The sequence below is a fragment of the Gavia stellata genome, chromosome 4, assembly GCF_030936135.1.
Source record: "Gavia stellata isolate bGavSte3 chromosome 4, bGavSte3.hap2, whole genome shotgun sequence".
NCBI lineage: Eukaryota > Metazoa > Chordata > Aves > Gaviiformes > Gaviidae > Gavia > Gavia stellata.
In genome coordinates, this window is record NC_082597.1 from 4,945,985 (window position 1) to 5,077,698 (window position 131,714).

Genomic DNA, 131,714 nt, shown 5'->3' on the forward strand with positions numbered 1-131,714 from the left:
AGTGCTATTGCATATGGTTAACACGGTGGAGCTGGAGACCCTGAAATCCTTCTCAGAGCTGAGAGGCCATCACGTCTCTGAGAGGTAGAAAAAGCCAGGATTTGGTCATCCTGGCATGAGAAAAAAAAAAGGGAGCATGGATGGGAGCTGTGGTTTCAAGCTGGAAAGGGACTAAGAGCTCTGACACCAAAGAAAGCATTTTTCTTCAAGGTGGGAGAGGAGCATCCATGACAGCAGGAGGAAGGCAGTACAACCAGCATTGAATCATGGACATTCCCCGAAGTTAATGCTTTCCTCCAATTTCAGAGACTGCTGCTTTGAGCCTGCAGACTGGAAATTGGCTGATTCTGTCAAGGTAAGTGCTGAAGGGTTTGGGAAGGGAGCAGGGACCTGCCCATGGATCTGTTCAACCTGATCGAGCGCGAGCTTGAAAGAAGCCAGTGCAGATGAAGATGGGCAGGTACCACACACTCTTCAACCCCCTACTTTTGTTCCAGAAATGCCCATCCTTGGTCCTATGCCTGAAGAAAGGCCAACTACAGGTGCCTGTACACCCTTCTTGTGGGAGCAAAGTGGTCTGTGTGAATGTGCTGAAGTTCAGCATCCAACAGCCCAAAAGCAACAGCAAGGTTGCTCCTCAGCCCTTGGTAATGGTCTTGGATAATCATCGAGTTCAGCACTTCACAGTGGTGATACTGTGAAGTGATAACACAATAAACTTCAGGCCTGGATGCCAAATTCAGAACGAGGGGGGAGAAGATGTGGCTTAACCAATGTCATCGGTGTATCTGTGAAGTTGCACCAGCTCTGAATTTAACTGAACCAGGGCTGGACCAAAAAAAACTTCCAGTGGCTTATACTTCTACATAGCAAAGTGGTATTTTACCCTAGCAAGATCAGGTTTCCAACATCTCCTTTGAAGTACATTACTCCAAAGCCTTGCTAACATTCCAGAATTGAAATGAAGTCCAGGCAAGACTAAGTAGTTCCTTCTGATCTCTGCCCAAGCTGTAAGTGACAATCCGAGCACACTGTCCAATTAAACTATGCACAGTCCATTTTCCACTCGCTTAAGAAATTGTCTAAGAAGGTCAGCTCCAGCTTTTCTGGAAGGCAATCAGTGCAACACACCACAGTAGCCCAATCCTCTATTTCTTCCCAACCTGAAGACTAAAAGAAATAATAAAGCATTTACCACCCAAGGTAATTTTAGGATAAAGATTTCAGGTTATCATCTTCTCCAAAAGGACAGAGACTGATAAATGAGATGACACTGAAGAACAATAAACTGAATGACAAATGGTGAGGAGAGAGAAACCTGAGGAAATAAAAGAGCCAGTGCAAGCTAAAATTAAACTCTTTTTTTTTGTTTAATAGGTGAGTTTTAAATACGATTTAACTTCCCTGAACAATCAGTAAAGATTCCCATGTGCTAGGCTCAATGTTTCCCCCGTGCCCTGCTCGGCCAACATCAGGGCTGGTTGCTCTCAGAGTCTGCGGCTGTCTGCTCCCCGACCGTGCCTCCGTGAGTAGTTAGCTGCCATAGGAATATCTACAGTTACAAGACTGATGGAAAAAACATAACGTTTTTGCAACGTGTCCCAGGAAGCGTTAAACGTCTTTGACAAATCCCAGTGGCCAGAAACTCCAAGAACATCAGAGCAGCGAAGGATGGTCAGAAGGTGGATGTGGTAAGCGAAGGATCAGTGCTGGGGTGCTGTTTAGCAAACAGCCATTCTGCTTCCCTTCCTTGAAATGTCCTTGTATGCCAGTTCTCCTGACAGCAGTCTTTTGGGAGCTACCTCCTGCTGACAGATGTTATATCAGCCTTCAGAGGGGCTGGGCTGAAGTGAGGAGCACCCCCCTTGTTTTTCTCAGCTGTGCTCTCATTTTGCTGGGCACAAGGCTTTTGTCTTCAGAGACAAAACAAGGAACAACGTTTTTAGGGGACCCTAAGAGGGATCCAAAGCAGTCACCACACTAGTTGCACGGACACAGTCCACTGCGACTGCCAGTAGGAAATCCACTTCAAAACCCAGTTTTTTTGATGTCTGCACCACTACAGAACCCTATTCATGGATTTCTGAGAAACAAAAGAAAACCATTTGATGGAGAGGTGACTACTTCTCTTCCCTTCAGTTGATTAAAACTTGAACAACAAGATCTTCAGTACAAGACCACAGCTGAAAACAGATCCATTCCTGCTGATCCCCCATGTAAGACAATTCTTGAAGTCTCAGGAGTTGGCAGGATCTGGCCCAGCCTGCAGCAGTTGCACCCATTACAATCCTCAGTGGCAGATCAGGAAACTCTCTGACAGACTAGAAAGTCCCCAGTGATACATGGCTAACGGAGTCAATACTTCTTGCCTAATTCATGCCCTAGGGCAGATACAGATGTAGTCCAGAATATTTATTTCTGAGGCTTTCCCCCTTTAATCCAAGGAATTTAAGGAGGAAACTGATGAAAGAGAAAGCAGCAGCTATAGCCTGGTATTGGTCAGTAGGTTCTTCTGAGCACACTGTGGTCAGTGGGATTATCTGATCCAAGTTTGCTGTCACCATATGGTAAGTGCTTGAGGTGGGGGTTAACTGGCCATAAGCACTGCCTTCAGATTTAGGGCTGGAAATTACAATTCTTTTTGAAGAGGTCTTCACTGAGTGGGCTTTGGCATCACAGCACTGTAACTGAGCGTGTACAATTTCCAAGCTGGGTTCCCTGAGGCCAGCGAACGGGGGCCTGTTTATGGTTTGAGAACAAAAGTCTGCCGAAGTCAGTGGTTTCCTATGAAATCGGATTAAAACTCAGCATGAATCACCCAATTCACTTTTTGAGGGAGGGATTCACTTGCACCTTGAAGTCAGAGAAAATTCAGACTTGGTCCCAGTTTGGTTCTTTCTTTTGGGAGAGTTTTACATCACTGTGATGCCACCAACCTCTGCAAATTCAGGCTTAACACATGGGACTAATGGGGTCATATATCCCAGCAAAGTAAACAGGAAATACTTCTTCTATAAATACAACTGAGGCAAACCCAAGGTGTCCGACCCATTTCTTCACCCTCCCTGGTGCTTACTCTGCTTGGCATGAAGCAAGCCCCTAGTTTCACTGGCCAGGATGGCACTGGGACCATCTGGGGGCTTTATATAGACTGCATTGGGCCGGATCCTCAGCTGGTCTAAAGCACCATGGCGTACGCAGCCTGAAAACATTGATGCTTTTTATTCCCACCTAGCAACTAAATTCATGAAGGTGCAAATGAAACCAGCATTCACTCAACAATCTCATCATTAAATCTGAATAGCCTTTTTTTTCTACCCCATGGGGCTCAAAGTCAGGCCTTTAAAGCGACTTGGATTTAAGAGGATGGGCTTGACTATGAAAGCTTTAATGCATGTTCCTTTACAAGAATGCAGTACTGTACAGACCCCATCACAGAGACATTCAGCTTATTGTGCACAGCCAGCATGGCTCAGGACGCATTACTGCACACTAGGTCTTGTTGCACCCCTGTCAGTTCACTGCAGCTTTGTCTGATACCGTACGGAGACCATGGGTTGAGTCCTCTTTTATAAATCACTCTGGAATAACAAACAGCGTATGACTGGTATAACACTTTTTCCTTCTGTAAGACTGGACAGGCGGGAGAAAAAAAGCCCACTGATCACTAAGATCAAATTTGCAGCAAACCCCAGGTAATGCTATGAATGATCACTTACATTTCAATATGAAAGAAGTGTGTCAGAGTTGGGTAAAAGAAATGTTCATGTCCAGAAATTGGCCTAGACAAACCATCATCATCCAGAAATGTCCAATCCTTCTCCTTAGGAATGCATCTGCCATTGGCACCTTTGTTTTAACAAATGACAAGCCATCTGATCCGTGCTGGCCTTGCACCACCGCGTAACGGGTTGGTGAGGCTCACGAGGAGAGATGCTAGCAGTCTTTTGGTGTGCTTTACAAGTACAGAAAAATTAGTTCAATTTGTTGCTAGTTTTTTGCTGTGGGTTTTTTCTTTCTTCCCTACAGATTAATTCCCAGTGCTTCCAATTCTACGTGTTCTTGGAAAAGAAAACGGATAGGGGAAAAAAACCCTTCAACAAGTTGAAATGTTAAAAAAGAGAGGGAACAAGAAGGAGAACAGAAAGAAATAGAGAAGTGCAGTCAGTTGGCGTATTGTGCATAGAAAGCAACTTTTACTCGCTCGATCTGGTGACACAGTTTGATGGCTGGACCAAGCTTCAGCTCCATGCATTCTTGCACCGTGGGCAGTGTCAGCAACAGAAGGGCTTGGCCATCGATGTCCTGGGGAAGAGAAAGACAGGGAAAATGGTTTTGTTTGTGGACTCTGGAGGGCAGAAAGCATAACCAGGTCTGGAGAAGCAAGAAGGGAAGTTTGGCCCAAAAATTAGTGGTTTTGTCCCTTTTCTCCCACTTTGATGCTGCCCATCTCCTTTCTCTGGGGTACCTCATGCTTTTTCAGAAGTTGCCTAATGGGACTTCATAAGCCCTCACCCTGCCCCCAGTTTGGGAAAAGCCTTCCAGCTGCCGAAATGCTGGATCCCCTTTTATGGAAACTCTGCAGGGTCCACGGAGATCTGATTAGTCCCATTTTATGACTGAGGAACTGAGGCACAGGGGAGGCTGCGGAAGGCACACCAGGAGACACAGAAAGGAGCTGAATGGAGAAACTGAAGCTGGTCCCACTGCCAAGTCTGACCCTTCCCCTACCTCTTTTGTTCCATGATTTGCTCAGCACAGGTTTATGTCTGCCTTGTCCCCTGGTCCACCCAGGACCTGCCTTGTTCCACTTCAGCTGCTGAACAACCAAGACAGAGGGGCCTGGACCACCCGGAGCCCTTGCAATCTCAGAGTCACAGAATGGTGTAGGCTGGAAGGGACCTTTGGAGGTCACATCCTTCCCTCAGGCATATTTATGCACCACACCCCATGAACTAGCACCCCAGACAAAAGCCATTTTATTAGAGATTTCTGTTGGCTTTATGATCCTCTTCTTAATTAAGAGCTCAAGCCCTCTTTCTTCTTTAATGGACTGAGAAGCAGACGAGCAGGCTACAAAACTGCTTTTCACCCCTTAGGGAGGATCAGAGTCTAAGCACAGAAAAAGCACTGTAACTCGCAGGCAACATAAACTCCCCAGGACGGCCCTGATTAGGTAGCATTAAACACAAGGAGGATTTGGACACCTTAAGCACTGCTTTGATCAGGACTGTCCACAGCTCAGGTTCTTTTTCCACTGCAGCTTGATGGCATGGCCCACTGCACCAGAGCTTCCTTGCAAATCGCAAGGAAAAGCTCCAGTCATCTGTGTTTGATTAAACTCCTCATAAAACTCTTTGGCAAAGGAGAGACGGGGTTGGCTTTCAAGCCCTGGCGTTATCCCAGGCTGATTAACAAATGGTCGGAGCACACTGCGACGCAGCGACTGCAGCATCTTGCTATGGAGGGTTTCAGCCTTGCTCTAGACTTGCACTTCAACTTCTCCCAGTCAAAGCAGCTGTACTCGGGTACACAGTTATTAATGGCAAAGAATCAGAGATCAATGTGCAGTTGGCCATACCACTGACTGCCACCGGCTATGGCCTAATTAACCACACTTGCTTCTTTCTAACTATGATTCCTTAGTGCTGCCCTTTACTTTCAGCAGTGGCTGTTACTCATTAGCTAAGGAACGGCTGTTTCTATATAAATTTTACACGTTCACACTGACTTGAGATGAAGAGCATTGGCTTCTGCTCCTGCATCTGCTTAGTGGGGAGATACTTGGCATCTCCTAAAATTAGGTCATCCAATGGTCTGACTGCCAGATCTTCAGAGGGACATAGATGGGAGGTAGGTGTCTACATACTCAAAGCACCTAGGTGTTAGTGACAAAATTCAGGCAGCCAGTTTTGAGTTCAAGCAGCAGTTTTGTGCTTCCTGGGCCAATATTTTAAAACAGGGTAGAACCCATGTAGAGAGACTGCTTGCTATGTACCAGATAACCACTACCTGTTTTTACACTGAGGTGCCTACCTATGTGACACCAGGATGGTGCTGTGGACCTTGGCATGAACAAGAATGGTCTAATCCTTCTGCTTTTCACAAGGACTCGGGCTATGGGGTTTCTGGTCTCTCTGAGGATCTAGTAAGGCTCTGACCAGTTTCTAAGGGTTTCCATGCCTTACCAAAATTTGTGCTATAGCTTGGCCTGACGGGATCTAAAACCTGGTCATAATCTCTTTTTCAAAGCCCCAAGCCCAGCTAGCAAAGTGGTATGTGCTGCTCTTTTTTTGTGATGTGAATAGGCACCACAGACACAAAGAGACAAGTTACGTGAAGACTTCTACCTGCTCCTGAAATATTTTGGCAAGAGGTGCACAGTCGGTCAGTTTAATAAACCTCACGACATCAGTCACGGTCCACTCCAATGGATTACTGTCCAGGATGAGCTTCTCTTCCTCTTCTTGCTTAATTTCCTACAAAAAAACAAAAGCTCTCATAAAGAAAATTACCTTGTGTGGAGAACCAGGGCAGGGATGCCCTCCTCAGATGAGGAAGGCTTGGCACTGAAGGCTAATTTAGGAAGAATACTGCTATTAATCGGGAGTGAAAACCTATGGACATACTCACTTCCTTGACTTGCGTGCACTTCTCCGCCTCGCCGTAGGAGTGGGGCTGCGGTCTCCGGCTCCGTCGGGTTCTCTCCATGGGAGGAGGTCTGTCCGACTCGGTGCTGCTCCGCAAGGTGACTGCTCGCCGGGGCCTGGCGGAGGGGACCTCAGCGGAGGAGGTATCTGTCTGGTCATCCCGGAGCTCTGAGCTGGTTTCCTCGCTTCCCGTCTCATCCTCCATTGCGTCTGGCTCGTCGTCTTCGCTCTCCTGCACAAAGACCATCAGAGAAACAGCATTCGGGCTCAGAGATTAATACAGCAGCAAATTGAAAGGCTCTGGGTCAAACTGCATACCCGTGCCCGTGCTGGTCTAGGGTAACATTTATTTTAACCGAATTATCTCATTTTCATTACAGTGCTAAGCAGATTAGCCCTCAATTTAGATTTGTTACAAAATGTAGAAGAAAAAAACACACAGCGGACAAATCCTTTTTCAGTTTCTAACAAAAGGTCAACGGCAATAACTCATCTGGCATGAAATGTTACTCTGTTGGGCTGGTATCTCAAACCTTGTGGCACTGCAGATGTGCATGAGAAGGGGAAATAGAAAATACTAAAAGGATAAAATGAAACTCAGGTTGCTTGAGATGAAATAAAATCAGAAATAGGCTTGAATTTAAACCTTCACCTTGTTTCAGATTGTCATGGGTGTCACTGGTATTGAAAAGAAGGAAATTTTGGTGCCTTTTAAAAATATCTAGATGTGTAAGTGCATACTTGTACTTGATTTCTTAGCTGGCATTTCTGTGAAACCCAGGACAGAGGATTTCTCCCAGATATCCCTGCTTTCAGCCCAACACCTAACTGCTGAAGGTGAAGCACAAATTTCCATTTAAAGGGTATTATACCAGATTCTTGCTATTTCTGTCACACAGAGCTTGCAAGCACACACCATCTGATGGAAACTGTGTATTTTGAACTTTAGATACACATAAGTGGCCCAAATGGCTTCACTCTGATCAAAGCGTGAGCATGCATCCAAGCCATATGCTCAGGTCTTAAGTGAAAGAGCAATTTTAGACAAAGTTAGTTATATTGGCTGAAAGGTCAAAAAACTTGGCTAATGGTTGATTTAGGCTTAACATGAGTTTATTTCAGTTTAAAATCCTTTGAAGCGGGTATAATCTAAAGAAATGAAGCAGAACTACATCTAAATGAGGACCAAGTCATGAAGATGCAGGCAATCAACTGAAGCTGCCTAAAATATCCCCCTCCAGCTGAAGGAGAGGGAATTTAAGTAAATCAGTTTTATTTCACTGTATTGGGTTTGCATGGCAAGGTTTTGGTAGTGGGGGGGCTACAGGGGTGGCTTCTGTGAGAAGCTGCTAGAAGCTTCCCCTATGTCTGATAGATCCAATGCCACCGGTTCCAAGACGGACCCACCACTGGCCAACGCCGAGCCCATCAGTGACAGTGGTAGTGCCTCTGGGATAACAGATTTAAGAAGGGGAAAAAAACCCCACACAGCATCAGCCAGGATAGAGGAGTGAGAATACGTGAGAGAAACAACTCCGCAGACACCAAGGTCGGTGAAGAAGGAGGCGGAGGAGGTGCTCCAGGCGCCGGAGCAGAGATTCTCCTGCAGCCCGTGGTGAATACCATGGTGAGGCAGGCTGTGCCCCTGCAGCCCATGGAGGTCCGCGGTGGAGCAGATATCCACCTGCAGCCCATGGAGGACCCCACGCCGGACCAGGTGGATGCCTGAAGGAGGCTGTGACCCTGTGGGAAGCCCATGCTGGAGCAGGCTCCTGGTAGGACCTGTGGAGAGAGGAGCCCACACTGGACAGGTTCGCTGGCAGGACTTGTGGGGGACCCACGCTGGAGCAGTCTGTTCCTGAAGGATGGCACCCCGTGGAAGGGACCCACACTGGAGCAGTTCATGAAGAATTGCAGCCCGTGGGGAGGACCCACATTCGAGAAGGTCGTGGAGAACCGTTTCCCATGGGAGGAGCCCCACGCTGGAGCAGGGGAAGAGTGCGAAGAGGAAGGAGCGGCAGAGACGACATGTGATGAACTGACCACAACCCCCATTCCCCTTCCCCCTGTGCTGCTCGGGGGGAAGAGGTAGAGAAAATCAGGAGTGAAGTTGAGCCCAGGAAGAAGGGAGGGGTGGGGGGAAGGTGTTTTTAAGATTTGGTTTTATTTCTCATTATCCTACTCTGATTTTGATTGGCAATAAACTAAACTAGTTTTCCCCAAGTCGAGTCTGTTTTGCCTGTGATGGTAACTGGTGAGTGATCTCCCTGTCCTTACCTCCACCCATGAGCCTTTCGATATATTTTCCCTCACCTGTCCATCTGAGGAGGGGAGTGATACAGCGGCTTTGGTGGGCACCTGGCATCCAGCCAGGGTCAACCCACCACATTCACACTGCACAAAGCAGCAATTACTGGCACTCAGCTGAGGAAGGGAAATCACACACGAGCTTTGTCATTACTAACATGGGAAAACCACCTGGGAATGGTCCACACAGAACTAAGTGTGCTCCAGGTTGTATTTGAACACGAATCATTGCTGAAGCTGGGATGCCATCATATCACACAGGATAATGGAAAGACTGAGACCTTAAATACCATATATTTGGGGCACACACCATTTGCTTGTTTTCTAAAGCTTCTAGCATTTCTGTTGTTTGATATTGTGAACCAAAAAATTATGAATGGTTAATGAAAAAATAAAAGCCCTTGAAACCATAATGGCCTGAGAGTTATTATTATTTTTTATAATATTTAGAGATCTTAGACATAAATCACAGCCCTCCTTCACTCTGCTTGATGCTGCAAAAAGCATCTAACAGGCTCATCTGCCTGCCTACAGGCTTATAAGGAAGCGAAAGTGAACAAAGATATATTAGCATGTTAGCTAGTGAGCATTACGAAGGTAGAAGCAAAAGCTCTATTTGCTAACTCTAGAAAGGACAAGGGTAGAAGTCCCCAAAGTGTCCCAATAAAACCAGTCTGATCTTAGAAGAACAAAGTAGCAAGGAGGGATTCAAAATGGAAGATGGAAGTGTTGGGGTTTGCTGAGAAGTCCCTCAAAAGGAAGAGGCAGATGGGGGAGGAGGGGGTAAAAAAGCACCAAGGGGCTTTTGCTGTTTTATCCCAATGCAACACATACCTCTGCAGAGCCTGCAGCATTCAAATCGACAGCTGACGATCTCCTTTTCCTCTGCACAAAGATGGATTTCCGCCTTTTTCTGCGCCTGGCTGGCTTGACATGCCCACTTTTCATGTTGTTATTTTCCCCAATTGGGGGCTTAATGATTTTTTTCCGTTTCCCATAATAATAAGCTGGAGGAATGAAGCAAAATACCCATTAAAAACTTTAACCACCGAGAGAAGGAAACTTTCGCTTGCTTCTTGCTACTGATTCAGTACTGCACTGTAGGTGCACTTTTATGAGGAAAACACCTTGATTTGGAAAAAACGTCCAGCGTAAATATAAGATGTCATCTTGGACTAGTGCAGAGTGTTACAGCTCTTACGCATACACATTTATCTGTGATGAGTGAGGAGTTCGGAATTTAACCCTACAATAGGTTCTTAGGCAAAGCTTCCACTAAGCTGAGCAGTGATTTGGAGGGAGAGAGAGGCCAGCACATTTCATATTTGATCCAAGGCCCTTCTCCATGAGTTAACAGTCTTAGATACACTTTCTTTTGCTGATGTTTTCAACAGAGAGTGTAGAGGGCCAGCTATCCTGAATTATGTATGTTTGTTCAAGGCATGAAGGAATGGGTTTTTATTACCTTCGAGTATTTCTTGGCCCAAGCTGAAATGAAGGATGTGAGAGTCCTCTGACGTTACTTTATGGGCTTGGGTCAGGTGCCTTTTGACATGCTCTAGCATCCTCTGGGGCTGACAGAATCTCCGCCCTTCACCAGGTTGGGTATCGCAGGACATCTAAAATGGCACTTGGCACCCATGTCAGAGTTTGTAACTGAACTGAGCTTTTCATCAAATCAATGGAGTTTTGAAGGAACATTCATCCAGCCACGTACAACCATCAATTCTGAGATGAGACAATCTCAGCTGGAGCTCCCCCAGCTGTACTCCCCCACCTCTCCATTTGCTACCGGTGGGAGATAGGAATCTAGCTCAGGTGTAGACTTGTGCAGAAACCTATATTCAGTGATCTGAATCTCTCCCTAAGCCCATTTCTTCTTCTACCCTGGCACTAAACTAATTAGTTTAAATCAATCATATTGGTTTCTTGCAACCTTTGTGGAAGAAGGACAGCACTCACTTGTGCTTTCCTGACCTGTTCAAGAGTCAGTAATATCAGCAACATTGACAACAAATAATGTTGAACACATGCTTAATTTCAGCCTTCCTGAATAGGTAGAAACATGTTTAAATATTAAGCACCCTGAGCAGAGAGAGTCAATGCTACCAAATTCCTTCCAGCACCTTGACTCCACAATACTGGCCTGTCCTGGTGCATATGCTGGAAACTCTTCACTGAGTAGGACAGGATTCATCTCACCTAACAAAGGTGTCTCAGATGCAGCAGTTTCAGCTGGCCACTGCAGGTTCCTTTTATGTGCTTCCTGTATTAACTTTACATATGAAGAAACGTCAAGACTTCCAAAGAGTGATGACTTTCAAACGGATATATTAGGATGGAGTGAGACAGACAGCTTTCTGGAGATGCCTGTTTCTTTGTACAGAATACTAAGGGAGCCTACGGTGACCTGGTCAGGATTAAATAACTGCTTTTAGATGAGATGAATCCTACTCAATATTAACGTATTATGCAACTCCTGTTCTTCACAACTAGCTCATGCAGTCTCCCACTTTCCTGTTTCTCAGCTAGCATTTTGGCCAATACTCACTGTACTTGGTTTTAGTATGAATGGAGCAGTTCTCCGGGCAGACTTCGGCCACCAGCACAGGACTGAACAAGTTGGGGCAGCACTCCAACTTTGCACAGACTCTTCTGCAGAAATCCGCTACCTGATCCGACGTTCGCACAATCTTAACAGTCGCCCTGTACGTCTTCCCTCTGTATCTAGAAAAGAGTACAAGACCCCATGTCACCAATGAAGCGATGTCCTTCAATGCTACAGATGAGGCTCTCCTCTGTTGGGGAGATCTCTTCCCTAATGACATTTGGAAGATTGCCTCTCTTAGGGAAGGCAGGCAGAATAGATCTACTTGTTTTAGTGGCTCCATTTCAGACGGACTTGAGGAAAGAAAGGCAGGGTGAAATGATCCTGGAATCAGAGGTGTGGACTTGATTTGGGGAGGAATGCATGTGCAGACTGGATAAATCTGTAGATACAGCAAGAGATGGAAAAAAATGACAGTAGGCTTGGTGAGCATACTACACAGGACAGCATGCCCATACTACGAACTGATGCAAAGTTTTGGGGAGAGGGATGTAGTCTCTCTTCATATATTGACCTGTGATGAGCTTGCAGAGCTTTCTGGTCACCAACCTGTGTTTGGGCTGCACTGGAGACTGTCTCTATAAGCCCCCAATACACCTTTGGTCTTCTCCACTGCCATTTTTCTCGAGGCAGCTCTCGTGTCACGTTCCAGCTCACAAGCCCACAGTTTCATTGTGCCAACTGTGGTTACTGGGATACACACACTGGGTAGAAGTATCTGAGTGAAACTGTACTATCTGCCATACGGGGACCAGATGACTTCACCACTATGAGATGTGGGCAATTCAAAACCCAAGGAACTAATCAGGAGTCTCTTGAGTTGTTTAACGGGGCTGCAGCAACAGGCCCTAAAAACTGATTCCTACAGGGAATGCTTAGAGCAGAAATCTGCAATGAAAGGTTTGTCTTAAATTTGTTATCCATGTGCTACTAAAACATTTATTTCAGTGTTTCATATGAAGTGTTTCTGAGCGATAAATGGCTAAGAAAGATACAGTTACATCCCTGCTGTAATACATTGTAGATGTGAACTCTGAAAAACCAATTATGCCCATAATTTATTAAACAGCAGCACCAAGCTATTGTAAACAGTGAGATAAGGTTTTTAAAGCATCTCTTACGCGTCCTGAGGAATGCAACACAAGAGACAATCATGCGAGCGCCTGGTGCTAAGGCATTATAAATGTGCTTAGAGGAGAGAAAAGTAACACACACAAAAGAGGGAGAGACAGTGAAAGAAAGATTACTGGATGGGAGGCAATGAAAGACAAAGATACAAACATCAGGAAAAATGAGACAAAGCATTTGCGAGTGCATTTAGACTCACAGTTCCCTAGCAGGGAATCAACTGACAATAGTAGGAAGAGGAAGAGGAAGAGGAAGAGGAAGAGGAAGAGGAAGAGGAAGAGGAAGAGGAAGAGGAAGAGGAAGAGGAAGAGGAAGAGGAAGAGGAAGAGGAAGAGGAAGAGGAAGAGGAAGAGGAAGAGGAAGAAAAGGAGATGTGGCCGGAGAGTTAAAATACGCAGCACGCACCCGGACCCTATTCACTCTCTGAAGGTTTTACCGACTTGCATGAAGCAACTGAGAAAACACCTTTTGCTGCTCTCCCTCCCAAAAGCTCTTTCTGGAAACAGTGGGCTATGGGAAAAGGGTTTGAAACCATGGTACACAAAGTGTTGCAGAGAGGTACCCAAATGAAACTTGGGTCTGAGAACAGGCCAGTCCAACCATCCTCATGTCACAAAAGACTTGATCCAGACTATCAGCTCAACACAAAACTCTTCCAGAACCTACAAGAACAAGGCACCATGCTCTGATACTCCATTTGGTGCCTGACCAAGGACCCCAAGTCATGGAGACAATCCTGGATTCATTCATCCTCCTGAATGAATGAATGAATGACTTAATTAGCCAACTCTTCATGCACCCTGACAGACCTGGACAGATGACATAAAATGGAAAAAGTGTTCCTTCCAGATACTGAGCACTGTTATCCCAGCTTCCCTATGCAATAGCTGCACACACAGGCTGGCTAAAGGGGGTTTGGCAATATCTAATATTAAAAGAACAAATTCCACAGGCATTTAAATATATCTACTTATAAATGTTTTATATTTCTTTTCAATGTGTTTGAAAAGACTCCTGCCCTTATGACTTCTCCAGGAGCCATTAAGTTTAACAACGGCCTACATCATTAGGTCAGTAAGTCTGACTCCCGTGACAGGCTGCAGAATTTGTGTTACCTTCACCTGAGCCCCAACAACTTTGGTTGGACTAAAGCATCACTTCCAGAAAAGCACCAGCCTCCCCTCGAGGCTCTCCACACTGGGAGAATCCTGGCAGCAGGAGCACCTGTACCTATACCTCATGAGCCTATGCCTCATTTTATGTCTGAATGTGTCTGGATTTCACTTACATTTATTTGTCCTTGTTCTGACTTTCACCGCTAGGATGAAAAGACTGCATCTGGTTTTGTTTCCCTGCAAAAGCACTGTAATCAAATTACCTCTTGATCTCCTTTCTTAAAGCTAAGAAAGCTTCCTGATGGGTATTATTCAAGGATGGCTGACTTTTTCTAACCGTGTGCTTCCTATTGTGTTTGGCTGCCCAGAAAAGATCCATTGTACTAAAGTGCCTGGTGAAAGAAAAAGATGAAACAAGGAAAATGAACAACTGACCGATTTCACAGTCTGGTTTGAATGCAATACACATAGCAATTAACAGAACGGATAGCAAAATGGAGATCAACATGACTGCAGCAATCAGTCTCAATAACTCAAGGTGTTAGTACTGGCCACAGTAATATTTTTCACATGATTTTGGCTTTGGCAGCACCTCTTTCAACTATAAACCGAGTTCTACTAATATTTTCCATACTCCTTGCACACTAAAGATTTTTAACACAAACTGTAATCTGAGCTGTTCTAGGATGGCCATGTGGAAAGACCTCCTTTGGATATAATCAGAAAACCCTTTTCCATTAGCATTGCTCAAAAAAATTACGAACTACTGATATTCCTATTGATGTTTTCATACTAGGACTTATATCTTCCCAACCACTTTCAAGCAGTAAGTAACCTGCGTGCACAGCATGGTAGCACTGGAGACTTGGAAAACAGCCGTGTCAAGCATAACGTTTTCAGTTTTCTTAGAAATCATTGGTTTTTTAACAAAGATTTTTCAGCTAAAGCCAAAGAAATCTTCCTTTCCTCTCCCCCTTTCTCTGCCCTCAGACCCCAATAACCGGAGAAACCCTTACGGCTGAAATTATTTCCGTGAAAAATGTACTCAGGATCTTTGCTGATCCATGAGCAACAATATTAAGCTAATAGCACTTTGCTGGCAATATTCTTCTGTTGAAGCTTCCTTTGGTGATAAAATAGATCAGAAGGTCATGAGAACAAAATGTCTTCTAGGAGCTCCAGCTTGGGACCATTGTGTGATGATGTGAAAAGCCTCATGCTGAAGCCACTTCAAACAGCAAGAGCACTGAGACCTTTTCAAAGGTCTCATCCACAGTTCTGACAATCATTGAGACTATTTTGAGCAATTCAGTGGCTAAAAGCCTAAACGTCCTTTCAGGGGAGCAAAACCTCCTATCTGTTCTTTTGCAACAAATTTCCTATTTGTCTTATTAGCTAAAGTCTGCCAAACATGAGAAATCTCTAGGACATGCTAGCTACCCACAGCACACAACCAAAGTCTCTCTGAATTAGATCTACCAGAAGCAACTTACCAGTACAGCAGCAGAAACTCTCTAACATCCACTTTATTACGTTTGAATCAGACCCTGCCTGTATGGGCCATTACAACTGCCAATGACAGAAAACCCGGGATTTTCCTCAAAACCCTGATACCCTTGAAACTACTCAGCGTACCTTCAATACCAAGGATTTTGCAAATAATTTAAGTCTAGGTAAAATCAGTAAAAATGTTGTAGTTATCTTCCTCCAAACCTATTTAATCATCCAGTGATATTTTGTACTCTTGAAGACAGGATTCTGGAATTGTTCTGGTTTTAAGGACATGTCTCATTAAGTCTCCTCCTGATTATGCAAATACAGGGTTTAAGTCATCCCACTGGTGCTAATGACTTCTATCTTGAATATTCGGCACAGAAAGCCACCTGATCACACTAATTCACCCTTGCAGCGCCTCAAGAAGTACTGCGGCAGAACTGATGTGGAAGATGAATCAAATTATGTGAGCTGTAGCTTTGTACTGACCTTTGAGGAGCACTGTTAATAACTGGCTGCCACATGGACTTCGTATCACTGATCGCAACCCTTTGGATTCAGTTGTCCAGCCCGCTGTCCACTCATGACACACACATCCAATCCACATTTCTGCAGCTTGGCTATAAGGATGCTATGGGAGACTGTGTTGAAAGCCTTGCTAAAATCAACGTAAATAACTGCCACTGCTTTTCCCTTAACCACTAAACCAGTTACCTCATCACATGAGGCACAACTCGCCCTTTGTAAATCCATGCTGGTTCGTTCTTCCCAGTCACCTGTTGGTCCTGCATGTCCTTGGAAATGGCTTCCAGGAGGATTTGCCTAATAACCTCCTCAGGAATGTTAGGGTGACAGCCTGTAGTTACTTAGATTCTCCTTCTTACCCTTCTTGAGGAAGGGTGTGATGTTTGCCTTTTTCCAGGCATCAGGAAACTTCCCTGATCATCATCAACTTTCAAACATGACAGAGAGTGGCCTTGCAATGACAGGGGTCAGTTCCCCCAGGCAGAGCTGGCTGCATCCCATCTGGTTCCATGCACTTGTGCACATCCAGTTTGCTTATAGTGTCCCTAGTTTCTTTTCCATCTACTGTGGGTAACGCTTCACTCATTCAAACAGTAACAGGGACCTGGGAGGCCTGAGAGCAACCCTTGCTAGCAAAGGCTGAGGCAAAGAAGACTTCGAACACCTCAGCATCATCTATCACAATTTAAAGGCAGTCTTCTAAAGCATCCACAGTGAAAAGACTTTCTTTGAAATGCAGCCTCATAAATAAGCAATGGTGTCTGTGATGGGCGGTTAATATTCCTAGAGTTCAGCTACTGGATTTGGGGAGCTCTCAAAATTTCATTTAATGAAGGAGTCCATGAATACTCATCTTTCTTGTTTTGATTAACTGGGCTTCATACAAGATCCAGGAGATAACTCCCTGCACACACTGGTACTGTTTATGTCCAAAGTCCTGCAAAAATGGATAAGTCCAAACAGCCCCACTTAGAGCCCTTAAAAATGAAAGCCCTTTTTAAAGTCCCTCAAGCATTTTATGTAAAATTGGGAAGCCAAATCTAGATGTAGGTGCTGAACTTAATGCATCTATAAGAGTTGGATGCCCGCAGCTTTGGCTGGCCCTCATGGGCATTCAGAAGATCGGGCCTGACATTTCTAACTCATCATCACCAATAAATCAGGTTTGACTATTTTCACAGAGAGCCAGCAGCGCTGATGGGAAGCGACTGCCATCACGCATTGCAGACACATCTCTTTGGACAATCTAAATTGTTTATCTTCTTTGCAAGGCTAGTGTAATTGATTCTGCGCTGGTGACGCAGAGTAAACTAAATGCAGGTTGCCCTAGGACTGAGATAATGCATTCCTGGCAGTGCATGATTTGGCATTTGGGCCAGTGGGAAAAACAGCCTTCTCTTCACCGTCCTCCTCCCTCCCCTTTGCTCTACCCTACTGCAGCCGTCGCCGCAAACAAACAACAACATTGTCAAGATCCAAGGAGTTGTCAGTTTACATCAGAAGGAAGGCGGTGACACGACATGTCACATTACAGCACAGACGCTCCAGCTGGCTGTAGAGCTGTCATCATTAGCAGCAAAACACCATTGGGAGCCGGGGTAGCTAGAACTCGGTGTAGACAGCCGTTTGCTCATTACAGGTCTCTGTTTAAGATTCTGGAGAACAACTGGCTGTCGTACCTGATGTAACGTGTCACGTGCCGTTTGCGCATCCCAGGGTATCTGATTTCATAAGCATGTTTTCTTTTCTGCTTCTGCACAACCAAATGCAATTAAAAGCCCGGTATGCTGCTTGATGAAGCAGCTCAAGCAAACTCAGGAAGGAAAAAAGAAGTCCTAGGGTAACCAAGCAGTCTTGGGGCATGTCAACCCTTTGTCACCCACTCTTAGAAGTACTCAAACTACCTGCAGGCAAGCTGGTATGACCAGCCAGCACCCCTCTGTGAACAGAGCTGCAGCCTCAGAAGCCAGATAGCTACAGCAACAGGGTGCTGCCCAGCCCCAGGAGCTCTGTCCCCTCAAGAGCCAGAAGACAATGCCACACTGAATGAGAATACATTTCTATGCTTAGAAGTCACTCCAAAACATGCTGTCCCAGCTCTGAACCTGTAATGACCCATCCTGTGGCTTGATAAAGTTGAAAGGTGCTGCTTGACTCGCTGAAGAGCTGCGATTGCCGCCTCCTGGGGCAGCCGTCATACAGGAACACGTACACAGCCTGTGACCAACATAAAATACAAAACCTCCTTGCTGGAAAGCATTGGTATACTTTTACCTGGCAGGCTATGTGGATATAAGGTATATCCATCCCAGTAGGCTGGCTGCCCTGCTAAATAGATGGGAGGAGGAAATCGATACAGGAACGAATGGGTAGAAGCGTTATGGGGGAAGGTAACAGAGATGGAAGTGCTTATTACAGTATGATTAGGACATCAGGCAACAGTGAGGGAGGGTGAGTGGTTGATGGGATACGGATGAGTGACAATCTCTAGCAGTCCATGGACTCATAACCGAGTTGGTCTTCCTGGGGTCAGCAAGCTGCCTGGGGTCTCACCGGATTGGGCTGTAGACAGCTGACTACCAAACATCCCTGCACTTGACGGTCAGTTAAACGTTTTCCCAGCTGTCTCCCATTAGAAATAAGGATTGCAGCAGCCTTAGGAACTAGATACTGCTGCTTTTGCACAAGGCGGATCCCCATGCTCAAATGAGAAATCCCAACAAAGTCCTATTTTGGATACTGCTAATAGGAAAACTGCCTGTAAGCTCAAGTCTTTGCAGGATAGGACATTAAGATGGGGCATTACAACTTGATTTCACAACCGCTAAGTACCTACAGGAGTGCCTTATCTGATATTTGCTAGTACAAGGTGTCGGAGCCTGGAATCAATAAAAACCAGGTCATGGACAATGACTTGGTTTTAACGAAAATCTGCATGTGCAAGAATGACTTTTAGATTTCCATCCACAAATTTCAACTGACAAACACAAAAACATGACTTGCCATATGGGTGAAAGAAGAAAATAAAAATAGCATTTTCTAGTAGCTTTTCATTTCTAATTGCAATCCTCCCTTAGAAAAGCAGTTTCCAAGTATGCAGAATAAAAGGTTCTCAATTCTCTCCCTCAACCAGAGCAGACATGAGCTTTCTGCAGTATCTGCACAGCCAAAGACCAAATACGATAGCAATCACTAGTGCCATATTTGACAGCCAATCATTTCAAATAACCAGGAGAAATTTGCTTTTATTTGAAAAGGATAACAGAGTTCAGTAGAAAGGGTGAGATTCAATGCATTTAACTTCAGTGCTCAAAAAGTCAAGGTGACCAAGTTAGTCAATGGAGAGAACTGTCTTCAAAGAACTATTTGTTGACATCCGTCTTGAAGTGGGAAGAATCGCTCTTTGGAGGGACTCTGGAGAGACCTTAGGTGAGACTTCCCTCTTTCAGAGAGACAATGGCTGTTGAAATACATCCTCAGTGTAGTGACCATTAGATAAAGAAGACATAAATGGGTAAATTTTAAAGTTGGAAGGGGAAGGCCAGGTTGGATGGGGCTTTGAGCAACCTGGTCTAGTGGAAGGTGTCCCTGCCCATGGCAGCGGGGGTTGGAACTAGATGATCTTTAAGGTCCCTTCCAACCCAAACCATTCTATGATATGAAATTGAGTATCTTCTAGATACACAGTTTTCTAAAAGTGTTGTTCAGATGAGAATTGAAGCATATATTCTAGAAAGGCCTCAAATCTTGATCTTAATCCCAGATCCCCTACTGAAAAACGTGTCCCTGCTATTTTGCTTGCACTTTTTTTTGGTGCCATTCGTTCTCGCTGGGTTTTTCTGCATTAGAGTGACAGGCTCTATATTAAAAGGAGTAATACTCCTACATTTAGAAATCCAGGAATTGAATTAATTCAATAATAGCCAAGCTTATAGGAACAGCTTATCATAAAACTCAGGACTTCACTGAATAAACATGGCATTTTTCATCAAAATCTGGATGGCTGCTTGGAGAAAGACAATAGAAATGAACCATTCAGGCGAATATTTCATTTCTTAAGTTGCTAGAGAACGAGTCAAATAATTCAATGAAGCAAAACGATAATTAGAAAAGTAAAATTCTCACAATAGAAAAAATCTTTTGTTCCCTTTTTTTTTCCCACCAATCAGTTCCATTTTTGAAGCCTCACAAACAAAAGAGCATATGCTGAAGACTTACTTCGCTTTAAGTGTTTCCTCTTGGAAATTCCACTGAGGGTCTTCCACTAGCTGCAGTTCTCGTAAAACACTCCCTGGCTTGTAAGCTGCATTGATCACCATGCTGAGAACCTATTGAGAGACAAAACCGACAACACTGATGGGTTTAAAATTAGTTCTTGACCACACTGAATATGATCCCAGGTGCTGCATAGGCAGGAGCAGCTTACAGGTGCCAAGTTAGGTTCAAGGCTGCACAGGGTAAGTGCCAGATGCAATGAGAAGAGGTCCCAGATTGGATCAATATGCCAAACATATTGTAGATGACACATCAATCTGATCTGGTGACTGCATTAAAAGCTGCTAGCTAACCCCAAAGATCTCATTGTTAATCAGTGTTTTTCTTTGAGACAGACCCTCTCACCCAAAGCAGATTCCACTCCCCGCATTCGTAATGGCTCAATTTAATAAAAAATGAAAATACTTCTGACGGCTCAACCAGGTACAAAGTCACATGTACCGTTACACAGTGAACGCTAAAGGGGAAATTCACATACTTGAGGTCAGCAATATGCTTAAGCATCTGAGTGCTGCGTGTCTTGACTGTATTAACAGAATATTAATGAAGTCTACACAAAAAGAGTTTGCAGGAGGTCTGCCTGAAACGCAGTGTGTGTCCACTCTGTAGAACAAAACACATGTGCCAATCCATTTAATCCAAAGTCTCCGAGAATAAAAATGATTCCTACTACTGGCTCAGGGAACCCAAGCTTTAATAGTCTACACTTGGCCTAAGGAGATAAATACAAGAAAAATAAATCTCTTAACAGCACCAGACCATGTGTTTGAACACTCTGCATTGTATGTACATGAATGACCCCACAGTGAGTCTGGATTGGTTTTGATGTAATTTAGCTCTTTACCTAACGCCTGTTCTTAATTCTTTGGGGGCCTGCAAATGATTTCAGTACGATGAGCTTTAAGTTTCCCCAGCACCCACGAACGTGGTTCATCAGAAATGAAAAACTGACTAGGTCATATTGCAAAGAGCAATGTGGTTCTGTTTTGGGGTTTTTTTCCTGTTTTTTTAATCCAGCAACCTCATAGGATGACTTATTTTCAGGCAAGGGCTTCACTTACCATGTAAAATGGCAGTGGTTTGAGTTGCCTGGCTAGGTTATTTACTAGAAGCAAAATTTCATTTCAACATCATTTCATCAATTTCATTTCATTTCACCATCATTGGGCCCTTGGAAACAGTACTCCAGCTGCTCTTCAAAAAAGTGCAATTAGAGAGACCTAAAGCAATGCCTAATAATAGCACTAATGTCTTACGCAGCTCTGATCATCCGTACATCTCAAAGCACTCGATGAGGAAGGGCAGGAGCACACTCCCTATCTCACACAAGGGGGAACTACAACACAGATTTACCCACAGCTCTCCAAGTGGTTCCCACCTCATCACACAACCCCCTGTACTAGTTACTAAGCCATGCTGATTATTCCCAAGGGAACAAAAGAAAGCTCCTGCGTGAGCCCATCCAGTCGCTCATCCACGTCTTTTCTTGCCTGCTACTCACAGTACAAACTGATGGGGCACTGGTCTCTGACACAAAGACACTGAGATATGATGCAGGGAAGCCAAAGGTGGGTTTTCAAAAAACATCAAGTGCTGGGTAGCTCCCACGCTCACTCACAACTCATCAGATGTGTTCCCCTCCTGATCAGCACAGGAGTTATTCAACACCTGTGTAGGAGCTTGCAGGAAAAGCTCTCCTTCGGCACACTTCTACAGCCACCCCGTTTGCCTGTGGGAGAGCCGGGAGCAGAAACCGTCTCTTGCCGACCCATTCCCACAAACGGTGTGGCCCTGCTCCTTTATCAGGATGATGGTGTTTGTATGAGTTGTCAGAACAGTTAGGAAATGAGCAAGAAAAGAAAACCTGACCCTGAAAATAACAGTGTGGCCCTGCCTGGGCATTATCCCAGACACCAATCAACTCCAGCCCTGCAAAGACACCCACAGTACCAGGACTTTTCTCAAAGCTGGCTTGTCATCAGCAGGACTCTGTAAATTTCTAAACTCAGTTTAAAAAAGTGGTTTTGTAAGAACAATAATATCCCTTTAAGGGAAGAAAAAATGTTTTTTTAAAACCTCTGGCTTTTACTCTTCTTGTATCTCAAGTTAAGTCATTGGGTTTGGCATTTTACCCTACAGCAGAAGTCCATCACCACGATAACAGTGTTACCTTCTAACAACATTATCACTTCATATTACAGACTATTAAACACTAGGGAGAAACAAGAACACTGGTTCTTGAGGAACAATTAACTTTGATTAAAACAAATACTGCGAAGAAACCTAGACCAGTTTCCAAATTTCCAGTTTCCAACTTTCTCTGGAGATGGAACGTTACTTCACCCAATATCACACTGGTCAAATTTTGATCTGATTCACTAAATTCTCTTTGGCTGGAGTATGACCAGTCTGAGATTTTGGTAGTTTATTTTCAGCCCTCTCCATCAGGAATGGTTTGGGTGCAGCCAGCAGTGCCTTGGAGCAGAAAGGTGGATTAGACAACACCAGCCTTTGCTGCTACGCATCGAAGAGGTTTTATTTTGATACTGCTGAACTTTGGATTTTCAGAGTCCAGTAGGCTGGAGTCACATCAGTGAGCATGATCACACAGCACCACCACAAGCCTCTACCCAACCTTTTAAGCACCTGAGATCTTAGCTATAAAGTTTTCCATGCCATAGATTTTCAAGTGCACAAGGGCACTTTTCTGAGCATGTCTAGATGTGCCTGATGCCACTGGGCAGTTCAGCACCTTTCTTCCCATCATAGCTTTTTGGTATTCACACATTTCCCACCTCTCCACCTCTCTTCATTAATGGTCCCAATCCCAGATGAAGCTTTCTCAGGAGGTATCACTGACAAGGTGCAGTTCAAAATACCATCATCCTGTTCAAGAGCCCAGCGATCAGCATCCTTATGAGGAGATTTCCTTCCTCTATCTGAGATATGAGCCCGCATCTCCAACCTAACAGGAGGGACTCTAACTCCCAGGCTAGCCTCAGGCAGGACAGTAAACAGTCATTTTATTTCACTTGGAATAATGACATGTCTGTGGAACAGAGAGATAATGGAAAAAAGAGTTCTTCAGGATTCTTTTAGATGATCAAGGATCTAAAAGTGAGCTGTTGTCATAGTCAAGGTTGTGGCACTTAAGTGTTGACATGCTTATGACAGTCCACAACATTTCAAAAATATAGATGTCCAGATCCTAAGTTGGAGGAACTACGACAGATGAGCTGAAGTCCATAGAGCAGTCTTGAGGAGGATGTTAGTGAACCCTCTTGCAGAAATGCAGTTTATATCTTTCCAGACTAGAGAGGTTTCTGCCATTCCAACACCATATCTGATCACTAATGATAATGTTATCAGCCTGGATCAATCATACACCTAAGGCTCAGTACAACCTACTTAGTTTTCTGAGCACCATGATTTAATTATGCAGATTTCTCCTAAGAAGTCATGCTGTGCTCCAAAACATTCAAGTTGCAGAGTGCAATAGCCTTCCTTCACAAACACTGGCTGATTTCTCCTGTTTGCATCAGTTGGGACAGTCACGTGACCTTTAAGTCCATTTGCTTTTTAAATAGAGAAAGAGCAAAGTATCTTAAAAATAGTAAGAGCAGTAAGCAATGAGGCTAATTAATTTTAACAGCATATTTCCCTAAGATACGGTGGGTTATAGATCACCTGAAGTCTTAACAAGACACCTCATTTTGTTTTACCATGTTGCCGTGGTAAGTTGTTGGCATAGATGGAAGAGCTGTTCAGAAGTATTTTTTAGATATTCTGACCCAAGAACTAAATTTAAAGCTGCCAATGTGTTTATTTTAATTTAACTTAAAGTTAGCATTTGTTACGCATCTTAGCTACTATACAGTCACTATTTTTCAGCCCAGACAAGGTTGCTGAATGGCAATAGTTGATGTCTCCACTGTATTTGGCTCCAAGTTTCAACTTCTTTTCCAAACAAGTATCTCAGGAATGAGATAAGCTTTGCAGCTGATGTTAAACAACAGGCACTACCACCTCACTGGCCTCTTGGGGTGAAAGAAATGATGATAAACCACTGGTCTCAGCAGAGACTTGTGCTGGCACCAGGAATAATGAACAGCCAGGCTTTAAAAATAAGTTTGGCACTAGAAAGCACAAGAGTTACTTGTCACTCACCTAAGGCTTTGCATGGATGCAAGGATACACGCACACAAAAACACACAGAATTAAAAACAGTATTTTTGATCATACTACCAACTAAGTTGCAATCACTCTCAAGATTTTGCTGGGAAATCTTGCTCAAGGGCTGCCATTCTGGAAGGCACCTTAGCAGTTTCTTCCCCGCAGAGCTCACAACCTCTGAATCCAACACTAGGACAAAGCAATTGGGCAGAGATCAGGGGGACGCAGTAACAACGCAGAACTCGGCAGAAATACCTGTTCTTCTGGAAAAGAGGTGCTGCACAAAAGCAAACCTATCTGTGCTGCTTCTCTCATGACACTTCAGGTGAGAACAGCCCATACTACGCAAATGGAAGGAGATGTCCCTACTCCACACTATAAGGGTATCTCCTAACCTTGTTTAATCCAGAGCCAAGCAGTTCTGACCCACAGCTATCTCACTATTAGCATGCAGGCTGGTAGCACCAGCTCCAGCACCCACTTCGCTGCATCAGTGATGGAGGTAAGGAAGGACAAGACCTTGAGGGAAAAGAGGGCTGAGGAGCATCATGAACTACAGTTGTGCTGCATTTTTTGTTAAATCCCTCATGATTGTGTGGAGGAAGGTAGAGGATGGGGAGCTACTCCCTCAGCACCCAGCCAGGACCAAGGTCTCCCATCACCTGGTGCTAGTGGGGAGAGGACATCTGCTCTCTTCTTGCTTTAGAGGTAATCCAGGCCAGCGAATGGGGTAGGAGTTGGTTGTTCAGCTGTCTTTAGTCTGGGGTTGCCATCAGTGCCAAACACAGCAGCATCTCCGTCATGGAGACTGCTGCCCACTGTGAACTGGCTGGCGACCGGCACAGACTTTTAACTAGAGTGTCTCTAAAGGCAGTGAGTTATGGCTGGAGACCAGGGTGATTTAAAAAGCTCTCACCAGACTGCTGCTGACTCTGTTTTTCCTTCGTAGCTGTTGTTTTGAGTTGCCTTTCCCACCCTCCCCTGTGTGTTGCCAAAGTAAAGCCCATGTATAATTTATCTATTCCAGACAAGTTATGCTGATGCATAATTTACAATGGCCTGCAATTTTCCTATATAGTGAGAGAGAGATAATTATAATACATTTGCATTCTCGGGGCCACATCATCAGCGGGTGTAAAGCGAGACAAAGACATCAAGCTCAGCACTGAGACTGGGTTCGGAGGCATGGGGACCCTTGTGAGCTCTTCAGCTGTGCAAAGCCTTGTGGCCGTGGTCTTGGGCTGGAGGAGGTATCTCCTGCACTGTTCTGACCACTCAGCTCTGCAGTCCTTTTAGGTGCTCTGGCAGCTGCTACAGATCTTCATCTCGGTGCAGGGATGTCTTCTTTGCCACTTCTTGCCTCCTCCATGTGCTCGGTACCCCGACCCTCCCCCCTGCCCATGGTTCTCTGAGCTGCTGACACCTCTCTCGTCTTGGCAGCAGCTGAGAATGGTGTATGTCCCCTACAGCAACACCCTGAACGTCTTCTCTTCACCCTTTCTAGAATTTGGACCTGGTCCCCATGGCCAGAATGAGCTTGAATTTAGCTGCAAAATAACACTGACTAACGCTGGGCCATTGCCATTGTCTTGCTTCTTGGGAAGTCATTCATGTCTCCAAAAGCAAGACGCCCATGTCTCATTGACACTGCTATTTGCTCCTTCAGCAAGCAATTCTGTGAGAAGGCAGAGTAAGAGAAACTAACCTTTCTGTAGGAAACTGAGGTTGTTTTCCAAAGTTGGTAATTGGTCCCACTCTTGAGGAACTCGGAGAAGCTGGTGTCAGTCTATGCAACAAAGCCCTAAGATACTAGGGGAGGACCTGGCAGAAGCTTTGCACTGCTTATGTTTTCAAAATCCATATTCCAGGAGGAAAGGAGGAAGACACATTAGCATAAATATTGACTGTGCACGCCCATGTTTCCCCCATGTTGCTTCTTCATTGCCTGTTTTTCAAGTAGCAGCAGATTGCTAACGCTCCCCAATCAGTAAGCCACTATGGACTTGCTCTCAAATTTGGCAGCTGTTAACTTTTGCTCTGCAACCACTTTTTCCTGCTATTTTTGACTTGCTTCTTTGAGACCCAAGTGTCCCACCTGCACCGGCAGCTGGTTTACTGGGCTCTCTTCACGGCCCAGCTTTCAACCACGTGAGACAACCAGCAGTGCTGTTGTGTATAAAGCAGTGCATGTAGGTGATGAGGAAGTGAATGGGGACACCAGACTCACTCTACAGTACAGTACAGACGTGTTTTCTAAAGTGGTGGGTGATTTGGGAAGAATCTCACCTTTCAGGTGTTTCTGTTAAGAGCTTGGATTCATCTCATTTCAGACAACAGCAAACATCCTGAGCTGGGCCGCTGAGGGTCTTGCAAATACATCAGTTAAATAGAGACCTAAAAGTTCCCACGCTTTTCCACCAAGGGCAGAGGGAGCTCAGATATGCCCCTGCATCCACATCAAGTGGGGTTCATATAGATACAGATCAGAAAGCTGGAAGATCTGGATTTCTGGAAGACCCAGGTCAAACTGAAATGGTGTCCAAGGCACCAATGGCACCCCACTTATCCAACAGTGCCATCTTGCTGTCCTCTACCACCTGTAGTCATCTCGCTTGTCATCTGCATATGGACTGTAATGTGTGGAAAATATTTAAGCATTGTTTTCAGACAAGCTAGCTTTTCTCTGAGGTCAACAGCAAGAGCTCAACACTCTGGATTTGGCCCAAAGCAAGCACTGATTTGGTCAGGACAAAGCGAACAGATGGAGGTGCTCCTCCATCCCTGCTGCATGGGGTTAACCCATCCACATTCAGCAAGAGCTGGGTACAGAATCACAGAATCACTAAGGTTGGAAAAGACCTGTAAGATCATCAAGTCCAACCATTACAAAAAAACCCAAAAAACCCACAAACAACCAACCAAAAAAAAAAAAAAACAAACCAAAAGAAACCACACCACACACCACCATGCCCATCAAGCCACGTCCCACAATGCCACGTCCACACGCTCCTTGAATACCTCCAGGGAGGGTAACTCCACTACCTCCCTGGGTAGTCTATTCCACAGCTTCCACTCAGCACATCGCACACACCCCTGCTTGGCCTTCTCTCCTGTTCACTTTGGATTCTGATGGTTTGGGCCCCATCGGACCATGGTCACGCATACAAAGGTGTCACCCACACCGAACCTGCTGGCCCAACAGCATTGTGCATGCGGAGAAACAGGTTGATGGCAACAACCACAGAGGTCCTCTCTGGGGACGGCTCCAGTCAGAGCATGAATTCTCTCGCACACAGTTAGATGAAACTTGCTCCCAACCAACGGAACTTCCCATGCTTCAAAAATGTCACCTCTCCCATCAAAACCCCCAATTCATATACCTACCCTCTCTTCCCAGCTTGCAGTTTTGACTTACGGAAACCACTACAGGGCTCCAGGACAATTTTAGGTACCGCCTTTTCAAATTCTGGGCCTGGCAACCCACGCCCCATGCTTTCCCCTGAAATCCCCCCAAAAGATAGCTGAGCCGTACCTCTTTGAGGACCAGCACACACTTGCCAGGCCCGACAGACTGAGGTAGCTCTGCTATTCTGCCTTTGTTTAAATATGGACCTGAGAAGCAGCGGTGGTTGATGTAGAGCTGGGGGCAGCAGTATCTCCCATTGATGGTGCCTGCAAGGAGAAAGTAGCATTGATGTGCGTGTAGCACTTTTGTACAACAAATCAAGGGCCCTTCTTCTTCCTCCTAGATGTGGGAGGGAGGGGAGAAGAGTAAATGAGGCACAAGGAAGTCTTCCCTGGGACAGGAGGTAGAGAAGCCTCTGCTACTTGAATTCATCTGACACGAGAAAAGCAGTTGCTTTTAATAGCAACTGATTTGACTGCACACCCTACCAGAATGAAAATTGGGAAAGGATTTAATCTATAATGTGACCCGAGGCTCTTTCATAACTCGCGTCGCAGACAGACGTGAGCAACTCAGTTGCAACTTGCTAGAAAGGGAATGTATTAGCTGCCTCTCACAGATACGGAATCGGCTCAGGTGGAGAGGTCCACAAACCCCTGTTCATCTACCGTCCAACCCAGTAAGCACCGAGGTGCCACTCCCCTGACCCAGCACAGGTCTACAGAGCAGTTTTCTTTGTCTGGGCTAATTACTCAGGGCTCCTTTCTAGCCCACGGAGAGAAGCGGGTACTTCTAGAGGTGGTTCCTGTGCCATCCAAGTGGTTATCCACTTTTTGGTTATCATACCCAAAAAGTGCGTGTTTCTCCCCATTTGATGGTAACAGGGCCCTGAGATGTTGGCTCAGATGCCAACACATGCCCTGCAGTCTGCTGAAATAAAGTGAGTTAAATCCTGCCCCTCCTGCTGAGTCTATGCAATTAACTGGATGAATATTGCACTCTCAGAGCCTCCTGCCATTGCTAAAGGGGAGAAAAATTTGCCTTTAGCAGAAGTAGCAGCCATGCCACACAGTCATGATGCTACCACAGGGACGCATTAAGTCCTGGTGTAAGCAATTTCATTGATGCCAATTAAAAAGTCGCATCCATCTCCACCAGGGCTTCATTAGCCTGGCCCTAACATCGTTAGCTGAAATGGGCAAGCTGCAGGGGAACTCCGATAACCCCGGCAAGACACGACGTTCACACATGGAGGACCAGACCCTCACATGCTGTACATCAGAGATTCCTCGCACTGTTGGTGGGTCTACACTGCCTTACACCCCCAAAGGATGCGGTCCCGTCTCCCCACCCGTATGACACGCTCGCTCCCTTTTTGGGGTCATCCCCCTCCATACAGGCAACAGGTCCTTGGAACAAGGATCCTGCTGGTGCTGAGCAGCCTTACCTGTTGTGTCTGGCTGCGGAACTGGGCAGAGGTCATGAGGTATTTTCTCAACAGGCACTGTGGATGGTAATCTGTTGAACAGCAATATTTAATAGTGTCAGAAAGGACAAAGGGGCAGAACCAGCCTTCAGGCTGGACTGAGAGTCACACCAGCGCCTGCCTGGACCAAGGAATGGAGACACCTCAACTGCAACCCTGCTTCCACATGGTTTATCATACCCCAGGCCCAACATATTGCAGAAGAAGTACCCAGATCCCCCCCTCCTCCAAAAATATGCTCTAGTCTGTGAACTTGAGCCCTTCAGGCTGCTAATATTCACACTTAAATCCCTTAATTCTAGTTTCTAGAAACTGCAAGGGCTAGACAAGGAAATGCCCTCCTGGTACATGTCCATCTTCCATCAAGCATCCCTTACTGGCCATCAGACACTGGCTACACAGTCCCAGCTAGTAAAAAAATCTATTACAAAGACTTTCTAATATGCTCACAAATATTTTAGATTTAAAAGAATCCCCTTGCTGATTCTGCTGCAGTATCTGGGCAGTAGTTAGCAAAGTCACTCAGTTGCTGTGTATTATCTCCCCTGGAAGACCTGATGCATCCCGGTAGAAATATCACCTTAAATAACAAAAACTTACTGCTTTTCTGGTTGCACAACTGCAATTCTTCTCTTCCTTCGCACTGCAAAAATGAAACAAGGAAGAAAAAAACAGGTTTTTACCCTTCTGTCCTATAAAGTATACCCATAATGCATAAAAAGCCATATAAATGCACTGACTATAAAATGACTTGTAACACAATGAAATGGTACTTAATTACTATCGCCATCTTTTCTTGGTATTTTTTAAGTAAGTCACTACAACATTAAAACCTACTTTAAAGATGTAATAATAGATTTAATCTTTCCTCTGGAATGCTAATATCGTGTTTTATGGGACTAGCATAAAAAAAAATTAAAATAAAAACACAAATATTTTTCCATACAGAAACACATATGGATAAGATTACATTTTACAAGCATGATTACCTCCAGCATAATTTATGCCCAGCTATAAATTGCGATAAGGCTGTATTATGTTGCCATAGCAGTATTCTCCCAAATTAGGCCCCGGCTGCCTGATTTTTAACTTAAGCATATTTAACTCTTCAAAAGGGCTGACACATTTTAAAATTTGCCTTTCAGATGTTAATTAATATAAACAACAAGGCTAATTTTTCATCTGGTGGCTTGAGATCGGGGTTGGATAGTTTCTGTGAGGATCAGGAGAACAACACCAAGCCACTGAGCACTCATACACTGCCTTCAAATGCAAATGGAAGGGAAAGAAATTGGTCTTAATATGCACTGGAGGCAGGACAAAACACTATGGGCTTAGTTGTGCTGGGAGAGATTTAAATTAAACGCTAGGGAAATCTGTGAGCTGGTAAGGGCAATGAAATAATGGGGCAGATACCCTGGGAAGGGGCAGAAAGTCCACCACAGGAGGCCAACAAACATTTCTCAGTTTAGATGTATTAGATCCCGTTTTGAAGAGGGAGCACCCAGATGGCCTCTTTAGATCCATTCCACCCTACATTTTATGGGGTTTTTTCCTGATTGAGATCCCATGTCCCTAATTCACTCAGCTGCCTGAGTGAACTTGGCTCAGTGCAATGAAATCTGGTTTCACTCCAACAACCCCATCGCAAACCCACAACCCACACCGTGCAATCCCAAACCACGTAACAGCCTTTCCCAGCACAAACAATCCCATTTTTGGAGGGACTGATCACACAGACAAGTACAAATTGCATAATACCAGTGCTGCAGAGTCTGGTCACTAATTAGATTTATTACTATTTATTACAGTACACTTACAGCCTGGTCACCAGTTAAGGTACTTGAGGTTTCCATGTACTTACAAACAGCTTTGTGTGGTGGAGTTAGGTTATAAGCATTTGCTTCACACCAGCCAACGGGGAAAATGTCCATAGACTCTACATCAACTATGTACTCTGGAGAGGGCACCTGTAAACCTATAAACACAAATTTATAATGTAATTTAGACAGGGGAATACCAAGCTCAGAGCCATTCGAGCATTCATCATGAACTAAGGGAAGCAAACAATGGAACAGGTAAAAATAAATCTGCTTCCCTGCATCAAAATCAGGCACCATTTCATCTTCAATTTTGCACAGACAGCAGTGATAAGGCTGTTGCATTTACAGTGCAATGTGATTCCAGCGAAAAGCCCCATTAAGAGCACTCTAAGGGTGTGCAGTGAAGCAGCCAAAAGACAGTAAGGCTAAACATGCATGACATTACCCAACAAGACGGCGTGATTGACCCCTTGTTTTTTCTGTAGAGTTGCACAAGCGAAGTTAGCAGAAGGCCAGTTGGGTGCTTGCTCTTACTGGTAAGAGAGTGCACATGGGCTGTAACAGGATGATAGCTAATGCGATAGTCCTTTATGCCCCAATGTCCCCCTGAAGCTTTTTCATGTAGTTCTGCCCTTGAGTCACTGTTTTTAAGGGTGGTAGATGGCCACTCTTCTGTCTAGAGGTGCCATGAATTCTCCTAGGGCTCCTCTACAACGTAAGCTGATCACCCAAGAAGGGAGAGTATAAAAACCCCAAGTGGGACAGATGCACTAAGATCTCTAGCATAATACTGACTCAAAAACCCCACTGAAAATCTCTGCTTAAAGCAAATCTCTTCCAGTTTGGTCATTATGCCTCCTTTATTAGACACTCTGCTGTCCTGGTTTATGTGGGTCACGCTCAAAAACCGTTGCAGCAAATGGGAATATTCCCGCTGGCTTTGAGTTCTTTTGAAAACAACTCTGGGTCCTGAGTCAAGACACCATCTAATTGCTTCAATTCAAGTCTGTCTGCGCTGGCACAGCCTAGCCAGCAAGTTCACCCCCCTCTGACATTTCCACCCTAGGACCTAGAGCTTCAGCACCAGCATGAGATGATCTCCTAATAAAAGAGACCAAAGGATCAGCAGCTTCCCTTGCAGCATCCTCGCCTCTGCATCTGTTACAGCATCTTTGCCTCCTGCTTAATGCAGCAGTGTTTGACTGTGCACAGCTAGATGACTACGGGGAACTTCCCACTAATGAATGTTCATCAAGGGCTTCCAGTGTAATTGAAACAGTAATTGAACTTTGTGATGGGAATGGCATCGAGGCTGAGACGCACCGTTTGGATCAATCTCGTCTCCAGTAATAAACTTGCTGCACTTTGAGAGTGTGTGGTTGTATGAAAATCCAAAGGAAGCAGCAAAATAAGTGCTGATGCTCACACTGCTGGAGGAAATAATTAAAAAAATGAAATCATGATGTCTACATAGATTCATGGATGTCTTCACGGTATTCCTCTGAGCCCTGCATTGTGTTCACGCATTATGCATTGAAGATACAGTCTCTATTTCACTGGGATATGGGGGAGGGAAGAGGATGGGATGAAGGCACACAATACAGGACACAAGGTCTCAGCAGCTGGCATTCCCTGCAAAACCATTTCCCGCCACGAGAAAATACCAAGAGGCCACTGCTCAGTTTGAACCTGATGAAAGCTGCACTCTCCACTGGGCAAAACATTTTTGCCTAACGCCACAAATCCAGCTAAGGAACTGATGTGAGAACTGCTGAAGTCAGTGGCAAGACATGCACAAAGTCAGCAAGCCATGGATCGAGCAGATCCTAAACAGAGTAAGAGATCAACACAGTCCCCACTGAAATTTCACCAGATCTGGGAAAATCCATTATTTTCATTACTGTAACTGTTCTACAGTGTTATTCTGAGCCAATAAACAGATCAAATGTACTTTCCTGCTTGCAAACAACAATAGATGTGACAGGAAAATTTTGTTTTTAAAGTTTACAGCTCCAGCTGCCCCGATGAGCAAGGAAGCACCATAATGTCTGTTCTCCTGCAACACCGCTATTCCTCTTGTAAGACATATTCACAGCTACTCTGTCCTCCCGGGCACTGCTTCTTCCCTCTGGCAATCGATAACCCTGCCTTCCGCTTCCAACGTCTTACTGCTCCGTTTGGCCTCACTCATATAAGTGGAAAACAGCTTGTTTGAGACTCAATAGTTTCATCTGCTGCATTTTATGCTGCCATCTTCTCAGACTAAGAAATGTCCGTGAGACTCCAAAGGTTCAATGGAAAAGAAGAGAATGGGGAGACTGGAAATAGGGTGAGGAAAACTTCCATCTCCTGCTACAAATCTTGGGCCGAATAGAGCAGCAACTCTGGAAAATTCTCAAAGGGAAAATTATGGAAAACCTCCCTGGAGAAGTGATTAAAGGGTTTTCCTCAAAGTCCTAGGCTGTGCAGAGTGTACATTATTACTTGTATAAATTCACACCAGAAAGCTTCAGCTTTAAAATCTAAAATGAACCAGTAAAAATTAACAATGCAGATGATGAGCAATAAAGTAGCAGAAAGTGATGGGATGCGCACAGCCTCGGATCAGCCCTATGCTGCTTCTCCACCGCGGGGGAACTATACTGCTGCTCATTAAACGCTCGCCCTGAAGTTTACAGAGTTTTGCTACTGTACAAAGCGTGATTTATTAAGCGATGTTCCCTCATGTCGAACTCGACGCTGCTTAACTACTGCGTCCTGTTTTATGGCTGCAGTTTGGGCTGTCAAACAGCGAAACTGGGAGGGCAACAATGAAAGCTTCAGACGTGCCCATGATAAACGGTGGGACCCGAGGTCTTCAGCGATGGGCTCCCATGGTAGTTGGGGAGTCTTGCTGCTACCAGAATATAAATAATCAGTTAGAAGCAACAGTGTATTAATGGAGTCAAAAAACCATGACACAGTTCAAGCCACACTTATTTTACAACTCTGCAAGCAGGGTTTTGGTATTTTTTTTAATGCCCAGTTTTAGTCTAACACTGTGCATACTATAGTCATGAATTTCAACAGCAGCAAAAACTTTTTATTTTTGCAGTCTTTTGCATCTTTTCCTTTTACTACAGATCATTCCACTCCCGATATTGAGATATAAACCAAGCATAAAGCATCTATGTAACAGAACTCAAAAGACAAGGAGATGCACACAGGGGTTTTTATAGCAAGTTGTAAAAAACGTCCTTTAAGAAATTAAAAGGGTAAAAGGCAGGGAGAAAGAGATGAGGCAGAGGAGCAAGGTGGGAGTGCGTGGCCCTCTCCATGCCTTTATCCAGGGTCTTGGAGGACTAGTTGGTTTAAAGACCCAAGCAACAGCACTTCCTATTCCCTTTAACGCGCAAGAGTTTAGCGAACACTGAGTCCCTTTGAAAGTATTACAGCTTGGGGCGGGGGGGGGGGGGGGGAAGAAAAATTCCCAAACTCCACAGAATCTGCGTATAAAAGTGAAGGCACCTGGCCATTTAAGAAGGGGAGCTGCCAAAATGGGCCAGCTTCCTTGACCAGATGGGTGTAAATTCGACAACAGCCTTAATGAGAACTGAATTTCAAACAAGCGTTGATTCCAGCTCTTTAACAAGAATATTTGCCATGTGCCCAGACCAGGCTGCAGATGAGCTTTTGCCACCTCGAGTCAGAAGGCCACCAGTTATCCTAGATGAAAAAAAACCAAAACCCCTATTGCACACAGCTCTACCAAAAGCAAAGCTGCAAAGTCGTACCTGCTCTGTACACTGGAGATAAACCCAGAGGAGACAAACTGCCTGGGGTGACAGTTACATCTCGGGGATGGAGAAGGATGACAACCCAGCTCTCCTACATCCTCCACCTCTGCTGCATTTGGGGACACGCCTGCAGCTCTGCTCTCCCCAGATCTTCGCCAGCCCAAACCATGACCAAAGACACGAGAAGCACAAGCTTGAGGTCAGGAGGAATCTCTCTTTAGGTAGCAACTGAGTTATCAATCTCTGAGAATAGGATTTATCATGGAGGCATCAGGAAAGCCTTGTCTACCATATAATGCTACTTTTGTAGAGCTAAACACCACTGAACATCTGCCTTTCTTACATTTTAGAGCAAGCTGCTAGCACAAATGAGGTACTTTGGGTTACCTGACAATGTTTTTACTAACTTTAAGGGCTTTGATTAGAGACCTTTCCTCTTGTACAAATCACACTGCACATTGTCAGATGTTGAAATAGTTCTTGGGTTATTATAATCAATGTAGCATGATGATGTAGGTGATGTACCAAGTGATGATGAAGCAATACAGTTAGCATCAATCTGGCTTCCACTGTCTTCCAGCCCCAAAATAATGAGAGCTGAGCATCTTGCAGAGGAGGGAAGGTGATCTTTTGTGTAGACCAGGCTTGAGACTTCATCTCACATGGGATTTCTGGAAGAACCCCTTGCTGCAACTCCTGTTCCTCTGTCCTTTCCTGAAATCGTGTGCTCAACTATGGTTTGTACTCACATTAACCCTTTCCTAACTGTTTTACCCTGGAAGGGCCAAAATAAACTTGCATTCGTCTCTGAGAATGAGGGTTCACACTGCTTTTGCAGAAAGAATCTTGACAGCAGCCCAGCTTTAATGCACTTCAGAAGAATCACTCATAAGCCAGCATCCTGACCCCATGAGCCGTCAGAGGAGACATGGGTGACTCCTCTCCTCCCTCCCACCTCCTGCTACAGAGCTCCCATAGCAAGCAGGTGTCACTGACTTTAGCAAAGGAAAGACTTGCTCTGTTTCCTTTTGATTCTGCTCGCTTCAGGGCAACTCTGTAACCCAGAGCCCAGCACAAGCTTCATTTCTCCCCGTCCTTTCCTCCTCTTACGAGTCTGGGATACCAACAACATGCACGACTCTCTGAGCTGCAGAATATGACTGCATCTTGCTTTCCTCCCAGCTTGCTAAGACAACATGCCATTGTATTTCTAAGGTTGTACATAGAAAGTGTTTAAAAGATGCTGCTCTTTCATCAGCCCAATCTCTCAGGGTGCCTTGAAATATCTAGCTGCATCTATCAGAAATGCATAAGCACAGCTGCACAGTATCCACCTATCAGCATGTGATTGCAAACGAAGGGATGGAGGTATTTTAACATCACGTCTCCCTGAACCATCATGGTAGCTTAAACAAATGCATTTTATTTTGCAAATGGGAGGGTTCCAGCAAGATGCTGCTTTTTGACTGTGCCAGGGCTGGCAGCACAAGGGATGGCACGTCTGCCTTATGCATTCATCAAGATGCAGAAGCACAGATCTTACAGAGATTGGTGATGAGCAGGAAGGACTATGGGCCATCAGAAGTGCCTTTGATATTTTCATGGTTCTCCAGAAGAAAGCAAAGCAGCATATTACATTTGTAGTTGGTGCTGACCCAACTACTATTGATTTCAGAGGGAAACTGAAGCCCTTATATCCCTTATAGATGAAGCCAGTAGCTTCAAACAAGCGTGTTACCTTGATGGGTAAAAATTAAACTATGTTGTGACAACGACAGATGCTACGACGATAGATGCCAAACAACTTTATGGTTTATCACAGCGCCCATCAAAACACTTAAATAAGCAGGGCTTTCTGCTCTCAGTGACTTTATAAATAACACTGTTTTTAAAGCAATAATAAGAAGAACCCCTGCGTTGTTCTAAGTTACACTTACTTAAGAAGTCCTTGCCCAGAAGAATTGAGAAAGAAAGTCCCAAGAGCAAAACCACATAAAAATGAGCTCATCTACACTTTATTTTCAAGAAAGGTGGAAATGGAAGTTTTCATATGGTATTACGCTCCGCTACTTTTTCAGCACTCTCCTAATACTGCTTGTACAGTGGTGGGGTTCCCTATGGGGTGATGGCTTTCTAAACTCTGTATAATAGAGTTACTGCCTGCAAAAGCTCTCTTAGATCTACAAAGGAAATTACACAATCACAGGGAGTAGGGATGTGTGCACATGATGATGAGGAAGCAGCATATATTGCAGAAGTTTTATGGACCTAGGGGAGGGAGGGAGGGAGGGAGGAAGGAAGGAAGGAGGGAGGGAGGGAAGGAGGTTGCAAGGGGACAGGAGATCCCATGAGAGTCTGTTGGGAATCACAGTGGAGGTCTCAGCCGCACAAGTGAGGCAAACATCCATTCTGAGGATGGAGGTCTATCATGATGGCAGGGACGAGGTTTCTATTGTCAATGGAGATCACGCTGATAGAGTCCACATGGATGGGAGAGTGGAAGATCTTGTGGCTTCCTCGGGGAGAGAGCAGGGAAATATAATTCTTTATAAAATATTACTGGTCAACGTGTATAAAAAGGAAAGGCTGGAGAAAGCAGTTTTGTGCAGAGGATGAAGGTCAAAATTAAGAGAGTGTTTGAGTGAACCACACGAACACAAGAAGCCTTTACAGCACATACCTTCAAGGTGAAGCCACATTAACCGTCCTTTAACTGAGGTGATAGAAGCAACACATATCTCTGCAGGGTTCCTGGGGTTCACTGCCTCCAGCTTCATGTTCTTAGTAAAGCCACGGCTGAAGGATGTCTGAAAGAGTCAAGGACCAACACTGAAGCATGGCACTGCAGCACTGCACGACTTTAATTAGGCTGTCCACTGGGAAGCATAAATTTGGCATGGTTTGCTTTTCACTGTAAGTACAGTAGACACTGAAGAACACAAAGGCATCCAGATTGAAAATGGAGCTGCCCTGGACACCCATATGAAAAAACAATGATGGCATCAAATCAGGAAGCAATGTATTTCATGGTTTATGCCAATCCCTAACTCTCAGAGACCGGGAGGAGGTTACTCCACACCAGCTCCAAGTGTATTTGAATGCTTGCTAGCGATGCATTTGCTGTCCACCATTGTTGATGGGATATTACACAGAGGGTTCCCAGATCTGCTGTGCTTGAGCATCTCTCACCTTGCTAGGAGAAACCTTGTAAAGCAAATAACCCATCTCGCCTGAGACCAGGGAAACTTCTTCACATGTTTAGTTGCCTGGGCTGACTGAGGCTGGAGAAATTTGAGTAAACTATTCCAGTATGTTTTCCTTCATGGAGAATTTTAAGCTCAGTGTACAAGGTCCTTCTCTGTAGACGTCAGATATGTAAGTTCATTGGTTGCAGGTGGGTGTAGATGGAGCCAGTTGTGTTTACTGCTACAGCAGTACCTCTGTACGCTTAAATACAGCAGCTAAGAAACAGGTCTTTCACAGGTTATCTGAGGCCCCTACTGCCCTCCCGCTCTTCTCCAGTGAAGGCAAAGTCAGGTCAGATATTACAGCAATGATCCCCAAATGAGTGGTCACCACCCCACGTAAGAAACACAGAACCAAAACGTGGAGTCATGAGCTTGCAAGAATGCAGCATCCCCCATCATACTAACCATCTGGGAGCCTGAGAGAAGCTGCAGTTCAAATCATTCAGTTACCACTGCTGTAGGCTAATGTATGCCTTGGCAAACTGCTTCAGTTCGAGGCTGGCCTGGCCAGCCCCTCCTGCTCCTGCCAGAGCCAGGATGGCTCGGCCCTAACGCAACAAACCAGAGCTCCTGTTTGTAGCTGCTGCAGGTGATCCCAAATGCATGAGAATCCCAAGACCCTACAACCCTCCCCAAAACCTTCTCCACAAGCCAAGCCTCAAGCTATTCCTCACATGCTTTCATCCTTACCCTCTGCCCCTTCCAGTGTCCCCTCTCCTTTCAGTTATGCTCAGTCCCTTCCCAATATCCCCACCAACCCCATCCCTAAAATGCACTGATGCAATGCCTGTGGCCATGTCATGGACCCCTTTCCTTGCATTTTCCTCCCCTCTGTCCTACCTGTTCTGCACCACATCAGCTGTGAGTGCTTGCATTCCTCTGTTTGCACACAGTAGCACAAAAAGGTTCCCCCTCTTGGCTGAGATTTTGGCTAATAATAATTAGGATAGGTAGTAATTGTCACTGACTCAAAATGACACCATCCAGCAACTGGAAGCCAGACTCAGATTCAACCCTTCTGCTATTTGTACAGCATTTAGGACCATGGGCACGTCACCTTGAACAATCACTAGGAGCTCTGTGGGAGACTAAAAAGTTCTGGATTCGGTCTTTTTTTTCATCAAGAGGCCTTCCAAGAATGTGCTGCTAGTCTCAAACATTGCTCGGACTGTCGCAAGCCTTGCTCAGCACACAGATCAGCTTCACCCTGCAAAAGCTGCCAATGGCCAGGACTGCAGAAAAGCAGGGTGAGTTTGTCTAAATGCCTTTTATGTTGCGTAACAAGGAAACGTCATTTATCATCACACCGGCTCCTTTCATTGCAATTCGGTGCTGGAGGCTAATTTATACAGAATCAATGGCAAAACAGTTAGCTGGGAGTTTATTTTACTAAGCGTTTGGTCACGTCAATCCATTTCATAACTGCCTCTCCTTGTTAAATATCCCCCCCGGGGAAAACAGTTACAGAATATCCGCTTTCAGCACCACGTCTGGCTGCACTAGGTGGAAGATGTGCTTACAATACAGCTTCTATCAAAGAGCTGCTCACAGCCACGAAACAAATGGACCGACCTGCCAGGGAGGTTGCACAAGCGACAACAGCAAGGTTACATCTCTCTGCAGAGAACTGTGTTAGCGAGAGTGAAAGAATAACGGACACATGTTCATCTGATGAAAGTTTCCTTAAAAAAAAGAAAAAAAAAGTGCTTAGACCTGATTTAATCTTCGGAAGATCTTCTCAAGGCTGGCAGTGCTGAATGCACAGATCCATTACTTGACAAAATGAAAAGAGATATAAAGAAAAGGGAGCGGTTCTTGCAGAAGAGAAGAAATGTGACAATTGTCCCACTCTATTGGTGTGATGCAGCATTGTCCAGCTTCCCTCAGCGCTTTCAGAAATCTTCACTTGAAGTCCCTTGAGGCAGAGGGTTTTGCATAAGATGGCACAATAAATGGGGCAAAGAAATCCTAACTCTGATTTGACTCCCAGGTCAAACTCTGTTGATGATACATGTCTTCTGCATTCATCAACAAAAGGTGTTCAAATTCATCAATTCACCATCAAAGGTCTGTTTCAAGCCAGGATGCCCTTGGGCCACCACAGATGAGGAAGGCCGTACAAAAACATACCTGGTGTCTTGTAAGACTGTCTCCATTCTGCTTTTCATAAACACCCTCTCCCCCAGTCTTGTGACTTCTGAGCGCAGTGAAAGGCTATGTAACTCCTGGAGGAACCTGCTCGTCCACCGTTCACAACACCACTTTATTTTGCAAACCCTTCCGTGCTCGTTTTAGGTACCACCACACATTCAGTTATTGATGGGATCTCAACTTCCATCAGTTGATGGGAGCATGAAGAAGAGCACCAGGTTATTGGAAAAGGCAGAAGGCTACATCTGCCTTTCACCAAGCGATGAATATCTGTCGGATCAAGCCACACCGAACTGTCATTGTCAGAAAACAGCCTACAAAAGACTATTTCCAAAGCTCTGAATCTTGATGGCCTCCAGCGTAATGATGTGCTGCTCACTCTCACATCACTGTTGCTGTATCAAAGAAGCACACGAACTGTCCCAAAGACCAGAGCATCCATGCGGGTTACTCACTCTTCTCACACTCTGAGCTCAACAGTTTCAACCTTAGCTTTTAAACACATTTGGTTTGGTTCAGTGTATCCCCCTGGGAACCACAGAAAACACCCAAAATGTGAAAAGGGCCAGATGATATCATGCAATTTTTTTACCTATTTTTTTCAATAGCACTTGAATTACTTGTAATGGTCAGTTGAGATCCTGCTTGTGCTAGGTGCTGTACAAAAACAGAAAGGAGATGAAGAGCAGGAAATCTCAATGAATCAAAGACAAGTGTAAGATAACATTTTTTCTCTTTTAGGCATGGAAACCTGACACACTTCTCCAGCTTCCTTCCTAAGACAGACTCGTGGTGGTCTGGGGGAACCTCCCGAAGGCTGGCTGCAGCTTTTCTGTGCAAGCTATTTTGTTTCACATGGATCCGCAGGAGCGACACAAAGGCAAAAAGAGAACTTACATTTCTAAAGCACAGGTGAGGCGCTGCCTCCGCTCCACACTGCTTCTGGTAGTCTGCCCAGTCAAAGTCCTGGCCAGAGTAACCTACAGGGTGACAAAACAGAAAGTGCCATCAGCCACCACTTCACACCAGCGAGAGAGCACGAAATGGGCCCCAAGCAGACAACCATTTGTGTTTCAGCATCCCACCCTGCCTCAGTGAACTCTGCAGTATCAGCAGGCAAGTTCTCTAGATGCCTGTTTATACACCATGAGAGCTAATGCCAACGCTTCTCCAGCCCCCATTCACGCACCTTCTGCATTTCACTTTGAAAAATCCAGGTCTTTGTTAAAAAGTAATAAAACATAATTATTTTCCTTATCTTCCCTTTCCTGTGAGCATCTCCTCGGCTTTAATAAACCCATAACTACCATGAAGTGCTACTGTCCCCAGTTTCCAGGTGGGGCTAGTCATGGACTTCTTTCTCCTTCCTTTAGCTATCTAAAAGATGCAGTTATGGAGCTGGACATCAAGGGTCCCTCAGCAGTGGACAGGGAGAGGACCAGCACAGTCACAAGCTGATCCATCCTCTCTTTCGAAGCATGAGATAAATTCTCCTCTCCTTTCATTGATACGGATGTACCCTCCATGACTGACTTTCCAGCAGCTCAGCGTACGTGAGCTGAATCCCATCATAGTAAGCATGTTATCCAAGGTTGTATAGAAATCTGGAGGAGAGCAGGAAAATGAACGCAGATTTCCCAGCTCCCAGACTAAAGTCTCAGCAATTAGATGATCCCTTCAGCCTCTGCTTCTAGGAAAAAAAAAAAAAGTGAAGCAACATTGATTTATATGAGCATCTCTCAAACAATCCCATCACAGAGAGAGAAAACAGACCTCTGCTCATCCACTCTTCTTACCTGGCTATTTAGGCAATAAATGCCTGGGACAGAGAAGGGGTTTTTTATTTACTTTGTGGTTTTGTTTTTTCTTTTGCCTGCCTCTTAGTCTATATTTTTACATTGCTTGAAACCAATGAGTGCAAATCCTGTCCAGGGCCCTGTGACGATACTGTCGATACTCTAATAACATTATTACAGAACTACCCTCACTGGAAAGTTTCAGGAGTCACCTAAAGGCCAAATTCTCCTCTCAATCTCCCTGCCTGGCATCTCAGCCTGGCCTCATTTCACAGAACATCCCTCAATGCCTGTTTCATTGATGGTCAAAAAGGGACACTCAACATCAGATGGGAATGAATCATTTATGACAATGAAAATCGTGAAATTTTTTGTAGGCAAGAAAGAACTGGAATACTGAGTGGAGTCACCTATCAGTCACCCAGATTCAAAAAAGGAGGTAAAAATTTTGAAAATAAACTCCCAAGCATCCTGCTAAGATGCAAAGTATCTGGGATAAGATGAACTTCTAATCCTAATGATTGCATACATGACAAACAAATTAATGAGATAAAGCCTTGAGCTAAGACGCCTGTCTCTGTGGGGCATGAAAGTGCATAATAATTGGAAAGCTAGAAATAAACATGCACAGGGAAGTAAAAAAAGGGCAATTACTTATACAGAATGTTCATTTTTCATACGAAAAAAAATCCTTGCACTGTTTTTTAACAACCAATTTCTGTGACAATATTTTCTTCCCGCTTCTTCTCCATCTCCTTTTTTCTCTCCAGTTATTTGTTTGCCAGATACTTTTCAGCTACGTAAAATGAAATGGAAAACAGGAGGAGAAGTACACATCACTTCGCGTCAGAAGGGGATTCATCTGATCGCATACAGATGTTTGCAGTGGAGATGCCTATAGCTGTGCCTGTCACCCCGGGTTCCCTAAAGAGTCAATGGAGAAACAGGCAAATCTAGAGGTGATTTGTCTGTCCTCCTGCAAGAGAATTGCCCTGTGAAAGTCCCTCTCACTCTCCATTGACTGCAGAAGCAGCTAGGGTGATGGGCTCAGGTGGGGACAGCCACAGCGTAGTTGTCTACATTAGATCACCTGGGGTCCACCCCAGCTGCCAGAGCACATTGCCTTCAGAGACCCAAAAACCTGCCCGCACCCTGCACGTTCTCTCATCCCTGATTTAAACCCCTCACGGACAGGTTTTGAATCTTAATTGCAAGCCACGCAAAATCTTGGCAGAGTGGATGGAAAAGTCACATTGACAAGGTTTCAGCGAGGTATAAAAACTTGAGTGTGTTATCACCGTTTGGCCCTGCACCACTGAAATCGCTGGAAGACCTTTTGCTGTAGACTTCAGTGGCAACTGGGAGTGCAGTTACAGAGTTTGCAATAACTCACTTCAGCAGACCAGTGAGGATGACTCCAAGAGGATCGCAGTCAGGAATTGGCTTCCAACAAGCCTGGACCCATATATAGCCTTTTCATGGAGCATCATGATATAAGCTACCTCCCTTAGCACATGGGGAGGTACCATGTACCCAGTACCTCCATTAGCACATGGCATTCACATGCTGTTATCCTTTAAGGCTCAGCCCAAGTAATAACGTTCAAAGCTTTGCTTGCGTGATTCACCTGCTGCTCCCCAAACATGTAAAAACTCATTGTGTTTTCTGCCTCGACTCTCAGCATGGAAGAGCCCAACAGTTTAATCAGAAGCAAATATAACAATACAAATGTATTGGAGGTTTTGGAAGTGGCATTTCCTTAGTAAGCCTTATAACTAGGAGCACTACTGAAATGTTTTCCCCCCGCTTAATAGCTCATAAAAAGGAACAATGGTTGTTACTCTAAAGGGAAGTGGTCTATAAATCCAGCTCTAATAAATATAAACAGTGCTTGCTCAATGTTTACACAGCAGCAATAAATGGGTATTCATTTTTGGCACCGTAGAGGAAAATACTGTGCTCTATTTCCAGTAGCAAATGTTTGCACCTCCTGTTCATGACTCATCTACTGTATGTTTGGCTTCAACAAAGGCCTGATAGGCAAAAAGGCAAGAGAATGGATATCAGAGAAATAAAGGACTCTGAACCCAAATACCCCAACCTGGCACATTGTTCTGATGAAATAATTAATTTTAAAATCAGAGAACCTCCTTATCAACAACAAATTAACCAAAAAACCCAAGCAAAGAAACACAATACAGCAAAGACACTCCTTTCACAAAAAGAAAAAGGACTTCTTCCATTGTTATCTTTCGCTCCGTAGGAACTTCTTGCCTTTCAACAGGGAGAGCCATTTGGGCAACACTAAGTATTGCCAACGTATTCTCTGTTGAGGGTGACGTTGGTCAGGAATGTGTGAGCGCTGGGGAAGCGGGAGGCTGGTCAAATCTGCATGCAAGAAGGGGCAATTCTGGACACCCCAGGGCAGGTAGAGCTGTCCAGAGATTTGGGTGGAAATGGTGGGATTTCCTTCTGCAGATCTGCTCACTAGCAGCCAGCTCACACCACACAGCCTTCCTCACTTCCACAGCGTTGCAGCCCTCTCGGATCAGTCCTGGTCAGTTCTTTATCCAAAGCTGCTATGATTCTGCTCAGAGAAGACTGGTTCCCTCAGTGGGGGTTTGGATGCTTTTTACTTTCCCCCTGCTTTTTTTTTGGTGGTTTGCGGTTTTTTGTTGTTGGGGGTTCTTTTTAAAGAAATCGTTCCAATGCCTGACTACATTTTAGCGACTCAAAGAGCGCGTCTGCTGATGGAAGAGGTTTTTGACACCAAAGGTGCTAAGATGCAGTTTGGGCACGCAGGCATCATACACAGTATAAGAAATACAGCAATATATAGCGTGCATCTATCTGCCACTTGCTTTATTCCTTTTTTTAATAGTTCCCCTCCAAGATTTCTCATCTGAGAGCAGAAAGCAAACTTTATTTTCATCAGAGGAATGAGGGGAGGCTTCCTACACCTTTTCAGGAGCCCAGCGGACCCCAATCACCAGGCATCCCACCAGATACCTACTTGCCCCTTAGACTTTACTCGCCAAGTTGAGAAATATCCATGTGACTAGCTACAGCCATTTCTAAAAATGTTGGCACCTAAAAAAGAGTTCGCGTGCACTTGACCCGTAAAACACCGTCTCAGACAGGCTTTGTACTAGCACGAACTGGAAATTATTAGGCCATGACCTTGTGAAGAGAAATATCTGGCCTACGGTCAACTTTAGTTAACTAGCTGGCCTGGGGGATGCTGCCTGTGAATTTGGGGTGGAAAAACCAAAAAATTCCATTTACTTTCATTTTTACCAACTTTTCTGGCCAGTATCAGTGAGCACTTACTCACACATTATCATTACACCCAGATCTAAGGAGGAGGGAGCTAAAGCATCCAGACAGCACATTTATTTCAGTAAAGGCAACAGAGTAATCATGGATGTACCATATGCAGCTGCACGCACAGGACTCCAGGGCTTTGGTGGGAATTTCAAATTACATGTGCTGAAGAGACACTCTGGATATACATAAGAGGACTCTGAATCTGGTAGGGAATAATCCTTCGCTTCCCTGGGTTTGGCAGCAGCATACTTTTTCCAAAATTAAGACAAATCTGCGTGCACAAAACTTAGTGGGATTTTTTTTTTTTTAAGGCATTTCTTTTTCTCCTAAGCAACACCAATTTTTGGCAAAGGGTCAACATCCCAGCCAGCTTCAAAAACCTAGAATTCCAGAGCAAATACATTTTGCAAGCGAAGAAATATTGTTAGGGAACTGCAGGTGGTTGTCTGAAACTGCAAGTAATTAGCTGCACCGCTACGAAGTTGGGAATTAGCATGGTTGGAGGCTGTTCCTCCTGGCTCTGACCTGAACGCTGCTCGCAATTTGCCCTTGCCTGGGATTTTCTGAGACAGCTAAGGAAATGCCTACACGCTCTTGGGCAGGCAGCTGTGAGTTTAGTTTAGACATTTAGATTTAGGAGCTTTGCTTGGCCTCGGCGTTGTACCAAGGTGGATGCTACAGGGAGATGCCTGGTTTGCCTCTAGTGTGATATGACTTTTAATGCTCCTTTTGCTCTCTACACACACAGAGCATCGCTAAGATTCATTTTACAGGAATTCATTAGGCTTTGGTGCAGGCTGTTTCAGACTACAAAGCACACAGACATCAATCCGTCAGCGAGATGCATTTGCAGAGATGTTCGTGGGGTGGTATGAGCCAGAACAGCCACAACGACTCAAGAGAGCTACTCCGGCTCGAGGTACTTAGGGTGATGCTCTGCGGCGAACAGCATCATGGTTTTGATGGCAATAAGAAGAGGCAAACTTCCTTCAGAGGAAACCTGCAAATTACCGAGAAGGAATACAAACCCTTGGGAGGTGTAAGATTGACTCCGTTTTTAAGGCACCACTGTACTGGCAAGATCCCTAAGGAATCCGCATGGCAAAGCATTGAGATTTTGCTGGGTTCAGGTCTCAAGTCATCAATGGTCACTTGTAAATAATGATTGTTAAAAACCTAAGGGGTGGAAAAGAAGAAAACAAAATCAGAAGTTAAATTTGCTGTAATGTTAGGAAATGTGGAAAGCTGAAACAGCCAGGCCCTGGAATCAAACGACTCCTGAAAATAACCCACTCTCACTTAACACTTTTCAACAAAATATTTCTACCAAAGCTTGAGTTTTAGAGATGGGTAAACTGAGGCAAGGGAAAGCACTTGAGGTCAGGGTCACTCAGTGTGCCCATAGCTGAGCAGGGACTGGAGGCGATCCTGGGGACCCCACAGCCTTCCTCCCTCTTGCCTTTGAGAGTGTGGATTAAACACCCAGGTACCCCCTCCATACAACTGTTTTGTTTCAAAAGGTTTCCCAAATGTGCAGGGAAATATATATATGCGGAGAGGAGACAGGAATAAAAGAGGGATCCCCTTTTTCTGCATGGAAGTTGTAGACGGACATGCCCATCCCCACTGGATCTAAGTGCATATATAGTCACCGGGTGATGCTTGTGGGACAGAAACAATGCATTAATTAGGAACATCCATGGATTTTAAATATATCTCTTAATGTGTTGTTCAGCCAATTAAGTACCACTCTTGAATTTTCTTAAACATGGTGAAAATCAGTAAGAGGGTCCTAACCAGGCTCTTTTCACCCCTACTTTCTGGGAGCTCACCTTGGTCACTGATGCAGGACAGATATGAAACGGCTCCCTCATATTCACCGCCTCCAGCTTCATCCCCACAGTGAAGAAGTGGTTTCGCAAATCAGCATGGTCCTGCAGGAAGAGATGGGGAAGAGGAACACACAGCGTGTCAGTGCCATCCACCAAGGAGGGGTCGATACATTTGAAAATCTATTTGAAATGTGTCCGTGTGGATTTTGTCACTTAGCTGATGATCAGATTGACTTCCAGCTCCGACTGGGTGCTCCTGGTCCTATGTGCTTTTCACGCCAACCCAACCACAGAAAGAGAAGGGACAGCCTGTCTTCTAGAGGACAGATCTGCAGGACCAAGCCCACTGTATCTCAAGCATGATGTGCATCCATCTCATAGGTAGCATCTAACTTGAACTTAGTCAACAAGGAGATCGTGCTCACCAAAACGAGGACCTGTCTGAGAAACGGCTACTTGAAAAACTCCCCTGGGTAGGGCCTCTTTGCCTCTGACAGCCACTACCATCTGAGAGCAACCAGAGGTCCAGAGGTGTCAGGGCTCAACCTGAGGTCCCCCAGGGTAGTGCACAGCATGAGTGAAAACAGCTCAGGATGACCCTGATTCACCCAGATGGATGTCCGGCTCCTGCAGGGCACCAAAATAAGGACCTGGGCTGGTTTCCATGTGCTCCAAGATGGGAAGGTCTTTTCTCCAGCCGGGAGACTAAAGGTGGACTAAGGCCCAGCCAATGAACTCGGACCCAAAATGTGGGCAACAAGAGAACATGTTGGTGGGAAAACATGCAATGCGTTCAAGTACATGCCCACTGCAACACTCTCACCCAGGAACAAACCTGGCTGCACCCAGGGGGTGGCACACAGCTGCTTTGGGAACGGCAGCAGGATGCAGTCCCAAAACTCAGAAGCAACCCAGGCTCAACTCCCTGATTTGCCACCAGTTTAGTGTTTAACATCTATCAAATTACTCCATCTCTCATGACCCCTGTCTAATAGGTGTACAAATTGGCAGCCTAATTCCAGAGTAAGGATCGTATTTTGTGTTCAATAAGTATGTCATACAGTATTTCTAAACCATCTGTGCATTAGCCAATACAAGCATAAAAAGAGATGATGTTATATTTAACACGCACATACAGACGACTCCAAAATACACGCAGAAAGCTTGCTATCTAATAAGTGGTTAGCAATGTCATTCCCATCTACATTCACTGCTACATGTTGGATTCTTGTTCTAAGATGTTTTTCTATTGATCCGAAGTTGTATGTCATTGTGCTTTCTTTTCCCAAGAACTGTCTTCACTTGTAGACTTAACAACTTCTATTTTGGGATCTTACATTCCTGCTGCCATTAGAGATAAGGATTTTTACAAGCTCCAACCATGCCTAAGTGAATTGTTGTTTTCATCTTACCAACCTGCAATGTTATGGAGCCTTTTAGGAGAGAACCAAAGAGCAGTCAAAAAAAAATCATAACAGATTTAGTCTCACAGCAGGAGAAGTATACACTGATGGGGAAACTGAGGAAGATTTAGCAATAATGGCCCAAAGCCCAGCGAACTAATGGCTGGAGAAGGAGCAGACATTCAAGAGTCTGGGCATCCTGCAGCGTAGCATAACCATCAGCCGTACTTGCGCTTGCTGGCAGTCACTTCCGTATCACTAAAGCCCCAGAGAGACAGGAGACCCATTTCTGGCAGCTTTACACAGAGGATGTTTCATCGAGTAAAAGTCTGAACCAGGGAAGAGAATCTGGCTCCTTGTACGCAGAGGTTGCATCCTACCAGGGATGCATCAGACAGACAGGTTAGCAAAACTGCCATCTTTACTACTGAGAAGGTTTCAGCTGAGAAAAGATGATGGCTGCAAAAATCAGACCTTGCCAGCACTGAAATTCAAATCTCCAAAGGCAAAAAGCATCTGGACTGGAGGGCTGCCTCCTCCTGCAAGAGGATCCACACCCGGCATCTCTTAATCCTTAGGGTGAGATTGTAAAGAAAAGGCAACTTTGCAAAATGTACATCTGGAAGCAAGCTTACACTGCAGCATCTTCCCATCAAAAGTTCCGGGATTCAATTCACGCTCGTATCCAGCATACATAATAAGCCAAGATCCACCAAAGTGCTTAATCATGTTTATCTTTAAACATGCAAGTAGTTTTATCAACCTTAAGTGAGTTGTTGATTTGAGATCAAAATGTATCGAGACCAAACCGTATTGCTTCTCATTTTTATCTGAATCCACTTCTTTGGTTCTTCTATTTGTTTGGCCTTTTTCACAGGGCAAAAATAATCAGGTAGGAAAAAAAAAGCTAATAACATTGAAAGCTATTTTACTTCAGAAGCATATCCTCTTTTCTCCACACACCATGTACCTTAGGATCAAATCTCCCTTCTCATTCAGTGTAGCATGTAAATATCTTCCCCATTAAATTAACAGCAAGAGTGAACCCACAAGGGGAGTTAATGGGATCTCAGGTACGTCTCCCTGTTGAGGGTCAAAATCCTCTTTGAAGGAGGAACGTACATTTGTTTGGAGAAGGGCTGCAGAAGTAAAAAGCTTGTCTGTGTTAAATGTCATTTTTGAGATAGCAAAGCTTTCATGGAGAAAAAGCCTTTGTATCGTACCTCTCTGGCAAATTGTCAGGGTCCGGATATTTGATCTCTCTTGTGTATTTGCTAAAGAGAGGCATCAAAATTTACCGAAGCAGCCTTAGATTTTTGCAGACACAAAAGGAAAAAAAGATCCTGATGCCATTCTCCGGTTCCAGTGCTGGAGTTGCCTCAGCCAACAGGGAATTATTTAGGATTTGGCATATGCTCCTCTTCAAAACTCCAATTAATTTACATAATTTCTAAGAATAGGTTCCACAGAAGTGAAGGCAAAGCTTTTAATTAGTATTAGACTCAAAGTGATACACTGGATAATGAACTGCTCTCTCCTCCCTTTATTCACATTGACAGGAAAGATGCCTGTTTAACAAAAGCAGCTACAAGTAGAGGACTGGAAGGGTGAGACTTTCCCCTCGTCCCTGCCAGGCTCCGCAGCCAAGCAAAAGAAATGCCTGAAATGAATATGGGTGGCAGAATCTGACCCTTTACTGCTATTTCACAGGGTTCAAAGCCACCTACGAGGATGTCACCAGCCATTATTTTCTAGCAACTTCTCCAAGTGAGTTTAAATTTTCTTTGAAATGGAGATGAATAGGCAGAGTATTTTTGACCAGCTGGAGCATTTTATAGCCACGTGCATGGTGAACCTTTGCTATTGCTGGCAGACAATGCTTCCCAGGAGCAGCCCCATTGACTTCACGGATTTACACCAGCAGATCGCCTGTCCCGGGGTTCACAAGCCCTGAGCGGGTGATGGACATATCCTCTGACTGCCGGAGAGCAGTCGAGTAAGCCGGACCGACAAACCATAAGGATGCAGAAGAGTCCCTTACAGCAAAGTGAAAAATCATACCACGGAAAGTACAATGAATGAACGTGGTACGAGCACCACAGTTGCTCATTCAAAGGGTCACAATCTCTAACATGATGGATTACAGCCTGCGACGGCGCTCACGGGTAATGAATGGAAAATTGCATAACCCTCCGCTGAATGAACGCCTGCCACTTACAACCCAAACCCATTGGCAAAAGCCAGGGCTCTCACAGCTCTCACTGAAAACCCCAAGAAGCAATTCATCTCAGCCCCACACTCATGGTTTTAGAGCAGTATGCATTTGCAAATTTGCCAGCATGCACAGGCTGCGACCCTCTGGGTCACCTGAAAGACAGCCCCGCTTCGATACGCATCTGTGTCATTATCTCCATCTTCATACGGCACGTGTTTCTGCAACCCTTCTGCAACAATACTGATGGGCTTTGCAAGAGCTCACTGCAACCAGCATCACCTGCAGGGCTGAAAGCTGAAACGTCTGAAGGTCAAATAACAAGTCAGCAACGGTGCTGGGAGGAGAACCAGGCTCCTAATTCCCAACCCTCTTCTTTAGCCACTGAGATAGTCGCATAATTTTCTCCTTCATAGCTATCGAGTCATGAGCAGTGCAGGTTTCAAAAATGTTAAGTGACTTGGGAGCCTAAACGTTCTTCCAAAAGAGACGCACAAACAGATTTACAAAAGTATTCAGGCTCTTAAGGATGCAGACATGCTTTAGGGAAGTACCTGTGTGAGTGACATGCCTAAGTCCTAATAATAAAGTCACTAAGCGTTGGCTTTAGGTCTTGAACTTGGAAAGATAATACTTCAAAATCATCAGTCATTTGCCCCTTCTGGTGCCTAAATACCTTGCTAAATCTGGCTTCTGAGTATTTCTACTCAACAAATGCCATTTAAATGTAAATAAACCCAAATTTATCCGTGTCACAGCAGCGTTCTGGCCACCAAAGGGTGGAGCTCAGGTGGAGCACGATTGTACAGTGCGCTGGGTAATGCGGGTAGAGCGGGGGGACTCGGCTGAGCTGCTTTTGCCCTTGACATTCAGGGAAGCCGTACTATGGGCTGCTTGCTCTAGCTCGGTCCACAAACCCAAGGAAGGGCATCGCCTTCAGACTGAGAAATGCTCATTTTTAGCCCATTGTGCTCAAGATACAATACTGGAGTCCTCTCATTTTAAACCCAGCAGCTTACACAGTGTATAGATAAGAGGAAAAGGCTCTAATTTGAACTTGAATTTTCAAATACCCTAAAAGTCAGGGCTCTTTTGGTCCAGGATAGTCAGATTCACACCAATTATAATACCGCAGCTTTGTGCAAAATTCAGAACTAAGTCTGAATGCCGAAAAGTTGCGAAGTTGAGAGGCTGATTAGAAACACTGAGCACTTTATAAACGGTTGACCTGAGCCTCCTTTAATCCTCACCAACTGTAACAGTGTGAAATGCTACTGCCTTCAGTCAGATCTCTCCTGGTTTACCCTACTGAAAGACACCGAAGAAGTGGGCCCCATCTGGTATGATTGGAAACATATTATTTGATTCAGTTTTTGTTTTCAAATAAATCGCTTCCCCCAGTGTTTTCTCTAATTCTCCAAGAAACTGGCTGCTTCTAATAGCCTAATTTTAATCACAAAGCTCATGTGTGGTAACCAGTCACAAACACAGTAATAGCAGTGGTTAAACTGCCTCTACAGGAATCTGGCATTTGTTTTTTAATTGAGCAAAAAAAATAAAGAAAGAAACTCTCCCAAATGCAATCCTCTGCATTATTTGCGGATGAATCAGGCTTGTTTGCGATTCATCAACTTCCTTTGCTAAACACAGAGCAATTTCCCCTAAAGACACACTCTCTGCAGGGAGACAAAAATCCCCCGGTAAGACACAACATGAGCAAATTGTCCCTCGGTTTGACAAGTGCAGTCACGGGAAGACCAAAATGTAGAAACACGGGGTGGGATGAAGAGGAAAGGGTGCCAGGAAGGAGGCTTTAGAGATACCGTGACCCTGAAGCAATGAGCACAAGAGCCAGCTACAAACTGCACCTACTGAAGAGCCCCTTAAAAACTGCAGACGCTTCTGCCTAGGATCGAATTTAGCCCTACAGATTTTAAGCTCCTCTTGTTGAATAAAAAATAGTTACCATAGAAACAGGAGCATTGCAGAGTAGCCGGTCTAAATCCAAATACACCTTCTCCGTATGGCTCGGCCCGCCGCAGATGGCATTAGGGCAAAGATCCCTTCCTACGCAGCGCCTGCTTTGATTTGCCTGGGGGGTGGAAGCACGGGTGGCAGAGGTAAAAGAGACACATATGCATCCACTTGGGGTTTTTTGTGTTTGTTTGTTGGGGTTTTTTTAATGTCTTACAGCATTCAGGACTGCCGCACCACTCCGCAAGTGTTCGCTAACGAATCCTTGTCGCATGGGTCACGTGCGTGACACTCAAGTGGAAAGGAAAACACAGGCGAGAACACTAACTTGAGTGCTCAAAATGAAACCATCGGTGTCTCTTTTCACACCCCGGAATAAGCATCTCAGCTGCAAAGAGGGACTGAGTCCTCATAGGTACTTGTTTGGACTGAATCTGCCCTCAGTAACATCATGGCAGTAATCACTATTGAGAAATCAACGGGAATTCGTTAGAGGATCAGAACAAATTCAGTGTACGCTGTGGGCTGCAACCACCCTGCAAAACAGCTATGGACCAGAGCTGGCTTTTGCTTCCTTTGAGAAAAATCACCCATCTTTAGATAGATGACTTTTAGGTATCACCCACCCAGTACATGGGAGAAGACTCTGGTGGTAGGTGCACATTAGCCCCTCTTCAGTGGAAAACACTGGCATGCCCAAGGATGCGGGAGGCAAGAGCTCAGGTTGTCATGCACAAAATCCCCCACACTGAGCCCGGACGCAGTAAGTGAACTGGATCAGGCCCTTTTGCTAACCTCTTACCATCCTGAGGGACCCCAGCATCTAATGGAGAAAGAAAACCACATGTGCTGAACATACAGCCAGCGGGACGAGGGAGGCTGAGGGACCCGGTTCCCACTCAGCCTGTCTGTTTTGCTTGAACTGTCTCCAGAAGAGATTCCAACCCTGACTTCCATACGGTGCTGCCAAACAGACCCTCAGGGTATCTCAGACGGAGCTTGGCTTCATTCACCTCCCTGGATTGCTCTTCCTACCCACTCCCCTGCAAAGCCCATGGTCAGGAGGGAGCTGCAGAGAGGTTAGAACCTTTCCCTGGTCCACAGAGGTACCACCAGACCCCATCTCACCTGAGTGGCACCTTTGATATCGGAGACATCCTTGCTCCCAAGAGCCGCGAAGGCAGCTAGTTTGTAAGGACCTTAGTGGTATACTCCTAATGATGGTCATTACGTCTTACAAAGATAAATGGCTTTAATGAGCTGAGACAGGAGTGGGTCAAAAGGTAGCCGAACAACAGAGGGATCGGGACGCTGTGCACACCTCCCAGCCAGGCAAATAGCAGTCAGGGAGAAGGGCTGGACAGTGCTATGGACGGGGAAGAACAGATGGAGTGTAAATAATCTGGCAGCCTGCAAACAACATGGCGACTCGCGGGTTATTAAAGCACAGCATGCGCAGCGAGGGCCAGCCAAGCCATCAGTGCATGAAGGGGCTGGGGATTGCTTATGTTGGGATTTGGCTTCCAAGCGAAACCAAAAGCATGTCTGTTTTAAGCTACTGCATCAGCATGTGCTCATCTATTAGGGGGGCTGAAGACAGAGGAACCCTGTTGGACTTCAAGTCTATTCATCCAGACAGGTCAGGATTTCTCTGAGCAGAAAGTAACCCTTGGGTTTCTCTTTCTTACACTTAAACTCCTCCAGAATACCCAATAGTACAAGAAAACACCCTAAAACACCCTAAGGGTTTATTAACTTTTGGGTGATGTTGTCCTTTAAAAAAAAAAAACAAACCGAAGTCTTGAAGGAATAGTCCATCTTACTCTTATAATTTAAATGCACAATTCATCTGGTGGAAAAATTGTATTTGGGGGTGGGGGAGGAGTGTTAAATATTTGTCTTCACGCTTTTGAGTGTAGAACTAGAACCACCACTCCGTCCTGAATTTCAGGGGGCAGCTCTTACCTGGGTGATGGGTGGTTCCTCCATCACCCTCCTTAGGAGACATTTGTCCCAACTGAATCCTTCCTTGTCATTAGTCTTAGCATTAATTAATATTATTACTGATTAGAGGAAACATTCCAAAGCTCCAGTTAGAAATAGGGGCACACTGGGCTGGGCATAGTGTAGAGCTTTTTTTGCCAGAAAGAACAATTTCAAGCTGGAAAAAAATGACAACAACTTTAGGAAAAGAGGACCAGAAGGGTGAAGACAAGAGGAACAGGACCAAAGGCTATAAATTAGGAATCACCACCTGTCTCAGATAACACATCTCCCTCCTAAGCGTCTGTGCTCTTCAAGCAGTTTAACAGAGTTTGGGTTAGGGCTGTGGCTGGTGATACCTCTATCCAAACCAGTCATCATGACCCACATTATAGCAATCGGAGGGAACTGGGAATAGGACGCCTGTATGCAACATCTATGGAGAGATGATGAGCACCCCAAATCCTGGGTAGAATTTAGTTGCCCAAAGAGAAGTGTCTAGGGTGAGCTGAAAGACACACAAGGATCCATGACATCTGCACGGGACCCACAGATACAGCACAGGAGACCAGGGGGAGCATAATGGGATGTCAGAGAAGATCCCCAGGATGCTATCTGCCTCTCTCTAGGAAACTAAATCCCATGATCTGTGTCCAGCACTAGTCTCACCCAAGCTACAGGGCTTTAACTCTAAAAAATGCATTGATTCATAAATATTAGGGCTAGAAGGTACTGTGTTTGGAGCCTGGCTTCCCGATGCAAGGCTCTCACTTACAGAGCACCAGCAATGCCACCACTGAAGCAAACGACTGATACTGTCACACTTAACTTGAAATCAGGCCCCAGTAACAGTTTGACCACCCTTATTCAGACCCAAAGCCCTGGCCATTTTCTCAGGTGCCCTGTGAAGCCAAAGCCATCGTTTATGACCGGTACCTAGCCAAGCATGGGGGATCCCTACAGCACCCTGAAATCAGAGCAGAAACAGCAAAGGACACATCTCCCTGGGTTGTGGCCTTTCGGAAGGATTTGTGTTCCTAAACTATTCAAACACCCTTGAAAATCTTGTCTGTATTTAGTTTTCTTTAAGGATCAACATGTTTTCTGAAAAGAATGGAACAACAAAATAGCGGGTGTGTTGCAAAAAGCTTTTGTGAAGAAAAAACTTATTCCAGCATGTGCAGTTTGCAAAACACTATGTTTAGTAGCTATATAATAGCAGCATTTTCTGGCAGTTGAACATCACGTTCCCTCTCAAAAGATCCTAAAGCATTTTACAAACACTTTCAACATATGGCCAAGTGTAAAATAGCACCAGAAAAAAAGATCCTCTTTGCAGCCTTCCCCTTGATTTCTGCAACCAGCCTGTATGGTCTGGTGGCTGGTGCCCTCTCCTTGGATGCCAAGAGGGGATCAGGGCTGTACTTTTGCCAAGGGTTTTTGGATCTGCTGCCAAAGACCACACGCAAGTTCAGCTCTGCCACACTTCTGAGCGTTGATAATTCAGGCTCAAATCCACGGCTTATGAGGTCTCAGGCAGAACCCAACCCTATTACACCAAAACCAAAGAGCATCACCACTGACAGCAACAATGGGTTGACAGAACCAAAAGAGGAGCCACTTCTCACACTACAAATGCGGATCTGCTCTCCCGGCACCACCACCTGGGACCAGTTTGATGGAGCATTAGTGACACTGCCCACCGTCGTGCACAGCTCAAAGGACAACAGTAATTTAAGCCGTAATCCAGCCAAATGTGCACGTGCTCACCCAAGGGACCGCTCATGTCTGTACAGCAAGCACACGCTTACGCTCTCCACAGTGATGGATTTCTGTAGGGTAATGTGGAAAACACGGACTATAATTGCTCGGTGTGCAGTTTACCATGTCCGCCAAAGTAAACATTTCCAGCCTTCCAGAAGATCTTTAACAGTTGCCAGCTGTCAAACCCTGTGTTTTATATCTCATCTAACATATGACAGTTACAGTAGCACGGAGCCCCAGGCACCATGTAGAGACGCTACTTCGGTGCTGGGTTTGCAAAAAAATTTTTTAAAAAGACACCTTTGGATTCGACACTTTTTGCTGGGATCTGGGATTCTCCTTGAAGGCCCCACACATAAATATTGGGTTATCTTGTAAGATCAGTCAAGTGTACTCTCATATAGTCTCCCAAAGTCTTTCCTTAACTCATGTTTAAGTAATTACTAGAGTAAGACACGCTCACAGGCAAAGACAAGCTCTCTTACTTTTCTCCTTAATTAAGAGGCGCAAGATGGGGTTGATTCACCCTAAACAGGCAGAATAAGATGGTGCTCACACACAAATAATTTATTCAGCCTCCTGCCTTCCCAGCACCAGAAACAGGGGCTTAGATAACACCAGACACTGAATTCAGCTCACCTTGTGCTCAGCCTTCACGTTACAAATAAATAAGCCCTATTGACCTAATCCTTCCTTTTTGTCACATTTGGCCCCAAAGTAACTCTCCTCTTGGGCCATTCAAGCATTCCAACATTTTGCATTGTCTTCTAAGAGCAATATCTTTGCAAGCTCCAACCACATGGCACGGCAACTGGGATTTGCTGAATTTATATTTATGACCCTCATACAATAATTAAAATAAGCGGGTATAAGTCTGGCACGCTGAGAAGAGGCAGCAAAACAGCTGTTAGTTATAAACTTTAAAAATAAAAGGATGTTTTATGAGCCTCATCAGAAACATTCTTCACTCTTTCATAGAGACAGGAATAAAATTTACACATTAGGCATTCCCTATTGTGATTTAATCCCTGCCCCACACAATGCATTTTTGATCTTGAAACTGCAAATGCAGACTTTAAGAGTTGGCGGATTGAAACGTTGTACGAAATAAACGGCAGAGAATGAAAAGTCTCCGCACACCACTCCCGTAACACCACCAGGCTTCTCAAACCCACATTCGTGCCGAAGGCCAATGCACAAATCTTCCCACTTCTCCCAGCCTAGCACAGCTTTCACATTGCAAGCAAATGGGCCACTGCCTGGGCCATTAGCAAAGCGTTCCCAAATTAATGTTGCTAATTCAAGTGCATCTCAGCTGGGTGAGGAGCCTGGATTCCTCATGGGAAGCTGCTGCCACATCCCTGCAGAAAGGGTGAAGGTGGCACACGTCAGCCAGGGTAGGGCACGGTGGGTACCTCCTTCCAGTTGCATGGGTGTTTTGGGGTGTCTCGGTGCAATGTTGCTTATGGGCAAGGAAGGAACCCAGAGGGTCCCCAGGCTGGATGAGCCAGGAACGGAGGCAGGGAGGGCACCGTGGTCCACCAGGTCCCCAAGCAGGAGGTGACACCGGAGACAGCACCAGAGACAGGGCACACACCTCCCTGAGCATCCTCTCGCACCCACGGCCACACTGCCCACCGCACCGCGGCGAGGATGTAACTGTTAGAAACCAGAGAGGCATAGCTAGAAATCAGGATTATCTGGAGCTGTCATGATTAATAGCAGTGCAGATTTGGACGGGAAATTAAAGCTGGTGCCTTAGGGCTGAAGCACATCTCTAACTATTAAAAGCCAGAGTGAGAGGGGAAAAAAAAAAAAAGACGTGGGAGTAAAATTATCTCCCACTTCCACTACAGGTCCCTGAAGGAGGCTTCTCTGCCTTGTGGTTTGTGATCAGATGAAAATTTTTGCGCAAGGCTCACAGAAATCTGTCCAGCTTATGTCAACTTTCGTATTCCTAGCCTTACATTTTCACGGTTGTATACGATGCCTTTGCACAGGTCTAACAGAGTAAGACACATTAAAAATAATGTTGGAGAAATCAGTGCTGATCACCTCCAGTCCCTATAAAACGCTGACTGCAAGAAATCAGTTCTCAGAATGGGAAGACCGCACATAAAACTGCATTTTATACAAACATCTCACTTGTGACCTTTCACGGTGATGTATTAGAGCAACGGCCCTTCCTGCAAAAGTTTAACATAAGCCGCTAAACACTGCATGATATTTATTCATCATGGGTTCTGTAAGTGAAGGAAAAATGTGTATCTTTTACCTTGAACACTTCCATTGGAAGAGGAAAATTTGCTGCATCATTAAGGGATTTTTCCAGAGCGCATTTCCACTCAGATATAGTCTTCAGCGAATAGATATCTAAAGCGATGACAAAAGAAAAAACAACAAAACCAAGAGGTGACTCTTTGGGAATCAAACAGTTTTGAAAGACTTAAGTTCCTATGTCATAAAAATGGATAGTACAAGTGACATGAACAGCGTGTACATTCCAAGCTGTACAGCGTGGATAAATTCAACACAAAAGAACTAGCAGGGGCACATTTGAGGAAGATTGTGTTTTATATCCTGGAGTAAAACCCAGAAAAATACACGTCCTTCATTTCTGTGCTGAAGAAATGAGAATTGTACTATCTCATTACTTGAAAATAACAAAAACTCTCCTTTGATTTTCAATTCTCAAAACACCTGATGTCTTGCAACTTGAGGAGCCTCAGGTCTTCAGCCAATATTAATTACATTTGAACAAAGGCAGAAATATCTTTACCAAGGCTTCTGTTCATCGGAAAGCCTTTTTTTTTTTTTATTTTATTGCAGGGTTGGGGGTTTTTTTGCAGTGGGTGTGGGTAGGCGTGGGAAGGAACATTTCAGCTAGATCTCTACCCAGACTCATTTGTTGGTACCACACTCAAACCAGACTATCACACCAATTCGAAGACTTACACTTATGACTTTTCATCATTATACTTTTAGGCAACTTCTTTGTGCAGATTCACATTGCTTTCATAGAGTTTCTTTAAATAGGTTTAATATTATTAAATCATTATATTAACAAGCCCTTTATGGTTCAGTGCAGTGAAATGCCTGTGAATCATCAAAGGAAACAATGTAGGAAACAATACTATGATGAAGAACATTATATTGGATTTGCTTCTGCCCTAGAAAACATATTGTTATCCTGCACATAACAAGTTATTGCAGAACATTCATATTAAGGTCTTAAAGAGACAATATAGGTAGATAGATTGCAACAATTATTAAAATGGAAATCAACATTTACTCAATAATAAACTTGAACCTTTATACGGAGTGAACAGTGTGAAGCTTTTCTTTTGTCAGTTTGGCTTCACACACATCACAGTTCAATTTGGCCCAATTTGCATTTAAATTCTGTACATCTAATAACCATATATATTTACTAGCTAGCAAAGATTTACTGCTGTATCTTACGGTTCTGAAGGAGGAAATGAAAAATATGTATAAAAAAAGGAATTGGCAAGCACTGTTTTCACCTAGCGCTGAGGGTACAGGAGAATTTTATGCTCTGATCTCAACAGATTTAAGACCTTATCAAAACAGGATTTGCAGAATCGCTCACTAGAAGTGGATGTATTTATACTTCCACTATATCAAACCTTGCTACTTCAGAATAGACATCAAGGATATGCATATGAATTTAAACACACTTAAAGGGAAATGTTAGCCTTTCAGGGCTGTATTTTTAATTCCTCAACTGTTCGGTTGTTAAAGGGAATACACATTTCAAGTCTTTGTTTACAGCATGTACAGTGGACACAAATGTTAAGAAGTGCGCTCTTTATCTAATTGTTCATTATTTTATAGCTTTGTTGCTCCAGATCTCCCCTACTTGCAGCAGCTCTGATTGGCTTGAAGTGCAGGCAGGGAAACAACTCCCCTTGTTTCTTTCTTTTTGGCTTAAATGACGCCAAAGAGGGAAATACTCAATAAAATATGATTTTTGCCCCAAACTGAAGCCAGCTTGTTGATTCAACTAACAAAAAGTCTGAGTTTTGGAAAACCCTGCTCCCCGGACAGAGCAAGCTGAAAACAGACCCTCATTTTCTACTGTGATGGCAGTGAAGCATAGGAAAGAAGAATAAAGTGGCATTTTGGGTGCCTTTGCCCAAATTCAGTAAAACCAAGCAGCAACTTCTTTGGGCAGTGTCAATAAACTTTGAGAGATAAAGACAACTCCAATGGTTTCAATAACCAGCACATAATATCATATGCGCATTTAATTAGTGGCAGCTAGCTTAGGCTGGCAAGTATATGGACACTAAATCGCACGGTTAAAAGAGCATAAAGCATTTTGCTTAAGTGATAGGGTTGCAGGTAATTGAAGAAAGTGTACGGTGTCAATCTGTATTTAGGTTAACAAGGAGTGAGCAATTAAAACGACTGCCAATTTGTCTTTAAATAGGAAGTAACATAAAATGAGACGATCTCTTCCTGCATAAGCAGTCGAGGCAAGACCATCAGTAGCTCTGTGTCAAGCAGCCTGTGTCAATTTGCGCTAGCGAGGAGGTTTATTTTGGATTCAGATATATAGCTGAGGGGAAAACAGGCTATGACCCCTTTGCTTCAGTTGAAAGGCTTCGCGAGACATACAAAGCCCCTGAAAGTTGCCATTTGGAGAAGACAGCCAGGACGCTATTTCCTAAGGACCCTCTTGCACATTCTTGTACATTAAGTGGGTGCTAGGATGTGGATGGCTTCAGAAAAGAGACCCAAAATAGTGTAGATGTTTGGATCCATGGGATCTCCTTTATATGAGGTGCTCTGCTTCTTGAACAACTGAACTCAAACTGCTGTGCAAGGTGAAACCCAACTTGGCAGGTCCCAGAGGTGGATCAACACAGAAAAATCACAGCCCAGACACAACGGGAAACAAAGCTGAAGGTGCACATGCAGCATCCAAGTCAAGGGTAGACAAAGGACTGTCACAACCTGCAGAACTGATGGGCAACTGAACATCCTCATTTGATAGCAATTGAACACATGGCCTGATTCGGGAGGAGCTGCATGTCATCAGCATCTCTTCAGAGGAGGTTCATAACAGCTTTGATAGACAGTCTAAGGCTGTTCCTGCTGTCAATCTAGGAGTCATCTCAACTGGCTTCAGATGTTCAGAAGTTAGACAACCAGGCCTGTGTTCGCTGCTTTCAGTCCCGAGTGGAAAAAAAATAGGCTTATGAAGATGTAATTTCACCTAACCTATGTTAGACATGTCTTAGGCATCCCCTTTTCTCTACTGTCATAAAGAGAAAGCAATAGCTCATGCTGAACTGTCTTTTTGACGCCTACACTACGGCAGGTGAATCTAATCCCTGATGTGTAAAAAACCAACATACTGCCCACAGACTGTCTCTCTTTCCTAAGAAGGTCCACACTACATCTTTCACACAACAGAATTCTTTCTAGTCCAAATCCTGTTTTCTATAGAAATCACTGGGAAGGATGTAAGCAGGGAGGGATGCGTCCCTGGCACACTCTCCTGGCCTGAGGTCCTTAGGAATTGGCATCCTTTGACAGTTTGTGGTTTAGTAGCTTCATCCCTGAGTTTCTTTAGAGCTCTCTCTCTGCTGCCAGCATCTCATCCTGACAACTCACTACTGCCTGCCTGTCTGCTTGCCCCAAGGTTTCTTTTGCAGACTCTTTAATTTGAAACAGGTCCCCTAAGACCAGCCACCTGGCTTTTTCCCTCTTCTTCCTCTCAGTTAATGTCTCATACGCTTTATTCATCCATCATGCTTTATGAACATGTTGATGTTAGGTGGACATCAAATGGCCAATATAGTCCACTATGTCAGAAGTGGAACAAGCAGCATTCCAGCCTCCAGAAACTCATCAGATTCCCATTTCTGACTGGCTACTCCCCGGAGTGCAGAGCCTGACAACTGGGTAGACCAGAAGGGGGGGGATGAAAGAAAGATCCCTGGGGGCAGTGTTCAGGACAGGACTTGTGAGAAAATGGAAGGGTTCAGACCCAAAGGGTCTTTTCTCAGCAAACTCCTATGAGACCCAACTTTAGGAGATCTAAAGTAATGACCACTTATTTAAGTCAGGAAGGAGATCTGGGCACTGAATTCATTAATAAAAATGTTCACTAAAAAGTGAATGACCAGAGAAACATCAAGGAGAGGAAACAGATATCAGATGAAGACAGAGGAGAACAAGAGAAAGAAATTTTAAAAGCAGTTAAATCAAGGAGAAGTGAGAAGAAACATAAACAACTTCAGCAAATAGAGTCCAACAACAAGTTTAGAGATGAGACAACTGAAAAAATGAAAAGGAAAAAACAAAGCAGGGGGGGAATCCATAGAGAAGGAAGCACAACTGGATAAAAGGAGGAAAGAGCAGAAAGAGAATGGAATAAACAAAGAGGAAGCACAACTCTTGCTTGGGCCATTTCTGTATTGATTCACCAAACCTTTACAGGCCAAGAAGGCTCAAAGACAGTCAATAAAAAAGTGTTTCTCTGTAACACAAATGCTCTGTAAAATAACCGAGTGAGTGATATTCATGCTCTCCAGCATTCACATCTAATTTAGAAGTGATGGGGAACATTGATTCTTACCTATCAGTAAAGAAAAACACACACTTCCAAAAAGCATTCGAGACCCCAAGTTAGACCCAAGACCCAGACAGACTTGTGAACATGACAGTTGCATGTATCGGGGTAACTGCTCTGGCTCAGGTGTGATGGAGAGAAGTCACATCAGAAATACCTACCCAAAGGAGGGCTACCTTTCTCCTATCATTTGACACCCATGGGAAAACTTCACCCATGGCACAAGCATAATGAGGCACGGACCTGGACAAGTTGTTCACCTACACAGGAAAAGGTGGAATAGGTCTGCTGGGCCAATACCTGTCCATTAACCAAGGAAGCACCTCATGTCTCAAGGGAAATGGTAGTCCTGGGGCATCCAGCTTGGAGGTGAAAACAGCTAGCAAATGGGGGCCATGCTCCACAGGACTTGGCCAACAGCTTTGTGGCCCCAAGTATAAGCAACAGCTTTATGAAAAATACAGATGCTGCACACTTTCTGCCCCGAAGAAGACCATGCATGCAACAGTCTAAGCTGTCATGTTTAACCAGATCCCTAACTGCAAGAGAAGTCAAGTCAACCAACTTGATTCAACCAACTCAGCCAACTCAGGTCAGACCAACACAGAGCCAATCTCCCTGAGTAGAGAGAAACCCAATCGCCCAGAAACTTTCACAAAGTTTTGGCCAGTATTATTGGTGTGGTGGAGATAATTCACCCTCCCAGTCCTCCCCCGCTGTAATGGGGTATAGCCTGGATGGAAGCACATCTTCAAAGCTAGTCCCAGAACCTGCCAGCGAATGCCTCTGCCAGCGTTTCTCCAGGAGGCTGCAATCAGCCCTTGAGCCTCTGCTCTGTGCTGTGGTCCCTGGGCCTTATCCTGCTCGCTAAACCTTAGTAATGCTTAATTCTCCCTTACGCTCAGCCTTGCACTCCTTCTTGCCCTGCTGGCTTCATCCTGCTCCTTTTGCCAAACCCAGTCCCACTGTTTGGAGTTTGATTCCAGCTGACCCCTAAACTCTACTCTTGCCCAGCCTCTTGGCCCAGCCTGCTTGTGCCTGACTCTTTGCCTGGCTCCTGTCACTTGAACTTCTGCCCCTGGATTTGTGACAGTTTCTGACCTCAGACTGGCTTAACTGCAGTCCCTATCTCCCTCCTTCCAAGCTGGTTTGAACACTAACCTCAACTCTACAGAGCTGCTTCTCCAAGCTGCAATCTGCTGATGTTGAATCTGGTCTGACATACTTGCAAAGACTTCACTGCCTTGGAGAAAATGCAGGACAAAATTTGTGGTCTTTTAAATCTGAAAGACCCCATCTACCCTTATTCAAAGGAGTATTTTCTTAGCTTCTAGCAACAGACATCCCGTAACTCCTCAAAGGGCAGGTTGACATGGACAGGCAGACAAATCCAGCACCCTGATTGCACTTTCTGACTGGTTACACACAAGGCATGTCTCATTTGGCAGCTGTACAGCGATGTTACAGCGGAATACAAAAGACCTGTGTTAGAAGGACCATGAGGGTCCCAAAACGCTTTCTCCAGACTCAGGAGATTTTATGGAGGTCTACCGCTACCCAAGAGAAATGTGTATGGCCATGGAAAGACAAACGGGCGATAGGTCTTTGGTGAGGGGAAAGCAAATGAAGCCTAGTACATGCTGAGAGGTGTCACCTAGGACTTCATTTGGACAGCAGAAGACTGGCTCCCAGCGAGGCCTCCACCAGGATGCCTATAGTATGGCCAGGAAGATCTGGCCACTGAACCGCCACTGAAAAGCGCCGGGCAACCAGACGCATCCTTGGACTATCCCCATCAGCTCTGCTTCTTGGTGGAAAACTGCACGGAACTGCTTTTGTTGGACACTGCTTCCTTCCAGGAGTGAGCTAAGCTAAACTGAATTTATTAAATAAATTTTTACAGTTTACCTGACCCATTTTGAACCTAAATTAGATGACTTTCAAATGCCATCTGTGTTACAACTCGAAACTACTGTCAAAGCAATGTGAATGCTGGAGAAGAAGAAATGGGTTGCACGAGTATCTCAAAACATCAGTAAATGCCACAAAGGGAGATAGTATTTTTAGGAGGCTCTTTACCTGCAGGTGGGTCCATTCTGTATTTATTCTCTTGACACCAACCGACTGGTCGAAGTCTGCAATCCAAGTAAAACAACCACTGGTCATAGGATTCAGTCTCCTCCAATCCCACATAGCGAAGGCGTAATCTTCCTCCAACATTTTCAACCACACTAACTATCCAGTACTGAAAGGGATTCTGGGAATCCTGCAGCTCTATTAAGGAATCAACTGTAATGAGGTCTACAGGGTTTTTTCCTCGCAGAGGCTGTTTGAATAGAAGCAAAACTCCTTATTTTAAACTTTATTTGAAGACTTCTCAAGGAAACAGATGACAGCAGAAGATTATTTTTGTTTTTCACACCATCATCCAAGCGATCAGCAAACAGTCTGTTCTTCTTCTATTTTACCCAATGTCTTCCAAGTGCAAATTCAGAAGTAAAACAGAAAACAACAGTTGTGCTAATTTCTCAACCGACATCATCAACAACAACAAAAAAAGAATAATAAAAGGTGGAACAGCTCATAAGGCACATCCACTTAAGATGCTCCTGAACAACTCAAAGTCCAGTTATATTGGAAGATTTCAAACCAAATTCTCATTGATTGCAGCTGATAAGAACCAATCACAGGACTGGACACTGGTGTTTACCTAAAAGGCAACTACTTTGGGCATGACCCTAAAATTGCCCTCTCTGCACTGATCTTTCCCACCAAAAGCTTTATCTAACTCCTACTGGCACGTAGAGCAAATTAGTCCCCACTGCCATGGATGCAAGAGTTTACGGCAGTTACTCCAAAGCCCAAAACCAATGGCAGGTTCCCACCAGCTTAAGTGGCCTTGGGATCAAAGCCCAAGGGACACAGGATTTGCTGGATCAAGCCACCATGCCCAAGAAACCCCAGCAACTGAGGTTATTTGCTTACACACAGTATTTTTTGTGATCCCAGTTTTGCAACCATTTACACATGTGCTTAACTTTACACCTGCAAAGCTGCCACCGCAGGCATTAAAAAACCATGAGATGTTTTGCAGAATGATACTTTTGGGGCTCAGTGTTTTTGTTTTGTGATTGTGAGCGTCTCTGTGTTGTCAAGCTTTTCTCCACTAACATAACGGCTAGATTTCTTCTTTTTTTTTTTTTTTCTTTTTCAAAATGCAAGTTCCAATTCTTATGCAATTTCTCAATTCCAGGGCTTTAAGGGCAGCACTCAAAAACACCCCAAGAGTTGGGAGCATTGGTCCCCAAAGGATATGCTGAGCACAGGCAAAATACATTAAAAACAAGGACTTTTTTTTTTTTCCTGTGTGTTTGTCCCACTTCTACTTAATTAAACAACATAAACCTTTCACAGTATTTTTTGAAATATTAATTCTGTAAATCAGAGTAAGTCCAGGATGGTTCTTTCTAGGGCTGGCTAGGAAAAAAAAAAGAGAGGAAAAAGCCTTAGTTTTCAAAAAAGTTTCTCTTTCATACTCAATTTTGAAAATATTCAAGATTTTGAAATGCAACCAATTTTGACTACATCTCTCAAGCCAAAAATGCAGGCAACAGAATGAGAATTTGGTAAAAAATGTAATTAACTATAGCCATATCACATGTACAGTGTTAATCAGCTCTGTGATTAATAGAAATTTCTCAGAACAATGTATTTGCCATTATAAGCCACTCCTCTATACTGTAAGCTACAAGCACCTGCATAATCTCTTCAAATATTATTTCATGGCAAAATGCAGTGTCAGAATTTAATAATACCATAGAAATCTACTTTAATGGGTTTTTTTTCTCTCATACAACTGCTTCATTGCAACAAAACATTCTTTAATATGAAACGATGGTGTAATGATTTAACTTATTATAATAAATCCCTGGCTGTAAAAAAGCAAATATTGCTTCTCTGATTTGTGTGCTAAATTTTAAGCCAATGGGTTGTCACTTACCCCTGAGAACTGAATGGCTAAGATTAATAATTGGCTTACATGAAATATTAACATGTACCATAACGCAAGAACTCTTTATATGCATAGCTAGCATGTTAAAAAAAAATCACTATATATTGATTTAACGGTATAACAACAATGTGCAGCACTCACGAACAGCAAATCTGTCAACAAGGGGTTACATACATTGCACAACACAGACAGCGCTAAGCACATATATTACATAAAACACCAGAAAAGGGTCAGAAACTGTTTCAAGCCAACGCAATGTTTTCTCTCTCTGCATTTCTGCCTGGGGCTGCCTCTTTTCTCTGCCTGCGGAAAGGGAACGGAGAGGTTTGCGATGGCATTGGCACACACCAGAGATGGGTGTTGGACTCCACCAGCTTTTTGCATATGTCACCTGGGAGTGGTCCAGGAACAGGGATGCAGCAGACCTGAGGATGTACATTATTTCGGGCGTGCAAGGGCTGTTCAGCTAACAGATTGGGGTGAAAAAAAATTCCCTGATGGTACACTATTAATTCTCCTTGCCAGGCAGCTCATACTGCACAGGCACATGGAAAAAGGATGTGGCAGGTGGGAGTGACCAGGGACAAAATGATCAAAAATGGTGCCTGGATGCACGCTTGCTTCCAAAAAGCCAACGTGAGTGCTTACACAAAGGTAAAGCACCTGTATGCCTTTTACCCCAGCCTACATACAGCGGGGCAGAGAGAACTATCGCCTGCAGAAGAGGCTGTCTCCTCTCCAAATGCCCACGCAGCATCCACAGGAGAGCAGGGCAGGTCCCAAAGGAGACTGTGCCCTGCTCCCGCAGTTTGAAGGTGAATCTGCAGGACTTTTGTTGAAGGTCTCAAGGCAAGCTGAGGCTGCCCCAGGTGCAAGTCACCCTGCAAATATGCTGCACAGACTGGGCTCTTGGCCATATGGGTGCATCTGAAAAAACAGACCCTTCCTCCCTCCTGACTACCGACGACTGAGGTCACCTCACCCAACTCCCCTGCCAAATCTGACTGCTGTGTTTAGTGGGAGGAATGTCCCTGGGGGAGCTATTTCCATATATACATAAATCTGACAGTGCTCCCCATCAACCTGTAAACCCCCTCTCCAACCTGTGTCCTGACCTGAAAGCTCAGGTTACCAGTTTGGTGGATCTAATGGGGCACCGAAGGGCTGCGTCCTCCTTCCTACAGACTCCCTCCACGCTCTCCTTCACCACCCAGCCCTTTTTGAGTACCCAACTTTCTAGGCACCACCCTCCAGCCTAAAGGCAAACCCATCCCTGGGTCAGAAGCAGAACCAGCAGAGTCAAGGCAATGTTGCCACCGACTTTCGGCTAGCGCTGGATCAGACCCTGCTCCCAGCACACAGATGCTGCAAGCACACAGCCCTACACCTCGGGAGCACAAACACTGCTGCAGCATGCACACCGCGACACCGTATCGGATAGAAACTGCAATCTAATACATACGCCTTCCAGTAAATTTGCAGGTGCAGTCCGGGCACCGGTCAGATCGTGTATGAGAAACTCCGTCCAGTCCATGTATTTCTCTTTGATTGCTGGGGAGGAAAGAAAAGAAATGCTTAGCACGGCACACCGCAATGGACTTGCCACATGTATTTTAGAGATATCTCCTTGGGGTTTTCCAGCTCTAAAGTTTCGGATACAATTGCAATCCAGACCAGGAGAAAACCCTGGTTTGTTGTCCAGTTCCTTGGGCAACCCACGCAGAAAGTTACATCTCAAAATAAGGGAAGGCATTGCTCCACTGTAGCCATTGACAGTGATTTACAACAGCGTGGCACATCATCTCCATCTCTCCCATTCAAAACTGGCCACCACTTGTGTAACCACTTGTTTCCTGCTTACTACATAGGCTCAGATATGATTTATAAAGTTTCTTTGTATGTTCACTAATGACATCAGGGAAAAAAAGCTGTGCAAACTTTCACTTCCTCGACAGGACAACAAAAACTCCAGGTGCCTTCCCCCACAAAGCAGAAAATCAACCCTGAGAACATCGTATGTCAGCTGCCGAGTCAATACACTTGCAAGAAGAAAGACTTAATGAATTTATCAGGAACGTCTATTTAATTTCAAAAAAATGTTTGAATAATTTCCGAGCTAAACAATGTAAGCCTGTGTTACTGTAGGGATCCGTATCCATATAGTTTCATAAGGCTGAACTGAAACACGTAAATGTTGCCTCCGGGATCCAAATTCTGGTTCAGTTCTTGTTCAAATCAGTAAAAGTTGGGCACCAAAAGGCAATTCAGCAAATCTCAGCTTCAGAGATTCAGACGCCTCTTCAAGTGCATTGTGCATTTGCAAAACCCAGAAATCAGATTTTAATCTACCTGCCAGTAAATGGGAATTAAATTACATCAGAAACATTTTTCTCTCCCAAAAAATCTTACTTGTACGTTAGACAACCAACAGTAATATAGTTACGTTGCTAACACAGCAACACCTATAGAAGGGAAAAAATCACAAGCATTTGAAAATTAAAACATTTCCTCGGAACAAACAACTGGATACCTGGTTTAAAGACCGTTACCCCCCAGGGGAGGGCAGGAAGGGCTGTAATTAACCAGCGCAGGTCCAAAATAATTAAATATAGCAGCCCTCATGTTTTGCCCCCACGCTTTAGGGAAATACCACGTTAGTCAACCAAGAGCAATCCAGTCTGAAGCACTTTGCGCTTTCACGCAAACCAGGGTGGGATGTCTCAGTGTTTTAAACGCTCAGTGACAGTGACTTCTCATCCCTTCCCAGAAATGCGTGTCAGCCACCGCAATGCCTTGACAATGCAGCACCTGAGCTGTGGGACCTCTGAGAAGGTGCAACCTCAGTGGTCAGAGCAGGAGGAGTTCAGACTGCAAATGCAAACAGCAGTGCGAGCACAAATATTGCCACCATGACCTCCAGACAAGGAGACCAAACCTGAGCCTTCTCAAAACATATCCTCAAGCCATCTGCTGCCAAACACTGAATAAAGAAATGCAAAGAGGGAGCACTGGGTTTGCCCAAGGACAGTTATATGACGTTGCCACAAAACATGCTCATGGTTGGGCTTGCTTCCCGCGTGAGCGCTTGGCACACTTGGACTCTGGCCCATACTCCGTTCATACCCTAAATGCCTTATGCAAACCATACAGTTGGCCACAAAGACAAAAGTCGTGCCCAGCATCAGACCTCACTTCTGAGCTGTGATCCTTCCCCAAAAGCCAGTTCTCCCAATGTCACTTGAACTATACATTTAGTTTCTAGATCTAAATTACTTTGAAAGTGCATTTAAATGTATTTAAAATTAGCGAACTTTAAAGTGCTGGACTTGAGGATCTATAAAATAAAACCTAAGCTAGCCTGGAACTGCTCTAAGTCTTTTGCAGCACTGATTTTACATGATTTCCAGGAGATTTATGACCTTTACATTATTTAAGATGAAGGAATAGCCTGAGAAGAAATGGTTTATACATGGCACTTTCTCTCTCAACATTCACGTTGCGTACACCTCATCAGCTCCTGTCCACCTACATTAGGATAAAGAAAACAAGCTTAATTTTGGCATCAGCGAGAAGATAGTAATTGCCGTAATGAATGAGACTGGAGTCCCTCTGGTTCAGACTTCTGCCTCTCGCTGCGAACAGCACTGGGTGCATCAGAGAAAGGTGCAAGTTGAACTTCGTTTTGGCTCATACCCACAAAGTTGTCAGCCAAATTTTGCATGCCAGAGCTTCATTACTAAGGAATGACAAATGTGACAAGAAGAACACAGTTCGAACTTTCAAAGCTGGCAGGAGGAGGGTGGGGGGAAATAGGATTTTCAAAGTTGACAACAGATTTCAGGGGCCCCCATTTCCAGATGCCCGACTTGAGAGGTCTCAACGGTGCCCAATTCACAGATCTTGCTGTCTGCCAGTCTGTCCCCCTTCTAATGCCTCGCAAAAAAAAAACCTCTTGTCCTTTTTAAAAGACCTGCACCTCCCAACTTTTTCACACCTAAATAAGACGGTACCCCTCTCCACATTCAAATCTGGATTACAGGCTTCCAAAGTCCAAAAGTGCCAAGGTGACATTTGTTTTCAGACTAAACAGACTCAGCTGAAAAAACAAGCAACTCCCAGTTTCCGAGTGGTTTCAGAGCCATCCTCCCCAAACAAATCTAATATCTGGTGTTTTGCTTTATTTTGTTCTTCTTTGGCAGTGTAGATAAAGGGACTCTGAAAACCTCTGAGAGAGAATAGATTGCACTGGAAGTTTTAGGAACAGGGATTTGCACTTTCTTCTGTGCCTATAGAGTGCAGCTGGCCTTCTCAGTACCACAGTTCAAGTCATTACAATGCAAATATTAATTTTTAGTAGTAATGAAGTGAATCTGAATCATCACGATACCTGCAAAAGCCTTCGAGGACCAAGCAAAATGTTCAACAAGAATATTCAAACAAAGGAAAATCCGCTGGGTAAATGAGAATAGCTGGCAGTGTAATGCACAGGTGCCCAACCTGAGCATCCATCACAAGAAACGCTGGTGCCTCTCTGGTGTATCAGATTCAGCACCTGTGGATTGAAGCCCTGATTTTCAATCCCTAATTCACATTTTCCCTTGTTAGCTACAGGAAAAGACCCAACTGAACCTCTCCTTGTGCAGACAGGCTGGAAGAATTCTGCTTTTAGAGCCCATCTGCAGCTGGCTGGCCAACTGGTGGGATGGGAAGGTGGACAGGACAAAGCATCCTGTTACACGGGGACCTAAGCTCCACTAGTATTGCTACTTTCAAAATTATTTTTCCTTCCTTAAATAACTTCAATGAGTCAGGAGTGGTCCATGGGGCTCAGATATCCATATTTTCTCTACCTTTCAATGGATCCATCTTCCCAGAAGACCCTTGTGAACTTCACCCATCCAGAACCTGTCAAGCTGAATGTCCCTCCGGGATCTCAGCCAACGTCCGTGGTGCCATGGGAGGCAGGAGAAACACACAAGAAATAAAGCAAAAGAAACATTCTCATCAATTCCTTTCAAAGAGAACCATTCATGCAGGGAGGTAGGTCCTCTTACAAAAGGCACAAGCCACAGAGGACAAAATGTGTCCTTCAAACCTTCAAATGGAAATACTCTGACAAGTCCCCTCCAACCACGAAGTGTGATGGGCACAAGCAGTAATTTACGATTAATGTCACCCTAACTCATTCCACCCTAGCTCTTACTGAGCTGCATACACTCAAAAGGTGATAAGAAATCTTCATAGTAAGAAAGTCCCTGGTACTTCTGCCTGGATGGCGCAGGAGGAAACATCCCTCATTCTTCGCAATCCAGGAAGCTGACAAAACTGGGAGGAAGACTTTTACCAATGCATAAAATCCTCTCCAAGCAGGGGTAAGTACTGAAAGCTACCTGTCCCTTTGCACACCCACCCTCCCCTCACCAACAGCTCATCTGTGAAGATGGCACCTTGGAAAGGGACTGTCACCCACACCACAATGGGGCTCCAAATAGGTCCAATGACAAGAAAGCATTTGAGATATTCCAGTTACGTTGAGGCTACTTACATCCTAAGCAGTGATGGCTTGCTTAACCAAGATGACAGTAACATAATCACACTGATTAGTCCTCTAGAGCAGTCTATGAGGACACAGCTCGGCCAAGAGTTCCACTATCGCTATGAGTAACAGCCCCATCTTAGTGTCAGACCCGTGGTCCTGCACGGGGTCGCTGTGCAGAGAAGTGACCAACATGAGATTGTGCAATGGTCTGAGACCCCCGCGGCCAACTGCCATCACATTTATCATAGTGCGAGGAAATGATTCAAGAGAAGTAGAGCCGTGGTAGCAGAAAAAATAGACTCAGTGTAGTGATCCCACCAATGCAAAGGCTAACGTGTGAGCTGAACTGAACGATTAAACACTAGATAATCCGGAGAGGAGACAGGCATTAGCAACGCTCTCACCATGGAAAAAGCATCGGTCAGAGCTTGCACCATATTAGAGACAGCACAGCCCAAACACAAGGCATGCATTGCATAAAGAGATGCTCCCATAACTACTTTTCGTTCCAGGTTTAGCAGGCAACACCACACCAGCCCTGTTTGGAGCTGCAGCTTGTGTACGCAGATGTGCCTGTTTCCTTTGGATCGGGTTCAGTTCATCTTGGAGCCGGCATGGGTGGTTGTTTTCACACCTCTGCAGCTCCAAGGCCAGAGGCATTAAAGCACCTTCCTGCCATAAACATGCCACAGAACCACCTGCCTTAAAGCAAAGCACCCCAAAAGAGAGGCCAGATCTGCACATTGCTGCGCCAAGATGTACCCATAGCAGAGCCAGTAGCTCTGCTCCAGACTGCAGTCATGCAGGACTAAATGCTCAGAGAGGAAAATCCATCTGTATCTAGACGACTACAGAAAGACCTGAGAAAGACCCCACGTTTCTCTCCCCAATTCCTGAGGAGCAGTTGTAGCAGTGCATCAATTCCCAGACTCAGCAAGTGCCCGGCACCAGGCTGGGCTGGTTGAGGCTGAGCCCAGGCTCTGCCTCCTCCTAACAGACCTCGGTGAAATTATCCACACCTGCAAAAATAAAAACCAAGTATCCCTGCTCCGCTGCAGTGTTTGCAGCACACTACCTTTGCATCTCTCAGAGGAAAATACAAAGCCCTCCTGCCTCCTTCAATGAAAAATACTCATTTCAGAGAGCGGCTTCTAGTTTGGCAGACGTTACAGCAGATTCTTAAATTAGAAAGAAGAAGGACCCTTCCACACTAAGGCTCTATTTAGGCAGAAGTGAAGGTAGAGGTTATAAAACTGAGCTTCCCTTCCACAGGGCTGAACTCCATCAAAAAACGGATCGCACCCAATATCCCCCAAATAATAATAATTCTTCTCACTTCTATCTCTACTCGATTCGCCCTGCCCCCAACCTCTCTGACTCCCATGCCTCTCTCCCCTTTTGACTCCCCCTCATTTTCTCACTTTTACTCATTCGTCTCGTTTTCCCAAGCAAATGATTCTGGGTTGTGGCTGGACCTGACCGCTCCGAACCCGGGCACTGCGGCAGCAGCTGAGGACCAGGGGCTGCTGCAACCTGGTCAGCGGCTGATGTGCAAAGTACCATTAGCATCGCTCACCGTGCACCAGGTTTTCACCATCAGCTGCTGAAAAACAGCCCTCTCCCCTTGCACTGTGCGTGCTGACCATGAAAGCCATGCAAATTGAGAAGGGCGATGAAGCTGGTGAGGGGTCTGGAGCACAAGTCTGATGAGGAGCGGCTGAGGGAGCTGGGGTTGTTCAGTCTGGAGAAGAGGAGGCTGAGGGGAGACCTCATCGCTCTCTACAATTACCTGAAAGGGGGTTGTGGGGAGGTGGGTGTTGGTCTCTTCTCCCAAGTGACGAGTGACAGAACAAAAGGAAATGGCCTCAGGTTGCACCGGGCGAGGTTCAGATTGGATATTAGGAAAAACGTCTTCACCAAAAGGGTTATCAAGCATCGGAAGAGGCTGCCCAGGGAGGTGGTGGAGTCACCATCCCTGAAGGTATGGGTGGGTGTTGGTCTCTTCTCCCAAGTGATGAGTGACAGGAGAAGAGGAAATGGCCTCAAGTTGCACCAGGGGAGGTTTAGGCTGGATATTAGGAAAAATTTCTTTACTGAGAGAGTGGTGAGACACTGGAACAGGCTGCCCAGGGAGGTGGTGGAGTCACCATCCCTGGAGGTGTTCAAGGAACGTGTGGACGTGGCACTGCGGGACATGGTTTAGTGGGCATGGTGGTGTTGGGTTGATGGTTGGACTTGATGATCTTACAAGTCTTTTCCAACCTTAATGATTCTGTGATTCTGTGAAATAGCAGTTGAAAAAGGCCAGAGCGCTGCAATCCTGCACCACTGCGTCCCCCATAATCCCACTAACCACGCACCTGAGAGCCAGGAGAGCAGCTTCATTCCCGGTGCCCAACCAGCTGCCCCTGCAATCCTGTAAACCTCTGTGCCCTGCCTCAGCCACAGCGTGTAATGGGTTCAGATTTATCTGCCTCTCTAGAGAAATAAGAGATTAAAAGAACATCTACAGTCCCATGAAAGCACTGAGTCACAGGAGCTCCATTCAATGAATATGAGATACCATTACCATATTACCAACTCTTGGGATTTTATCTGTTCTCCTAGTAGTTGCTGTTTTTTCTTAAAGCCACTTCTCCCAGGGTCATGGGTTTATATGAAAATCCTTATTTTCTACTTTTTTTTTTTTTTTTTTTTTGCAAGAACAGTAAACTGCAAAGCACAGGAAAAACCCTGAAATCTGAAAGACTGAGAAGACAATGATCATGCACTTTTTTTTTGCCTTTTTATGATTTTTTTTCCCCCCCAAACCACTCCCTTGATTGACAAAAGCAAGACTCAGGAATTTGAACTGCCACATTCAGTAACAGAAACAAATAGTAGCACAAATACCTTATTGGCTTACAGCACCTAAATAAGCTACCCCTCAGAAACACCTTTACGTACCCCGTGGATACCTCTGCCCTTCCCAGCCACAGGGGAAGGCATAAGACACACAAACAGAGCTTGAGTGGGCCAAGACCATGCTTCCAGACACCAGGGACCATCGGGTGTATCATTACTTCAAAATAATGCATGATAATACAAAATAATACATAATGCATGACTGAATACCTATGCCCATCTATCTACCTAGCATTTGAGCATGTTGAGTACAAACTTGCAGGTATGAGGACAACCAACACTAGCTCACCTGAGAGGATTTGAGCTGCTGCCACCAGTAACGGGGACCAAGACAAGTAATAATATCAAATTATGCTCATTTTTGTCCATACTTTAAAAAAAATCATTAGAAAAGAATGTTTTTTCACGTCAGGTTTTTCTGTTGTTGTTTTTTTAATAACCCAGGATTACCAGCAACCTGTCGAGACCTCTACTGGAGAATTCCCACTGGACCCCATCAATCTCTAAACAACAGTTTCAATTTTCTCATATGTGAAGTGAAGAACAGCATCTTAAACAGCTTTATAAAACGGTTTAAAATCTTTGGGATAAATCTGCTAAGTGACAACACTCTCATTGTGGCAACCATTCTTCTTATTAAAAATTTAACTCCTTCCTAGGATTGGAATGAACAAAAATGGTTCACAAAGAGGAACTATAGCCGGACAGGACCTGGGCAATTCTTTTCACTCCGTTATGAAATAAACTAAAATATCAGGATCTCATGAAAAAATAAATTTTCTAAACAAGTAATTCAGGATGTTCAAAAGTTTATATACAGATATTACATATTTAATATATGCAGGTTTTGAAAAGGTAAATAGCATATTGCAAAAATATAGAAACCTTATAATATTGATATTTTCTTTTATTTTTAAAGTTGTCACACATTTGATGCAATATTAATACATTATAAAAGTCTTAACACATAAATGTTATAACTATGTTATAAAGGTCTAAATGATAGAGTCAAAATGAGATGTCTTTATATCAAAATAACATAGAACGCTAAAACAATTTGTTTAGACTTCACCCATCAAAACAATTTGTCAAAACTGACATGTTCTCACAAAATATTTCCATCTTGATAAAACAGCATTTTGACAGAAAACGGTTGAACCCAGACATTTTCATTCAGCTTGCTGAACTATGTATGTCCTTGTGAACCAGACTGGATGTGGAAATGGGATGGGGGTGCGAGTGCTGTCCCTGCTCCAGGACCCCCCTGTGCCCCTAAGCAAAGGGCTCAAGCTGTGTCTACGCTGCTTTTGAACCATCCCCAAGTCCTTCAGGGCAGGGAACGTCTTCTGCTGCATACCCTACAAAGCCTAGTACAAGATCCCCCACTAGGCATTTCCAAAATAAAAAAAAAAAAAAAAAAAAAAAAAAAAAATTTAAAAAGGTTACTTACCGATTTAATGGCATTTTCTATAAAAATGACTGCTGGTTTTGGATTCTTTTGTGGGCTGCCCTGGGAAAAGCCAAATGGGGCTGGAGACACCTTCAAACAACTTTCTTACTTAAAAGTTCAAACAATCTTCTGTTCTCACACCAGCAGAGTTCTGCGGTTTGAATCGGATCACAAAGTAATGAAAATACAGTACAAAGAAGAAAAAGAAAGTGCATCAAAAGCTGTTGATCTCATTTCCTAATGATGCAGCCATAAATATCAAGAGATACCAACTTCAGAGTTCAGGCATCACCTTCCATATACCTGTGGAAAGCCTTCAAAGAAAATATTATATATAGGGGATTTTCATGGAAACTAGAAGTTATAAGCAACCGTGCATCAAAGAATACACGTGCTCAAAATACACTCCTGGAGTCAGCAGTACATTGTGCTCCCATTCATATGAATTTACAACAGGCTAATAAACAGATATTAGAAGGAAGTGTGATATCTGTAGGAGAATGAGTAGCTCTTGTACACTTAGAAGACGTTGCTTTAAGCTATCAATTGATCTACTAGTTCTTACAACTGTTAATTATCTAATTTTTTTAATAAATAAAACTGAAAATGCGAAAACTTCAAATTAATCTTATTTGTTTAGCCCACGTGAGCTACTTCATATAATAAGAATATTCTGCGTGATTTTTTAATTGTCTTTAAAATACTTGGGGTGCTCTGGTTTTTCAGGCTACCCAAAACACCCTGATCCCATTCCTAAGAGAAGACCACCCATGCTGCACTTTTTATGGTCTTGACCCAAGAAAGGGCCAATGCACAGACTTTAATCCTCGCATACCCAATTCTGCCTGCAAGAGCACCCCTTGATTAGAAAAAGTAGAGAAGTAAAACCAAAGAAAGGCATGTACACTTGTTTTAGGTTTTCACCTGAAGAATTCCTTTATAGTTTTTTTCTATGCAATTACACTGGATTTCAGTATAATGTGACTGTTATCCTTCCTGCTGCCATTCAAGGTTTCCAGAAATGATCCACTTATATTCTCTCAGTCAAAACAAGCAAGTCCACGTGCAAAAAACTGTCTCGCTGTCCACGGGAGACTTTACTTCCCAACATCCTTTGAGTCCTTCACAGACATACACGCTATTCCCCTCGGATTTCTCTGGTCTTTAATTAACTGTTATCTTTTTAACAATAAACAAGCAGCGCGTGGCTTGGGAGTTGCTTTTCATCTCTTGAAGCTTGCTCTGGCCTGGGCTACGTCTCCAACCCAGCTGCGGGAACTACGGGTGGAAGAAGGAAAGGATGTGGATGTGGGATGCTGTGGGAGAAAGGAGTGTGTGTCTGTGCAGCCAGGTTGAGTGGATGCTATGACAGCAAAGTTGTTTTTTTGAATGATGCAAGCTCCTGCAGCAATCCTCTCCGTTAACTCACTGCAGCTCGGGAAGCCTAGCAAGACACTTCACCAAGCAAGAAATAACTGGCTGGAGGGTCACCACCACAACTGCTGAGGTACCTCCATGCAGTAGGTTCAGCTGTCTTCACTCCAAACACAACATCATGGCAACAAACAAACTCTTCTTGAGAGCCCACTGCTATGGCCTTCTGCTTACAAGTTAAACTGCCCAAGATCAGAAGAGAAATTCGCTTAATAAATCCCAACGGCATGGTGACCCGCGTGTCATTAACTCATATCAGCCTGCCTTGATTGACTGAGTACGACGGCCTCGGGTACCCACCCTGCATGCAAGCTGCAGTAAATGATCTACTCATAAGTACTCTGATTAATTACTTCCCTTCAGTTAAAAGTCAATATTCTACTTGCACTGAATTATTTAAAATTAAAGAAAGGGATAAAAAGGAGAGGTGTGTTCATAACGGGAAACGGCTCTGCTCTGTCTTGGTGGCATTATTTACCAATTGCAATCAGATTATGTAGATAAAGAACAGCAGCAAATTTATCAGGTGTATTTGCACTTGTCACGTCCCTTCGCTGTAAGAAGGCCATGCAAGCACAGCCAGGAACCACCGAGACGCAGCACTGGTCTCCCTTGGGAGTACGGGAACTGGGGAGGAGGAGAGCGACACGCAGGTGGGAGATGGCAAGAGGCATGGGGAACTCCTCTCTTCCCACCCGTGGCCTTGCAGGAATGCAACCAATTCATTCACCCGGTCCCTCAACATAACAAGAAGCCACCTGCAGCCGTCCAGCCTCAACAGGGTGGTATTCAAGGATGACGCATTCAACTTTTTAGAGCATTTACCACATGCAACCCTATTTTTTTTTTTTTTAAGTGTTCTTACATTAATTTCACCTGGAACACAATTCTGAAACCTTGTCCTCCAGACTAGGTACCAAACAATAGAAACACCCCCCTTACATCACCATGAATTGGGAAGAACAGCCGCCTGGCAACTTACTTGGGAATGTAACAGATCCTCCACACACAAACATTTTTACTTGGGTCAGTTATCTGTTCTCTTGTATCTGCAGGCATAAATGAAGGCTGATTATTCTGATTTTGCTATAGCATCCAATGCAGTAAAAAAGGGTTGATTTTATTCTCGGCTCCTATGCGATAAATTAAGAGGAAACCTGATGCGTAACTACAAAGGTCATGGTGTTTCACTCAGAGCAAGTGGCTTCTACTTCTCCAAAATTCCTTACTTTCACTCTTACCTAAACAGAGATTGTACACTCTTTACGCGTAGCAATAACGTCACTCTGTGCCCAATTCAATCAAGGTACAAGGTAAATAAATCTCATTTTTATCAACAACATTCTTAGAAATTAAGCAGGAATGGCTGACTTAAATGGTCTCAGACATGTACACACAGAGACAGAGTTCCTGGAAGGTATTTCTGAAAGCCAGGCAATGCCCAGCATTTGAAAGCTCTGAACAAACCATATAACCATAGGGGTTCCTCCATCATTAGTATCAATGTCCATTAGGGTGACAGCTCACTGTGAAAATGAGCATCCAAACTCCACGGCTCTTGCCACTTAACCCCAAGCCTCCACGTACGTTCCTTGATTATTTTTTCCTCCGCTTGCATTAAGCGCCATGCTCAGTGCGCAGAAGAGATGTATCATGTGTGATGAGAGCTCCAACTCCCAACCCTAAGACCCAGGAGTCTTAATGAACGCCTTGTCAAATCAGCAGTTCGGGAGCATTCAGGGAGGGGGGAACTTGGTATTTTGATTGTAATTTCTAAATCCACTTTTATCCCATAGAGATAAAAAAAATAATAAGACTGTAAGAGGTCTGTTTTCCAGGCAAAATCAGCACCTTAACCAATGTACTCAGAAGCAGCCCAGGTCACGGACTTCAGAGTGCGACTGCAGGAGATGGGTTATGCATGCGCCTATATGAGACACAAGTACATACACCAGATTCCCTGCACAAAACTACACTTAGCAGGTAGCTGCACAGCTATTTATTTCCAAGCTGTAGCCCCTCTGGGTGAAAACCAAGAAGGCATTTAGTCATCCTTGCAGGCACAGAGATTTGCTGTTGCAGGTAGAAAAGAGATGCACAGACACTTTGTAAAATCCTGATTTAAAAGCTTCGAAAGCCATCGGGAAGGATGTATGCGTGCTGCTTGCCCATCATCACCCTGGTAAAGCCTACATATTGCACTTCATATGCTCCCTGTGTACTAGTTCCAGAAAAGAAATGTAGAAAGAGGAAAAAGGTATATCTACGAAGCAAAATGCGTAATTCCTGGATAAATCCCCGTCCAAGTTAGCATTCATAACCATAGCCAGAACTATTGCAATACAGCTATCAGCTTGGTTCATACCCTGAATTAGTATCTCTGACCACCGCTGGGCACACACTGGACCATGCCAATAGTTGTTATGAATTCCTATGGGAGTCTTTCACATAATACTGCATTGCACCAGATCCCTCTGATGCTAGAAAGCGGACCTAGTGGAGAAAGAGAGGTCTGGAGGTTACCTGATCCTGATCCAAATGCCGAACGCTCTCCCCTTGGCTCGCCTTTGCAAATGGACACAGGAGGCACTTTTATGCCCTATCCCTTTGGGATCTCACGGGCCAGCCCCAAATGGATTCTGTGGCATAACAACATCTAAAAGTTACGGACCATTCTCTAAGGGGATGTCATTGCAGGATAAATATTGAGCCCAAGGCTCTGACCTCAGGCCTCCAAACTCTATCCAATTATCTCACATACTAAGTGCCTTTTCTCACTTCTAAATCCTGCGGTTGCTTTCTGAAGGCTACTTTTTGGAGGCAGCTCTGTAAAATGCAACAAATTTACAGCAGCACAATGTTCTTACATAAAGCATAAACCAGTTCACTGCACAATTACCTTTTTTCCCCTGGTAATGCCAACAGTCTACAGCAAATATCCATTATGAAAAAAAAAGCACCAAAACATAGAAGACATATAGAGGGACCTGATGTCCAAGAAACCCATTCTGGGTTGGGTTTGGTTTTTTCATTTTCCATCTTCTACAGAAAGATGAGAATTAGTGGGGATGATGCTTGCAGTTTACCATATGCATTGTATTGTTTAATACACTACAGAAGAATAATTAAGACAACTCTTTCTTTGCTCTGGTGGGAAACACCAATTAAAAATAAAACCAAGGATGCAAGTTTTGGTTAACGGTTAAAGAGTTTTTTCTATTACCAAATTCACCAGATATGCATGAGACACAGCAAATAGCCAAAAGCTCCTTTTTTAACTTCTTCCTTCAGACAGACACTACAAGTCTAGATTCACCTCACCCTATATATCCTACCTAAAATTTAAGCATCCAGTCTCACATTATCTGTGATTATTAGATGTTATGGCTACAGGCAGGTGAAACATGTCCCTGGCTGGATGGCCACAGACTGGCAGCCTCCAACCACATCTTCTTGTGAAGACACGAGCAGTGATTTGAAAGAAAAGGCAAGCCATTACTAGTTTCAGCTTGGACCCCCAACCCAAGGGCAAAGATGCATCTCAGAGATGAGAGGCAGAGGGATACCTTGTAGGAAAACCCTGGCAGGACTAAGGCAGGAGGCTGGTGCCGCGGTGCTCAAGTTGGTGAGGAACAGTGCTGCGAGGTACAAACAGCAAAGCAGGACGCGCTAGGTCTAATTTAAGGATTTGCCCATGGTTCTCCCCAAATCTCGCTGCTCATGCCCAGAGCATGGGACAATACTGGTAATCTAACCATCCCCATGACCCAAGAGCGAGCCAGCCCACTCCCAAATTACCCGGAAATAGCCAACAAGCCTCGTTCACCGTGATTTCACCTTCTGACACCCCATGAAGCAGAAACATATGTTTTTTAAAAAAAAAACAACTCATTTTGCACTTTGTAGCACTTTCTGTAATTAATCAGAATTGTACTGCCAGCTTCTAATGATTGAATCCCACTTAATCATTTTGGAGCCTCTCTGCTCCGTGACGTAAGTGCCACAAATCAGAACCTAGGGGAAACTTATGAGCATTCATCATGCATCCTTCCCGAAATTAATGGTACAGTCTAAGCACAGCCAGGCCCCATGAGGTGCTTAACATCCTATGCACAAGATGTAAATTCATAATGATCATCACAACACCATCAAAGAAATACTCCATCACGGCTCATCTTGCGCTTTCTAAACATGTGTTTTCCTCACTTGAAACTAGAAAAGGGCTTGAACTATAAATCCCAGGATCAAAAACATCCCCCAAACTTTGAAGAGTTTAGATCTAAATCGGAGATCAACATGGAACATTATGCAAGGCATCATCTGAAACGAGAATAACGATGTGTTGCAGGATATGAAATGCCAGCAGCTTTTCCACAGTGCTCCAAACCTCCTTTGAATTCTAAAACTTTAGCTTCTCCATCACTCCGGGACACATTGACTGGAGATGACGATGCTCTGATGAACCCAAATGCCTTCCCTGCTAAACCAAAGGCTCCCAAATCTTAGTGCAGAGCCATGGTTCATTCAGCTGGTTTGTGAGCTCTTGATCTCATCTTCAGCACACAATGTTTCCTCCAAATTTTTTTGGTTTCTTTGTTTCTAAATAGATTTTGTAGATGTTCTACAGAAAGAGGGCCTCCAAATGGAGCCACCTCCTGGTGTCCAGGCTGACAAGTTCAAGGACAACAGCAGAATGGCTCAAAGCAAAGCAGGACCCTATGGAAGAGGTAGCTTCAGCAGACAAATGCCCAGGGTGTGGAAGCCTCACATGGCCAGGGATTCCTCAGTGACCTTCCCAGGGTTGCTCAGCATGGGAGAATTACCGGATTTCCTTCTTGCCTCTTTAGGCTCTATACTCACCATGGCACAGCCTCTTCAGTAGAACTTGTACAATACATAGCAGGATGGTTTCCCGAGTTTGGCAAAGATTTCCCTGGATACATCTCCTAGATCTACTCCAGCACTTTAGGAAGTAGCTGCATTTTTACACCATGACCTGAAAATGCTGACCTTCCCCTCGTTTCTTCATCTGTTCCCAACAGTGACAGCATGGGAAAAAGCTTTTTGTGCTACAGACGCAGGAGGTAGATGCTCTGCCCTCACAACACAAACTAAAGCATCAATCAGAAAGGGTTTCAGTACGTCCTTAAGCTTATTTGCTGGGTTTGTTTTTTTTTTTTTCTTTTGTGACCAAAATCAAAAAGGAATGAGAGCACAGACACAGAAACCAACCATTTGGGAATTCAGAGCAAAAGCTTTCCGATGTTATGCAAAAGGGCCCGAATTGACCCAGAATTTGGAATCTGTGTTAGAGGAATTGATTTTTAACTGTCATCAGGAAAACGCTTTATAGGAGCATCACTTAAATCTCTGCACTGCATAACAGCTACCTCTACGGGCTCCAGGAGCATATGGTCTGCTTCAGGAATCAAGCCCCTTCCACGGTGACTGGGAGCCCACATTATCATGCGTAATGCGGGAAAAATCAAGTACAAGTCACAGCTGGCTCGGGATCATGCTGGCGCTTGCATCTGCCACTAGCAGCTTCCCAAGTTCCCTATACGCATGCTCCTCACAAGCAAAATCTGCGGTGCCTCTAGGTGCATCTGAAGGAACGCTCTGCTGAAAACATGACACTAGACACGTTGGCTTGTCCGTGGCCTAAAAGAGCACAGAAAATCCTCTCACATCTGCTCAGCTCTAATAGACATCATTTAATCTTCAATTTGATCAAAAAAGGTCCACTGAGGAAACATGTAGATCAACTTCAGCACGCTCTGGATCAAGTCCCTTGTGCTATTGACCCTTCCCAGCTCTACAGCAATGCACAGAAAGCCACCTCCTTCTCTGATATAAAGACCCAAAACTGTGCCTAACTTAGAATATGAATGGTAGGGGTTTTTTAAGTCTCCACAGATGCCTCCAATAGCGATTATTTAAGTCCGTCAATGTTTTACTTATTATATCACCACATTAACTATCTAGGCCTAGTCTTACAATTGAGATGGCATTTCCATTCCAAAACTCCTCTGGGGGAAATTACGGGAGACTGGGGAAGGGAAATTATATGCAATTACCAAGAACGGCTACTTAAAATCTCTCGATTATTATTTTTAAAGAACATTTTATAAAAAGCGCACTCAGCTGGGCATTAGTTAAGTTGACCATGTGAAAAAAAAAAAGTGGTTTGCATCCACTGCTATGCGTTCAGGGTTAATCTTCCCATTTTTCTGTGGTTTCTGGGCTTTCTAGCTCCACAGCATCAGAGCATATGCCCCAGGAGGTGTGTGAGTGTGGAAGAATAACTCAAAACGGGTACTACTGGATATTCATGGCGTGGAGATCATCCCTGTCATGACTGAGGCACACAGCTCAGAGGTCTTTGCTTGAGTAAGGACATTGCTCCTCAACGACAACTCACCAAGTCACAGACCTCAACTGTCATACATTTTGTTCTATATTCACATGGTTCACACCAAATAGTTGGATGATGTCAAATGGTGGCCCAACACAGAGAGTCAGAGCCAGTATTTCTAAAACTTACTGTCTTCTCCATTTTTATTAGGACCCTCATCGGGTCTTTAACTGAAAAATAATTAACATCCTTCCATCCCTTGGCACCTAAATGCCTTGAGAGGAGGATTTTGCTGGTTTGTGCAATGGATGGAAGCGGTTTTCTGCAACAATCGTCAAAGGGAGATTTTACCTGTAATCGTCTCCAAGTCACCTTCCAAAAACCCACCCCATTTCACCTGCTGCTACAGAACAAGGAAATCTCAGGAAATCTCTACTCACAGAAAGACCTGATGTCTGCTCACAGCCTTTCCCTGCTGTATTTCCTTGGAAATACAGCTTCTCATTCACAGTCTCTGCCTTGTGCTGCAATTACTCCTTTCCTCCCGTATCTTTGTTCCTCCAGCACAACTTGCACTAAATGTCAGCTCCAAAACCAATGGTTTAGTCACAGCAGCGGCTGCAGTGTTATCCTGCGGACTGTGACCGGAATTACGAGCAACAGAAGGCAAAGCCATGGGGTCTTAACTGCTCATCTTAAGCCCTTCGAGTGCTCTGAACAGAGCTTGAGTCCCATCAAAACGTGCTTTCCTTGCAAGAGGTCGGGAGCGGCAGCAGAAATTGGTTCTGCCAACACTTTTGGCTGGATCAGGCAACTATCAGCTCAGCACTACTGCAAGTAGTTTTGCTCCATCAGTCTCTGCAAAAGATGAACCCTTTTGCTGTGCAAAGGGCTTGCGTTCTGATCTATATAGACATAATCTCACACACTGCCTAACACTACAGAAAAATAACAAATACAGGTCTACATGTGTTTGGACAAACAAAGCTCCCTCAGTTTCTGATACAACCCCTCTCTTTTGTCACTGCCCATAGCGTGGCACAAACCTCATGGGGACGTACTCCATCCAGCCCAGAGGGATAAATTTTAGTTCCCAAAGCTGCCTAGTACAGAAACAAGGGGTTCCAGATCAGTGGATGTGGGGGGAAAAAAAAAAAAGAAAAAAAAAGAACATTTACTCCACTGTATGGGAAAAGAAGCTGAGAAATGCCCCTCTCCCTGGACCTGTGTCTGACCCCACCACCCCATGCAAAGGTGCACCAGTGTCCAAGTTTGAGCAGATCCTCAGCTCATTTAGCAGCCCTACCCACAGATGCCTTCCCAAAGTTAGTCCTACCCCTCCGATCACCCTTGCTTTTACCTCCCTACTGTGTCCTATTTGCTCTCCACTTGCATGGTCCAGCTACGAAAGAATCAATTGGCTACAGTCCTGCTGTTCCCAAGGCAAAATCAGGTCTCCGAGGATTTTTTTTAAAGTATTGCAAAGACATGGAGCACAGAGCTTATATATATATATATATATCCTGACCTCCTCCCAGCCGTTTTTTGTGACAGTCAACCATAAAGCAATGGCACTAGCGCACCCGAGATCCAGCTTCGCCAATAGCCTGAGCTGGAGGAGCATTTCAGTCTCTCTTCATAAATTTGTGCAGCAAACCAGTGCAGAAGCATGCAAGCCTTGTTGCCCGTGTGGGGCCAGATCTGAGCACTTCTGGCTACTTATGGTCCTTCAAGCAGCAGCAGACTGGGTGCTGAAGGCTTCCAAAACTCAAAAAGATGCCTGCTTGCTTACATTCAGAAATGACCAACGTGCTCATGTGATGTCTCTGCTGGATAACGAAAAGCTCAGCTGGGGTCACAGAATCACAGAATGACAGGGGTTGGAAGGGACCTCTGGAGATCATCTAGTCCAACCCCCCACCAGAGCAGGGTCACCTAGAGCAGCTTGCACAGGAATGCATCCAGGCGAGTTTTGAACATCTCCAGAGAAGGAGACTCCACAGCCTCTCTGGGCAGCTTGTTCCAGTGCTCTGCCACCCTCAAAGTAAAGAATTTCCTCCTCATGTTTAGATGGAACTTCCTATGCCCAAGTTTGTGCCCGTTACCTCTCGCCCTGTCATTGGGCACCACTGAAAAAAGACTGGCCCCATCCTCCTGGCACCCAGCCCTGAAGTATTTATAAGCATTGATAAAAACCCCCCTCAGTCTTCTCTTCGAGGTCCCATCACGCCTACAGCTGTGATGGTAGAAGATGGCTGGCTCCTCAAGCTGTAGGATAAGGAGAAAGCCAGACTGTGCTCTCTGCCTTGGAAACCTGGATGTGCACCGTAGGGGCAGGATAAAACAAATCATTCTTTGATATTCAAGCATCTTCCAAACAGGAGAACAGGTATCAGGAGAAAACAAACAGATCCGAGTACAGTGCTGTGTACAGAAATGAACTAATATCAAGCTTGACTGAAAAAGTTGATTAAATTAGTTTAATTTAAAAGCCCAAACAAACCCTGAAGGAGGTTCTTTGTTTATTGCTTTTTACCGACAGCATGCGTTACTGAAGAAGCACCATGTGGGCATGAAATATTTATTCATTAAATCTTTCATAAAGCTCCACACTATTGGTTTCACTCAGGATATACTTATAACTTGTCAAAGTCCACAAAAATCACTGCTTTTCTTTCCCTCACCTCCATCCCCCTCCAGACTGTTTATAAAAGGATTAGGCTTGCAGTTTTCATTGCAATAAGCCTGATCCTCAGCTCCACTGTTGCTTGTACACAAGATGCTGCTTCTTTAATCGTAACAGGATATTTGTAGTCAAAATAGTTCAGCCTTCCCTGTATCACCCAAAAGGGACCATTACAGTGCTGCAAACCATACTGCTGCTTTACCGTGTTCCTGCCATGGGAATGACAACATCATTCATTTATGGAGGAAGGCACCATGCACCAGTAGCAATACATGGAAATAGAAGTCAGGACAGGCAGTCCACCCAAGCAAGGGAGAAGCAGTCAGAAAGTGCGTTCATTTCAGTATTGGTATGTCCAAGCCATTTGTTATCAAACCTCACTCCATCGGCAAAACCCCTTCTTGAACCCTTCCTTGGCTGTTGGCCAACCTACAGATTAAACCCGTGCTCCAAGTTGGGTTAATAAGACACTAGCGTAAACACTGCTGTATCATCCTCAGTGTTAGCTGTAGAACCATGTAGTATTGTGCTACTATAGCTTTACTGACTATATAGCTCAGTCCAGTACAGGAATGAGGATAGGTTATAATTATAAATGAAAGCACTTTCCACCCGTAAGTGTGCAAAAATCCAGGATTTGCATTAGGACTGTGCGGGGACAATTGCATCAGTGACACTGTTACCTCTCTAAGAAGTTGCACCGATACCTAATCTGGGTGCGGGCCAAATCTAACTCCCCCAAATAATCCTGAGCAATAAAAAAAGCACCCCAAAATGGATGCTGAGCAGGCACTTCAAAACTGTGTGGGACCCTGTGGTACACCTGGTGGCCACAGTCACCACGTGCGTCCCTGCCTTGTTGGACCACGCACGGGCTGTCTGGTCAGGCCTGCTCCTGTTTCCCTCACTCCATTTGTTTGTGAGAATAAATAAATATAAATACAGCATAAGCAGATGTCGTTGTCCCTGGAAACTAGGCTTGCTGGATATGTTTCTGCTGAAACAGCTTCTTGCTGGAAAATTAGGTTTTGATTAAAGTGTGTTCTTTTCTTGCTTTTAATAAACAGAGCCTACTTCATGTGAAAGCTTTGGACTTTTTTTTTTACTGGAAACCTAACCCATCTTTCATGGCTTTGGTTTTTCAAATGCAAGGTTCCCCAGGCACAAAAGCACCTCGTGGGGCATCGAGGAGAAGACATCTCAGGATGACTCCACAAGGAGAGACCAGACCCTCGTGAGAGAAAGTCTAACCCAGGCGAAAGGGCAAGGAGAGACCAGCACCCATGTATGAATCCCATAAGGCACTGCTGCAACTCAAGACAACGTTTTGGGTATTTAATCCCAGAAACAACTGTCCTGACATTTTTAAGGGGAAAAACGACGACTTTTTTCCAAAGGAAAATATTGATGACAACAAAGCAGAGGCTTCGCATTTATGGTTTTTGTGAAGGGGAAAAACACCTTTTCTAAGTTAGTTCCACCAAAAACTCAACAGAGGAGCACAAAGAGTGACCCCAGCTGATGAGGCTTCACCCCAGGGGAAATCTTCCCCTTAGCAGAGAGCCCAACAGTACCCCATGGCCATGTACCTAAACCACGGGGTCATTGCAGAGCCAAGGCTGGGAGCCTCGTGGTAGGTACGTTCCCTAAGGACCACCTCCACCGCACTCCCAAAAAACTTGAAACAAAAGGAACTATGTTTAACCAACCATTGATTTTTTCCCCCGACAGCCTCCATCACTCACGGCAGCCCCAGCTAAAGCCGGAGCAGCGCACGCCTCGCATTTCCCACTCACACAGTGCTGCTTTGTCTGAGTTTCACAACAGAAACACCAGGATAAATCATTTACTCCCGAGTCCACCTTACCAACCTGCCAGCATCTCATCCCTACAACATGCTCTGCAACTATGCCTCTAGACCTGAAAAAATATATTAAAGGGAAAATCAAAATGGAAAAGGTTGACTTCAAGCCCAGCAGACCTGAAGATGCTCAAAAACTCTGCATTTGATAAAGTCTACAACTCAAACTTTTTGCAAAGCCTGTCCCACTGGCCGGGCTGTGCCACATTTGCACAGTAGCTCAACAATTACTTACATTCCCAAAAGACACGTGGGGGCCTCTTACACTCAGTTTACCCCAAAAGGGCCTCACTTGGCAATATTAAGTCGTTCAAAAGTAACTAAAACCAGCACCATGTGCAAAAGATTTGCAGTTTCACGCAGTAGTGAAAAGACCATTTTCCCTATCAAGACAACATTATCTTGATGCCGCACAAGCAATGGGCTAACTCTTGAATTTTCACATCCCAGACTGAGCCATCTGAGTTATGTCAAGGAAGGGAAGGAAAAACTACCATGGGTGCTGTAATGAAAATATGTTCTTCTCGGGAGCGAGTCTGCAAGGGGCTACGTGGAGCTGGCGGGGAGATGCCGAGCCACGATATGCTCCAGCAATTTCCAGCTCCTGCAAGCTCCCAAGAGACATCAGAGTCAACTGACATGGCTCCTACTAGGGCAAATTTCAGCTCAAACACCCCTGGCTCTTCAGCACAGCTGGCCTTATTTTTACCTCCCTTCCTCGCCTCCTCTCTGCCATCATTAGGAGAGCAAAGAAAAAAAATGCTGTTTTTTATATGCTCGTTAAGTATAATCTGCTAAATGTTCTATGCCAATGCATAAAGCTGCCTACTATGCTAATAGAATATTTAATTGACATTTATTTGCTGACTAGTTATTTATGCTAACGTCAGCCCTGCATAATTAATAGTCTGCTAAAGTCGACTTGAAAAGTACACATAAAACACTGTACTAGAAGTCACCTGCAGCATTTAATATAAAGAAATCCTGCAATCTGTTTACATTAGGTTAGTCTAAATTTGGTTTTGATGGAGTAAGAGGACAAGGATTGGGCAAAGAAGATATTTTAAAAAAATAATCTATATACTACTTTAGAAATATCCAGTCTTTGACAGTACAACCTGCCAAAGAAGATTTCCGAGTTTCATTTTACTTGGCTCGAGGGCCCAGTTCTTAGCTGATGTAAAACAGCATAAGCTCAGAGAATGCCTACTGATTTTCTCCAGCCTCAAGCTCTTAGGAAGTAATATTTCAGGTGAGCCTTCAGTGAAAGAGCTAAACCGGGGCCAGATCTGCTCTCAATTATACCAGTAGAACAGCAAACTCATCTCAGATAAGTCAGTGGAGGCGAGCCAACTCCTCGCAAAGATAAAAGGAGAAGTCCACCCCGCCTATCTGATCCCTCTACCTGCACTATAATCACAGACCTGCAGGCATAGTTTAAGTTTTATTTCCTCTGGTATGAGATTACCTGGGGAAAGTTGGCTTTGTTTAAAAAAAAAAAAAAACCACCACATCCACAATCTCATTTTCTGAGAGAGCAGCTCTGGAGGCCCCCATCTATTTTCAGAAACATTATCTCTGTGCCACTCTCTGAAGAACCTGGGGACAAGCTTTGTGGACACAAGTGACCTCCAAGAATGATGCTGAAAGGCAAGTGTACGGGCCACGTCTCCACCACCACCCCAAGCTGTGCCCCTCAAAAAAAGCCTCCTGTGCACCTAGGGAGTCTTGAATGACACCAAATCCACACCCCGAGCAGAAAGTGACTGCTCATGGCTTGCTCTTCTCTTTGCTCCTGTCTCACCATGTCCCCTTACTGCTCCCGCTCCCATCCCCTGCGCCCCATTTCTCTCAACCCCACTACTTTCTGCTGTAGTCCAGCCCCAGCGTCTGTTCTAACCACTGCATCCACCGGTGATTTCACCTGAGCACCAACAGAACAGAAAAATTGGCTGAAAGTTAACTTATTTCTTCCACCTATCTATTCATCTATCTGACATCTTGCACACAAATCAGCTGTGCAAGACAGCCGACCACCTTTTGACTATGCAGAATCCGGTGAGTCCTCACGCCGTAAGTTTTGAGATGGCCAACAGATCCACTTCTCCCCTCCCTCACACAAGCAGGAGTTGGCTCTGTGATAGATTCAGATAATAGTTAAAAAAAAAAAAAAAAAAGGAGGAAAAAAAAAAGTTGTTATTTGAAAGCAACCCGATTTGCTGTGGCACAAGTTTTCTCTCCTTTTTCATCCATACCCTGCCCAAAATCAGATCCAGCACTTTGAGTCTGAGTGAAATTCCTCTCCTTTGACCTGGACCTAGGATAAAAGTTAACCTGACCTGAGTGAAACACAAAAACCTATGTCAAATAGTGACCAGATGATGATGTTTGCCTTCACAGAAAGTCTGGGCAGGCAAAATGCTTTACGGCCACCACTCTTAATGGCAAATTCACTTGATGAAGCTCAGCACCATGCAAGAGGGACTCACTTCATCCCAGGATCAGGCTTTTCAGCTTTAATCCTCCTTATATTGATGTAACAGAGAAGTAAAGGCTGCTTTCCTACACATAATCACAGTATGATTGATCATCTTGATCACCAAATCCAGGTATAGATGGTGTTCAGAGGTTTTCCTACCTGTACCAGTTCATCGTAAAATCAAAATATAGACCTGGTTCTCTCCCCGCTGTTTTTCTTTACACCTCCAATCTCCTCCGTCTTCTGGTTTACACGGCAAGCAGACTCAAGCTCACTGCACACAGAAATGCCCTATTTGAATTTCCATCTGTCAATAACATTAAAGCAGAACGACCACAGCAATTACAAGTGTACACAATAATCTTGTCGTCCAGTGTCTTTAGCGCATCCCAGAATGCATTAAGATAGTGCCAGGAGAGATTCGGCTCTGTTGGCTCAGCTGTAAATCTGCAATCTGTACAAAAACACCCAAGTGTCAATCAAAAGACGTTCCTGCTCTCCGCGTGGTTCACAATGCATAATTTAGCTACTACGCTTGTCAGGTTCTCCACGCTGCTCCTCTACCCGACGGTAAGTGTGTTCATGAACCCAACTGTCATCAACAAAGGAAAACAGCACACGGAAATAACAGGCTAAAGGAGGCAAGAGACCTCTTTTCCTTCCATAGTTAAAGGAATTGCTGGTAAGGGAAAGTTTAGTTACACTTCAATTTTTAATGCTCAACGGGTAAAACATCCCAAGGGATGGAGGATGTTGGAAAACAACCTCATCGGCTCTGTGCTGAGGAGGAGGACAGTGCTTGGGTAAGACACAGGAGGGTATAAAGGCTGTCCCTGTTTCCGTGCAGGCTAATATAAAGGGGAAATTTTAACTAACTGATGGAAAGTCTATGTCACATCCCACCCCAATAGTGCAGAAAACAAATCCTACTATACGACCACAGCGACCCTGCCACTGCCAATGAACTTTGAAGCAGGTTCTCCTTCCTCATCTGAATTACAATTGCTGAGGGGCCTTGTCAGAAAGGATGAAAATTTCACACTCAGCGACATCAGGCAGTAGCTACCCACGGCTCTACACCACAGTTAATATGCAATAAAAAAGAAATCTCTGTCCCAGGACGTGACTTTAGAGCTGATCAGTGCCAAAGCTACAGACCATAAGGACGGCTTCACACTTGCCTCAGCTAGTTCATGAATAAACATCCCATTCATTCAAATGAGTTCTATATTAACTAATTTAAATAATTTTCATTTTGCTTTGAATGGTAAACAGATCTATTCTGCCAGGATAGTTGAGTTTGCAATTCAAATTACACACCGATTTGTAATGAGAAAAATATAATTAATGGCAAAGCAAAGTAACTACAGTTTTACTCCTCTGATTTCCTGCAGGGAAGGAGGGGGTGGAGGGTGAAGCTCGCAGGCACGCACGTACTCACACCGTCCTTTCATAAGCCAATACATTTTAACGCAAACTCAAGTATTTGGCTCGAGCAGCCCTATTCTAGTGCACTGCACCATAATGTCATGGGAGGACATAACATGACTTGACATTATACTCGCAGGCCCCATGATGCAATACTAACGTCACCCAATAAATAATCATGTAACAGTCTGTAAATTAAATGAATTCCTTCTATTGGGATCATAAACAATAATTATTTGGCAGCTGCCCCTTAGAAGCTCTGTGTTGTGCTGAACATTAAATCAAGCTCTATTGATTCGCTAAACTGAACCGTCCCATTTTTTTGCATCTCTCTTCCATCTAATGAAATTCTTCGTCCTATCACTCTGTACCATTCTTGTCTGGCATCACATTTGTAAGACAATTGTCGATCAGCCCGATCCGATTTGTAAGCAGAAACAGAGCATTGTCCCAGTGCTGGTATTCTGCCCATTAAACAAGTCCTTTTTGGCAGATCTGCTTTTTAACCAAAGCCTTCAGCTCCTGATTAAAATCAAACCCTTAGGACAGACAACTGGCCCTGGCCAAGCCGTTTGCATGATCTTGCAAACAGATATCCTCGCTGTAATCAAGACATGCGGAATCAGGCCTTTAGAAAAAGGGTCCATGCAATTTGAGGCTGGCTTTCGTTTCTTCCAAAGGTTTGACAACAAAGGAGCATGCAATGCCAAAAAGGTAAAAAACCTCCCCGGAGTTCATAGAGAACATCGCTTTCTCTATAACCAATGTAAAGTCTGATCCTGCAGGCTTCACCAGATAAAACCCTCAGCACTCCAATGAAGTTTGGCTCGTTTAGATACATTCACTGATCAGCCACGCAATTAAGCACAGGACAAACTCCAGACATCCGTGTACAGTAACTCTAGTACTCACTAGCTACCTTTAAAAGCTGGTCAGAGCTCAGTTCTCCCTATACCAGATGAGGAGCACTCTTGAAAATTCAGCTTCTTCCCTGGGGTGTCCCAATGGGAGCTATGATCTTTTGAAAACCCACCTTCGAACCCTGCCGGCAAACACCCAGAGGAGCTCTGCAATTTATGAGCACATTTAGGACCTCTCTCTTTCCCAGGTGAGAGAAGTCCTGAAGGCTCAAATCCTCCTGGGCATTTTAGATGCCTCATTCCAAAATACAACTGAAGCTCTTAAATGCTTAAATCTCTTTTGAAATTACAACCTACACATTTAATGTATTCTTTTGGAAAACTATACTAAGACATATTCATTACAGTTTATTCACTGAGAATGGGAGCGGGGAAAAAAACAAACCGAAACAGGGCAGTTGCCCAAATTTAAGACCCTGAGTACAGTTCATCACCCAGCCAGAGGAGAAAGGAGGTATGACGCAGTGCGCATTTGCAGTCATTCAAGCAAGACAATTCACACGAAGTAACCACAACCCAAAGAACAAATTCCAACATTTCCATGAAAAGCAGTTGCCTCCGGTTATAAAACAATGGTTATTTTGCTATTAAGACAGTCGATAAGATCTCTTACCCCTTGACCCTGGCGTTTTTAGATTTAGTTTACAGCACTGCACACCTTTCTGGTAACATTGATTATAATCCACGTAATAAAAGGTAGTTTAAGAGACCAATAAAATAAAATACCTAACCCCTCTCACATCAGCTTGATTTACTAGCGCTAAGCCAACAGATTTGTCAACTATATTTGTCTTCAAGAATTCTTTTTTAGGCAATCAATCCTCTGTTTATTCAAAAGATAGACCAGAAAAAAAAGGTAAGTTTAGCTCAGAGTTCAGCATACACAAGGCAAGAATGTCAGCTCTGATTCAAAGACCATGTCTACAGCTCACTTCAGTGGGAGGTCAGGCAACACCTACACCAGGAAAATCACACACAGCACACAAATGGCACATATACTTTTTTCAATGGTCACATGCAACAGAAAGTGAAAGAATAACTTCAGCAGCAGAATCCTTAAATGAGACTTTTCTTAAACGCATGCACAAGCTGGAAGCTAAATATTCATCTCTTCTTCCCTTGATCCAGAATAAATGGGATATATGGTGGGAATACGTATGAGTAACAATGACGAGTATGCCTCTGCTTGGAGCTACATAGTGGTAAGGACACACAGCTGTTCCATCGCTGTACACAGCCAAAAAAACACCATTTTTTCCTTACACACTGAGGATCAAATTGTATTATTAACAAATTGTTCCACACGGACCACTGAGTAATCTAGAGCTCTTGCATTCAGCTTTTGTGCACCTAAGAGCTGATAAGCAGGACATGTCCTTACCTATGATGACCAAAGTTTGCTACCTTTAGTCGTGTGTATCTGCGTTAAAAACTGCATGAATCTGGCAATGGAAGGTTTTAAACTTTCATGGCAAAACACTTGAGTGCACAGCCAACTTCTGGTTTTGGTTACACCCAAACTGACCTTGCTTATTTTAGTTTATTCTCATTCTGACTTTCATCCTCCCTTCTTACAAGAACAGGACAATTTTCTCCCCCAGCTGAAAATCACAGCTTTACAATTTAGCAGTAACTTTTCTTTTTAAGACAGTTTCCTATAGAAGCACCTTCTGCTGTTACCAACCAGGGCAAAAAAAACTTTGCTAGAGGCCGACTGGCAAACGGAATCACCCACTGATCTGTGGGGACCTAACCCTGACTGCATCACCCAACACCAGTTGAGGATCTGGAGTACCCATTCCATATCGACTGCAAGTCTGGAGATTAACCACCAGCCCAACACTAGAGCATGACCCTAACAAAACACACAGAACTCACCATCTGGAGGCATCAGGACCTTGTTGTTCTGTGTACACCAGCCAACCGGGTGAAGATCTGCTGTCATCACGTCACACCAGAAATCCGCCCTGCGGTCATCTCCGTAGCCACAGTAACGAAGCAGCAAGAGCTGTCCACATGTTGTAATGATCGTAGCCACCCAATACGTGTCCGGATTGCTCTTGTTGGCCACTTCTAATTTCATCCCTGGTTGGAAACTGCTTTGAAGGCTGATTTCAACCTTACAAAATGAGAAAGGCATGGTGTTACCTTTTCTTCTTTGCAGGGAGATGCCCCTCCCCAGCTAAGCAAGATAATGCTGCCCTTAAAGAGCAGCTCTGGGATAGGACATGAGTTGATGGCCCTCCTTAATCCAACCACCTCCTTCACAATCTGTCTGCGCAGGACCATTCCTACTTCACTGGCATATACCCCATCATGCAAGGTCCCACATGCTCCAAAGAGGCCCTCCAGCAGTGGTAACCTCAGGTACACTAGATCTAAGGAGGACTGGTACCCATCATCGCATCATAAATCTCACTAATGCCTGGGAGAAAGGCAGCATAACTCACATGAGGTTGTATTTCCCACTGCACAGCTCCGTCAGGCAAATCACAGGACACATGCAAGGTAGATAGGCAGGTACTAAGCACCTCTAGGAGGTAAGCCCAACTATAAAAATTAGTCATATAACAATACTGAAGCACCTCTTGAGGCTTGACAAGCATCAAGGGCTGAATGCTGTACCAGGCAGACCAAGGAGAGCGTTTCCACTAAATCCATCCCCAGCAGCTCAAGCCTCAACTGATTCACTCTCCCAGCACCCTGGTAAATAAGGTATGACCCATCGTTGAAAGAAGCAAATGGTTTGGGTCACTGTCCTGCCATCCAATGGAGATGTTACTTCCATTTATCCCACCAGTGACAGGTCACGTGTAACTTGCCTTAGGACACTGGAGATGTCAGTGCATCTCTTCTAGGACACTGCAGGGACTGCCAGGGACTGCTGGTAAACACTAGGGCCTGCTGTAGGCACATCATAACTTATCTTCCAAGGGCCAGTGGGATTTCTCTAGCTGTTGTTGATAAAGGAGAGGTGGATGCTGGTTCACTGGTTCAGGTGCCAGCCTTGTCTTCAGAAGACCATCCAAAACGTAGCCTGTTAACTCCCTATGAGATGCTTAAGGACAGGTTCTCAGTACCTTATCTCCTACTGAAACCAGAGAGATTATAAAGTCTGGTTTAAGCCTGTCTCTGATTAACTTTTCAGTTAAATGACAGGTTAAGATGCCTCTTTTACTCACAAAGATAAATATAATATGGTCTACTTGGCCACCTGAGGACTTCTCAGACTCGGGGATGCCAAGTTGCAGAGAAAAAACTGAGCTCCTCTGGGATGTCAGCAGTACTCCCTCAATCATCCCACTCCAGCTTATGACACGAGTGCTGCCCAGGCAAAGCCATTTATTATTTGCAATTAACAACACTCCATGTGCCTTTACTTGTGTGAGCACTTCCATCAGCATCAATGGCTGGAGTCACAGAATAGTTGAGGTTGGAGGGGACCTTTGGAGATCATGTAAGACTGAAGAAGCTCTGTGACATTTACTTCTTTCCTTAGTCACAAAATAGGATCTTAGCTCTTGTGATGCTAAGGGTCCTCATAAATAATCCAGGATACCTGTTCATCTGTAGTTTTTCTCCTTGTGCTCCCCGTAAGTAAAGACCAAAGTGGTATTCTGGAGGCAAGGGACTTGTGACTGGAAATCACACAAAGAGGGGATACAAACAGACCGATAATATAATCCTCTCTGAAGGCTTTCAGGTTCCTGGCCAACCCAGGGTTTTTTGAGGATCAAGTTTCAGATTGTGAAGCATAGTCACTAAGGACTCTTCCCAGCACTAACTTGTCTCACACCAACAGTCCCAGGATTGATGTGCTGTGAGACACTCCAATAAGCAGGATCAGCAGGATGAGGTGGGCATCTCCATGCACCTAAAGACATCGTTAAGGGCTTCATGAAGCACAAAACTTTCACCTGGATCTGGTATTTGGGTTAGGGCCCCAAGTAGAAACCTGGAACAAGATGCTCTCTCAAGACAGCTGCTGGACCAAGGATAAACGCTACAATAAAACTTTGGCATTGCCCTGTAACTCTCCTTATGGTCCTTTGTCCTGCAATACTCCACTGTTGTTACAATGGAAGCAAAATAGGGGATGGAGGATTGTATTATTTTTTCAGATGTAGATAGAAGAGAGGTTTTTCATCACTGCATCTCCTTACCCCTTCAAAACAAGACAAGGAACCACCTGGAGACAAAGGTGGTTTAATGGTGTGAATGCAGTCATCCAAATAGAGACTTCTCTTAAAGCAGCAACAGGTTCTTTCGGAAGCTTCCCTCTCACTGCAGCACAGTTCCCAAAGGGTACCTCCGCCAGCAGACTCAGTGTAAGGCAACCTAGAGCATCACAGCTAAACCCCCTCCCTTCTTGCTGAAGATATCCACATCCCCCAGAGCATGCAGAGCAGCCAAGTGAGGCTGGGAGAAGAACCAGCACAACTGATGAGCAGCTGTAGCAGAACAGGCTGCTACCTGTTCTTGGTGGGTCAGGCAGGAGGATGAGCAGCACCATCCTCATGGGACTTGCAGTTGAGGACAGAGAACCACCATGACTTCTTGTGGCTTTACTCAGATGAAGGCATCACAACACCTTCTCACTACACCTCAGCATCTCTGACACAGTCTTGTGGTTGAATGACAAAGATGTCCTGGAAAAATCTATCAAGGTAGCCACACATGCACACCCTTGACTGTGACAAAGAACTCATACATCAGCTTAATTTCTGTCCCATGTCCTCATGTGACATCACACATGTGGTGCTGAAGAGAAGTTGTTAAACAACTGGTGGTGAATGGAAAAGCTGGTCCCAAACAACAATACGCTTGACTGCGATGGGCTCTGCTTGGAGACAGTCTCCTTTCTTCAATGCACACTCTTATCTTCTTCATGAGTCAAGATTTCGGAGACTTTGAATGTTACTTGTGCTAACACGGACCAGAGCCACAGACCATGCTGTAACTACCATGGCTGTCTATATGAGCCACTTTTACTCAGGAAAACGCATCACCTACCCAAATGCTTGGTTCTTACACTCCTGAGACAGCATCTCCACGCAGGAGGCTGAGATGGTTTCCTACGGGCCATGCTGGACTCTAGTGCTGTGTGACCCTGCTAGTCAGTAAACCTTGTGTTAAGAGGACAGCTTTGGAGAAATAAGGCACGCCTGTGAGATGAGTCTCTACAGGTTGGGATGGAGAGCAATGAATAGCGAAGAAAACATAAATGGAAAGAAAAAAATGAGTGCATTATAAGCAAAAGGAGAGCTACAGAAGCCCTCAAAAATCGAAAATTTAAACCCAAGGCAGAGGATAAGGCAGTGGCATAGACACCGCGCTGAGCTGTGATTGCAGATGATGCAAACACACCAAGTTCACCTAACACCAGCTGAGGGCCATTCCTATGCAGGTTGCCGCATGCACAGAGGGATGATTTCTCCCCAAAATGGTCAGACCCCACTTCAGTTCCCCAGGGACCCCCTGAAAACCAGAAAAGGGAACGCGCGCAATGCCAGCAAAGCTCAGACGAAGCACGTACGTGTTTGAAGGAGGTGTGGGGAGCAGCGCTGGCTCCTGTTTCCTCCAGGAACTCGTCCCAGTTGAAGTCTGCATCCTCAATGCTGGAGCCCTCATCTGTTCAAAAGCAAAAAAAAAAAAAAAGAAAGAAAGAAAAGCGGACTAAAACACGGCCAAAGAAGGCAAAAGTTGTGTCAAAGAGTTCAGGGTGAGAATAGCAACCAGTATAAACATCAACACAAGGGAAAACAGAAAGCTTGTTTTGAAGATCTGTGCTTATCCAATTTGACCGACTCTAACTGCGCCTTCAGCAGGCTTTGGGACTTTAGCAGCCAACACTTTGAAACCAGAAATGACTCTGCTTTCGCGGCAGTGGGGGAATAAACCCATCATACTGCAACAGGCACTTAGAATCATAGAATCATTTAGGTTGGAAAAGACCTTTAATATCATCAAGTCCAACCGTAAACCTAACACTGCCAAGTCCACCACTAAACCATGTCCCCAAGTGCCTCATCCACACGTCTTTTAAATACCTCCAGGGATGGTGACTCCACCACCTCCCTGGGCAGCCTCTTTGATAACCCTTTCGGTGAAGACCTTTTTCCTAATATCCAATCTGAACCCCGCCCAGTGCAACTTGAGGCCATTTCCTCTTGTCCTGTTGCTAGTCACTTGGGAGAAGAGGCCAACACCCACCTCTCTGCAACCCCCTTTCAGGGAATTGTAGAGAGCGATATGGTCTCCCCTCAGCCTCCTCTTCTCCAGACTGAACAACCCCAGCTCCCTCAGCCGCTCCTCATCAGACTTGTGCTCCAGACCCCTCACCAGCTTCGTCGCCCTTCTCTGGACACGCTCCAGCACCACAATGTCCTTCTTGGAGTGAGGGGCCCAAAACTTGTACTCTTTCATTCTGTATTTGATGACTCTCTTGCTGCAAGGGAAGTGGCTGCCTGGCCGCTATCACAAGGGTGCGATGGCCTTGCTCGTGCCCAAAAATCAGGTCACCCAGCACTGTTAATTACAGCAGTGCCCTGGTGATAATATTAAAAGTTGCTTCTCTTCGCTGAGCGGTGTGTAGAGCAAACACGCCAACCCTTGGGGCTGGGGAGCCCCAGCTTCAGTCCTGCCACCCTTTCTCTCCTTCCTCAGCATCCCTCCACCCAGAAATCTCAACCGAGGCCCCCATGCCTCCCTCTTCCCCCAAGACTACAGCTGCTTTCCCTCAAATCCCCCAGCACCCCTCACCAGACCACTATTGCCTTCTTACTCCCTGCACTTGTCCTCGCCCCATTTCAGACTTGGGGTTCTGCATCATGCCTCCCCCACCCACACCATTGCCCCACACGATCCTTCCCCACGATGAAGGACTTGACATTACTACTCTTTCTTTATTCTTTTTTTTTATAACCACGCTGAGTAGAGCACAGCTGAGGCCTCAAACCATCGCTGAAACACACACAGCAATAATTAAAAATAAATCTTCCTTCACTTACAGAAAATCAGCCAAATCTGATTGTTTTCATTTTGTTCCCAAGCAATCTCGCAAACCCAGTTTCATCCCCAGAGCAAAAATATTTACAGTCTAGCAATGAGCTCTTTGCAATAAGCATTTATCAGGCAAACTCTGCGAGACCCTTACCTGCCCAAACATTCATCAGCGTGGTCATGATGTAATTAAAGTGACTCATGACAAACTGAATTAAGAAACCTCCCCAGACAGTTTTATGAAGAAAACAGCAGGGTTAATTTATTGCAATTATTGCTACAGGTCTCCAGTTTCCAGGACCAGAAAATTATGTCGTGCAATGGGAATTTCTCATTATTAAAAGGGGAAGACATAGGTTTTATTTGCTGCCTATGGAGCCAGACATACATAAGTGAGGGGAAAAGAGTGGATCAGAAGAGGGTTTTTGAGACAGAGCTGGTGGAGGGTGAAGATCTGTCTGGGAGTTCAAAGAGGAGCGCGGAGCTGTCGCCGCTGTTAAACACTCTGCACACTGCTGCATCAAGTCTAAGGTCTGATTCCTTGCCTTAAACTCAATTAACCTGCTGAAATATGAAGATGTAAATCAACATTTACTCCCGTGATAAAGTAGCTACCAGATGACTTTTCAACTCAGCAAGACAAGGAATAACCCAACTCCCTGATTACAACCTGAAAATTCAATGTAGAATAAGGGATGGGCCTTGTTTTGTTTCTTGCAATCATTGCAAAAACCTCCAGGAATAGAAGCTGACTCCGTTTGAGATATTTGACCCAAAATGAGGGGTTTGTTCATTCTTGACTGAAAGATAAGCCACAGCTTAACTGCAAGGTAGGAGCTTGGTGCAAAAATTGCTAAGAGTTTCCTTCATCTGTATCACGCAGGCAGGCAACTTAGATCATCAGGGAAATTTTTCAGCCTTACTGTCTGCAACCCCGTGGAGTTAATGTTTTAGAGAAGAGCCAGGTCCAGAGATTTCAAAGGCTGAGCCTCCAAAATGAAGTACGTTAGTCCACCGGTGGATACGGTTATCCAACCCAGGCTTAAAATCACTCCGATGCTTAAGCAACTTTCTACCCTGAGCACAACCAACTCCCGTCCCACTAAAAGTCAGCAACATCTGACGTGAAAAGCAACAGGCGAAAGCAAAGGCTCCCCACTTCTGCATCCAACTGCGCTTGTGGTGTTGGGATGGGCTGCTCAACAACCCCAAAGACACCTTCACCAGGGTGTCTGACATGGACAGGACACTTCCAGATCAGCCCTGGGCTCTCTTCTCTTCTGCTCAGATACTTCTACTTCAGAGCACGAGGCACTTCCCTCAGCCCACGATGCTCTCTGTATATTCTCAGTTTTTATTACTGCTTTTTGCTCTAACCTGCTGGGTGAGTCCAGACAAGTATCCCCTTTTCTCCAGCCTTCCTCGGTAGTCTTACAGGAAGGAGTCATTCCACAGAGGAGTGGAAGCCGGGATTTTTAGACAGTTCAGTGTATAACCTCCAGCCCTTGCAGGGAGCAATGTCTCCAGGGTGACAAAATCTTCTGCAGAATTTGCCAACAGCACGTCAATCATGTTAGCCTTACAGATGCTAGTTATGGATGCAACAAGTCCTCCTGTACTTCATAATCTTATTACCCGTGACCTGCTCTGCCACGTGCCGACACGGAGAGACTCACTGGCCCCTCTCTTCCCACAGTCCAGCAAAACTCACAACGGCACCTGTTTAAAAAAATATCACCCGGATCACTCCCTTCTAAACCCAAATTGAGAGGCTTTAAGACCCCAGGCGAGGCAGCATGAGAGCGGCAGCCTTCCCTCCCTGTCAATTCATTTCTCTCCGACACATCACAAGTCTGACTCCTCTACCATATTTTATCTGCAGACTTCATCAGGAAATTACTTCTACCAGGTCTGTGAAAATAATGTCAGAGTACTCATTTATCATGGTATCAGTGTTTTATTTTGCTTTGTTTTATCACAAAGGATTTTGAAGGGACTGTAAGTTTCCAAAATGTTTTTTTATGGACTTCCTTCTCTTCCAGAAATCTGGCAGGGGGGCATCCAGAGCAGAGACAGCGTGCCCCAGGGATGAGACCATCGCAAGGGACTCAACCCCATCCATGCACATAACAGGGCTGTACACTAATCTCCTCACCCATCAGAAAAGCCCTGCAGTTGAGAAGAGGACACCTCTTGAGGATCTCTCTCAATCGCCTGGAGATCCCCCAATTAAAATGCAGATAGAGAAATGCAAAGTCTCTCTTAATATACGACAACGAAGATTGTGCCCACTTGAGAAGCGGTTATCACAAAGCCGATCTGCTCGTCGCTCCCCAAGTCACGCGCTCCAAGAACAAAGTCCTGGCTCTGCTGGAGAGCTGCAAAGCCCCAGGTGCCAGCACTTCACAGAGTGCCCTGCGAGATGACAAATCTGGCATTAGGCTGATTTTACATATCACCTCCCTTTCCAATTATTGGTACTTAGACCCAGTGCTCTTTCTTAATGAAAGAGTCAAGGCTGGCTAGCCTACAATACGGCGATGTATAAACAAGCCCAGGGTGGCAAATAAAATCAACAAGTCATTATCTGTGAGCCTCTCAATGGCTTTAAAGTGCTCATGCATTGACACTATAAAAATGCAACCGTTCCAGCTGCTAACAGCCTCCCAGGATGTTTGGCTATGGGAAATAAAGGGGATAAAAGACCCAAAACCTGTGGCTCCAGAAACACAGATTTTTCCCAGGGTTCACTGAAGGACAACATATGTGTGGCAAATTGCTTAGCCATCTTATTTATAGCCCATAGATACATTCATGACTTTTTGAGTGAATGGAGAACTGAAATGCTTCAGCAGTTAACACACCAAGCGAGGCAGGGTGCGGGGAACCTGATCAGCCACAAACCTCCGGCATGGCCTTGGGACAGTCACCAAGATCCACATCCTCAAAGAAATTTAGGCACCACAGTCCAGTTCTTCTCATTCCAAAAACAATGTCTATGGTTGACAACCCAAATCTCATCCTGGAGGCTCCTACCTCTCTCTCATGGATATAAATGAATCCAGTGGTGACTAGAACAGGCTGCAGGTGCCCACTCTGGGAATGTCTGAATTAGAGGTCATGAATCCCACCTCAAGAGAGGGGTCTGCACCACGTGAGCAACAAGGATTGAGATGTTCCCCTCTGCTCCACCCGGGGTTAGCTTTCTTTATCCTCAGCACAGAGAAACAGGCAGCTCCAGATGGCGACTCATCCCAAAGGCAACCCAGCACCTGTGTTAAAATGGGATGAATTCCTTTCTGGAGCTGTATCTTTCTCTTCACTGGTGATACAGGCATCAGCAAATGACTAGGTTTTGTAAGGTGTTTTAAGACACCTCAGCTCCAGATTCAGATGTTCAACTCTAGATGACCCCCAGTAGCCCTCTCTATGAGTCACACTATAGAAGGGAGACTCCTTCTCCTTCATGTCTATGGAAGAACCCAGGGCAATATTTATGTTCTTACCTAAGGCAACATAAAAGTGTCCTGCTTCCTTTAGGTGGAATGAATCCAGGTTTCTCATCACAAGCCCTCCATACCTACACATCCTCCCCTTCACAGAGACAGTGCACTTTCCCTGTATGCTTTCCCTCCTCCTGGATGCCTTGAGACATCCATTAGATGAGGGCAACTATGTGTGATACTTCCCCCCCCAGGTAAGTTCCTATCATGCAACTATTTCTGGTTCAGAGGTTGCCTTGAGACAAACATGGTTTCTAAGCAGTTAGTATGCTGCCCCCTTCTTCAATAAGCATGTCCAATTTCCCTTTGAAGCCATCTGAAACAACCAGAACCACTGCATATACCATGGAAAAAACCCAAAACTTTGGCTTGGCTAACAAACCCACAGCACAGAAAAGTTTCCACCTCTCTGTGTCCCACCTAACATGCAGAGCTTAAGAGCCCAGTTGAACCTATAAGCATCATGGCAAGACTGATTGGACCACCCCACATCTCACAACACGTTTTCACTGCAACACAGCCAGTTCGCATTTTTTATAGGACATCCCTCTCATTTTTCCCTACCCCTGCTGACCTCTTGAAAGCCCAACTGCATTTCCATCTCAATTGCACAAACATAATGCAGTCGCTTGCTAAGAGCTGCCCAGGTGGGCACTGGCAACCTGCAGGCCAAATGTGCCACCCTTGTTTATTATTTTCATGGCAAAAGTTGTAGAAGATGGTTGCATTGCACAAGGGGCTGTGCAAAACAGCCCATCCTCACCCTAAAAAGCGAATCAAGTCACCTCAAGGACCACAGCTCATAGTTTAGCTGGCATGGTCTCGCATTGCTGAGTCTTCCCTCCCAACTCATTAGCGAAGGTGGCAAAGATTGAAAGGCCGGTCACAGCTTTCCAATGGGTGGTGTCCAGGGAAATAGGAAAATCACTGCGTCACTATAAGAAGTGAAGAAACTAAAGACCGAGTGGCCAAATTTCTGAGGTGCTGAGGGAGAAACAGTGAAAAGCAAAGACACAGCTTTGCAAAGGACTTCAGCACAGCGCTGACCAATGAAGCACAAACAGCACCACCAGAGAGAAAATATGCAAAGGACACTGAAGACAAAGTATGCAGAGTTTTTAAGCAGTCACCCCAACACTGCTACTGTTGTATTTGAGTATGAATCAGTGATTCACCACTGCTGAGGGCACCTATTTCCATGGAAGTAGACTTTAGGCAGCCCTTTAGGAGGCCCACCTGCAAGCATGGACTTTCATCTGCCATTTATATCGGAGGATCCTTTTGTCAACAACAGCTCTTACAGAAATGCGAGTTCTGGAAAAGCATTCAAGCATATGAGCACCAACACAAGTACCACAATGCAAAACCAAACCCTTTTGTACAGATTAACTGACTGATAGCTCAGTGTTGTCCTCCACAAGCTCATCAGTTGAGCTCTTCCATGCAAACACAGAGCAAGGATGACATTACAAGTTATAGCTGAGTCAAATGAAAAATTCAGTGCCACTGGGAGAGGTCCCATTCCCACCAGCATGTGCTCTGGCCCTCCCTCTTCCTCCAGCCAGTTCGACTCACAAAGCTCGCAGGAAATTATTCACTTTTTTTTCTGTATTACCTTTCTGCTGGGTTAGCAAGTCGATTGACTCAGCCCAGGGTGTGATGGGCAGCAGAGGTGGTGCAAAAGAACAGATGGTATAAAGATGGGTCTCCGATTTTAGCATCAGAAAGAAAGTAGATTGAGTCTAGCCATAATGTGCAACTTCACCATAAGATACAGTCTCCTCCTGTTAAGGCTAGATATGGGAAGTTAAACCACCTAATTCCAGCGGAAATCACCAGAAGCTAGCACTTATTTTTCTATATCTACCATGATGATGCCTGAATTTAGCAGGGTGAATCCTAACCTTTAGATGCCCATCCCAGAGTGTTACAGAGCATCCAGCCATACCCATGAGCAAAAGGACAACATGCAACCAGCTCTCCCCTGGCTGGTCTAATGTTTGTGAAGCCCTCTCACCTGAAGCACTTAAAAAAATTGTGAAGGAAATGAGGGGGAAGGTCAAAAAAAAGGAGAAATACTGCAATTTCTGAAAGCACATTTCCTCTCTTTAACCACAGAACTTCAACAAAATAAAGAAGGGTGGGGAAACTGGAAGACCACAATATGATGTCCTGAGAAAGATTTTCCATTGCTTTTTGTTTAAAATTTGAATAGCTGCTACGTACTGTAGAAGAGATCCAGAAAAAGAAAAGCTCAAATTTCCCAACCCATCAACCATGGGACACGGTCCAATCCGTAAGACCCAAAAAAGGCCTTCAAGCTGTACAACCATTCCCAATGCTCCCCTGGTAACATGGCTGTCCCCACCTCTACCAGTGATCAGTTGGAGGGCTGTAACAGTGAAGACAACCCATGGGGGCAAAGGAAAGCTCACCTGAATCAAACTGCTCCCTGTTGCCATTGGCCGGGCTCTGACCCTCCTCTGGGGAGAGATGCTGGGTCTCTTGCATGGCGGCGATGAAAGATGCCCTTGTCTCCATGGTTCAGAGGAAGAGGCCTTGCCTTCCTAATGCATCTTGCACCAGGGAGCACCTAGAAGACAAGCTAAAAGAAAAAAAACAATGAGTGATTTGTTCTACCTACACCAACCCATTCCCTCAGCCTTTCCTAATGGTTTTCAAGTTATCCCATGTTGATTGTAACCCTTCGATCCTGCTCCCTCCTCTAAGGTGAAGCTAGAGGTGGATGAGGAACCACAACGAAGGACCTTAGTGGCAATAATATCATAACAGCAGTAACAACAATAATAACAACAGAGAAGATAATGAGGTAATAAACAGCATCCACAGGATTTAGATCTCAAAGTTCAATCCAGCTCCCTGTACCACCAACACAGAGAGAAGCACCAGCCCATAAGGTGGCACAATCCATGCCAAAAAAAAAAGGCAGGAAAGGCCAACTCAACCATCCTCCAGCAAGTCCAGCTCTTGACTTCCAACTTTTTTATGGCTAACACTGTCTGAGATACATCTCCCTCCATAAATATTCAAACTTCCAAAGGGGGAGATGTGTGATAACGAAACAGAGGAAACACTGAAGGAAAAATACTTGGGAGGACTGTAATAACTCTAGAAAATAAAGTTCAGGTATCAAGTTCTGCATCAAAATGCAGATACCCTAATGAAATAGTGCTGGCTGCAACTGTTTTTTGAATGAAAACTGACCACCAACTGCACCAGTTAGTACCATGCAGGGTAGCAAATATTAACTCATGTGTAGATTGGGTTATGTTGGCAGAAGAGGTTCTTCTAGAAGGAATGACCATAGTAAATACAAAGTGGAATGAAAACACGCAGAGATGAAAAATGGTATGAGAAAAGGAATACAGACTGACTAGATCTTGAATCAGATGCCAAACTAAGCAAGAACTATACTTCTAGCTACAGTAAGCCACCAGACAAGCAATACCCAGAGACACACCTTTAGGAGTAGATTAAAAAGAACTCCAAAGTGAGCTTTTGAGGAAAACTCTCGGAGATGAATTATGAGGTGTCAAAGGAGGACTGCAAAAGAGAAGTGAAGAGCTCGGGTTATGGGCACAGAGGGAACCAGCTATTCATGCAAGATATGCTAAAGCAAAGACAGACAGCGGGGAAAGTGTGTGTCCAGAATATACAACGCGGAGGACTGGTCCTGCTTATTAGTGGATGCCTCTAAGACCTGCATGACAGAGAGCACTATGCTGGCAGCACAGACGCCAAATGCTCTGCAAGAAGCATGACTGGAAGTAAGAAAAAAGTTTACTGCCAGAGGCCAGGCAAAGCAGGAGGTAGTACAATTGTAAAAATATTATGGGATTTTTTCAACTTTTACTACTCAGGAGGCATATTCAGGAAGACCAGATATAGTGGTTATAAAATAGAAAGAGGGAGAGTGTTCTGTCATAGATTTTTCATTCCCAGTTTTGAAGGCTGTTCCAATGAAAATCGCGAGGAAGAAATGGACATGTGTGAACAGTTACAGGAGGAACTGGAAAAGACGAGGAGCATGTCAAGTGTAAGTGTGATATCCATTAACTGAACCATGGTGGGACTGTCCGCTGGAGCAATCACAACAGCATCGTGGCGACTGCAATTAAACCATGCTCAAAACATGGGTGTTTCACAAAGCATCACTGGTAAAAGCAAATTACCGAGGCAGGTGATACAGCCCCCAACTGAAGGCTGTTTGGACAAAGTTAGACCCCCATCAGCAATTTGTGTTCCCTACCCCAAAGGAACATGCTAATGAAAGGAAAAAAATATTTTTAAAAAAGGAGGCTGTAAACCAATTCAGAGCAATATGCTTGTTGGTCTCTTTGCAAAGTGCTCACTATACTTCGAGCACTCCATAAATAATAATGATCACTTCCCCACTGTGATGGCCACTACAGCACTTCATCTTTATTCTTTGTTGACATGAGACTTGCTAATGAATTAAGTGTATTATACGCTATGAGTATTTTGAGTGCAGCTAACCTCAGAACATATATATCACTCATCCCCGGTGTATATTAAGTTTCAATTAACTATGAAACTAGAAGCAATCAGTCTACTGAAAGTCAAAAAACACTTCTCCTTTGGTAGAGAATACATCCGTAAATATCATTAATAATTAATTGGTTAAGTATCAGGATTTTACATCAAGCTTGTTAAATGTGAGAGGAGGGGAGGTGTCAGCAGAAGCTAAATCTTGGGTGGATTCAGCTGTTTTCATTTTTGCCTCGGACCAGTCAATGATGGAAGGTAATCTTGGTCTATTAAAAAAAAATTCAAAGAACGGAGAGAAACAGAGAGATCAATTTAAACACAACAAATCAATCATCTTAAACGGAACTCAGGGGTAACGCTATAAATACCAAGAAGAAAGATAAGCTACTTGGTAGTGTAGTTAAATCTTGTGATGCTCCTATCATGCTGATAAGGCAAAGTTATGAGCTGATAAAAAGCTGAAGGTGTCTGATCAGACAACGACAGAATTTGCTGTTTCTTATGCAGTCAAGCCCCAAATCTGCCACCAGACCCATGAGAAAGGCCTGTTGCCCCTGGTCAGGGAATTTCTCATCAGAAATGGAAGATGGATGGGAAAACCAGCAGCAAGGTGTCCGAGGTGTCTGCAACACGGCTGGGATCCATCCTCGGTGGCCACGTCTGGGGCTGGTCTCAAGCCCACTTCAATTCAACGGGGACAACGCAGAATCTCTTAGCCAGATTCAGCAACATCATCAACATTTTTGTTTGTTTAACTCTATTTTAACGTATTTTTTGCTTAAGCTATGGTCAACTTACTGTTTTTGAAATGTCGTGTCAAGAGCATCCACATCCCAAGAAAACTGGATCTGTCGGAGGCTATAGCTTATCTTCTTATTCTGGGAATAACTAGTTTACCATTTATGGTAGGAGAGCATTTAAGTATTTCCCCAATACTATGTGACAAGACCAAACTTATGCAAACATAAGCTTCAAGATAGCTCTGAGCCTTGGTGTTGATATAACTAACTAGCAAAGAAAGCTGACATAGGGTATTAATTTTTCACTTCTTATTAATTGCTGCTAATTAACACTTCAAACAGAGTCCCCAGCCATACCGTTAAGAGTAACGTGCTGACTGGTCTGCAATCATCAACATTAAACAAGCAGCACACACCGCTGTACTCCGATTTCTCTGTCAGTCTGAAGAAACCTGTGGCCACTGGAAACCAAATGAAGGACCACAAGACACACTGCCAGCCTGTAAACCAGGGGATGGGGAACAACAGCAAAGAGGCTCAAGGTGACACTACACTAGGCAGGAACACAAGGAGAAATACTATGAAATACATCTGAAAGAGCAGGGAGGGGGGAAATTCCCTGGTTTCAGATCCCTTGTTCATTGTTTCTGCACAGTGGTGGTTCAAACGGATCCGATTCTTCCCCCACGCAGCTCCCATTCCCCTGGTATTTAATTCAGATCCAGACTCTTAATTCACAGGCAGAAAAATCCAGGCAATATAAAAAAGAATCTCTTATTTCCTTCTTCCCACGGCTGTCAGTCTCAGCCACACCATTATCTCAAACACGCTGCCTTGTCATCTCTATCAATATTGGCTCTTTGTGTAAGTGCCGGCGTTGGCTTCCTCACACCATTTTACATTTCTCATCTCCTGTCAACTCCACCCTGGTTTTCCTTCCTTTGGAGTAAGCCCCTGTAGGGAGAGGCCCCTTACCTACACACTCAAATCCAGCACCCTAGGGCTCTCGCTTGGAGTTATTCCTGAAAAACTTACTTTATCCCTCCAACGTATGCTTGGTTAATTGGGATCGATATAAAAAAGGCAGGCTACTGGAACAGAGGATGCAAAAAAGATCCTACATCCTTGAAACCTCCTGCCTGGAGAGTGCATCAGTTGTACCAATGTACTGCTGAGTCCTGAATGGGGGAGAAGTAGAAATCCCACTGCTTTCCCAAAGATATGGCCCTTGCCTCCAAGATTCAGTAACGTTCATTGACTTGCGGTGGTCCCACCTCTCAGCAAGGAGCCACTCGATGAGAACAGCAGGGCTGCAGTAAGGGCGGCCAGCATGACCCCGTGCCCTTGGTGAAGAACCCCTACCAGGGACATGGCCGGTGGGAGGGTGGGTCCACGGGCAGCTCCAGGGCTCACTGCATTTCCAGAGTTCAACCCTAGCTATTTTGGGATGTAAAGAATCCACATTTCTTTTTCCAGCCAAGTTGGAGGGAAGCTGAACAAGGGTGGCCCCAATAGACTTTCCTGGTGAATACATCTGCTGATTTCACCCAGCCCCATCAAAGCCAGGTGTGACTTCATGTGGCCTTTACCATCTTCAAGCTTTTGCAGTACCGTGAGTGAAAAAGCCACTGAAAAGTGATCAAGGAAACCATTCTGAAAAAATGAGACCAGATCCACCTGCCTGAACAATTAGGAAACTGGAGCGATTGGTGCTGAGGCTCTCAAGAAGCAGGACAGGACTGTGCTGAGACCTGCCCTGCCTCAACCCCATCCCAGAGCTGAGACAGTCATTCCAGTTGTCTCCTCTTCCATCCTACTTCCAGAACACATCATTTTTTTATGTCCTCAGGCATGCCCCCCACCTGGCCAAATGGCTTTACATCAGGTAAAATGGGGGCACCTAGGCCTGAGCAGATGGAGCAAAAGCCTAGGTAGGACACAGGTAATACCGGACCAGGTCCTGACTCCATTGTTGACTTCACCTTGGGTTTTCCAGCACAGCAAATCCCCATGAAACAGCACTACAAGAAATGATGCCCACCAATCCTACCCACCTGAGGTGGGATTTGCCTCACCTAGTCAATCATTTGCAGCTAAATAAGAGAAAGCATCTCCAAAGGACAATTTGTGTGGTCCAGGTCGGACACTCAAAATTCAGATGAGATGAACAACCCTCAAGGGGTACCTGTGCTTGCACAACATCTGCTAAGATTTTAGATTTAAGATTTGTTGGACTTGATGATCTTACAGGTCTTTTCCAACCTTAGTGATTCTGGGATTTTAGACACCCAAGTTTGCCAGGAAACAAACGGAAGACGTGAGATGCTTGGACACCTTATGGCACTGGCCCTATAAGTGGAGCATGGCGAACGGGGACTCAGCCCCCTGGGACTAGGTCTAGGATGCATGCGAGTTCCTCACCACCAGACTGATCTTGAATCGTGCTCTCAGGTGACCCACCAAGGCACCTTCTCCTGCACAGGACACAATATGAGACCAGGCATCACCCAAGACTCAGGGCAAAAAATACCAAGTTGATATCCTCAAGTGCCCACCCTCAAAGCACTCTTCTCCCCGGCGTCTCCTTTGAGACTCTGCCCTTCCTCAGGAGGGTCTGACCCACCACTGTGCTGCTACAGCCCTTCTGGTTGTCTCCATTGCCTGCTAGCCTGGAGATGCCAGTATCCCAGCGGATCCCAGCCCCAGTAAAGACTGAAATCAGTCTTACCAGTATCCACACTGCAAACCACAACACACACAACCTCTGATTTTTACAGCTCAGCTCAAGTCAACAATGTTCCCTTCTGGGTCTAGAAGTCTGGATCTCCGTTCCTTGCTTTAAGCAACGCAGGTGACCTTTTTCAATGCTCAGAGACCACCTCCAAGAGCATGCGGGCAACGTAAGGCAATAAATGCAGTCTCCAGCTCCCCAAAAAGCTAGTTCACGGGCAATGCTGCAAGTCATCCCATTGCATTTAACGTGCGGATGCACAGGACTAGCACTGTGGCTGAGAAGAAAGTCTGCTCCTCTAGGCAGAGGTCCCTAAATAAAACCATACTTCGGGTAGGATTGCTCGTGGCAGCCTGCCACAATATTTACACCCCCTGAGCATCTGCACAATGCACATGGAGGCTCATTTGGAAGGGCTATTGAACACATCAAGGAACAGCTTTCACCTCCTAGAGAAAGAGCCTGTCTCTCTTCTCAGACAAAGTACCAGTTGGAAACCTTTTAAGGATCACTTCTTCCAAATTCCTGTTCTTTTATTTATTATTATTATTTATCTGAGAGCTTCCCTCACCAAATGTTTTCACTTATATCAAGTGACAATTCCTCTTTCATATTGGGCACCCCACAGGATTTTATTAGGGGCAAATTACTGCATCGAACAGCACTGTGTTGGTTCAGATGTACTCTGGGGTGGAAGAAACCAATCCCATCTAATCTGGAGAACTAGGAATGTTCACAATATTCAAATATATAAAAAACAGCTGAATGGAGAAAGAGTATAATCTGTTTTCCATGTTCTTGGTGGATCAAACAGGAAGGCTTGGGTCTAAACTGCAGGAGGGGGCATTCGATTTGGGCATGAGAAAGAAAATAGCTCATATGTAATGAATCTGGTAAAGAAGTGGAATAGACTGTGGGAAGGGCACAGAGCCTCCATTTTTGGAAGGGTCAGGATGCTGATCTGTCCAGAAACAGATCTTGGTACAGTTAATCTTGCCCTAGGGTAAGAGGTGGTCTGTACAAGCCACGGAGGTCCCTTCCAGCCCTCCTGCTCCGGCCGCTCCGTAGGGCTGATCTTTCTGCTCTTGAAGTCAAGCATCAGTATCATTTGCACAGCAGCACAGAAAATAAATGACTAAGCCTGGAGGGAAAACATGCAAAAATGGGAAAGTAGAGGAACCACCAGAGCAGGGATGGTCTGGATTGTCCATATCAAAGGGGAAGAAGGTCAGGAACCAAACTTCTCTGAAGACACATGGTGGAGAAGGGATTAAGTGAGGTGGCAACAGTCCTCTGTAACTCAGCAGGTCCTTGCTCTCCTCTCTTCCCGCACTGGTGCTGAATGCCTCATGCTTTTTATGCCGACAGAGACAAACCTGTTTCACAAAGCAATTTTCTCATCCTGCCTACCTGGCACACCACGGAGTCCAGGATACGCACAGAGATAAATAGCAGTAAGATAAGATAACAGAAAGTAAAATAAACCTAATTAGTGAAACTAACTTGTTTACAGCAAAAAAGCCCTCCAGTATTAGGCAAAAAAAAAAAAGACAGATGACAGGCAGGCACACAGATGCCTGACTTAGGTACACATCCCACTCTTAGCTGCCCTATGTGTAAATACAACCTAAGGACCTAGAGCTGGACTTAAAGCAAAAACCTGCCACAAACTTCACTGAGGACTAGATCAAACCTCTAAAATTAAAAGCACTTTTTCATTAAATTTCCGTTCTCCCGACTGAGCTGGATGTTTTACAACCAAGGGTTACAAGGCTTTGCTGCCACACCTGTAACCCTGCCATCGCCCCTGCTAACCCCGGACATCCCCGCCTTGAGCGTCCCACCCAGCACATGCGCACGGCACGATCCTGTCCGCAGCACCCACATCAGCTGGCTGGGGAAGCCTCCCAGATTCGGATGCCAACAGCAAGATCTGGCCCCAAACCACCCCGCAGTGCTGCCACAAAGAGCCAGGCAAGGCGAGCCCGTGCCTCTCCCCTGCCCTGTGCTTGCATTACTGATGCTCGTTCCAAGCAGCTGTAAAATCCCCTCCTGTCACAGCACTGGTATTTTACATCCTCTTTGCATAGATATAAATGTCAGCATAAGGTGTCAGGCCAGGGAGAGGGACGTTGCCGTGTATTAACCTGTCTCGTTTCCAGCTGTTTTGTCCCCTCCTAGGTGGCTGTCACCTTCTCCATGATTCAACAGGCAATTTCCATGATGTAGCCCCGCTTTGGCAAAGCACTTCTACCTGTGCCAAGGATCCAACATACACCAACTACTTTGGGAATACGGCATACTTAAGACGAGGCATCTTCTAAAGCTATCAGCTGAATCAGGGCCATGAAGAAGACCGAATCAGTATCCCCAATGCCCTCTACAACAGACCAACAAACCTGCAGGGAAGAAGCACAGCGGCAACATCAACCATCTGCAACGCCCTGTCTTCTCCCGCCTCCGTGCTTGAAACAGAGCTGAAACAAAGAAGCCTTTTAGAAGGGTAACGTGAACATGCACAGCTGCTTATTATCCCAAAACATCTCATTTGATGCTTATCATCTCCAAACACCAGCCACGTGGATCAAAAAAAAAAAGAAAAAAAAAAAGAAAAAAATCAGTCAGACCCCCTGAACGGGACCCATCAGCTAAGCGAGAGAAGTCACCCAGTGGGAAACACAGAACACTGTTTTCATGGACTTAATTTAGGGCCCAATTCAGAAGTCACTCATCAGCCAAAACTCCCATCGCCCGGGGCAATCAGTTCTGCCTTCTATGTTGTGGGGCTTTGCAGCAGTCGCAGCCGTTTTCGAAAAAGAATACAAGATGCAAACAGGGATCCAGGAAACATCTGCCATCTGATTCCAACACTTTTTAGGAAAAATGACATTTTAGGTCTTGGCACTGTCTGGTTCATTTAAACAGCACAGCTGATCAGCATTTGGGTTTAGTCCTACGCGCGCTTACATCCCTCTCAGTACTTGACATCCAGAAGCAGCTTCACTGATTGGCAGGATTTGCCAAAAAAAAAAAAGATCCAGCCTTTGCAGCCGTCTCCTACCACTCCTTGGTACAACAGCAGGAAAAGGAGGTCCCTTCCCATCGCCAAGGGCATTGAGGGCAGCCAGCAGACCCCTGCCAAGGTCTATCCAGAACCAAATTCCACAAGACATTTCAACTCAGAGTCCCGCAAGACACATTTACGGGGCTAATTCCACCCCATTTCTCTAAGAAAAACCAAATTGGATTCTCTTACATTGCACAAGTGGCCTCTAAGAGATGCCACGGTGAATATGTGAGCTGCTCCAGGGCATCCAGGTTTAATGCCCCACCATCACCCATACAACGGTGCATCACGGAGCCTGGTCTTACACCTGCACCTTGCTCCCAAAACCTTCCAAGAAACAGTTAAATATTATTTTTTCTTGTCCCTTCTTTAAAGGGATATTTTGAATGCATCCAGGAAAGCTACTGCTTTCCACCCAAAAGTCTACGCAAGGGACTTACAGCTCCTTAGATTTTAAGGATCCTCAGCCCGTGGTCATCTTGTCTGACCTCCTACACTGCAAGGGCAAGGACAATGTCACCTCCTGGATTTTAGCGGAGGGAGTTCATCTTCCTTCCCAAGCAAATAAATTCAAAACTTTCCAACAACTTCTATTCAAACTGGGTCTCAGGACTTTACCCCGGAAAACAGGACTCCCTCGCACAAGCCACCCAGTGATGTTAAAAGTATTAATCGTGAAAGCAAGAATCACGAGTGAGAGTAAAAATAGCAAAGATTATGCACATACCTTTTTTTAAGCCTCACACCTACTCAGAAATGATCTCTCGGTCAGCTGTCAAGAACTGCTTGGATTGTTTTTTTTTTCTTTCTTTTTATTACAATTTAATTTTAGAGCAAACGTGTCTGATTCATAAAAATGGAGTAACTGTGAACACATTTTCCAAACCAGCCCTCTCAAGAATGCTTTGTTTAGGTCTTGCAAAAGGCCAATCTCAAAATAAACTTTTTAAGGAGTTTTTAAATGTCAGTGACAGAGTCTTTACTCATATTTCTGCATTCCCCTGTTTTGCAAACCAAACATTTTTAATAGCTGTAGGAGTCATACATGAGACACAGAAAATAAAGAGAAATCATAGAATCATAGAATCTTCTGGCAAAAACCCCGTAGGATGGATTTGACTGGTTTCATCAGAGATGACTGTCATGCAAAGATCAACAGTTTCAAATGATGAGTTTTAAATATTGACAAGGTACCATCGGCTACTCTAATCCTAAAAAACCACGCTCCGAGGGACCAGCACACTACCATGATAGAATAAACTCAGCATTTGCAAATAGCATCACTATTAACGACAGCGACAGCATTTCATTTTCAGCACTGAGGACTCTGTTGCACCAGCTGATACACCCTGTACGTGTCAATATTCGCAGTAATAAAATACGTCTGACACCTCCATCGCCTTCAGGTCATCTAAAACGTGGGTCGTGTGGTCACCACATTAATTTGCTCTGTGTGCCTTCAGAAACACGCCTCTGGCTCCGCTGCTTCAAGTTTTGGCTACTTGTCCCAAGTTTTGGAGCTTCCTACAACTCCTTTACTTTGTCACTTGGACACAGTCAGGGACCAGCCACCTCCTTCAACCACCACCACCACCCTTGAAAACCCTCTCGGCTGCTCTCCATACCTCTCCCTACCCCGCACCAACATGAGTTTAGCCAGCAAAAAGTCCCTGAAGAAACAAGTCGGCACCTTCTCTACCACGTCTGTCCTTCAGCAAGGTAATGTCACATCCCCTCACTGATGCCCTGCTATCAGGCCAGCATCCCCATGGCTGTGAAAACCCAGAAACAGTGACTCAAAATACACAGATGTATTTCATGGGCCATCAGCACAGCACAAGCCAAGGGTGGAGGAAAAGCATCCCCAGTCTAAAAAGTTGACGGTTGTGGTGTTTGTTCTATTTTTAGTAGCACTACCATAAAGTTTTAATAAATGCTTCATTAAAACATCAACTGTCTGTCCAGCCAGTCAATTATCACTCATAATCACAGCTACATAACTATATACTGTCTTCTACAGATGTTCTTACATCTGTGTGAAACTCTCTCCACCTCTGCAACGTCTTTGTAACATCTGTTGAATATTTGTAAATGTTTTCTCAATATATAAATGAAATGATACTGTCTTGCTTATAATGCATCTGCTGTTCCACTACCCCGTGCACCCCCTAAAATCAGTAAAAAGGTATTTCCTTGTTGTTTACAGTGTAACAGTCTCTTGATAGCTCTTTGCTGTATCTATTTAAATGGCTTTTAGATTTTCACTTAGTAACAGATTACACCAAGCCTCCATCTTATCAGAGGAGTTATTAGGACCTAATCCTTTATAAGCACTAAAGTTATTAGGCTTGTGAGAATATTTTCTTCGCTTCCATAAATAATCTGTTGGAGAGAAAAAAAGAAGGGAAAAAAAAAAAAAAGCCGCTTGCATCCCTGCTCACCCAGGCAACATTCCCAACCCCGGAGAGAAAACCTGCCTCGCCTGCTCCCCCTTTGCCCCCAGCATAGGAAATCAAATTTGTACCTAGAGGCTTCTTGGGAGGAAAAGCAAATTGCACTAAATCCTGGCCAGCACCCCCCTGCCACTGCAGGAAAAAAGTCCTCGGAGGAGGTTTGCCTGCTGGAAGCAGAGCTAACCCTAACGCAGCCTCGCTGGCACTGCAGGAGGGGTGTGCACGGGCTTCGTGCAGCCACAGGACCCCCCCCTTTGAGGGAAACAGGAGCAAGGATGGGGGGAGCAAAGCGGTCCCATAAACACAGCCCCTTTGGCTGATGTGGGTATCCCCTGGCTGGCAAAGAGCCAAAGGCGGGCGGGTGGGGGGGTCACCCCATCTTGGGTGGGGTGTCGGTTGGAAGAGCCTGAAACAGGCAATGCTGACGCAGAGCAAGGTGTTCCCATCAGAAAGCGCAGTTTGCAAGGGAAGAGCCATTTTAGGCTGCTTTTCCCATTTTTAAGCTGATGTCTCCGAGGCAAAGAAAACAAAGCGAAGCGAGGGAAGAGGGGTGAGACCCCAAGTACAGAGGGATCTCCGGAGACCTTTGCAACCCCCCTCCATCCCCACGTCCACAGCACGCAACCAGGCGAAGCCGCTTCTCTGCTCCGACACCGGGTCGCTCTGCTACAACATTTTCTTCCCCTGAGGACCAGGGGCACAAACTGATGTTAAAAGCTGTTCTGTCCAAGAGGCAGCAAACTTGGGGATAGAGAGATGCGCGGGGGGGGGGACTGGTTTCCATTTTGCAACGGCTCCATCCCTTCCCACCCCACAGAAACCCCTGACACCACTCCACTGCAGCTCTTGGGCTCTGCCACCCATGTCCCACCACTGTTCGAGAGCTGCCTTCCAAGCTGCTCTGCTTATAATTAACGCTGTTTTCGGCTAGTTTGATAAGAAATCACAATCCTTCCCCGCACCCCCCCCAGTCTTCTCCTCTGCCCCCCTCCCCACCACCATGTCCGGCGAGGCGAGTTCGCTGGCTCCCTGAGCAGCAAAGCTTGGTGCTGGCAGGGGCTGGAGGTGGGGGGTAGAAATGGGGTGGGAAGACGGAGCAGAGCCCTTTTGGAAGGGGAAACCTCAACCTGCACAACAGCATCTCCAACCGCTCCCGCTAAATAAAAACAGGGCGGGTTTCTGGAGAGCATCTCCAAGAGGCGCAGGGAAATGGGAAGGCAGATCAGCTCTCTTCCCCTCCCCGGGATCCTCCCTGGCTCCTCCACCCCACCCGGGCACTGACAGCCTGTGATGCTGGAGCTTCCCATCGCCTCCCCCGGCTACAAAACACAGATACTCCAAAGTTACCATCTCGCAACCGCGGTGAAACAATCCCAGAACAGCGGCGATGAAGCGCTCCCTGCATGGGAGCAAGAAAGTTTCTCCTGCCTCTCAGGCAGCCTCGCTCCTTCACTCCCCTGGAAAATACAAAAGGCAGCTGGGAAGAGCACAAACAACTGCCTGCAAACTCCTGGCAAACTCTAATTTGCTTGCTCTGCGAAAGCTGTGATTCGCCTCCGTCGTCGTGGGCTTTTTAGGGTCTCTGCGAAAGAGACGCTTGTCGCGGCACGCGCTGGTGAAGTCCCTTGTTTGGCAGCCCAAATTTCCGTGCGTAGCGATTTCAGAGCGTTTTTGCTAAACAACAGAAAAAAACCAACCCAACCCACATCCCCGGTTGACTGCGCCGAGGCGAGCGGGGAAGGCTTGACAGCTCCAACAGGACATCTCATCCCACGACACGTCTACTGTTAATGCAAAATAAATCATCGCTGCGTCTCTCAGCGTTTTTTTTCTTTTCTCATGGCATGTCTGTAATTTTGGCATTCAAAGGCAAATCGGCCGGGCTCCGAAGCCCACATGCCCCTTCTCATGGTTTCTCCGCAGCACACACAAATGCCCTATACTTTTCCCACCAGTGAGTCCTGCGAGGGGGGGGGACTCCGAGGACGGATCCCATCCCCTTCCCTTCGCATATAATTCACCAGCGCACCTCTCCGAGCAACAAAAGAGAGTTGAACCAAACGTGTGGCACCTCGCCTTTCCTCTTTTTCTCCTCTCAAAATGTTTATTTTCAGTTTTTAAAGACACCTCAACCCGCCATGTTGAACTGACAAGCTTTATAAATATTCATTTACCGCAGTTCGGGAGCGCTACGGGAAAATATGTATAGATCAGGGCTGCACGTTTTGGCACAGCTGATTGCTTTCTTTCCTTTTTTTCTTTCTTTTTCTTTTCCTTTTTTTATTTTCTTTTTTCTTTTCTTTTCTTCCCCCCCGCCTTTTGCAGCAGCTTTTTTCTCTCCCCTCTCCCCTCCAGATTCAGAAGAAACCCACCCGCACACCCAAAATAACTCTTCCCGAGACGCGCCCAGTGAATTTGAAAGGGGGTCGCACAAGCCTGTATCAAGAAAGCACCAAAACGATAGATATTACTCTAAAAAATAAAAAAAAGGGGGGGGGGGGGGGGGGTAGAGAGAGAGAGACATGACAGCATCTAAAATGCGATACACTGAGGCAAAAAGAAGACCCCCGCACGCCTGCGATTAATTGCAGAGGCACTGCAAACGCTGCCCGTGACAACTCCGCCGTGCCCTGCCCAGGGACGGCAGCGCGGGGCAGCGGCACCCCCGGGGGAGCGGCACCCCCGGAGCCGAGCGCAGGTCCCGGCCCCCGCCGGGGGACCCCCCGCCGCCACTTCGCCACAACTCCACCGCCGTTCTCCCCTTCGGAAGGGAGGGGGGATAAAAACCAACCCACACCCAGCTTCCCCCGCTTAAAAAAAAAAAATTAAATTTTTTAAGAAGGTTTTTAATAGCTCTTGGAATGGGGAAAAGGCACTCTCCGCACCCCAGCGGTGCAAAAGCCAATAAATAAAATAAAGGGAAATGCCAGCCGGGAGGGCTGGGGGGGGCGGGGGGGCGGCTGCCGGGCGCGGTACCTTACCTGGGCAAGTTTGGCTTTTTGGGGGTGTTTTTTTCTTTTTTTTTTTTCCGCGCCTCAGCGGCGAGACCCCCGCGGTGCGCGGCGCTGCGCGGCGCGGAGCCGACCCGTCCCTCCGCCCGCACTCGCGGCAGACTCATTCCAATATGGCATCCGCGCAGTGCGCATGCCTGCCGCTCTTTTTAGGGCTTTTTTTTTTTTTTTTATTTAGCAGCCAACTCCTTCAGTGACCTTTTTCAGCAGTTTCAAAAAAAAAAAAAAAAAAAATCACATACACATCCCAAGCACCACCGCCCCGCTGCGCGCCCGCGGTGCCTCCGCGCCCCGAGCCGTGCCTCCGCCGCGGAAACGGACTAAACAACTCAGGGGAAGATTGAAATTCACTCGTGAAATTGATGCCGCGGTTCCGCCGCGCTCCGCGGTGCGGGGCAGCGCGCAGCGCTAAAGGCGGTCTCGCCGTCCGCGCGTTAAATGCCATAAAATACCATAAAGCATTTTATACCGCCAGCAAAGCGGGAGCTCTGCCTCCGGTCTTCCCCTCCCCACCGCTCTCCGCCACCTTTTATTTCGGTTTCTCCCCTTATTTCGTGTCGGGAAGAAACTTCCCGGGAGGGAGATGGGGAAAGGAGGGAAAGCAAAAATGCACCGCGTCCCCTCCAGCCCGCCCGTCCCCTCCGCCCCGCCGGGCTCCTGCATTACCTGCTTATTCCCTCTTGCAGAAAAGAGATAAAAAAATAATTAAAAAAAAAAAAAAGCAGGCGAAGGCACAAGGCACGCTGCAAAATCAACTGGTGCGCACCCCTCCGCCCCCCGGCGCGCAGGCACGCGCACAACTTTGTCCTTCCCTCGTTGGGGTATTTTATGGTTCTTTCTTTAGCGGTTGCAGGGGATTCGCGGCAGAATTGCGCTGAAAGTCGGCGTGTGCGGCGGTGCTGGGGAGGGGGGGTGGCACGTACAGCCACACTGCGGGATTTTTTCTGATTCTTTTATTTTTTATTTTTTTTTTTCCTCTCGAGAAAACCGGCCCCGCTGCGCGGCTGGAAGGGCCGGCCGGACCCCATCGCCCGTGCCCCCCCGCCCCGACCGTTCCTGCTCCCGGGGGTGCCGGAAAAATCCCCGGGGGTGGGGCGGGGGATAAAAAGCCCCCTCCGCAGCCGGGGTTAGTCGGGGTGCTCTGGCCGGTGGTGCCCGGCCGACTCCGGAGCTTCCCCTACCCGGGTTCGCTCGGCAGCGGGGCTGGGGGGGTATTTTGCAGGGATTTCCCTCCCTCTCTTGCATCCCTGCCCAGGGGCTGCACAATGCTTCTTGCTGGGGATTTTTGGAGCCCCAGTGCCCTTCTCCTTGCAGGCAGGCGGGGGCCGCATCCCTGCTAGGGCTGAGGATGCAAGGGGATGCTTTTGGAGCATCCTCAGGGATGGGGGCTGGCGCAGCACACGCGTGTTCAACAGGTCTGGAGGAGAGCGGAGGGAAGGGCCATCCTTCCTGCGGGGCAGCAACCAGTCCTGGGCTTTGTCCTTTCCACCGTGAAAGGACACCCCAAACATTCGCACACCCACGTTCACCCCAAACGCTGGTGTGCCTGCCCCCACGCCCGGGCTGTCGAATTTGGATCTCACCCCCACAAGCTCAGATGCAATCGTTGTCTCCACTTGCTTTTCTCCAGTCATTTCTGAGCCGAGGTTTGAGGTTTCCAGGTGATCTTGTGAGCATCCCTTCGTGCAGGAGCAGGGAGTGCTGCAGGGAGGGGTGGTCTCACGTCTCGGGACACGGCAGAGCGGTGGCACTGCTTTCCCACATCTGGCCCCAGCTCTCCTCTGCCTCACTGCAATCACCAGCACCCTTTGTACTGGTTCTTGCTGGGGATTCACCGCTGAACTTCCCCATCCCCTTTCTCTTCCACTCTCCCCGTACCCTTCCTTTTCCACCAGCCTCTCATAGACGCATTCGCACACCACAGGGTTTTTGTGCAACAAGACGAGTGAGGAGTGCAATAGAGATGAAGAAAGGTGTGATTTTTTTCTGCGATACATTCGTGGAGAAGGTACTGAACACTGGAGAAAACAGCAAATATTGCAGGCAGCGCATTTCTTCACCGCAATCCACCCTCTTGCCATTCACGGTCCATCTCTGAAAGGTCATGCAGATGGGTTCAGCCCCTCCTGTTTCAGCAGGATTCCTGTAAAACACACAAATCAAGCAGCTCGGGCTTTGGGTTGGATGGGATTTCAAAACAGGAAGGGAACACTGTCAGAACTTCAAAATAAGACCAAAAACCCAACAGATGCCAGGAAAGCGTTGAAGTCCCATTTCTCCAGCCGATCGTGGGAGCGGTTGACATTTTCAGCATGGTGACATTTCAGATTTTCAACATACTTTTGAAAGGAAGATGCTCTGCAAACACCATGTCTGTGTTCTCCCTCCTTTTAACCTGCTCTAAATTAGGTTACGCTGAGATTCCTCTTGCTGCAGCCTGTTTTGATCTAGAGCTGGCGGTGGGTGACACCACCCTCACCCAGCTTAGGGACACAACCACAGCGGCTCTCACAGCATGTCAGATATTTCTCCATCTCCTTTCCATTAACACCGGATGCCTTTGTGCTTTATTTCCATTCACACTGAAGTGCTCTTTGCAGGAGCTTTGGTTCTACTGACCTCTCTGGAATTTCTTCTTCCCTCTTGGCCTTGGTTTTCTCTGCCCTGCCCGCTTTTATTTTTATTTAGAGACTATTTCTGAAGCACCACCAGTGCATTTGGCCCTGTACATAGAGATGTAGAAGAAAGCATTATCCTTTCCCAAAGAGTTTGTGATCTAAATTAGCTCTGTGGAAGGTGTCCAATGAGGTGGATTAAAAAAAAAAGTAAAAATAATCAAGGCTGAGGAAGAAAATCCCTTTGGAATTTTTTTTAAGTGGCTGCTACAATAAGGCTTTCAGATACAATTGAAAAGGTGCAGATTTATATCAGGTCTGATCTGAAGATGACTGTAACGGCTCCTGTTGGCAGCAAAGACTTTGGATCTTGCTCGCAGCTGAGAATACAAATTGGTTTAGTGGACATGAACTGCAGTAATAGCTGAGAGATTTCGTTCTGATACTACCTTCTAGAGCATCACTGGGAAAAAAGAAAGCGCTTTGAGAAATACTAAATTGTCCCAGCATAGTATCCCGAGATCTAAAATGGATTTAATCCCTGGTGAGAAAACCCCACTGAGCCTGAGCTCCAGTTTTAGCCTCAGTGACACTGTTCTCCGGGATGGGTCTTCAACTCATTAAAAGCAACTTGGCTCCATTAATTTCACTGCTATCCATGCTGTTTAATGCCACATCTGTTGGCAGCTACATGACACCCAAACTTGCATTTCAAGCTGGGAATAGAAGTTTCACATCTGAAATTTTTTGTTGTTGTTTTTAACAAAAATATGCAAATAGCACTGATAAAAAATGAGGTTTACCTGAGCACCAAGTACCCACGTTGCGATGGTCGTCCACCTGCCCTTGCCTCTGATGATCACCCCCAAAGCATATAACTGTTCACACCCCAAGTTTTCCATAGCTGAACAAGAGAAAAACGTCCAACCCAGTGAAATTCAGCCAGTCCCATTACTTTAGACCAGATATCAGCGGTTTCTGATCTCCAGGATAGATTATCAACACACAAAACCTCTCCCATTTTTCAGGCTGCCGCCTTCAGCAGGTTCAGGTTTTTGCTCTCTACAATTACCTGAAAGGAGGTTGCCGAGACGTGGGTGTTGGTCTCTTCTCCCAAGTGATGAGTAATAGGACAAGAGGAAATGGCCTCAAGTTGCACCAGGGGAGGCTTAGACTGGATATTAGGAAAAATTTCTTTACTGAGAGAGTGGTGAAGCATTGTAATAAGCTGCCCAGGGAGGTGGTGGAGTCACCATCACTGGAGATGTTCAAGGAACATGTGGACAAGGCATTGTGGGACATGGTTTAGTGGGCATGGTGGTGTTAGTTGATGGTTGGACTTGATGATCTTAGAGGTCTTTTCCAACCTTAGTGATTTTGTGATTTGGAGGAGAGGTGGGGATGTAAAAAGATCCCTTACACAAAGAGTCATAAGCATGTACACGCACACAAATGTTATGGCATTAACACCCCCGATCTCTCTTTTCTCCTGGCTCAGGAAGATAAATGCCCTGGGGGACATTATAGGGTTTGTAGATGGATGTGGATTTGGGTATCCATTTCTGGCCCCAATTTAGCCAGGTTCCTGAAGGACTCAGAGTTCTCCACAAGCTTAACATGGTGCTGAGATGAGGTCTGTATTTGCACATAGCGTCTAGACGCATTCGTAAACACGAGTAAATGGCATTAGATAATGCAAATGGTAAGATCTGAGCCAAGCTTTCTATAGGTAAAATGGCAAAACTCGGGCTCTGGAGGTTCATTGGTGATAAACACTACCAGACTGGGCAGAAGTTATTTGGTAGCGGCCAGGTTTATATGCAAAGGAGCTCCACTTTGGGGAGATATTTGCCTGCTTTGGGATGCTGCCATCGAGTCGCACAGCACTGCAAAAAGGGGCAAGGCTGTGCAGCTGACACTGGTGAACTGTTTGGGGATGGTTAGAGTATCCAACCTGCGTGAGCTGAAGCAGGGACACTGTCTAACAGGAGCTTGGTGTCAGGGGGAAGACCGATGGGACATCATCTGGGGCCATCGCCATTGCCAAGTGCAGCTCCTATTACTTGTTCCTCTGCCATAGACATCTCCTCTCCGCGGGAGGGCTCCTGGGTTCATAGCGAAGCTACACTGCATTTTCTCCCCTCCACGCAAAAAAACGTGGCCTTCAGCTTCTAAGCCTTACAGTACTCAACCCACCTTCTACTCAATATTGACAAGAGGGAAAAGACACCATAAGGCCCTTATTTTATGCCAGCTTAGGCCGGCGTTGTGTCTCGGGGCCAGGGCTAGCACTTACTTACACCTTCGTCTTCTTTCTATTCATCAGCCCTCATTCAGAGAGAAGTTGGTCTCTGGAAGTTAGCACGGGTGTGCTGAAAGACTAGTTTCACAGTGCCATCTCCTGGAGAGGGATATCACATTTAGGCTGCATTTTGCAGATGATACCTTTTTTCATCCGATTTACCGTTGAGTGCCGGGCGCTTTGAAGGCAGGTGTTTAAGGCAAGATCTAAAGAAGAGATTAGCATAAGTGAAGTTAATCCAAAATTTAAACTCCCTCATAACGCTTCACAGTAAAAGTCCTGCTTCTTAAATGCCTTGAACAGCAATGAGATTACTGGCTTGGGATTCATAAAACACGCACGGGGTTATAGTCTCACACTGCTTTGCACCTCTTCCTTGACAGCACCAGTCCTGCGTGCAGTGGTTGCAGGGGTAAAACGCCTTGTACCCCTTCTCCTGCAGCAACTCCAGGGATGCCATGGCAAAGGGATCATCACCTCCCAAATAAAAGGTCTCAGGGCCAGCATCCCTGCAGCCTAAATCGCAGCTGCCCTGCAGACCTGTGTCCGGGACGCACACGGCACGTGGAGACCCACACATCAACTCCACAGCCCAAAGCAGTCTTCATTACAGCTTACTTACCAAATTTTATTTATTTTTATTGTCTGTTGACTAGAAATCGCTGCGTGGGAGTTGTAACTACTCAGCAGAGAGGCAATGACTGGCTTTAACATTAACTGGAAAATCTAAGCCAGTGCATCACGTCTGCAGCTTAAGAATGCCTGGAAAGCGTAGTCTCAGTGCTAAACAATAGCTCTTCCACCTTAGCCGTAAATGAAAAGGAAGCACATGTTATAACCAATAAATCACAGCACTGAGGTTCAATACTGAGGCTCATAGCTATGAGCCTTATTGATCATGCCTGCACTACGGAAGAGATCCTCTCCCCTATCAAGAACTTGCTCATCATTTCTACCATTTATTAACAGCTTCCTTATTTATTCTGAGTATTTACAGGCTTTTCCTCAGCAGGAAAACACCTCCCGGTTTGTTTAGCCTCTACGAGCTGGTGTTGGGAAGGGAGGCTGGGGAAACTGAGGCAGGAGGAGCTGAGCTCACACAGGCATGCAGTCCCAGGGAAAGGCTGCAGTAATGGAAATGGAGGTAGACCTCAGATGCACAGCAGCACGGCACAGTGGTTATAGCTTTCACTTAACAGGGGTGTTTCTGCTCAATTCTGTGATGCTATACAAGTAATTCCTCCATTTCTCTTCCCTTTAATACAGGAGTCTCCAGAATGGCAGAACAAGACCAAAACCTCTGACTGACAAGGATGACCAGGAGATCACATCTTACCAAAAAATGTAAATTGTGCCTCACATCTGCATTTCTCGTCATTGCTGCAGCACCCCGATGGGGGATCAGAGCAGTAGCTGCACGTTGAGTGAATTCTATATCATAGTATGCAAAACACTGAGTTGTTCTGGCTCTCCGTGTGCCCTGCTTGCACAGCGGACTCGAAAGCCAGCCCAGGCATTTCCATCGTTTTGGTAGTGAATCAGATTTATGAGCTGGTCAGTTGTGGGCAGAAATGCCCTGGCACATTCCCGCAACAGCCCAAAAGCCCATCCCTGACATGCTTTGTGCTCAAGTTTCTCTGGCAAACATCTCCCCTTGCAACAAAAACTCATCTTGCAATTATACACTTGACCTTCTTCTCCTTCCTTCCAGCCCACATTCACCACCACCCCCAAAATAACAGTGAAGAATTAAAGGGGCATATAAGTAAATTTTTTTCTTTGCAAAACAAAGATGAAAATGATGCATTTGGAAGCATCTCTCTGATGCCGCCTGTGAAACGGGCTTGTGGATGGCTTTTACTCTTTTAATGGCTCCTTCTGTATTAAGGAGGAAGATTAAGAATGAAATGCCACTAATTGCACATAAAGGCCCTGGCTTCCACAATAGTGTAAATGTACATTGTATTCAGCTTAATCTCCATCTGCCCCTAAGAGCATAATTGATTTTTTATTTTAATTTGAAGAAACTGACACTTCTATTTCTTCACTACCAGGTTGCTAAGCACATTTAATAAGAATGTGTATAAGTGGAGGAGTCTACAAGATGCCATTAAAGGTAATAGGTTACATATTTAAGGTCATAATGAGCTCAGGATGGAGTATCTCAGTCCAGGGATCAGGAGGGAAGTTATATAAATACTTCCCTTACTAGGACTCTGTTGAGCAAAACATGGCTGTGGGTTAATAAATAAAGAAGGAAATGGAGCTTTTTCTCATTAAGTAGATTTTTTTATCTCATTTTAGACCGTAACCCTTTGGTAGTTAATGTCCTGCCTACGGGTGACCTTGCTTTTACTATAGACTGATACCAGACCCTGGCTGACCTCTGACAAGTGATGGCCTCTGTGCCTCAGTTTCCCCATCTCTGAAATGGGAAGAGGAACAGTGCCCCGGCTTTATGAACTGCTTGGAGATTCACTGCTGAAAAATGATGGTAATTGAGCCTTGCCAACCCAGTGAGCCTTTCACCAAAGCAAATCCGGTGGCCCCTCTCCTGTTACATCCCTCTTCTCCACTCTCCAGAGCTGCAGCTATGCCACTCCCTCCTGAGATAATGAAAAATCTCTGAAATATTCCTAAAGCCACATCTTTTTCAAAAACATCATGTGCTCGTGTGTGTTGCCTGCACCTCCGATAATCCACAAGCCTTAAAAATACAGTTTCTTGAAAAGAAAGATTTTTAAAATTAATATTCCTGGACAACGTGCATGCACAGGTAATCCCCAGTTCCCACACGGTGATTTCTGCTCTACAGCTTTTTCCTCTTCCTCAGTCTCAGCTAAAATTTGCTGCTGGGCAGCTCACGGATGTGTGCAGGGCCGGGAAAGTCAGTGAGGGTGAGGAAGGTAGCAGTTACGATACCCACGACAGCTTTCAGCCCCTATAGATGGATTTATTTTTTTTTTAAACAGAAAATAAAGTACATCCCTGTTAAATGAGATGCTTTCTCATTCTCATTCGAAGCTAGAGGGTACACAGCAGCACGGGTGGCATCAGTGCAGGTCTTTACACACAGTTAGCAATTTGGGACTTCCCTTTCATCGTGCCCTGGAGCTCTCTCCGGGCTGCTGGGGAATCAAACTACACGGATTTAGTTTCAATGATAAATACAGTAAAAGACACTTCCAGCAAGACCCTGATTCTGCTCTGGTGCTGTTTGGATGGAGAGGACCCAGAGGAAGGAAAAATCCTTGCTTCCCCCAAAATCTTGCCTTTAGAAAGGAAGCACTGTACAGGTTGGAGGCTGAAACCTAGGCAAATTAAAAGCCAGGTCCATAGAGATGTATAAGAATTGAAATCCTTCTTTGATTTTCTTTTGTAAACAGTAAGTTTTAGGAATGTAGGAACATTTTTAAGAAACCCAAAAGGCTGTAACCAGCTGTGGACATGACCCTAGGATCTCACCTTCTAGGCAAGCATCTTTGCTCAAGGCAGTTCCTCAAAGTCCCTATTTTTAGTATGACATTGACACCCTTTTCGCCACGCTGGGACTCTCAATAAGCCTGCCCAGGACATGTCTGATTACGTTCAAGCACCCCCAGGCTTGTACAGAGCATTAGTAAGATTTGGTCCGATAGCAGCATCTGGTCTACTTGAAATTTGCACTTGCTCTGAAATCATGCAGAGAGACTCAGCTCCCACATCTGTCAGAAAGTTGCAGCCAAACCCAAAAAATTCAAGCTTGAAAAAAAATTGTAGCTGCTGCCACATGTAGAGTCAGGCAGCCAGAGAGGGTGACAATCCACAGCACCCATCCTGGCTGCCCAGAAATACCTGTAAAGGGGATGAGATACAATTTCAGCCCCAAACGCAGGACTCCTTCCTGTGTACCCCCCCAGTGAAAAGTGACTTGGGTATTGCTGGACCCCAGTGGGCACAAAAAAGGCTGCACATTCCCATAACCCACCCATAGACCCTGGAAAGGCCATGGGAAAAAAATGGAGTTTGGCTGTGCGTGGACATCCTCACCCAGAGCCCGTGGTCCCACCAGAAGATACCAGCAGTCGCCCAGCTGTGCTGTCCAAGTCAACCACTCTGATTTATACAGTGGCACTGATCTGATACCCTAAAACACAGCACAGGACGTGGTCAGCGAGAATTGGTGACATTTAATGAGACATAGATGTTGTGCAGTTCAACCATATTGCTACTTCCCTTTTGATTTCGTAAACTGGCATAGCTGAAGGCTAGGAATGACAATGGGATCTCTGGACAGTGCTGTTTGTCCAGCTGTTTTTCAGTTGGCCAGTGTGCACATCTGGCCATCTCCTAAATCCTGCCTTGAAGCCAAAGAGCAGGGCAGGAGCAGCTTCTGACATTCATGCTAGCCTACTTTTCCGTGGGCTCAGCTATACTGTGAAAAAAACTGCTTTCCCAGCTTGTTCCTGCTGCTCTTACACCATAACTATTGACTAGCTACACACCATAAATATTAATTCTCTCCCAGGTTTTCTTTTGGATTGAACCAACCAGTTCCCTGTGAGATGAAACCTGGGTGCGTTCAGGGGTCACTTGAAGGATTTCCCTTTGTAGGCAGTACGACCCATGCTAAATGTACCTCCCTCTGTCCTACACGGTTCTTCAGCACTATCCCAGCAAGCCTCAACCTCAAGTACACTTAGGACTGTCTGTCAAGATCCCATGGGAGGGATGTGCCACATGAGTGCCACTCTAGTGGGCTGCATTTTCAGGCATTTCACACTGAAAAGCAAATCTTATTTTAGAGCCAGAGAGATGCCATGTGAACCCCAGAGGAGACCATGGCCAAGTGCCAATGGAAGGTGGACATGGTCAGTGACCTTGGGAAGAGGCCAGCCATGATCTGGATGGACTTGACTTGGCCTGGAGGCCAGAGATCTCCCCTTACAGCAAACGACACAAGCAGGGTTGATACAGTTAATATTTCATTGGCACTGGACAGGTTTTTTGGGGTCTTCACCGGGGAAGGTGTGCTACCAACAGCTATGATGTTTCAACATGAAAAATTTCTTCTCCCTCCCAGCTTTTTGACCACCTCGCATTATAAATGTGAGGTGTAAATGTAAAACCTTCTTGCCATCGTGTTTCGAGAAAAGAATAGGTTTTAGTACTCTGAAAAAAGTTTTTGTCTAAAGGAACATGTCTCTTTACAGGGGTGGAATCACATTTTTCTTCGCTCAGCGCAAACAACTTCTGTTTTCTTGTTCACATCTACAATTTTGTATTGCAAAATGAGAGAAGGTTTTACCCTGATGAATCTTCTTAGCCCTCATCTCAATGTCCTTTAATTTGCCCCCTTACAAACAAAAGGATGTTGCCCAGTCCTGTCAAGAGGAACTGCTTGCTGAAAAGCATTGGATTTAAAGTAGTGTTTAGGTAAATAAATCATGCTCACAGTCTAGAATTAATTGATTACGTTACTGTCTATGAAATATCCTACTTATCTAGGATCCACAAAAGGCAGCTCATTACATTAACATAAACAAAGAGTGCAAAGCACAAGCCATGGCAAAGGGGAACTTGGGAAGAGACGCCAACGAGACAGGGCCAGGGCAAATATTTTCTGCCTGAAAAGAGAGAAGTTAGAAAAGTC

General features: G+C 45.2%; 1 protein-coding gene across 1 annotated transcript; it reads right to left on the reverse strand.

Moving 5' to 3' along the window:
- Positions 1-4,164: 4,164 nt before the first annotated feature.
- On the reverse strand, positions 4,165-107,174 carry SFMBT2 (Scm like with four mbt domains 2). Its single transcript, XM_059816903.1, has 20 exons — positions 107,069-107,174; positions 99,665-99,759; positions 96,007-96,247; positions 68,535-68,623; positions 65,140-65,386; positions 58,732-58,829; positions 47,121-47,222; positions 46,317-46,464; positions 41,063-41,145; positions 37,447-37,573; positions 31,032-31,145; positions 29,768-29,810; positions 29,129-29,199; positions 27,808-27,947; positions 20,046-20,155; positions 11,509-11,684; positions 9,792-9,964; positions 6,634-6,882; positions 6,351-6,479; positions 4,165-4,305 (listed from the first exon to the last, which is right to left on the reverse strand). Exons 1-20 carry the CDS (start codon positions 107,172-107,174, stop codon positions 4,165-4,167), a joined length of 2,682 nt encoding a protein of 893 aa, XP_059672886.1.
- Between the last annotated feature and the right edge of the window lie 24,540 nt (positions 107,175-131,714).

Excerpts from the sequence above, each read along its gene's own strand:
- SFMBT2 (XM_059816903.1), bottom strand. The coding sequence starts at position 107,174 with ATGGAGACAAGGGCATCTTTCATCGCCGCCATGCAAGAGACCCAGCAT. Across the intron at positions 58,830-65,139 it reads CAGAATGGACCCACCTGCAG|ATATCTATTCGCTGAAGACT; the intron begins GTAAAGAGCCTC and ends TCATCGCTTTAG. Across the intron at positions 9,965-11,508 it reads TCATACTAAAACCAAGTACA|CTTATTATTATGGGAAACGG; the intron begins GTGAGTATTGGC and ends TCATTCCTCCAG.